General features: G+C 42.6%; 2 long non-coding RNA genes across 15 annotated transcripts; both read left to right on the forward strand.

Annotated features, from left to right (window-relative positions):
* Positions 1-1,878: 1,878 nt before the first annotated feature.
* On the forward strand, positions 1,879-109,955 carry LOC141578970 (uncharacterized). Of its 14 annotated transcripts, none has more exons than XR_012509865.1 (19): positions 1,879-2,476; positions 3,861-4,030; positions 20,946-21,759; positions 24,249-24,434; positions 26,900-27,123; positions 52,558-52,706; positions 56,777-57,348; positions 57,512-57,704; positions 58,737-58,905; positions 79,168-79,353; positions 81,822-82,046; positions 85,091-85,262; positions 87,257-87,441; positions 88,199-88,398; positions 88,701-88,824; positions 90,638-90,826; positions 94,253-94,348; positions 103,800-105,965; positions 109,378-109,955. It is a non-coding gene; the product is annotated as an uncharacterized LOC141578970 (long non-coding RNA). The 14 variants fall into 14 exon arrangements; XR_012509862.1 differs by having other exon boundaries at positions 20,946-21,107; positions 21,636-21,759; positions 103,800-109,955; XR_012509860.1 differs by having other exon boundaries at positions 103,800-109,955.
* A 5,408-nt stretch (positions 109,956-115,363) lies between these two features.
* LOC141578542 (uncharacterized) lies at positions 115,364-117,794 on the forward strand. Its single transcript, XR_012508918.1, has 3 exons — positions 115,364-115,500; positions 115,779-115,960; positions 117,396-117,794. It is a non-coding gene; the product is annotated as an uncharacterized LOC141578542 (long non-coding RNA).
* The last annotated feature ends 15,684 nt before the right edge of the window (positions 117,795-133,478 follow it).

The raw sequence follows: 133,478 nt of genomic DNA on the forward strand, positions 1-133,478 counted from the left end.
TTTGTGAAACATTATACACATAATCTATTTGTGTCTCAGTAGAAACAAGACCTGCAAGGGATTCAGGGATTTAAAACAAAAAAATCTTGCCCATCGCACTATGTCGCTGTGTATTTTAAATTTCCTGGAGGGTGATGGTTGAGTCTAAAGTCCATCGTGGGACAGGTGGCCCATAGTTCTCTATGCCCCAGATTGGCCCCTCCTCCCCAGTCCTCTTCCTCAGTCCAGGATGAAGTTCCCTAGTAGATTTACACAGAGGTCTTTTGGAAATGGCTTTTCATTTTATTGTTTCACCAAGAAGGGCTGCCATCATGATCTCTGTGGTCAGGTTTTGAAGGGCTGCCATCTTGATGTCTAGTCAGGTGAAGGCTATGCAATTGGGAGTTTCTACTTAATAAAAAGGAAAAATATTACAAATAGAAAATTAGAACAAGTGTGGTGACAGGGGCTCTTGGAAGTGAGCACCATTAGCTTTGTTAGCTTCAGGTGCAGTGGCCTCTTGCCACGAGGACCCATCCTCTTGCTCTGAATTTGGAGGGACCTGTGGGTTCAGTGGGAATGTTAACTGAGTGTATCTCATAGGCTGGGCATTGACCTATTTTTTCTGTGTGTTCCTTTTTTGAGACAGTGAGCACATTTAACCTCAATAGCTTCTTTAAAAAAGTAGAAATTTTATTTTGAGATATAATGTAGATTCCCATGTAGTTGTAAGAGATAATATGGAGAGGGCCTATGGACCCTTTTCCCAGTTTTCCTTAATGGTTCCATCTTGCAAAGTTGGGGTACGATTCATTACTGACTCACTAACAATTTGAGGTTTGTGTTATTGCCATCATTTCTATTCACGATTAAACTGGGGCTTAGAGAAGCACACACGCCTGCCCAGGTCACCCACATGGTTAGTGTAGAGACGGGTGGAACGTGGGCTTGGGATTTCCAAGCAGTACCATTATGATGGTCTGTGGCAGGGAGCAGCATTCATTTTGCTTGTTTATTCATTCATTCAACAAACATTTATTGAGTAACCTCTGTGGGTCAGATGATTTCATAGGGTTATCTGATTCTTCAGCAGTACTGAGAATCAGGTAATATTTACTTTTTTTTAAATCTGAGAAAATTAGCTCTGAGAGGTTATTACTCCCCCGAAGGAAATATAGCTCATAAAGGAGGGATAGTAAATTTGTAGTCACCCCTTTTTATGCAGGTGGTACCCTAGGCATTTTACATTTGCAAACTTCCGTAATCCAGATATATTCTTGTAAGGCAAGAATTTTTTTTTTTTTTAATTGAAGTGTAGTCAAGTTTACAATGTTGTGTCAATTGCAAGGTGTTTTTTGAATTTTGAATTAAAAAGTATTTTTTGAGGAGGGTAATTAGGTTTATTTATTTGTTTCATTTATTAAAATTAGGTACTGGGACCTCGTACATGATAAGCATGTGCTCTACCACTGAACTGTACCCTCCTCCCCAAGGCAAGTTTTCTTATCCATTATTCTGCAGCTTAGGGGTTCAAATAAATTGGAATTGAAATCCAGATCTTTTGCTCCTACTGTTGTCCTTTTCTTTATATTCTGCTGAAGGGGGTTGCGGAAAGCAGTTCCTTTTTTCATTTCTTTATTCCGCATTTTTGAGCAGTGACTTTGCATCAGGGCCTTGCTAAGTGCTTTGAAACAGAAAACAAGAAATGACCCTTCTCTGCAGGGGCAGGAAGCCTAAACCAAAAGCTGGGTAAACTGATCCGAGCTACGGTAGCCATGTGCAGGCTCTGAAGGACAAAATGTACCCCTGGATTTGCTTGGGCTTCCCCTGCCTTCTGGCTGGTACACACCAGGTCACCGCAACCCAGAGGAGCCCGCAGCCCACAGTACAATATTTACCCCAATCTCCTCTCCCCTCTCGGCAGGGCCTGCTACAGGAGCATCCCTGACTACGTGCAGTGTGCTGAGGACTATGAGACTCTTCCCGTGGTGGTCAAACCAGTGGGGATCATCTCAGAGGAGAATTTCTTTTGCATCTATAAACGAATCTCCTTGGTGAGCCAGATCAGCCCGTGCAGCTCCCAGGGCACACTCTGTACGCACTAAAGGTATCACTATGCGCCCAAGAATGGATGGAGCGTCTTCCAGACCCACCGCATGTTTGTGGGCCTTGTCACCATTACCGACTGCCTCTCGGCCAAGGCCTTCGAGAAGCTCCACGTGCAGAGGAGCTGTGTGGCATCACGCTTAATGACTCTCAGCTCTTTGTCTTTGTGCTGCATGGGGAGGTAGCCAAGCAGCCGCGCACCGACGTGGCCTTCAATCTACGAGGACTGCAGGGTGGTGGAGAAGAGGATCGAGGAGTTCACTGAGTCACTCTTCATCTTGCTCAAGTCCAAGTGGCTGGATGGGGCCCCTGACAAGTCTGGGGACAAGATCCCACTCCTCTGCATGCCGTTTGAGAAGGAGGACTTCATGGGACTGGACACAGACAGCAGGTAATTTTACCTGGAGGCCAGTCCAACCTGGCTGTGTGCCGGGTTTCTTCTCTCCATCCAGAAAGGGATCAGCACGGAATCGGACAGTCTTGTATCCAAGGGGGGAGGGAGGTGCAGCCCGACGGTTTACAGACATCTAAAAGTGAATCCGCCTTTGTTTCAGAGAGATTCTTTTAGTGATAGTGTTAGAGCACTTACTCCTGCTTTTCAGCCAGGACCCTGGTGGGACCCCTGGAGTTGCTGTTCAATAGAGTAGCCACAGCCACTGATGCTAGGAGCACTGGGGAGGAGGCTGGTCTGAGCTGAGATGTGCTGTAGTTCAAATGCACATGAGACGCTGAGGCTTCTCTACTAAAAGCATATAAACTATCTTGTTACTTCCTCTATTGATTACATGTCAAAATGATAGTAATTTACATACAGTAGATTATGTAAGATATGTTCTTAAAATCAGTTTCTAGTACTTGTTTTTTGTTTGTTGGTTTGTTTCTTTGTTTACCATTTTAAATATGGCAACTGGGAAACTTTCTTTACATGGCTCTCATTTCATTTCTATTGGGCAGCGTTTCCTGGGACAGTCTCATCCATTTGCTTATAGATGAGATGTTGAATCCCGAGAGGCAGAACGAGACGCTGGTTGAGCTGGCTTGGAGCCAGTGTCTCCTGCCTCCCAAGCTCAGCACCTGTTCGGCTCAGGCCCTCTCTTCCTGCCCGACAGGCAGCATGCCATGTTAGGACATCAGAAACACCGCCAGGGACCTCCGAATGAACTGCTTATGCAGGGAAAGGCGTATCACGGAGTATGGGAAAGAGCAGAGAAATGTTCATCCTCACTTTGTCCCTGTGATTAATTCAACGGCCCCACTTTGCCTCGGAATTACAGACGAGCTCTTCTGGGCTGCCTAACCCCCCAACTACTGCTCTGTTTCCCCGTGTATCTATTGTGCTGTCCCTCGGGCAGAAGAGGGTGAGATGCCTTTGCCGGGAGGTGGTCCCCCTTTGCTGGGGAGAGTGAGGGAATCTGTGTACCTCCGGCCTACGGCCTCGGTCCTTGAGTCTGGAGAGGGCTCATGGCGGTCCCACAGGTGATGGTCGGACGACCTGGCACGTGCTGCCGGGCCTGCTGTGGAGGCGGTGCTCTGTGATTCTTGAACTTAACTAAGATCAGATTCTACTTTCTGGTTGTTGGTAAGTTGGAGGAGAAGATGCCAGAGAATTGATAAAAAGAATATCTAGAACAGCCCTGTGAGTGATAGGCAAGAGGACCCGAGTCCCACCTGCGTGAGGTGCCTAGCTGGCTCTGGATAAATTTTCTGTTCCTCTGGGACATGCTTAAGGAAGGGGCAAGGCATGTCGTGGCCATGATCTGTTCTTGTCCTCACAGGGCCCTGTGATCTACATGCCCGCGCTCCCCATCTGCTCCTTGGAGATAAGGTGTCAGGTTTAGGAGCCTGGGCACTGCTGAGGGCACAGCTGCCAGCACCGTGCTACACCGAGGCTGGCTCCGTTCACCTAACATGTCACCTCCTGCTGATCCCCCAGGCGTCAGTCAAGGTAGGTGCATCGGTGCAACGTAAGCAGGGACCACCTTCTCCCCCTGGACAGACTGGTGGGTGAGCAGTGGAAGCCTGGAGCCCTGCCCCAGCCCCATGGCCAGTGCCTCCTCTTTTGTCACAGGAGGCACTGGTGACATTTTTGCTCAGCAACTGCTTGGCTCTGAGTCTGCGGACCCACCAGAGAATTCCTGCTTGTTTTTGCCTTTTGAAGTCTGACCTTGGGATTTGGAGGAGTAGCTGGATATGTGCTTAGACCATAGTGGTTGACACAGTCACCATTGTTTACCCAGAACCTCGTGTACCAGGCATGGCTCCCGGCATCAAAATATAGCAGCGCATTAAACCTCCCTCCTGGTGCGTCTGTCTGTTTTGGTACCATAAGGTCTCAGCCAGCATCTTAACGTCAGTGAGATAACGCGGCCAGTGAGCTCGGGTCAAGCACGTTCTCCTCCAGTCACTTTTACTCCATTGTTGCTTTTACTATTCCGCAGACATTAATTTTTTAAACAATGCTTTGGTGCAGGAACAGAGCCTAATTCTCTCCTGCTACTCTTGGTGGAAGTGCGTAAAACTGTCCAGCCTGAAATGTGACCACAATTTGTAGCTTAACACCTGCCTAGACCCATGTATGTGGAGTTTTGGTTAGGGGCGCTGACCACGTTGGTGTCCCCCGGCAGCGCCGCTCCCCTCAGGCCCCTGCTCTCCCTGGAGCAGGAGGTGAGGGTGGGTCTCACCTTCCCCGCGTCCCTGGCCTCACACACTCACGTATATTCTTGTACTTGCTGTCAAAGTCATTTTGGTCCTTGTGTGTTTCTAATTTTCTCTTATTCCTCTTTTCCTTTTTCTTTATTCCTTTTTCTCTTGTACTGCCCTGTGAGCATGTTGTTGCGTCTAAAAATGTGGGCTGTGCACACCCTGCATTGGAAATAGCTAGATCACCCTCCGTGCTGTCTCCATCGCTTTAAAAAGCAAAAACTTAACAGCTGCCTTAATCCATGTATTATCCTTGTCATCTTTTTATTTTCTAATTTTTTTAGCACATCACCCACTGGTGTTTGATACCTCTTACAATCCTTGCTTTAAGGAACCAGTTTGGTCCTCCTTATATTTGGTGACAAATGTGCCCTTATTAAATTTGTTTGATTGTTTTGAAGAAGTGAGATGCGAATTCATTTAGGCGGCTGCTGAGGGATGTTTTTCATGGAGTATTTAAACTTGTCAAGTCAAATTCTGCAGCATCTTGCTCCATTCCTTCTTTTACACAAACGTGCTTGGCACTCGGTTCCTGGCTGTCGCTGTGTGACGCGCGTGACAGCGCTGCCTGGCCGGCGGACACTGGTGAAGAAATGGCAGGCTCGGGGGTGAGCAGCTGTTGGAGGAAGCAGTCACCGTTTTGTTATTTAATTATTTTTTTTTTTTGCATTTTACTTCCCTTGCCATTTACTTTACTTTGCCTTCATAAAGAGGCAGAAGTGGGTCTAAAGTCCATGTCACTCTTTTGTTCCCTTTACGAGGCTGGTATATCTGAGTATCAGGACAACATGCCCTTCTCCTAAGTAGCTGGCTCACCTGGATCTGGTGGACATAGGGACTGCTAAAGGGGACCGTAGCTTCCACCCTGCTCCAGCCAGTGGGCATTCAGAGCCGGGTCTGTGGTTTGCCTCAGCAGCCGTGCAGGCCTCCCTGCAACGGCCTTTACTTTTAACCCATGTTGGCAGTAAATAGCTGACTCCGTGTCTGTTGCAGCTGACGTCAACCACTGTCGGCCTTGTTGTTAGTTTGTGGTAGTGAGTTTCCAACACCCCAGTCAACTGTGAAGGAAGATGCTTTGGCCGACCTAGGACCTTGGATTCTCACCCCCACCATGGTTCATCTCACCCGGTGAAAGTGTTTGGCCACCACCATCATGCTGACCATGAGGCCTTGTTTCTCCTTTCATGCTCTGGTCCAAATGTGGACACTTCATTTTTCACTGAATTTGTCTCGCTTCAGACAGGAGAGAATATCTGAAGGAGTCCATCACATTGTGGGTGGGGAACAGATCAGAAGTAAATGTCGCAAGTAGAAGGAGTCTAGTCTGTCCAGGTTGGCAAATGCAGGCTGGGATCTGTGATGGCCGGGCTATGCCCTGGACACAGGCCTTTCCCGTGGCTCCCGAGAGACCAGGGGTCGGAGTGAGAACAGCCTTGCCTGGGTTCCTCCATCCTCGTCTGCTTACTGGCAAGTTTGTCCGCTAATTAGGAGTTCCCCCACACCTCGGGCCCTTCAAAACTCAGACCACGTTAGAACGTTGAGTCCCCTCTCCTGGGCCTCCTTTCTGAGAATACAGTGCCTTCTGAGGTGACCAGTGACAGGAGATGCCTCCCCCTCCAGGGAGCACCCTTTGGAGGACTGTGACTCAGTACACCATGCTGTGAGCTTGTGGGGTTCCGGCCATGGTCCCTGCAGAACCAGACTTGAGATGGGCTTAGCGACGGATATAAACAGGACTGATTCCAGGGCAGGGTTTGGGGGAGGGAACAGTGGAAATTGAATGTGACCTCAAACACATAGGTGGGTTCTGGGGCTGTTACTAAAATGGGGTGTCTGGGAGGTACCTGCCAGGAATCGAATTCCAGAGTAAATGGCGGACATGAGGCATTTTTATGATGCCATTTGTCATCCAAGTTAGGACTTCAAAGAGGCACTCGGGTCTATGGCCATGGGGCTCAGGTGAAGGAGCCGGACTAGAGATACACGTTGGGAGTCGTCATTCTTAGCTGGTGTTCACAGCCGCGCATGTGAATTAGATCATCTTGAGAGCTGCAGACTGAGGCTGAGGGGGGGCAAGGCTGTGCCTTGGTTGGAGGAAAGCCCAGACCATGCAGCTTTGGTGTGTCAGTCTGCGGCATTTGCGATTTTCAGACTAATGCCATTTATCCTTAAGGGGCCGGGGGTTGGGCAGTGTCAGCCTGGAAGAAATCTGAAAGGAGGGTAGTGACAACGTGTGTGTCTTGGGAAGATGCAGATTCTGCAGGGACCGGGAGTGTAGACTTCTAAGAAGCTGGAGTTGGAGTGGGGAGAAAGTAGTCACACTCACCTGTGAGGGAGGGAGGGCGTCCTTGGGAGTCGCCACCCTACTGGACTCGCTTTCCAATGAACAGAAGGCAATCAGACAGAGGATCTGAGGTGAGAAGAGATGGGCACTGGGAGGGGAGCCAACCTGGAGAATGGTGCGTGCAAAATTCTGGAATAGTCTCCCTGAAAATTTGAGTTAAAAATACCCAGACTCTTAAGAACATTGATAGTGACTGGGGAGGAGGCAGTTGTTTTTCTGGCCTCCTAAGGGTAATGCATGTATACAGGGATACACAGAAGATTCGGGCAGTCTTTTCCAGGGGTTTGATCCTTACCAGGGGGAACAGTGCAAGTTTAAAGGGGGACAAGGGCAGCGGAGGGAAACTAGCCAGGCCCCGTGTCAGGTACCAGTCGGCAGCCCTACTTGCGTGTTGCATTCTCATCCATGCCTCCCAGGTGGGCGATGGCAGCTCCCTTTTTCGGATTGGGAAGACTTCTCAGAGGGGTTAAGGAATTGGTCCGTTTAGCGGCTAGTCAATGCTGTAGCAGGATTCAAGCAGGGCCTTGTCAGACTTCAAAGGCATGTTCTCTCTACTAATTCCGGTACCTCTCTGTTGTACCTGGATTGGTGAATTGGATCAGTTTTGGACCCTTTCACAAAAAATACGAGTTAAGTGCCTCAGGACAGTTTCACAAAGCTCAGTGTTCTTTGATGGTTCAGAAGCACCGCAGTGCTTTTCACCCCACAGAGGTAAGGTCTTACTGCTTGATGATGACGTGGTTTCAAATGACGTACAGGTGCAAAACCAGACTTAGCAGCTTCTGAAGGGAAACTCTCCAGTTCTCCCTTGATCGGCTTTCTTCCACGGGATGTAACTGCTGCAGCATAGGCCTGAGATTTCCATATGGAGTGAGGGTTTGATATCCAAAGTTAGCATAAAACGGTCAGATGAAGAAAATCGACGTTGACAATTTATTTTTGGGTTACATTAGTGAAGATATTCTATCAGTTAATGACCCATATATCGAATGAAATTGAGTACAGAACATTGCAATTCTTACTTTCTATTTAGAGTTCTCTTACAGAGTAAGGTTGCCTGCTTTGAAACATCAGCTCCACCACCACGGCACCTATCAGTGTGTTGGTGTGATTGCATTTACGCAGTGAATGTAATGTGGGCTTCCTCAGCCCCAAACACTCCAGTGCAGAATCACGGGCTGTAGCCATCTCTTAGTCACGCAAATACTTCTAAAATTATATGATGCCAGAAAAGAAAGAAGAGGGAGAGAGAGATTGCCTTTATCAAGGTTCCTTTCTATTCTAACTGCAAACTGTGGTTGAACAGCTCTGGTTTCCTTTGGATATGAATATATACATTTCTTTGCATGTAACCCGGGTTTTGGACTAGAACACCAAGGTCTTGCTGTCCACAAGCCACAAAAATAGTAGCCAAATTGCACAGGTGTGAAATAGTTTATATTTTTTCTGAGAAAGAATCCTTGAATTTGGGACTTGGGTTGTGATTTTTGCTTTTTGCTTCCTCCACCCCTCTTGTAATCTCTCACTCCTTCCCACGTGGCCCCCAAGAGTTCGTGGTTTCAAAGGAGTGGGCAAACACCCAGTTGGTCACCATGTACTGTTGCTATAGATGGAGCCCTGCCAAGACCTAAAGGACATTATCAGAGAGGACTTCCTGGAAGAAATGGGCTCTACATTCAATCGTGAAGACAGAGTAAGTGTCAGCCAGGAGAAGGATTCAAGAGTGTGGCTCAGGTGGCAGGTGCAGCCCGGGCAGAGGCCTGGAGGCTTGTGGTGTGGGGACCTGGGGAGAGTGTCCTGTGTGGTCCAGGGTGGAGTGTTCCCCTGCTTGGGAGGACCCTGGAGAGAGCCTGGGGTGAATGGCTTTGGAAGACGTTGGGTTTTATTTGAACAGACACTGGAGTCAGTTAAGGGTGTCAGCAGGAAATGACCTTCAGGAAAGGTACTTCTGGTTTTGCTTCTGATATTCTACAGACAGAAGGGTCGGGAAGGGCGAGAGCAGGTCTGTCTGTCCCTTTGAGACCCACCCCGTCATTCATTTATTCATAACACGCGCACTTCTGTGTGTCTAGTGGAGAGTGGGTGGACCCACATTAGTAAGCAAAATGTATTTGCTTCTTGTGAGCTTAGCAGTGTCAGAAGTTGACTTAGCCTAGAATGTTCTAGGAATAGAGGAACAAGTTGCGGAGGTGGGAGGGAGAGAAGTCTTCCTTGGGAAACAATCAAAATGAGCCTGGAAGCAAGTGGGAATTAGGAGCAGGACAGGGGGTCCCTGAGGTCACTGGGGACCTGGGAACTGGGGTGAGGCTGGGTGAGCAGTGTCGGGGGCGGGGCTAGAATTCCACCAGGGAGACTCTGAAGGGTTTGAAGTGGGGTGATGTAGTCAACTTTGTTATTTGGGAAGGCTGCCGTTGCTCTGTGTGTGTGTGTGTGTGTGTGTGTAGCGGGGAAGAGGGGGAGGGTATCACCAACTGGGGGGGCCACTACAAGACCATTCACAGGCTGGGAGAGGGGCGTCAGGGCTGCTTGGGGACGGCAGAGGCAGTGTGGATGCCGGATTTCCTTATGGGGAGGGCTTATTAACGGGGTCGCCCGAGAGGCGACTTTTGGCTGGAAGAAAAGAGATGGAGGCTGCCAGGTGGGCTTTCCTCTTCTCTCCTTCCCTGCCTTGTGTGATGATCTTAGCTCAGCCAACTTTTGGAAAAGAAGAGCTAAGTTCCAGGGTACCCAGGACTTTGTTGAGTTCGTTCGAGTGAGATCTGATAGGATTTAGATTTCTGTTCAGATCTGCATGTTCAATTAGCTAGAAACCTCCCGTCATTTCGATTTCCATGGGGTATTTTTCTTGATAAAGATTGCTTTCTTGGTGAGAAGAAATTTAATACAGCTGTTGTCTTTCTCAAAAAAAAAAAAATCATATCTTTAAAGAAATTTAATATTCCAAAGAATAGCAAAATTTAAAAATGATAAAATAAGGCTTTGGTGTAGTTTCTTTGGTTTCTGAGCTAATGCGGAGTTAGAGCCTTTACATTACTTAATAGCACATCATTTTCAGTATTTAAAGAGCTGTTAGTGAGCACCCCAGGCCCCACCTCTCAAAACATCATTAAAGTTTGCTCTGAAATAGTGAGGTCATAAAGGTCTTGTTTGCAGAATTCAAAAAGTTTGTTTATATTATGCAGCATAGCTCCATTTATAAAATAATAATAGGTTCAAAATTAAGAAAGTGGAAGATAATTGATTTTTTTAAAGCTGAAACATAAACTTTCTTGTGCTAATGTTGCAACTGGAAATTTTGAAAAGAAAAATCCTACTGTAATATCATCTACGTGGAATACATATATGACTTCCACATTTGAAAAGTAACGGCCAGTGGTTTTAGAAGTCAGGAGCATTCCAGCTCAGATACTGGCATTGATGGTTGCTCGTTTTCAATGGAAGAGCCTAAATTTGCCTTCTTAGCATTTTTTTTTCTTTTGTAGTGAAAGGGCTGACTAGTGCTTTGCCAGCATGAGTTTGGGGCAATTTGAAGGCAGATGTCATGTACCAGCAGTGAGATATTTCCATGCGTTTAATTTTCCGGGCATCACCAGGGCACATGTGGGGTTTGTGCATGCAGGCTGGGATGCTGCAGGACTCCCTAATCCATCACGGTTATGTCCTGGAGCTGCTCCGGTTAGTGAATAATTTTCTGTGCCTTGGAGGTAAAGTGGTCTGATGCAGATGATCAGATATGTAGTTAAAGTGCTATTACTTGAAATAAGAGAAACCTAGAAACATGGCTCTAACAATACAGGATGAGGGAGGAGAATTGGCTGAGCTGCGTGCAGTGGGGAGTCTTCTCAGGTGACTCCCACGCAGTGATTCCTGCCAATATCCGCCCCAGCCCTGCACGGTTGTCCTGCTGAAGGAAGCATGCACTTTGCTCAGAAACGCAATGAATTTCCTTGCGCCTCTGTTTGTTGGCTTTTTTTTTGAAAGCACATCTTGCCCTTTGTTTAAATGCCATCCCTGCAAGTCGCCTCTTACACTCATCCTTCTGGACCTCGTCCATACATAGCTGCTGAATGGATGAACAGAATGTAGAATCTCCATTTAGTGAAACATTATTCAGAAGTAAGAGTGAATAAAAAAGAAAAAGAGGAAAATGAAAAAGGCCACCTCTTCTGGGAAGTCCACTCTGACTGCTCAACCCGCCCTTTTCCCTTTGAAACACAATCACTTATGCTCCACTCTACTCTTTTTGATAGTACTTACAGCCCTCTAATAAACTTTAACGTTTTCAAAAAAAAAAAAAAGAGATGCTGATACCACTTCAACATGGACGATCCTTAACAACAGCATGTTAAGTGAAAGGAAGCAGACACACACGGCCACATATTGTTGACTTCAGTGATCTGAAATGCCCAGAATAGGCACATGCAGAGGCGGAGAGCAGGTGATGGTTGCAAAGGGCTAGGTGGAGGGGGGTTAGGGAGTGACTGCTAGTGAAAGGGGGATTCTTTTGGGGTGATGAAGTGTTCTGGAAATAGATGGTGATGAGGGCTGCACAACCGTGAGTGTGCAGAAGATTGCTGAGCTCTGTCTCTGGGAGTGCCTGTGGTTGGGGGTGGCTTTATTTTCTTCTCACCCTGCACTCTGAAGAGACATCTTGTGCAGTGGCTTTTCTAATAGTGTGAGTGGTGAGAATCAGAGACTTTGCAGAGTCTTGTTTCTTTTACCCCCCCCTGCTGAGTGTAGGCAAAATAAGTTTAAGCCTGAGAAAGTGCTCCATCTGCAGAAATGTATTTCAGTTTTGCATGGTGTAAAAATCTTGAGAGCTTTTTAATTGTTGAGGACAGTCTGTTGGGGGAAATAGCCCGTGAAGCCCTGGGGAGACCTGGAAAAGCCGCGCTTCCCTCCCTGACACGGGTGGAGTATTCACCCCCGTTCAGGCAGTGAAGGGCCCAGACCCGTGAGCGGAGTTGACAATCGTGAATATTTACGTGTATCCGCTGCTTCATCTTGGATATTAATTTCAAGCTGAGTCAGTTTGTGGCGGCAGCCTCATCCTACATCAGGAATTTATAGTATGTGCTCTTTGAGGTGAAGACCTGACATATTTTATTATTTAACAGTCTCCCTTGAATTGATATCTCAGATTCCTTTGTCAAAAGCAAAACAGCAGAAATGCAGACGTCCTTTAATGCCAATATGACCTGGAGCAGGTTTAGTCTCTGTGCCTCAGTGGCCTTATCTGCGGGTGGGGTTGATGATAACAGTGTTTCCCTCAGAGGGGCTGGTGAGTGGAGAGTGAGGAGCACAAAGTGAGGACTTACACGAGATGCTCATGAATGACTGAATTTAGTGCTCTCAGCCTGGTGAGGCCTCAGGGGCAGAAATGTCAGAACAGAGCATTCCTAGCCAGAGCTAGATCCGTGTTGGCAGCTGTTATGATCAGAATCACAACTGTGGGTTATCAGGCAGTTTTAAGACTTGGTAATATGAATTCATGAATAATGTAAGAAGACTAGACATCTCAGATTCACTTTACATAGTTCTCAAGATTTCCTCTGAGAAATGGATGGTTTTTTCCCCATCTTAAATCTGAGATGAGTCTCTAAAAAATTTCTGTATTCCTCCATCTTTTTGCTTTAATTCTCCATTTCTTAAAAAAAAAAAGTTTTTAAATTGAGTTAGTGGGGACTGAACTGAGGGCCTCATGCACGCTAAGCACATACTCTCCCAAATGAGGTATAATCTCCCCCCTGATTTTTTTTAAAATTTACTTTCTTAGTATTCAAATGTTAGAGGCCTCTAATTCTTTTTCTGGAGACTTGTCCATGAACCTGTAAATCTATTATTAATTGACAAAACATGGTTTAATAAAAAAATGAATAGAATATACTGCAATCCATCCAAAAGGAAATGTTCATTGGCTTAAAACGTTTCTACTTTAAGGTGATTTCTCCTTTTTTGTCTAGCTCAATTTATTAACAGACATCCTCATCATCATAATGACCGAACTCGCTCTGAGTGGACACCTAACTAAGGCTAAAGTACTTTCCTCATGTTTTATTTCATAGCAGGTGTTTGACGGTAGGTATCAGTGTCTCCTTTTTTGCAGCTGAGGGATTGAGAGATGGAGCAGCTTGTCCCAAATCACACGCAGCTGGCGGTGGCTAGCTCGGTGCTGGAACCCAGGCTGCACAGGATGCATTCTTAATTGCTCCTCTAATCAGCCTCCCGTTGAGTGGTTACCCGAACTCCTGTGACTCCATAAATGGCCGATTTTAGTGATCTCAGCCTGATGAGGCCTTCAAAGGGGAGACACCAGTGAGAATGTGAGACACAGTGGCATAAATTAAAATTGTACATTTTCACAGATGTTTAATTCTCAGGTAGTGGCATAAAAAGTTAATTTTTATGTATTTTAGTGCCCTGTAAGCACTAAAAACAAAACATTAAAAATAAATATATTGCAAATGAGAAGGGGGCTTTGAAAGTCCAACCACTTCTGATGATGTTATTGTTTTTCTCTAGTGGCCCTTATTGACAGAAATACTTACAAAGACTGAATTGGTTTTATGTAGTCTTAATATGGAAGAAAAGATTGTCAGTGAATATTTTAAGAAAATCTTTATTCTTTTCTTTCCTGATGATGTATATATAAGTTGTTTTCATGGCTTAAGTACATTTCCTCATTTGTGAAATTTGAGTAATATCGTTTAACTTGTCTGACTGTGAGAGTTACTAGCCTTGTATACAAAGAACCCAAGAAGTGCTTAGTAAAAATGTGCTGTCACAATGACAGATATTTTAGAAGGGTCGACTCTGAATACTAAAGAGGGTGGCTTATTACTGATGCATATTTAATATGTATATATATGATATATATGAATATGGCTTAAAGTAACAGGGATTCATTTATTTTTTAGTGCACTATGAAGTTTTAATGAAATCTGTATCATTCTAGTGAGACAGGGACTAGTTAAATTGCCTTAAGCAGACGACCTTGAATATTATTTACACAGAATGTGTATTGTTAGAACTCAGATGTCATGTTGCCGTGTAACCATCAACTCAGACATTTAAATTCGTTGGATTCTGACATCCACATTGATCATTTTCAGGGAATAAGTTTCTCTCTTTTGTGATTAAAGAAAATTTTGATCTTTTTTCCTGCACTGTTAACAGGTTTAAAATATCAAAACATTCATTTGACATTTAACTGTTTTAATAGAGAGAATAAAGCTCATGCTGATTTATTATGTAAATAAATGTTTTTGTATTTCAACAAACGTATGATTTCCTGGATTTTGAGAAGTATGTTGCAAGATACTTAGATAACCTACTTTCGGAAAAATACAGACACGACTTTTATGAATATAGGCCTAGGACAGATCTGTTCGTTTTTGCCACAGTGCAAGACATGAGGCCTAGGAGAGATTTGCTGCCGATTGCAAGGAGGACAGATCCCATGTCTCAGTCTCCCCTCCTGTAAAATGAAGTGGCTGGACTGGATTCTTTCCTCTTCTAAGATGAGTTTCCATGAGCCTGTGTCTTTTGTTTATATTCAGGAGTATTAGCAATATCAGATTAAATACTGAGTTACCCTCGCTTCCCCCGAAGCAAAGTGCAGTATGTGCTACAGAAGCTTTTAGTTATCTGATTCTCGTTTCTGATACTACAGGCAATTTTTGTGTTGCATGCTTCCTGGCAACCTGGAAGGTCTTTTTAGCCATAGGTGGCGCTTGTTGCACCTTCTTACCGTCTTAATTTTCCTGTTTGTTAAAGAAGGCTTAAACAACGTTATTTTGTTTTGATTTCTTTGCTTGATGCTTCAGAATAGCAGAATGTCCATTATGTCTGTCTACATTGAAAAATTGTTCTGCTTATATTTTAATTTTATTCTGTCATCTCGCTGTGAACATCTCAGACTTGCTGTGTAAACAATGGCAAAATCGGACGTTTCTTCCAGTGTTAGACACCAGTGAGCCGGGAATTTATAAAACAGCTAGTAGCGGCCTCTGGAGCACCTTAAATCTGAAAAGTGTGCTGGGTTCCCTGAGTATTGACCCCGCTGCTGTGTGTTAATTGGTGGTAGGAGATTTGGTACATATAGGAAGGGGTGTAGTTTTTTGACTTGGGTTTGCGTGCACGCGCTGCCACTGAGCCATGTGAGCCTGAGTCAGTTCGTTCTGAGTTTTTCCCTCGTCTGTGAGATTGGGACGTTGGTATCTGCTTTGTAGAATTGTGAGAATTAGAAATTATGTAAAGTGTTTACCACAGTGGGTATGTCAAGAGGGTTCATAATCTTTACCTGTTGTTTGGTGTGAAGCCATCATTTTATAGTCTTTGTCAATTACTAAGAAACAGGAAAACAAGAAAAGCTTGTTTTATGATGAAAGATATTTGAGGAGGTTCCATAGTTCCCGTACCCATAATTAAGCATCAGCAGAGTCAGAACTGTTACACAGTCACCCTGAACCAACGTTAAGCCACAGAATTTTTTGTTACTTCATATATGTTGGGGCCTATGGGGATCCAATACTTATATGCATGTTGTCTCCAGCAGCCAACTGAGAGATGACACAAAAGAATAGGCAGGCGATAAATGTCTTCTTTGTTACTGATGAAGCCACGTTCTCCATGAACTTCAGGGCTGTGGGAAAATGTGTGTCATGATACTGTGTCCCAGAATTAGAGACTCACCCTGTCCCAGGTAGCTCTGGGCCACAGCGAGCCTTCCCTTGAGAGGACCTGCCCCTTCATGCACAGGGCTGTCCTGACATGGAGCTGAGGATCCCAGGTGCTTCCCAATGGTGACCAACACTGGAGGGAAAAGTAGGCTTTCACATTCCCTGCTTGTCTCCCCGGACTCACACCTCACCCTGTTAGTGTGACGAGGGCTAGCTGTGATCCAGCGGCCAGGGGTATGAAGGGAGAAGCACTCTCCATGGCCCAGAGGAGTGGGGAGGAGGCATCCCCTCCCTAGTTTAAACAGGTGGTGGGATGGAATAGGAGGGTGCTCCCCAAGAGTTTATAAAAGGAGAAATAAGGATTTTCTTTGGGACTTATAGTAGCCAGGAAACACATAATATTATTAGAAGGGAGACTCGTAAATCACTTTTATATTAAGTTGACATTTGTTGAACACCAAAAATGTGCTACATTCTTTTCTGAGAGTTTTACAGAAATGAATCCTTCAATCTCAACATGCGAGTAAGGAAGGTTTGATTGTTATCCCAGTTTTACAGTGTGAAAATTTCGGCATGGAGTGAGTAAGTTGGCCAAGGTCACAGAGCTAGTAAGTGGCAGAGCTGTTATTTAAACCCTGGCTCTCTGGTTTCCAGGCTCCCAGGGAAGGGCTTTGGGTGTTTAGAGGTATCTGCATCCCTAAATCTTTGTACCACTTTGCATCACTTAGCCCAGAAAGGACAAGGAAAGGAGAGTTACACAGGTGCTCACTGTCATGTCTTGGCCACTGTCCACGAAGTGTGCACTGTCATTAGCTTTAATTATTTTCTAGGCAGTAGATCTGTTAGTATAACAGAAATTTAGTCCATTGAGTTAATCTCGAAACCCTTCCTGCTCTGCTTCTGTCCATGGTTGCCATGTGACTGCCTGCCTGTGATTGGGCTGTGGAGGAGAAAATGTACTCATGGTTGAACTCTGATATTTCAGTCTGGTTCATAGTTTCACTTCTTCTGTTACATTAATAAGTTTCTGGTTTTCTTGCATCAGTGTGTCATGAGTTTGGTTAATGTGAAACCAGTCCATGGGAGCCCAGGGATGCTAACGGTATAATTTCTGAGCACACTGTTGCACTTCTACCCGTGCAGACCTGGCTGGAGGATGTCCGCCTTCCTCACTGATTTCTCCAAACAGCATGGTCCTCTCCCACCCCCGGATATGAGGCTGGGAGCTCTATGAGTTGGCCACTCGGTGGCCAAGTCCACCAATCAGAAAATGATGAAGTACCCGGAAGTGGGTTTAATAGAAGAAAAGGGCTTCCAGGTAGTCCGATGGGCTGTTCGTGTCCATTTGGTGAGAATCTGTCCAATGTCTGTGGTTGAGCTGCTGCTTTGCTGTTGAAAAGTCTGGTTTAGATGAAGGGATTTTAAAAAGGAGAAAGGAGTGACTTCAGGTGGTACGTCCACACCGGAGAGGAGTGACGGATGACCGCCTGTGTGAGGCATAGACAGAGTCTTACAAACTTCATAAAACAGCTTTAAAAGCTCTGCCATCTGAGTGCACTTCATATGGGGTCCAGTTCATCACTGGTCGCGCTGAGTGGGCAAATAATTGATGATGGCGGAAAGGACACGGAGGCATCAAAAAGGTCTCAGTCATGTTCACTGTTTAAAGGATGTGGCACAATGTAATATATTTGAGCTGGTTTTTCACTGAACAATTTTTAGTGTTTTCTGGGACTCCCCAGTGCCCCAAGGCTCCATGCAGCTGGGTGTCCCCTCAGAGCAGCTCTGTCAGCGCTTGCCCTGGGCTGACGTGGTGTCGCGGAGTGCAGGACGGTAAGCGTCCACGGCTCCTCCGAGATCCGTCTCCTCATCCGCAGTGCCGGGTTGCTCATCCGTTTCTACTTAGTAGGTTTGCAGAGAATCACACGTGATGGTTGTCAGGTGTGATTTGTGATTGTCTCTGTGATTGGCATTTAGTCAGTGTTTGATAGAAAACCTTGTTTTTTTAGTATAATTGTAGCAGCTAGATTGCAGTAGTTTTTAGTTTGTATTTTTTTTATAACTTTATTCTTATTTTTAAATATGCACTTATTTTTATTTATTTTTTTGGAGGTAATGGGGATTGAAGCCAGGACTTTTTGCATGCTAAGTAGGTGCTCTACAACTGAGTAATACACACCCTCCTTGTCTGCACTTGAAAATAAATATTGCAATACACAAAATAAATCTTAAACACCATCATGGGACCTAGTCTCTGTATAGACATTTGAACACGCATACTATTTCAATAAGAATCAATGTTGTTGAGACATACATTTCTGAATCTGTTAATGTGCTTAAAAACGATCATAGGTAGTGATAAACATGAGTCTTTGATCCAGTACTTCTTAGGGTCTGTTTTGCCATCAATGGAAATTACATTCTACAGAGAAGGCTAATTGGGTCTCTTTGATATTTGGTTCGTTTAGCAGATGATCAAGGCTTTCAAAAGCTGACAGAATTGTATTTTAAACTAACTATAAAGTTATCTTCTAGAAGTTGGAATTCCTAAGCTTGTGAAGTGTCCAGTAATCCAGGGGGTATGTGTCTGTGTCTGTGTGAACGTTTGTGTGTGTGATTTCAGGAAGGTAGAAATAAGTTCCATATAGACTTCTGATACCTTTCACCTCAAGTTCAAGGTGTAGGCATATATTTACACAAATAAATTGATATTCTTTTGTCATTTGGCATATTGGGAATAAGAGGTTGTCATACTTGTTTCAGAAGGGTTGGGGAGAATGAGCTTAGAAAACGGGAGGAGAAAGAGGCCGGGAGGCACTTCACACTCTGTGCAGGATTTGAGGAACTGTAGCTTTTCTTTTTTATTCTAAAGCAAACTGGCCCTGAATTGTAACATACTATTACCCAGAATTGCTTTTCTGATCAGATACAATTGCCTCAGATTTTTGAAGGCAACATGAATGGTGAAATGTGTTTTAGCAGTTATCTTTAAAAGTAGTTTTATTTTTGAAGTAAAAGGCTATAGCCTGTTCTTTCTTCCAGCGGTACAAGACATGCTTATTAATCTATGTACATGATCTGTGTGCTTAGTTTCTTTGTTTTTTTTTTTTTTTTTTTTTTTTGAAATGCTTGTTTCATTTTGGTTTGAATGAATGTTTAAAATTTCTGGATTTTGATGTTTAGAACATGCTGTTTTTTGAGAACCGTTAAAAACCTGATTGTTCTTTGGTCCTTGTTTTTTGGGGCACCTTATTGATTTCTGTTGTCTTTTAAAGAGGGAAATGCTTCCTCTAGCCTGTAGATCATTAAGTGAATGGTTTGTAGTGTGCCTTTAAAGTTCTTTGAATGCATTGAGCATGTTTGTCCAGTGAATTTTGAATTGACTCATTGTAATGACTTTGCTTTTGTTCTGTGGCTTTTGCTCCTCTCCACAAGAATTTGAATTCTCTGTTGCATTTTGTATATGTGTTCTTAACAGGGGAAGAAATTTTGCATTTTTTACAGAGCTGGGTTTTCCTATCCCCTCTGAATGCCATCTATACTTGATACAATAAAAATCTGTTATTGCAGTGCATAATTATTTCATAAACTATTTTTTGGCATAATCAGAAACAATGACAAAGAATGATAAAAAAATACAAAAACCTTCCTTCCTTTGAAGAATAGAAATGAGGTGGTCAGGCTCACGCCTGCTTTGTGCCTGACACTCTTACTCTCATTTCATTGTGTATCATGATTCGGAGATGGAGTTGCTTCAGGTTTGTAGATTTTTGTTTTAACATTTGTGTTGAATTCTTTCTCCAGGCTGATGATTCCTGTTGTGTTTGTGGAAAGAGTAGAAGGGAAACAAATACTTTGTTTTGTTTTCAGGAGTCCTGAGTTGATGAGAAAAGTGTTGAGGGTGGGCTGAGGAAAAGAGTGACACTCCCTCTCCTCCCGGCTGAAATTGATAAACAAATAAATCAATTAAGTGTATCGATATTTGACCAATAGTAGTTAGCGAGCCCAAAATGGATAGATATGCCCAATGGAAATTACTGAGTTCACCTGTAGAATTATGTGATTTACCAAGTAGAAGCAGCTTAGGGCAATCAGAAAAATCAGTAATATGATGAGATATAAAAGGGATATCATATCTTTTATTTCTGAAACTTTTCTACGGTAAGTTGTGTAGAGCTAAAATTAAGTTTCAAGCACCAGGATTTAAGAGTGTGGGTGGTTCTGTAGGATCGTTATTGACGGATGTGCCTAGACAATGCTAGAGTGGCTGAAGATGGCAGGAAAAGACCCAGAGGCAGGATTTGTCATCCTAGGGTGTCCTCCATAATGGTTCCATGTGAAAGCCCATGATTGGTTTAACAAACTGTAGCACACCTCAGCCGGCTGTGAAATTTGATAAGAAAAAAACATGCTTAGAAACTGCTTTGCAAGCAAGTGCCTGTGCATCCTCACACCAGTCTCCTTGCCTTAAAAAGCAGAGACAATGCTTTGCTTGCATAGTTGAGGTTTTAGATAGCACTCTGCTGGTTGCAAAGCAAAGACCGTGGCCCTCAGCAATAAACGCTGGGCTTGTGTGCTGTTAGATAGTCTATTATCCCCAAAACAAGGACCTGGCTGGTCTGGTGGTCTGCATTGTAATTCACATATCTAAAAATGTATCTTGTTCCCCTCACCCCATGACTTCCCTAAAGATACACTAATCCTTTGTACTCATTGTGGATTTTACAATCTCTGCCTCATCCCGTCTTTCCCGAAGTTCCTCCTTACTATCTCACAACTGTTGATGAATTTTTCCTTTGATTATACACAATAAATATGGGAGCATTTGAGAGGCTCGTGGAGTTGGCTCCCTACTCCCTCTCGATTTCTTGACTTTTTACACAGAGTCTTGAATAATCATTCCGTGCTGGTAAGACTTCTGCCAGCCAGATGCCACAGTTCCAGGTGAGAAGTATGCAGGCTTTATCTCTCCTACCCGAGGGAGAGAGAGGAGAGAATTCAGATATGCTCCCCCGTGGTCCCTTCTTGCCTCAGAGCCACTGCAGTTCAACTGAAGCCTTCTGGCCTCTGCTCAGAGGGCCTCTGTCCCAGGACTGACTGCAGCCTTTTCTTCCCTTGTCAACATTTCCTTTCAGAAGTTGGTCTCTTCTCTGCAATTCCACCCTGGCAGATGTGATGTTGGTCAGCGTGCTGGTGGGCAGTCATTTGGGGACTCCCTGGAGCCATGCTGATTCTCCTGAGTCTCTCAATCGGGGTTACAGAAGAGTCGAGAACCGAAGGAAGCCCATTCACGTGAGGTCAACAGAGCATTACATCACTTTCATTTTATTTTTGAATTTTCAGTAGAGAAATTATTTGTAGCAAACTGTTCCAGATTTTCGGCCGCCTGCTTTCCTCATCACCACTTCCTTGCTGGCTCTGGTGCTTGTTTTACAGACCAGGTTTCTTCTCTGGTCATTTCTAGCAGCTGGGCTTGCCGAATCCTTGATCTGCATTTGAAGCAGAATGCTTCTTCGTGATGTGAAACTAATTTTCCTATTTCTGAATATTTCGTGTACACTCAGCAACTGTTTCAAGTGAAATGCTCTTGTCCAATTTCGGTTAACTCACATTTGCTGATCTCCTGCTTTCATGCTGAGGGCAGTTTCTTCTTCCTGTAATAAAATTTAGCAATTTGCATTTACTGTGGGAAGGTACTGGCCCGAGGTGCTTTTTTTCTTAACAGTTTTAATACAATTCACCCATTAAAATGTACAGCGGTTTTTACTCTATGCCCAGAATTGTGCATCCCATTCAATCTTAGAACATTTTCTTCCCCCCAACAGGAAGCCCCGTATGCATAAGCAGATATTTCCATCTTCCCCATCCTCCCCCAGCCCCAATGAGCCACTCTTCTCTCTCTGTGGATTTGCCTGTACTGGACATTTCATTTAAATCGAGTCACTTCATGTAAGTGGAACCGTCTATTGTGACTGACTTCTTTCACACTGAGTAACGTTTTCAATGTTTGCCCACTTTGTGGCCTGTGTCAGTACTCTATGCTTTGCTATTGCTGAATAATATTCCACTGTATGGCTGGGCCCCACTGTTTACCCATTCATCAGGTGATAGGCATTTGGGTTGTTTCTGCTTTTTGGCTGTGATGAGTAGTGTCGCCGCGAACATTCCTGTAGGAGTTTTTATGTGGACATTTGTTTTCAGTACTCTTACGTGTGTGCCCAGACAGCAGAATTGCTGGGTCATTCAGAAACCAAATGTTCAACTCCCTGAGGACCTGCCAGGCTTTTTACCAAAGTGGCCACGCTGTGTTACGCCCTCACCAGCAACTGCTGCCTGCTCCGCTTCCTCTGTGTCCTCATTAGTGCTTGTTATTTTTTTTTTTATAACCTATTGTTGTGGGTACGAAGCGGTTTCTTCTAGTGGTTTTGATTTGATTTCCCTTAGAGCTAATGATATTGAACATCGTTTCATTGTGCTTATTGGCCATTTGTATATTTTCCTTGAAAAATACCTTTTCAGATCCTTTATTCACCTTTTAATTGAGTTGCCTTTTTATTGTTGAGTTGTAGGGTGTTTTTTTTTTTTTTTCATTTGGAGATACAAATTCCTAATCAGATAAATGATTTGAAAAAATTTTCTCCTGTGTATTGGTTTTTCACTCTCTGGATGGTGCCCTTTGAAGCAAAGTTTTAAATTTTGATGAACTCCAATTTATCTCTGTTTTCTTTGTTCCTTGTGCTTTTGGGGTATTATATAAAATCTGAGGTATTTTATTTAAAATTTTATATATAAAATAACTTAATTCGTAGGACCGTTCTAGGAGATGGGTGCGGTTGTTGTCCCCAGTCTATGGATAGGAGACTGAGATGCAGAAAATTTCACTGACATATCAGTGTCACAGCTACCCAGTGCTGTGGGAGTTCAGACCCTCATGTTTGTCCCCAACATCTGTGCTTTTCACCAACATGCTCCACTCCTTCCTGGAATCGTTAATGGAAAACTGTTTCCGGTTTTGATTTCTTGTTAGTTTGTTTTCACTTTGGGGACCTCATCTCCTCATTTTCCTTTCGGATATCAGTGTAGATTTATTTTAGGTCTCATGTAGGCAGAAGTATTGCTATCAGTTAACTTCTTTATTACTCACTCTCCGGTTATGATTGTTGCTATTTGACCTAATCAAGTCATGCTTAACTCTTTCCTGCTCATGACACTGAAAAGAGTCATGACTTACAGAATGCTCAAAGAAGAAAGTACTTGATTGATTTCATCTTGCTACCCAATCAAACCAATCAAATAAAAACCCGGTGTTGACACAGATTATATGCCCTCCAGAATAGTGTCACTGTCTTCCTTGTGTTTCATTTGTTTGGTCACAGTGTCTGGATAGCGCCTTGCTGTCCAGCAGTTTTGTGAGGATACGGTGCTCGTGAATCATTGTAAGGACAGAATTTTGACAACAGACTATGTTGTTCATTTCACAAGGGAAAAGATAATATAGAAATACTGCTCAGATCTATTTTAAAATTAAGCTTGGAATTTTGAGAAGAATTCAAGAAACCATACAAAGATCTTTTTCACTAATTTTAGATCTATCTTAGACACATTATGGTTACATAGCAGAGTAACTTATCAAGTAGATTTGACAAGAGGTGTGTATTATTGATTTTTTGTTTTAGTTGAAATATTCTATCTAAGATAATCAGTGCCTATAATTGCACAAATATGTTTGTATTTCTATGTAATATGGGAGCAGACTTCATATGTTTCTATATAATATATATGACTGTGTGTTTTAATCTGTCTGTCAGTGTTTTTATAGTTTTTCAGCAATGTTGTAACTTCAGAATTGTTCTAAGAAAATCACCCCAGATTCTAGTGCAGTTTGTACTGTGTATCCTGTCGTATGCATGGGATTCCACTGTCCCCTCAGGGAGGAATTTCCTCTCCTATTGAGTTAGTAGCAGATTTAAAGGAACTATGATTTCTAGGTCTTTGCTCTCCATGTGTTTGCAGTTGGCTGTCAATCACGATATTCCCTTTCTTGAGTTTTCATTGTTCAATTAGAATTTTTGAAAATAAGTGTTGATATGTTGTATTTGTCTCCCTAGAAACTTGATGTGTTTGTGCTTTTCAGTTTTCAATTTATGAAAAATGTAAATGCACCCTTTTTTTTAAGTAGTCCTTTTTCACTAGATATTTGTTTATCTCTTTATAGTTAAAATAATTTTTTCCCAATAAATGAATCGTTGTGCATGTTTTAAAAGATACCTTACTTTTTATTTTTCTTATTCTAACAGGTATATTCGTTGTAGAGAATTTAGAAAATAAGGATAAACACATTAATAAGTTAAAATGGCCTCTAATCTCACCTGGAGATATAGTTGTAAGGTTTGAAATTGAGAATTACAAGTCCTCTCACGTTGTTCTTCTTTTTCAAGTACGTTTTGGTTACTGAGACCCTCGAATTCCCATATGAATTGTAGCAGCAGCTAGTCAGTTACTGCAGAGGAGCCCACTGGGATTGTGATCGAGACCACGTTGAATATATGGATCGCTCTGTGGAGCACTGACATTCCAAGAGCACTGTCATCTGATCCAGGAATGCGCGTGATGTGTCTGTCCAGGTATTTAGGTCTTCTTCAATTTTATTTCAACAATGTGTAGAGTTTACATAGTATTATTTTTCTTTATTTTTTCCCTTTATACTGAGAAAAATGTGCAAGGTACCAGAATGAGAACTGTATTATAGCCCCACCACTTGCTGCTACCATGGACCCTGCGGTCTTTCTTTGCCCTCTGTAAAATCTTGCACAAAATAGGACCTAAGTAACTGTTTCTTTAATGAATGATTTTATGATTGCTGAATGATGCTTGAGAATCCTTGTGATGATATCTTTTTCCCAGACTTTCCCCTTTTCTTAACTATGCCCTTTCCCTTCCTTTCCTCCAGTCTGGGTTTCAGCCTGCCTGTGGCATTGATTTTCCCTATCTGTGGACTCTTCCTTTCACTAGTTCACGATAATGTTACATATGGGCTGTGGAAACTTGCTAGATGTCAAGAAAGAGCCAATCCATTGCATGCTAGTATTTTTAGTGTGTGGTATTCTTTTATCGATTGAAATTAAATCAGGCTGACCCCCTGAGCTCTTTTCACCTTCCTATACATGATACTGCTCTGGTTGCTGCATGTGCCCTTCCCCCAGACTTGGTTTTGGAGTTGAGTAAGTCACCATCACTGGAGACCTCTCTTTAAAAGATGAAGAGGACATTTGATCCTTCTCCCTGGTTGGGGACTTGGATGAGATGAGGTAACAAATAAAGAATGGAGCCCCAGCTCATTCTGACCACTGTTCTTTCCGTTCCTTTCTCCAGGGGAAAAGAGTACAATTCAAAAATATAAAGATTGTGAGCTAAAGAGATAAGCAAGACAACCGATCATTTATTAAATGTCCTTTCATGCCAGAAACAAATGTTTTACACACAAAATAAGCACAAAAAGCACGGTAGAACCATGATAACAAACGTGGGTCCGAGTTCGAGTCCTGCTCTGGAATGACCAGTCCTGTGTGATGGAGAACTGGTAGGCCGCCTTAGCGTCTCTCGGACTAGTTTTCTGTCCTGCAGAGACGGGGCTCCCTAGGCGTCCCCCCCATAGAGGTCCTGGGGGGTGTAAGTGACACACGTGAGCAGCCCTAGCACAGCTGCTCGTTCCTCGTAAGTGCAGGAGAGCATAGCTTTTGCGGTTACGGCTTTATGACCGCCCCGTGAAGACTCTCAGTGCTCCTAAGGGATGCCTTGTTTTTTGGAGATGGGATTCTCATTTCTGTAAATACCCAAGGATTGTGTTATTGGGCCCTGCTGATTTGAATCTATTCTTTAGAAAGTACATATTGTAGATATATTTTTCAAGCATGCATGCTTTTTTCTTTTATTATTTACAGTTCTACCCTCTCATCTCTTGGTGTGACTTTTCATGGAATCCAGGAAACAGCCCTAAGCCACCTGCCTCTTCACACGTCTCCGTGGTGGTTTTCTTCCCTGACTAGAAGAGGGTTCTGCATAGGGAATTTTCTTTGTTCCCCTTTTCTTGGAGTCTCTCTGTCTGTCTGCCCACCTCTCACCTGTCCAACTGTCCATTTCTCTACCCACTGATTCTTCTGACATGTTCCAAAAAGCATTTCAGGCAGCTTACAGAAGAACAGATACCAAATAAACAGGTGAGAAAATGGGGCTAAGTTCAAACTGTGAGGCTAGGAGGTGGGCCTGTGTTAGGGTTGCAGGCGTGAGACACACGCGTCTGCCCTGTGACATATGATCGACAGCAAGAGTATGCCTGAGGCTCCCAGCGGACACAGGGAAACAGGGTTTGTGGGAGATGCTCACTGGCTGTGAAATAAATAAGTGACTTAGGATAAGCCCAGCCTTTCCATCTACTAAGGCTTAGGAGAATATTTTGAGTGTCTTCCAAAATCAGGGTATTGGATCTTTTATTTTTTCAGAGTTCTATGTATAGTTGGTTACATTCTATACCTGGAAATTTCTCCAAAACTGCTTCCCACGTGAGTCCCATGGCTCGGAAATGGGGTGGTTCTGCTCATTGACGGTTGTTGGTCAGAAACATAAAATGACAGCCTCAAAGGAGCCTGGGATTTGTCAGTTATGTTTTGTCAGTGCTGTAGATTTCAGAAAACATTTTCACCATTTCTCTCCATCTGAGGCGGCAGCGTGTTCTCTTACCAGCATCAGGAGCTCAGGGCTACGGAATGGTGGGGGCTGACTGCACTGCCGTGAAGACAGCTAAGGTAGTTACTGCAGGCGTGGTGCTTTCACGTAGTGCATTTCATGTTCTTTAATAGGTTTTAACAGGTAGTTAATTAACTGTGTTAATTAACATTTAATAAATATGATGCTTTGTTGATTACACAGTTATAGTCTGAATATAAGTTGTGAACACTTTGAAAACAATTTCATTACTGAAATTTCAGTAGGGAAGATATAGTTAATCTTATTTATGCCTCTCTTTAAAAGTAACAGAGAAACAAGACAGAAAAAGCAGAGGATGATTTCTGTTCTTCCTCTCGGCTTGCAGGTGCCCTCACCTCCAGTGGCATCCATCCAGACACCAGCACTGACACTGGCCGTGCTCAGAACTGCCTCAGCCCTGAAGACACAACTGGTAAATAGAAGGCGGCCACGCCCTGTTACAACAGGTGCTCTCACTTTGTGGGTCCTTATGTAACTGCGTGGTTTTAATCAGGATCGCCCGTTCTACATTATGTGGCGCTGCTGCTGTGTCTCCTAGTTATTGCTTCTGTAAGTACTCGTGTATTTTTTTCAATGTGTGGTACTAGACATCTAAAAATGCTTTTTTTAGATGAAAAATAATGTGTATTTAATATAAAAGTCTGAAAAAAGGGGCAAAAGGGTCTATCCTGATCCCACTACTCAGAGATAATAATTAACACTTTAACATCTATTTTCTGTTCTTTTCATCATTGTGTATCTCCTCTGTCATAAAAACCAGCGAGCACTCTGTGCCTTTTTCTGTGTGGAGACCTCCATTTTCCATTGTGCTTATTTCACGTTTTTCTACAATATTCTATCCCCCCTAGCATGATTTTTAATGACCAGTATAGCATTCTGTCTTGTGGAGGCATCTTCCATTTTAGTTCGGACTTAAATAAACTTTGAAATTCCAAGTATACTTAACTGAAGTACTGAAAAGAGAACTGTGGTGGTACCAAAAAGCCCCTACATCCATTCCCCTTTTTTCCTGAGAGTAAAAACTGCTGAAAATGTGGTGTATTTATGTCATGTCCTTTATGCCTATGTCATATATATATACACATTCATACATACACGTATATCAGAAATCTATCTATATGTGAGTGTATATATGCTTTATTGAAAAATAAGGCCATACTATATGTTTTCTGCAGCTCAGTTTATTCACTCAGGGGTATATCATAGACTTCCTCCCACTCCAGACTCACCCGGTCCTTTCAGATAGAGTAGTGGGGTCTCCTGATATGTAGGTTTGGTCTCTTGTGCAAGGACACCTTCGGTGGGAGAGTACTGTGGACAAGGCCTTGGACCACGCCGAAACGCTGGCCCCTTAGTGCCTACAGCTCGCCTTGATTTACGGCATCATTGTCTTGATGGTGGATACTTAAGTTTTCTCCATTTTCCACTGTCAGAAATGGTGTTTGACTGGCATCCTTCTTTTACAAACATTCCTGTGACCTTGAATGAGTATTCCTTTAGTTAAGGTTTCTGGAAATTCAGTCCCTGGATGTGACAATTACATACATCACAGGCTGCTTTCAAGTGACTCTAGAAATTCCTTCTCCTGTGGGGAATGAAAAGATGTAGAATAACTTATGTAACCAATTCTCTATCGCTGGATATGATTTCACTTCAGCTTTTCTTCCCACCATTGTAAAAAGTGCTGTGTAAATGCTCTGATGAGTACATGTTTTTGAACTGATTTTTTTTCTAAGTGAAATGATTCCTAAAAGTGGAGTTCAGTGTGTGTGTACACACGTTTTTCAGAGTTTGCATATCCATTGATATGTCGTCCTCCAAAAAGTTCGCTAACAGTTTGTTCTCTCAAAGATGGACACTAGCTAGAATATCTTTTAAAAACATTTGCCAATATGATGAGTAAAAGTGCTTTTTCTTTGTTTTAGTTTGCACTTGATGACCAGAGAGGTATTGAGCATTTTTCACTCATTACCCATCTGACTTTTAAAAAGTGAATGATCCCTTTTGTCCTTTGCACACATTTAAGTGAGGGAGCTTCTTGTTGCTTTGTGACAGCTCTTTGTATGTTATGAACATTAACCCCTTGTCTTCATCAACATGTATCACAGAGCTTTTACTTGTCATATCTTGCCTTTCATTTTGTTCAGTAGGTTTATTTTTGTTGTGGCCCAAAATAATCTTAAGATAGTAAATGTCTTCTCCTTGGGTTTTATCCTTGATTTTATTCTTAGAAATACTTTCTTATAATGGTATATATCTCTTCTGTAGGTTTTTCTAATCTCTAAGATGGAGATGATAATAGTACTTGTTATAGAGAGGAGAAGTTGAATTAATATGAGCAAAGAGTTATATTTGCTGTTATTAGTACTTTCTAATATTTACATCACTATCTGTAATTTTTCTTGTTGTCATTATGACTGGAATAGAATTTGTTTTTTCCAGGTGATTCTCTGATTGTCCCAAGACAATTATTGAATTCATACTTGGCTCTTTGATTTGAAATCCCACCTGTAAAAATTACTTATGTATACTAGAGTCTCTTTTTGAGCTCATGGTTTATTTCTGTCAATTTTACTTTCTTATTCCAGTGCTATACCTAACATATTGTAAAAATTTATTTAATATCTGACAATGCGATTTTTTTTGATTCTTTTTTCCATCCCTAATTTTCTTGGCTAGTATTATGACTTTATTATTCCTGAAGAATTCTAAAATACTTTCTTCAAGTTAAAAAAAAAACAGGTAAGAGTTGTCATCGGATTTTTTAGTAAGTTTTGAATTATATTTCGGAGAACGTACATCTTTACAAAACTACTTTCCTCCATACAATATGTTGATGTCTCTACATTCACACCTCTTACTTTACCACTCAGTAAAGTCCTGTACTTTCTCCATGTAAAACATGGGCATTGTTTTAGAGTTTATTCCAGATTATTGTTGATGTTTTTGTTAATTTTGTAAGTGAAAATTTTTTGCTATTATATATTTTAACTGTTCAAACTGACACGTAGGAAGGCAGATTCGGTTTGTAAATACTCACTTTGTAATTTGTCATTTAAAATTGTAAGTATTAAGTACTTGTTACAGAATCCTTTCTTTTGTGTTTTTAAAAATTTGTTTCCAAGATTCTCAAAATGGTCATAGCTAAGTAGTATAGGTGGGGAGACAGATGGAGAGAGGTAGTGTGGCTCATGTACAAACTGTGAGCAGTTTAATGGCTGCCTTTAGGCTGGAGAAGCCCCAGAAGAACCCAGGTTAGACAGGGGGTGGCTTCGTATGCACTTGAAAGCCAGCTTTCCTGCCTGTATGGTGAAGCCTGGTGGGCGTGGCAGGTAGGTGATCAAGATCCGATGAAGCTCATTGGCTGCACAGAGCGCTGTGTCTGTGAGAACTGGAGACCTCTGCCATGGGAAATGCTTGGTGCCAGGAACAATGTAGGGGAGCTGGGGAGCCTGTGTGTTAAGGATTTTCCAGTCTTGGGAGTGGGAAGATGAGACTCTGCATTCAGATCTGACTTTGAATTCATCCTCTCTTGTTTACTGGTCCTCTGACTTTTGTCAAGTTATCTACCCTCTTTGAACTCCTGTTTTCTTGTCTCTCAAAACAGGAGAATTACAACCAGCTGCTAGCATTTGTTCAGGGTAAATTATCTTTGTCTACAAGATGTCACGTATAGTCACAAGCTCAGTGAGAAATAGGCTGTCGCTTCTTCTGCAACTCAGTGCTCGACAAGACATCGGGAGAAAGACAGTTCCTAATTTGTATGTTATGCCAGTAGGAACAAAATTAATGTTTTGCCTTTCCCTAGCAGTATACTTACTCCTTTGCTTCATTACCTCTCCTCCTTTCCTTTCCCTTCCTCCACCAAAAGAACCTGAGACTCTCTCAGAACACTAGATTCAAATTACTTTAAAAGTTGGCTCATTCCCTAGAAATGACAGTGACATAAAAAAATCTGTTCACATCCCAGACTTGACTGTATTTGATTTACACACACACACACACATCTGGCTACCTCTCAATTCCTGAGGGAGAAGGACCACTTTTTCTGAGTTTTCATTCACTGAGCGTGAGAGCAAAGTCTCTTAAGCAGACTTTCTCCTGGCTTCATGCATGGTTTTTTATTGGATTTCTCTGTGGCCATAGAATTATTCTCCTACTAGAAGAGAGGAAGTGGAGACATAGAGATTCTGCTTAGATATTGGTGTCATCATATTTGAGTTGGAAAGGACTTAAGACAGCATAGAATCGTAACTGTTTATGGGTGAGAATCCATGATGGTGTAACTTGGACAAGAACCTGGGTCTCCTGACATTGTGTCCACATGGATGAAGAGGCAAATGGGTGTGGGATAGCAGGTATCCTTCTTGCTTGAGTTCCAGGGTCTTGCTAGTTTTCATTGCTCAGCTGCCTTTAGTTTATGTCCATGTGGCCTCTCATGGGAATGTCACTCTATCCTGATAGATTGAGTTTCTTATCAGCAAAAAGCTCTGGACCCACTCACATTGCCCAGAGTTTTTCTGCTGACCTGCTGACACTTTATGTAAATGAGACCTAAGAAAACTGCTGGATATAAAACCCTTATTTTTATCATTTGCCCTCGAATTCCATAGGAAAGGGGTGCTGTCTCAGGCTGTCTAAGGCTTGATCTGAACAAAGATAGGGTGATAGTTTGTGCTGCTGGACCATCACAAGTGGAATGGGATTTCCACCTTAGTTTTTAGAATCAGGCAGACGAGTTCAAATCTTGCCTTTACCAGTTAATAGCTTCGTGAAGTTGAGGAAGAAAGTTTACTTTTTTGTATCTAATTTTCTTTATCTGTAAATAAGTTCAGTATTTATTTTAGGGTTTTTGTTTTAGAATTGAATGAGCTAATTGCCTCACTTATACCTAAAATACTGATTGCGTGGTTCTATGCTGGTGCCTTGGTAGTTGATTACTAAGGGAGTTGGCAATGAGAATGGGGGTGGGGGACCCCTTGATCATAGAGATTATATTCCAGGATATGCTTGTAAAAGACTGGATGTGCAGTGGGTTTTTAGTAAATGTATATTCTTTTCCTAATCCCCATTGATTGTATATATATATTTATACTAATATGTGAACTTTTTTTGTTGCAATTTAAATCTCTTTGTAGTATTTAAAATATGTAGCTATAACAAAAATACGTGAAATAAAATGATTTGATTTTTATTTTCCTTTCAATAATGAAAACAAAAGAAAATAGAAAAGAAAAAGTTTTGTAGGACTAGAAATAATTTTATTTCCATGGAATCAAGCCTTTATATTAAGTTTTTTGGTTTTGTTCTTAAATGGCATGTAAAATTAATAGGTTGTGACTTCAGTGTTGATAGCTAGGTGAGTTTCTTGTTATTGTTGTCTTTGATGAATTATTTTCACTAGATCATAAATGATGTGCATGCTACATATTGGAAATGAGGAAGAAGTGGAGACATACTAACTCCAATGTATTTTGTTACCGAGTCCAAACTCATTCTACTTGCCGCATGACAGGCCAATAAACTGGGAGATGAGGTGTTGGGGCAAGGAATAGTGACTTTATCTGAAAAGCTGGCAGACCCAGAAGATGTCAGACTGATTTCCTGGAGAACCCTCTTCCCCAAGTCAGAATTCATGCTCCTTTTATACTGCAAAGGGGAGGGGGTGTGGTTGGTTGTTGCAAACTTCTTGCTGTACGAATTGTTTGTCCTTGGTGTCCTTTGTCCTTGCAGCTGTCCATGTGGGTGAAATCATGGTGCCCCTGTAAAACCTTCAACAAAAATAAGGTTATTCTTTATTTTGCAACTTGAAACTCTCTACATAAGTGCAGAAGAGCTAACATCCTTAAAGATCAGAGCCCAGAGAATAGGCTCTCCTGTATATTTCAGGCTAAAGTCAACTTTCTTTCAAAAAAGGTGTAGAGCTAACTAGTCTGAGCCTAGAAAACAGGGCAAAGGATTAAAGCCAAAGGAACAAATCCAACACGGAGTCAGATTTCTTCTTTCCTATTACAATTTCTTTTTCCATCTCATAAATAATTTTAGTAAGAAACATAAGCAATTTTATATTTTTGCTTCTTAATAACTGATAAGTGGGCTGACTACATTTTTGTGAGCAGGGATGCTGTGCGTGCCTTGGGGTCTCAGCAAACTTTTGTTGAGGGTGGTTGACCCCGCAACATGTCTAATGCCCCCAGGAGTGTTGGTGAGGGTCCCCCCAGCCTGGGGCTCTATTCAGGAAACAGCGTATGGGCATTGCCCTCTGGAGACCTCTTTTTCGGCTGCAGGAAATTTTTTCAGATACTGTGATTGAAAAATCACTCCAGCTGGGGATAATTTGGGAAAAAAGGAAGAGGAAAATTGTTTGGAGTAGAGTAGAAGAGAAATGCAGAAGATCAGGGAGGCTGGGGGCTTGGCAGCTGGGCCTATGGAGAGAGGGGAGCAGAGGTGTGGAGGGGCCCGGCTCCAGAAATAGCTCCTGCACCTGTCCCCGCACCCAAGCCACACAGCTTTTAATTGGCCTGGGCCACTATCCTGGCTGGATGTCACCCTTGGCAGAACCTTGAGAACTGAAGTTGACAGGTAGGCAGCACTCACCTAGGGGGTCACTGAGGACTTTGTTCAAGTCCACAGTGCCTTTTCTGGTCATGTGTCTTCACTTGCCCTTTATCTCAGGATCTGAGGAGCAGGAGCAAGGAACTCAGGGAGAGACATCTGACTGTGTTAAGAGAGGACAGAGTGATACGGGAAGCGAGGACAATCGCAGCAAAGTAAAATGACTTCACAACTATTGCATCAGACCTGCAGGTGTGAGAGAGCCTGAGCCTGTCTCAGAGTGCAGGGGACAAGCAGAAAGGAATGGTAAAATTTCCACTGACAATTGAAATTTTGCAAAATAGCCTGCTACTTTTGGTTGTATCACTTGAATGATTGCAGGTGTGTTTCTGTGGGCATTTATAGGTTCACTCAACCCCACCAGCCCCTCTTGCCCACATCAGGGGTGGGTTTTCTCAAGCACAGTGCCCTTCCTGCTTTGGGGGGCCACGCTGTGTGTCCTCGCCTGGGGCCGGGCTGCTGCAGGGCGCTGAGTGCCCGAGGCGCGGCCTGCGAAACATGACAGGAACATCTCTGCTCTTGACTGAGGGCCTCCTTTTCCCCCTGCAGTGTTAGAATGCAGGTGACTCAGTTAGAAGCGTGCATCCAAGCGGTTCTTCCTTGTCATCACCATCTGGAAGTGGAACCTGAATCTTCTGAATTTCTCCAGAATGTGGTTTACAATCACCTTCGACAAGTGGTTGTGTGTCCTCTTACAAGTGGAGGTTTTACTGCCATTTTCCTGGAACTTACTCACCACTAGTCCATCTGATTTTTCTGTGCTAGGATTCAGTATGGCCTGCTCAAAATTCTGCAGTCAGATCTTGAAACCCTGATGAAGAGGATTATTTTATTTTTTATATGATAGTCTTTTACTTTCAAAATTCAGAATTTTCTGTTCTTTCACTTTTTAGGGTGGATTTGGAGAAACAACTTTCTCTTACTGTCCTTGCGACCTGTTGCTTTATGCCTCTAACCCGTCTTCTGTCACTTTTTAGGCGGTTCTATTCGTGACCCTGTCCAGGTTGTTCATATTATAAAACATAAAGTCTGTGAAAGTACAGTTCCTTTTATTCTGAAAGCATTCCACAGATACCACTAAAATCTGGGTGTGGTTTTAAGAAGACAGAAGTATTAGAACATGTACTTGCAGGTTGCTAGTGCAAAATCCCCAAATCAAAAGTCTAGTTAAATATCTAACATCTTTCTAATCTACCTTGGATTTGTATGGATAAGTGAAGCAGTTTGCTAAGAACTCAAGACCAGGATTAAAATACAGGCTTGTGTAGCTCAGCAGGTCCTCCAGAGGTGATGCTCTGCCAGAGGGTGGGGCTGAGGGGAGAGGGCGGGTCCTCCCCTCCCTGAGCTGATAGTTTCATGGCAAAGACCTTCACCAGGTGAAGAACTTGGAGTTTCTTCTAAGAACAGTGGGTTTGAAAAGAGTCTTAAAAGCATGGGAGTGACAGAATCCCATTTGTGTCAAGTAGGGAAAAGTGGCTGGGGGGCCACTGGGAGACTCATGATTCCATGTGGGAAGTATTTGTGGCTTCCACCTGAGAAGTGGGACGGTCAGTGGGAAAAAGCGAACAGATTGAAGTCATGTTAGATGGTAAAATGAAAGGATGAATGATGTCTGTGTGGGTAGGATGGAGTAAGGCCAGGGTTTTTGGGTGGATTAATACGGTAAATGATGGTCCTGCTGTGCTCTGAGGAGGGGAAGCTGCAGAGGGAGTTCTGCGGGAAAACTGATGAGTTCAGCTGTGGGTAAAATGAAAGGCTGTTAGATGTGTGGTCTGGGAGTTCAGGTGAGAGCCAGTAGTGGGTAGGGGGCAGGGGAGAGAGACCTTCAAATCATTTTACCTTGTGAATATACAAAAAAGTGTGAGTAATACACTTACGCCTCTATATTCTGGATTTAAAACCCATTAACATTTTGCTATATTGACTGCAGAGGTTCTTAATTCTTTTAATACAAATAAAATAAATAGAAGCAAAATAGTGGAGTTAATGAAAATCTTAGAGTTGACGTGTGTCCTTGTATGTATTTTGATACCTCATCTGTTTATAACCATAATCTATTAAAAGTTAAGTAGTTTAGCATAAGAGTTAAACAGAGGGACGTGACACACTGTTGGGGGTTTAAGCTGATCTTCTCGGGCAAATTATGTCGCCTCTCTGTGCCTTAGATCCATCTTCTGTGACTTCCCCCGGGCCCCTCATCACAGCTGATTTCCTAGATTAGAAGTTGGGAGGGAGGCTGCTGTAGGGAGAGAGAAATGGCAACTGCCACGGACCCTGACGAGAGAGACAAAAACAGATTAAAGCCGATAAACTGAGTACAAACAAATACCCTCCAAAGAGAAAGAATCCCAAAGTCTTTTGAGCCACTTAGCGTAAGGGAAACAAAACCACGTGGACCCAAACTTCTTGAGTATGTGAGTATTGTGGGTGGAAATGTGTCATCAGAATAGATTTGAGAAAATGCGATTTGGTTTCCCTTGATGTTTCCGGTAAGGATGGACAGCAGAAGGGAAAACCCTCCGCTTCAAAGTGAAAGCTGCTATTTTGTGTGAAACTGACCAAAGGTTGGAAAGCAGTCATCATCAGTGCTGGCAAGTGAACAGCCTTCTGGATTGGGTGGGGCACCTACTGTGACTTCCTGGTGACCTGCTGGGTAGGGGCTGGGAGATGGGCAGTAGTTCTGCCTGGTGACCCGGGCATAAACCTGGGCTCTGAAGCTGCTGGTCTGACTAGCAGAACTGGGCAGAAGCATTCTTAATGGGGCAGCTCGGGATGTGGCCTGGGACACCTGCCATGCTGAGGGCAAGAGGAAGGCTCCCTTGAGGGGGTGTCCTGCAGAGAGTGGAAAAATCCACCTGCAGGGACGGAAGAGCCTCTGAGCAGGGTGCCGGATACACAGGCATGACTGGCCTGAGCACGGAGGGTTCGGTGAGCCGGAAGTCATACAGTGGCCGGAGCAGCCTTTTTCCTGAGAAACTGGAGGGAAAAGATGTTGAAAAGGCAGCCTGCGGACAGACCCTGTGGTGGGTTATCAGTGACCAGAAAGGACTGGTCAGGCAGGCACGAGAGAACCCTGTGAGCATCCCAGATGGGGCGTCACGCTGAAGGGAGGAGCAGAGTTATACACTTTGCCACTTATTAGCTGTGTGACTTTGAGCAAGATCACCCCACCTCTCTATATATATCTTCATCTGTAAAGTGACAGAGTGACAAGCTCGTGTCATCAGAAGGCTTAGTTTAGCTCTGATCCTCTGTGTCCAGTACTGTCAGTGCTGCCCTGCAAGGTTCTGCAGCGGCTGCTCTTACCCTGAGATGGGAGGGCGTAGAGGGACATTGTAGCACACGAAGGCAGGAGGGGGGTGCTTTAAAAACAGACATGTAGCCGCCTGCAGCTGCAGACATGCAGGCAGTTTGATTGATGGTTCTGGAGAGGACTTTGGAGGCCTTAGCATCGACTTAAGACTTGCTTTCCCTTGGGGACCCGGATTGCCTTTGCAGATTAATGTTGAAGATTTGAGCTTCTGGAAAAGCTGCTTTCAGAGATGGGTATATATGTAACATATCGTCTAAAATAAAATGCTTTTATTTAATGTGTGGGACTTTGCAGCTGTTGGGAACAGCTCTTTTGGCCTGGTCACGGAGGACGCTAAGGGTCAGCAGAGCATGCGGGAGGGCAAGAAGCTCGCAGTGCTGCTGCGGGGTGTTCTCCCCAGTAGGGCACTCTGCTGAGTTGACTCTTCTCTGAGTTTGGTTGCCAGATGAGCAGACAGCAAATTATTGAGTTCTGGTGGGTTTGTATAATGACAGGAAGAAAGAGGGACCCGTAGTTTTCTGGACTAGGACAAGCATTTTGTTCTTAATCCAGTGTGTTTCATTGCGGATTTGATGAGTTGTGTCTGTTCTGGAACTGATTTGGGCTAATCTGTATATTTGGAAAGGAACCGAGATGGAATTATTGCAGACACCTTGTTCTTTAATGAGTCCTGTGCAAACATAAACAAGGATAAAGCATACGTTTGAATTTAGCGGTGTAGGGAAGGGTTTCTGCACATTACAGGTGAAGGCAAGGCAGAATTCCTCTTCTTTGTGGGCAGGGAATTGGGTCCACCTGTTTTTTCTGTAACGGCTTCTGAGAGCAGTTTATGGTAACTAACCAGCATTGACAAATGGTGGCACACATTGCATTTAAGAGCTGGCCGGCTGCAAACTTGTGTATTGGACAGGTGGATTTCACAGAGAAGTGATGAGGTAGATGGGAGAGAGAAGGAGCACAGGCATGGGCACCCCAGCTTCAGGTTTAAATCGGCATTTCCACACCATAGGAATTTGGAATAGAATGTAACCTCACTTAGCCTGTTGGTGAATCAGTAAAATGGGCATGATAAAATTCACTTCTTCCTGGGTTTGTTGTAAGTTGTGTCGACTGAAATAAATGTTCAGCAAAAAAGTTAAGAGTTAAGTTTTATTCGGTGAGAGGACTCCAGCGGGGATGACAGCCTCTCAGATTTCTCTGAGGGACTGTTCCAAAGACTTAGGGGAGGAGCTAAGATATATAGGAGCTTTACAACAAAGACCAGGTAGTAGGAACAATAAAAGATTGCTTGTTATCTAAAGAAAACCAGATATCTCAAGTTAAAGAATTTAGTGCTTTTATATTTATGGGAGGAAGCAAATATTTGGGCTCACTGAATTCATTCATTTGACAAGCACCTAGCTATCTAGGACCAGTATCCTGTCCTTTCTTATTCTGTGTCCCCTCAGAGGGCAGCATTGTGAGTGGCTGCAAAGGCTGGGCTGCAGGCCTGTCCTCGCTGGGGGGTGGCAGCAGCCACTGTTGACTTGGTTTCAGCATTCTTTGTTTACTGACATGGTTGCAGTATTTTCATACACATTGTAGTATTTTCGTTCACGGACTGATTAAGGATAACCTGCAACCTTGGAAAGCAACCAAGATGGAATTACCTCAGTTACCTTCTAGTTTAATATGCCGTGTGCAAACATAAACACGGATGAAGCATATAAAAAAGATTTGGTGATGTAGGGAAGGTGTTCTGCACACTACAGGAGAAGGCAAGACAGAACTCCTCTTCTTTGTGGGCAGGGATGTGGGTCTACCTGTCTTTTCTGTAGCGGTTTCGGAGAGCAGTTTATGGTAATTAACCAACATTGACAAACAGTGGCACACATTGCATTTAAGAGCTGGCCTGTGCAAACTTGTGTTTTGGACAGGTGGCTTTCATAGGCAAGTGGTCAGGTGGATTGGAGAGAGACGTAGCCTAGGCCTGGGCTCAGATTCAGGCTTAAATAGCCATTTCCTCACCAAAGGGCCTTGGACTAGAGTGTAACTTCCCTTAACCTGTTGGTGAATCTGTGAAATGGGCATGATAATATTCATTTCTTCCTGAGTTTGTTGCAAGTTGTAAACAATATTATAACACACATGAAGCACTTAACAAACTGGCACTTAGCAGTGTTCACTGCGTCCGTCCGCCCCACTTAGCGTGTGTCAGAGCCGTAAAGGCAGCATGTGTCTGTTGAGGACGCACTGGTGGCCCCTTGAATATGTTGTGAATTTGGTGATTTCCTTTAATCCTTGTAACTGTATGTGCCATGGGCAGTTATTTTCTTGGACAGATGAGGAATCACAGGGTAAATAAGACTGTGTAATTTGCCCAAACTCAGACCATAATTTTGGGTGCAGGGTCCTCGGTTCAGCATGGGCCCCTGGGCCTTCTGGCCTCTCCGTTCATCAGGTGTGGGCTCTCCTGTCTCCCAGCCCAGAATATCCAGCAGGCAGCAAGACATACCTGGACCTGTGCTTTTTGAGCAAAACCCAGGAGGGGAGGCAGGTACTAAAGGGATAAACATAAAAACAGACGACAGCAAACTGTGATCAGCTTTGAGAAGGAAAGGAACACACCTCGCTGTGCAGAGATGGGAGCTTTCCCGTCGGGGCTGCTCTGGGGGCGTTCATCTCAGCTAAACAAGCTCTGCTGCTGCACCAAGGCAGGAAGGCAGGGCGCGTGTGGCCAGGTAGACTGAGCCTCGCTGATCGTACTCATTCACCATTAAGCGACAGCTGTCACGGGCACATAACCTTGTAGACAGATGTTGGCCATAATCATCACGTGCATTGCTTGGTAGTTGTATTGGCCCCACCTTTGAGATGAGGTCATTGAAGCTGGGGAGTTTGCTGCATGCCCTTCTATACTTCGGAAATTACCCCCACTGGTCTTTTAACCTAGACTGGTGTGGCTGTCATGTCCCAGCCCTGTGAATGGCATCACGTAGCTTCTCCCAAGCGACCCAAATGACTGACATTAATTTTCTTAATTCGTAGGAAATGGTATGTGACAATAAGAGAAAATGGTAGTAAGAAATTGGAAAACTAGAACAAAATCCAATTCTTCCCCAGCTGGGGAAGGGTACCCAGTGTCACTCACTCCACTCACTGCCTGGCATCTCCTCCCTGCCGACTCCGTGTTCAGAAGCCAATCTGAGCCTTTGAAGAACATTTTGCCTCGTGACACTGTTGACTAGGACCTGCGACAACTCTGTCCCTGGTTAACTCTCTCTTCAAAGCCATTTAAATTTTATGCAGGCTCCTCAGTTCAAATGTAAGAATAGCCTCTTTAAACTTCTTGATGCAGCTCCTTAGTGAAGATATTGCGAAGGAAAACTAGCTAAAACCTGGGAGGTATGAACATAGTGACTGTAACCTCAGCACTTTGTGAAGTTCAGAATCAGAGGGGTGGGAGACTCAGGAAAGGCTTAAGGTAGCAAGGGTAAAGTGAAAGGACGCAGGCTGTGAGACTGAAACATCTCGGTCCCAGCCAGCAAGGCACCTGCGTTCAGGATTGTCTGTGTGAAGAGCAGGTTTCTCACAAAGAAAGAAGAGGTGGGATGGGAGGGAGAAGAGTTAGGTTTTTACTGGGGAAGGAAAAAGTGGGCTGAACATTTCCTGGTTGAACAAGATGACTGTGACATGATGTTCTTGTATTTTGGAGGGAAGGGTTTTGTGGGGACAGGCCTAGGGAGAACGCTCTGTGTCTGGGGAGTCAGCACAACAGAGAACCACAGAGAACCTGGGCGACGCCAGGGCTGCTTCTGTCCCTTAGCTGGGGCCTAAGAACTCCCTTCACAACCCAGTCCTGTTGATACAAGAAAACAGATGTGGGGCATGAGAAGGGCTGTGTCCCACACATTAGATGAGCCCCTGGGATTTGTCCCTCCAGATGTTGGTCTTTGGCTTCGTGTAGGAAATTATTCAAGAGCAAACAACTGTTGAGTAAACGTAGATTTACTCAGAGAGATACATTGAAAGTCAAGAGAATCGCCACGAGGTGTGGGGGTTGGGTGCTCAGATTAAAAGTAGGTACACACTCCACAGAGTGTGGGCTTTCTCCGAAGAGGGAGAGAGAGGGGTGACCGCGAGGTGGCGCTGTGTTGCTTGTTTTCTTGGGCTTGGTGGTTTCATATGCTAATAAGTAGAAGGACCAGCCTAAGGGCAAGGGGCTGGGATTCCCGGGGAGTTGGCCATTTCCCAACCTGTGACCTTTTGTGGCTAGCCTTGGGACTGCCATTGTGCCTGGAGGCGTGTTATTCACCATGTTACTATTACAATGGGTGTATAATGAAGCTCAAGCTCTGCTAGTAGTTAAATCTCTTCATCCTAAGCCTCAAGGCCTATTGGAGGTTGAATCCTTCACCATTTTGATGTTAATTGCTGTGGCCTTCCTTGAATGGCTGTGCTCTGTCCCCTTCCATCCTGTCTCACTGTGATGACACAGAGAGAGCAAAGGCCAGGCCCTGCCTGTGCTCCTGCATTTAACAGGGGGAGGGGTGGGGTGGGCTGAGGATGACTCTGAGTGGTGAGAAAGTTGTTTCAGATTTTTGCACGTGGGATATGGGGACCTTCCAGCAGTCACCGCGGATTTATCTCTCGGGCATTATCGCTTGTGTCACTCATCTTTTTCTATTTTTCTTAAAATATTTAATCTAAATTTAATATCAGGTTTTTTTATGAAAGAAATTTCCCGTTTTCTTTTCTTTGGGTCTCTTTTGGAGGGGGGTAGGTAATTAGGTATATTTATCTGTTAGTCGATGCCCTGGGGATTTAACCCGGGACCCCGTGCACGCTAAGAACACGCTCTACCCCTGAGCTCTCCCGCCCGCCCCATCATCTTTTTCTTTTTGCTTTAATGTTACAGAAACCACAGGCCAGCGAAGAAACAAGCACCACTCGGAGGGTTGGAGTACTCAGATTTATTTTGCCAGCGGGCTCAGAGGGGCTTCTGCTAGGAAGCTCTGAGCACCTCCAAGATATGCACATGAGGTTTTATAGGTTTAATTACAAGTATGGGGCTATTAGCTAATAAGTCTCAAACAACAAAAAGCAAGTAATCAGTACACTGGAGCTTATCAATTTGGAACAGATCACGTTACTGACACATGTTGAGATTGGATTTACGAGTTAGCTTGTTAGCCCAGTAAACTAACACTAAACTTCATATTTACGAGTTAGCCCGGCAGAACTTAGATCACTAAAGCGACACTTATCACACTTAGATTTATGACTTAGCTCGTTAGCCCAGCTGAGCTTTTCCTTCACATCAGCTGCCAAGAATCTTACAGCTGAATTTCTAGTAGGCCTTTAACACTTACCCTGGCTTATTGGCATCCATTTTTATGACTTTACCTCCCCCTGGTTTCATTTAATTATTGAATCTCCATTTTCTCTTCACTCTCACTTTGTCTATTTGTTGTTATGGTTTTTAAGCTGTGTTTAAAAAAATTGTTTAATTTCTCTTTTAGCAGGAGGCTGAAAGTAAATAAATATGTAAACAAACATCACACTTTAATGCTTTTATACATTCTAAGCTGTTTAGTATTTACTTAAAAACCAAATTGCCTACTAAAGAGATAACATTTTTAAATTATTTTTTAATTTTTTATAAAGGTATAGCTGATTTACAATATGATATAAGTTTCTGGTGTACAATAGATGCACAATTTTTAATGTTATGCTCCATTTATAGTTATTGTAAAACATTGGCTATATTCCCTGTGTTGTAAGTTACATCCCTGTAGCGTGTTTATGTTACATGGAGCAGTTTGTATAAGAAAGTTGGTTATCGCAGAGTCTGGGGCATGGCTGTGTCTGACCCAGGGTCACCGTCACCCTGCCTGTCAGAGCCCAGGCTCTCACACCTCTCTGCAGGGGAGCGAGTGGAGGCAGCCTTCATCAGCGCTGGCACCACCCTCTGAGTGGCAGTGAAAGCAGTGACTGTCTGTGGACGTGCAAAGTGTTGTTCCAGGAGCTTTAATTGCACTTCTGCATTTAATAATTAAAGCCCTCCTTTAAAGAATCCTTTTATATTTTTAATGAATAATACATTTTATTTTGATATTGATAGATTTCAAACCTCCGGAAAATTTACAGGAGTAGTAAAGTAAACGCTTAGATACAGTTCATCTAAAAGGGCACTATTTGTCCTTTTGTGTCTGGCTTATTTTAGCATAAAGTTTCAAGGTTCATCCATATTGTAGCCTGAATCAGTACTTTATTCTTTTGGTTTGATAATATCCTTTTTCTTTTTTTTCCTTATTGGTCTATTTAAAAATATTTTCATTGAAGTCTAGTCAGTTTATAATGTTGTGTCAGTTTCTTGGGTACAGCACAACAATTCAGTTATATAGGAACATACCTGTATTCATTTTCATATTCTTTTTAAACATGTTACTAAAAGATATTAAATATATTTTCCTGTGCTATACAGTATAAACTTGCTGTTTATTCTATACATAGTCAGTATCTGCAAATCTTGAAATCCCAAATTATTCCTTCCCACACCCTCTCCCCTCTGGTAACCATAGTTTGGTTTCTATGTCTCTGTGTCTGTTTCTGTTCTCTATATAACTTTATCTTTCTGTTTCTTTCTTTTTTGTTTTTTGGTTTTTGGTTTTTTTTGATTCCACATGTGAGCGATCTCATATGATATTTTTCTTTCTCTTTCTGGCTTACTTTTCTTAGAATGACATTCTCCAGGTCCATTCATGTTGCTGCAAATGGCATTATTTTATTATATTTTTATGGCTGAATAGTAGTCTATTTTACAATTATACTAAAACCTCTTTATCCATTCATCTGTCAGTGGATATTTAGATGTTTCCATGTCTTGCGATTGTAAATAGTGCTGCTGTGAACATTGGGGTGTAGGTGTCTTTTTGAATTAGGGTTCCTTCTGGATATGTGCCTAGGAGTGGGATTGCTGGGTCATATGGGAGGTCAATTTTTTGTCTTTTGAAGAACCTCTATACTGTTTTCCACAATGGCTCCACCAAACTGCATTCCCACCACAGTGTAGGAGGGTTCCCTATTCTCCACAGCCTCTCCAGCATTTATTGTTTGTGAACTTCTGAATGGTGGCTATTCTGACTGGTGAGAGGTAAGACTTGATTGCAGTTTTGATTTGCATTTCTCTGATAATGATATTGAGCACTTTTTCATGTGCCTATTGGCCAATTGTATGTCTTCATTGGAGAAATGTTTCTTTAGGTCTTCTGCCCATTTTTGGATTGAATTGTTTGTTTTTCTTTCTTATTACGTGTAAATCTGTTTACATATTCTGCGAATTAAGCCCTTTTCCGTCTCATTTATTGCAAATATATTCTCCCATTCCATAGGTTTTCTTTTTGTTTTGCTTACTGTTTCCTTTGCTGTGAAAAAGCTTGTAAGATTAATTATTTCCCACTTGTATATTTTTGCTTCTATTTCTATTGCTTGAGTAGACTGCTCTAGGAGAATATTGCTGAGATGTATGTCAGATGTTTTGCCTATGTTTTCTTCTAGGGGTTTTATACTATCTTGTCGACATGTTTAAGTCTTTAAGCCATTTTGAATTTATTTTTGTGTATGCAGTGAGGGAGTAGTCTAACTTCATTGATTTACATGCAGCTGTCCAGTTTTCCCTACACCATTTGCTGAAGAGGCTGTCTTTACTCCATTGTATGTTCTAACATCCTTTGTCAAAGATTCAATGACCAAAAGTTTGTGGGACTATTCTTGGTAATTTTGTTTATCCGTTCATTGATGGATGGATATTGTTTGTAACTTTGGCTACTCTGAATGATACTGCCATGAATATTGATGTGCAAGATTTTATGAGAATATGTTTTCATTCTTTTGGCTGTACAGTTGGTCCGCCATATCTGTAGTTTCCACTTCATGGATCCAGATGGCTGTAAAGGGACTCGAACATCCTTGGATTATTTTATCCAGGGTGGGGGGTTCCTGATCCAACCCCCCTAGGATACTGAGGGATAAATCTATATGTAGGAGTGGAATTGCTGTACCATATAACGCTAACCTTTTGAGGAAACACCATAATTCTCCAAAGAAGATACACCATTGTCCCTTTCCACTGGCTGCATATGAGGTTTCTCTGCCTCCTGAACGACACTTATTATTGTCCATGTTTTGATTATAACCATCCTAGTGGGTGTAAAAAGCGATCTCATTTTCATTTTGATTTGGCTAGTGATGATGAGCATCTTTTCATATGCTTATTGGCCATTTGTATATCTATTTAAATCCTTGGCAAATTTAAAAATTGGGTCTATTTTCTTGTATTGTTCAGTTGTGAGCATTTGTTATATATCCTGGATACAACTCTCTTATTAGATACATGCTTTGCAAATTTTTTCTCCTATTCTGCAGATTGTCCTTTCACTTTAGATTTTTAAACATTAAAAAAAATTTCTTTATAGGGAGGTAATTAGATGTATTGATTTATTTTATTTTTTTGCTAAGCACGCACTCTATCACTTGAGATACACCCTCCAATGTCATTTCACTTTCTTGATGATGTCCTTTGTAAGAAAATGTTTTAATTTAGATGAAGTCCAGTTTATCTGCTTTTTTCTTCTATCACTTGTGCTCTTGGTATTCTATCTAGGAAACCAAAGCCTATCCTAGGACCACAAATATTTATACTGTGTCTTCTTTTAAATAGTTTATACATTTAGTTTTTACGTTTCTGTCTGTGATCCATTTTGAATTAAATTTCTTTGTTATATAAAATATGGGGGTCCAGATTCCAGATTCATTCTTTTCCCTGCAGATACCTTCTTTTCCCTGCAGATACCCAGGTGTCACTGCACCATTTGTTGAATAGACTCTACTTTCAATGAAGTGTTGTTGGCACCCTTGTGGAAAACTGAATGTAAATGTAAGTTTTTTCCCCCTGGGTTTTTATAGTGTCTCATAGATTTATTAATCCAAACTTATGACAGTACCATACTGACTTGAGTACTATAGCTTTTTAGTACCCTTTAAAGTGAGTCCTCCATCTTTGCTCTACTTTTTCAAGATTGTTTTGTCTGTCCTGGGCCCCTTGCTCTTCCATATGAATTTTGGGATCAGTTTTTTAATTTTTGCAAAGAAGTCAGCTGGAATTTTGATAGGGATTCCACAGAATTTGTAGATCACTTTGGGGAGTCTTAACATTTTTAACAAAATTGTCTACCATTCCATGAATATGAGATGACTTCCATATATGTAGATCTTGTAAATTTTATTTCGGTGATACTTGAAAATGTTCAATGTACAAATCTTGTAAATTTTTGTCAAATGTATCTCTCATTTAATTTTTAATGCTGTTGTAAATGGAAAGGCTGAGCTTCTTAAGGGTGGGACTATATATCAATTTGTTTATTTCTAGGATTCCCACACAGCAAATACTCTAGGTTTATATTTGCTACATAAATCTATCCACAACTCTTCTGACCCCCATGTTATAAGAAACCAAGACTCACGTTAATCTACCTGAACACCTATCTGGAAGTGAGAAATGAGACCCTTGGTTGAGGCTTTGTGCAGTTGATACTGAGAGCTTATTCAGGATGGCTTCATCTTAATTTCTTTTAAACAAACCTTTTGGTGTATTTAGTCAGATACATTAAGAACATGGCCTTTTGATGTGCAGAGGAGCTAAGACTATAATTTTCAAATAATTTTGAGTGAGAGTGTTGTTCTTTAAACCTAATTTGCATCAATCTTTGAAGATTTATGTTTCAGGAGCTTTGACTAAAGAACACCTGTCTTTATTCAATAACGACAACTAAATGCTCAAGCAACATGTAAGAGTTTGAGCAAACTACCCCCTCCCCGTAGTGCTGGTTGGCTGCAGCTGTAACTGGAGTCAGCACTTACCTCTCCCAGTACACTTGTGCTGATCTGCTCAAAGGGGTTCGTCCAACAGTTTGTCAGTCTGTTGGAGAAAGCCATAAAACATTGATTTAAGGTTGCTGGAATGCAATATATTCTTATTAATATTAAGTAAGCACATATTGAGTGCTTACTGTATGTTGGGAATTGTCCCTCAGCCTCACATGAATATTATTTCTCTTAAAACCTCACATATTTCCTTGTTATTCACACGTTACAGATAAGGAGACAGAATTATGTCTTCTCTCTTTTGGGGGGAGCTCATTATCAATGACGGGAAGTTGTAAGGAAAAAGATATTGATTCATCCTGAGAAAATATTTTTCTGAGAGTCAGCAATGAAGAGGGTGACCACTGAAGAGGGTGATCATTGTTCGATTGAGATGAGCCCCGGGTTGTACGGAGTCAGCCTCCCTGTCCTGGACACGGCACGTGTAGGGCTGTGTGGTGGATGAGGCGGCGAGGGCGCGCAGGGGACGCGGATGCCGGACAGTTGGGCTGTGCTCAGGCCGGTGGGGCTTTATCCTAAGGGCAGTGGACCATCATTGACAGATTTTTAGTAGGGGAGTGGGGTGCTCTCGTAGATCACTTTTGTCTTGTAGAATGCTTAGAAACATTTAGAAGTCTCGGCAGGAGGTGATGTGATGAGTCAGATTAGGGTGGCTGCGAGGTGTAGCAGTGTTCAGTTTTCAAGTGGTTTTCAGTCCCAGGTTTGTGGCTCAGTAGCCATGGCACTTTGGATGACGCACTCAAGGAAGTGAAACAATTTATCTAATCAATTAAAGCAGTGATGTACCGACTTCCCAAGACTGCTGTGGAGATCCAGTGAGATTACATGTGTGCAGTGTGCAGCGTGGTCCCCAGCACAGAGTCAGTGCTGTGTGAGTGCCATTGAGTACCTGGTAGGACTGGTGTGGGTGGTGGGACTCCATGACTGAGGAAATCTGGGCCCTGAACGAGGGGTCCAGTCACATCTGTGAGTGATGGGCCTGAGCTGGGATAGGGAGGGAGACCTTGTCCCCCGACCAGGGGCCCTGGGCAGGACTGCTATTGGAGGAGAACCGTGAAGTCAGCTCTTTGCAGGTGGAGTTTGAGGTGCCCTTGAGACATCTAAGTGCAATGTCACGAGCTCAAAGAGGAGGTCTGGGCCCGGCCTTGCATTTTCCTATAATCTCAATCCCTGAGGATGCTGAGGTTTGATCACTGAACGTGAAGACATACTTTACAGGACAAGTGAATAGTAGTATCATTTCTGTCATCAAAGCTCAAGTCTATTTATTCATCACTCACTTTGTTAATTGGGTATTTACAGAGCTCACTTTACCGCCCTCACTTGGGTTCAGGCTCCACAGTACAGAGCTGGTGAGCCTCCCTCTTTTCCAGAAGAAGACACATTAAGCTGGTAGCATTCTGTACCTCGCCAGACTTAGAATTTTAGTTTGTTGTATTAATTCTATTTTCTGTTGGCCATCTCCTGACAGGAGAGACGTTTTACCTCATGATCATATTTCAATTAGCTGTTACTGAGAATTGCTGATCTGATCCATAGTGTATGTATTATATTAACTTTGTACAGTATTTATCATTTTTCTGTCTTTGTCCTTTAATTTTGTATGCCCCTTCAATGTTCTATCCTATTTGGGGCGTTATTTTTTTTAATTAAAAAATGTCTGTTAGCAGTTAAGAAAACAAAAACAAAGAAAAATGCACATGATATCTAAATTTAGAAAATATCTAGTGTGTTTTCTGTCTCGGCAATGGAGTGTTCTAGAATCTCGTGAAAACCTTCATTACACAAGTTCCTTGAAATTCTGATTAAGAAATAAAACCTTCCTTCCTCATCTTTCAAGCTGCACAGCTAATTGTCAAGAAAGTGAGGGGAAATCCTCAGAAGCCAAGACAAACCAGAAAGCAGGGATTCTGGGAGATAAGCGAGCCTTAGAAGCCCTGGGGTGCCTGTTGGCTCCTGAACTGAGTTTTAGTTGCCCTGACAGGAGGGCAGGAGGTGAGCCCGATTCCTCTCACACTGGGAGTTGGATGGCTGATCATATGTAAGGGCAAGCCCATCCCAAGAAGCCTGGTTTACTAAAGGTTGAACAAGGAAAAAAAATCCTCAAGGCAAGAAAGTAAGGAATGTCAATATTTTTGGAAGAGGGGAAAAATAACAAATCCTTAGTAAGGATATAGTTTAAAGCTCTTCTGGCATGAGAGTGACCACAAACTCCTGGCAGAAAAGCACAGCTATTCCTGGAATGAGAAGTTGTGTTTTGAATGGATTAGTGAACAGCCATTCCGAAAAAGGCCTCCAGAGTATTGTGGATCAAGATACTGGACCGCAAACACCTCTCTTCCAAGGGTCATTTAAATAACCAGAAATGTTTTAAAGGAAAGAAACCACAATCATATTTCTATTTATTGACATTACTATATGCTAGGAATTCAGAGGTAACTATGTGAAGGTAACTTAGCATAGAAGCTGTGGATGTGCCTGCACGCGGGACATTTCACAGAAGTGACCGGACTTATCTGCAAACATAAATTCCTGCCAAGGGACTCTGCCCATTCCCAGGGGAAACATTGCTTACAGACAAGAATGTTTATTAGTTCCTCAAAAGGAACAGGCCTGGGAACAGGAGAGTCTCAGTGTAATTAAGATAAGGAAGCCTTAGATGTAGTGCACATGCGTCAACCTAAAAAATGTTTACTCTCTGTGCTTGGCAAGAGTTACTACTTTGTGTAGATGGTATAAAAAATAAAGGAACCCGAATCTCGGGAGACATTTTGCACCACAGCAGCTCTGTGATTCATTTCGTCGGCAACAACTATGGAGTTGTCTCCTATTTTATGGAAATTACTTTCTCTTTGGGGAGACAAACTGACATAGTCGGGGTAGAGGGAGGTGTTAGTCTGTTGCAATTAGCCAGGAGAGGAAATTAAGAAAGCAGTGAAGGGTGGGTGAACTTTAGCTGAGGACAGACAGCCTTGTTCAGTTGACTTTTAATTGCAGGCTCAATGAGTAGTCACTGGAGGGAATAGATCTTACGGAGGATGGACTTAGCTCAGGCCTCTTTAGAATGGACAAGTGAACCTGGAGAAAGACAGTCAAATCTGTGCAGACATTGAAGTTCACTTGAACGTGCTGTATCCCTGAGCCAAAGATCGGACAACTAGAAAGCACTTCTTGAAGACAGAGGAGTGGTTTTTAAGGTTCTCCAAGAATGAATCCCAGGGAACCGGGATGGCCAGTTGTCAAACTGTGACTTTGCAATTTGGACGGTATATCCACCAAGGTTATTGGCATTTTATGGGTTTCCATTTCTCGTTAATACATGTCAGGTGATGAGGATGTGGACACAGGTGTTTGACACCTTGTCGATGTGACTTTGGGTTCCTGCCTAGAAGCGCGGTCCCAGCTGCGTCTGCGTCAAACATCTTGCCGCCCTTCCCGCTCCCCGGCTCCGTGATCACTGCAGAGTCGTCCCTTGTTAACCTGTCCATCTCCTCTGTGACATCATAACCCATGAAAAGACCGGAGCGTATTAACTTGACTTTCTTAAAGTCAAAGGAACAGATCTACTATGGAGTCAGATTTGTTCTTTCCTAATTCAGTAGTGCCATGGAGAAGGAAGTTTGGGCAGCTTTTTGTAGGGTCCTGGAGGATTTCTCTCTCAGCGTCTGGGTGCCTCTATTGAAAACCCTTCATAGCTGTCTGGCGTGCTGTAAAACCACTCCGCCTGTTTTGCCCTGAAGATATGTTCAGTTTATAACTCATCTCTACTCCTTGGAAAACAATTCAATAAAAACTCAGTTGGTATTCCACCAGCCATGGCCAGGGGTGAGGGATAGAATGTTGCTATTTTATAAAATAATAATAATAAGAAGAAGAAGAAGAAGAAGAAGAAGAAGAAGAAGAAGAAGAAGAAGAAATAAATAAAATCAATAATAATATTATTAATAAAATCAATAATAATATTATTAATAATAATAAAATTAATAATAATAAAAGAAGTTTTAAAACAGCACTGGGCACATAGGAGAGAGTCAATAAATGCTTCCTGGCTGAAATCAAATTGATGGCTCAGTGATTCCATGGCTGCTGTATTTGCTGAGCTTGTTACTCCTTTGCTCCATTACACTTTTTTTAAACTGAAAAAGAAATACATGCATATGGTTAAAAACAATTCAAACAGCACAAAAATACACAAGTGAAAGAAGTTTTCCCTCATCCTCTGTTCTTCCAGCCGTCCCTGGAGATGCCACTGTTTACTATCTTTGGATGCTTTTCCAGATATGGTATGCACATTCCCAAATATGTATGTAAATTCCTTTAAAGTTTTAGTTATTTTTAACTTAAAGGGATTTAAATCCTCAAGTGGCTTCTGCCTCGGTAATAGAAAAAAACAAACCTGACTCCATATTAGATCTGTTCTTTTGACTTTAACACTTTGCTCTGTCTCCTAGGCTTCATCTTGCTTGTAAAACAATGTTGCTTAGAGCCTGAAATATACAGAAGAGCCTATTCTGAAGGCTCTGACCTTTAAGGATATTTAACACTTTTTCATTCATAAAAAGATAACAAATTACAGAATAGAAAATAACGTTTGTTTTGTTCGAGGTTTACAGATATTTGACCCAGGCAGATAGCTGCAAGAACAAAGGATTCTAACAACAAGGAATTCCTACACCAGGAATATTGCAACAACCAAGCACGTAGGAAAGAGCCTGAATTCTGACTTGGGGAGATGGCTTTCCAGGACATTAGTTTGCCATCTAGCTCTACAGAAACTTGCTTTTCCATGCCCCAGCAGCGGGTCTCCCAACTTATTGGCCTGTCCTTCACTGAGGAGAATGAATTTGGACTCGGTAACACTCCTATCTACCTAGCAAGCTGGGTACTGGAACTGAGGACAGCTCTCCCACACCCAGGAACCTACTGTGAGCCCTTGATGGTTCCACTTGGGTTAGGTGTGTTTTACCCAGGAGGGATGGGACTATGCGCCAACACTCAGGCAGTCTGCTCTGTCTGGGGCTCTGATCTTGTACCTCCCGCTCCCCGCAAGGCCAACACCTGGGACAGTGGAGCTAAGGCAGTGATCGTGCCTGCCTTTTTCCCAGCCTGTAAAAGGGGAATATGTACACTTCCCAAGGTAGTTCTGAGAGACAACACCTGCGGGTGCTTGGTTCCCAGAGCAACAGGAAACCCAGGTCCACGTGGGGACAACGGGTGTGATCCCCGTAGGGGTTCAGCAGAGGCATCGCCTGGAGGGCTGGACCAGGGAGGTAAAACTTGAGCTGCGGGCCTTGAAGGGTTACAGAAAGGTACAGAGGCAGGTCTGCCGCCTCCTTCGGGGTGCCCCAGAAGTAAAGCTTTTTCTCTACATCTGTGCTACTCCCCTCCCCCCTCCAGATCCCTACCTACTCTCTGCTCCTCCTGTCCATCTGTCTCCCTCCACTTTTCCCCTCCTCTCCTCCTCCCCCCATCTTCTCCCTCCCTCGATGCCCCAGCCTCTATCACAGAACCAAGAGAGGATCGCTGGCCCTCCTGCGCATGCGCAGTCGGTGCCAGCTGGACCGGGAGTTGGAAGCCCCAGCTCCGAGCTGGGAATCGGCCCCAAAGTCTTCTCAGCTCTGTCAACCGGTAGGCCTTTAGCTCCTGCCCGGGGCCGGGGCCTCTGGCTGTGGAAATGCAAGGTGGGGGGCTCCCGGGAAAAGGTTCAGGCGTCTGCGGGAGGGCGGTCCTCGCGTCAAAGCCCGCGAGGGCGCGAGTCAGCCTGTGTTCAGCTGAATTTCTCGGGCCAGACCCCTCTGCCCGTGCCACCTACCCCGGCGCCCTGGCCACAGCTGTCCAGGGCCAGGTGTGCACCTGCCGCCTCTCGCCCCAGCTGGGCTCCCCTCAGTCTGCGGCTGGCGACACCTTCCCCTCTCCCGCCCACGAGTCCTCTCCTCCCGGGCTTCCTCTCCTTGGCCGCAGGCTCGTCCCTGCCCTGGGAGGGCTGTGTCCCGGGTGGGCGGGTTCTGCCGACCCGATCGGGGGCGGGCGGCTGGGGCTGGGTCTGGCCTCAGAGCGGGGCTGCAGCCCGCGTCCCCACCCCCGCTTTCCCTGCCCTGCGACCCCGGGGCTGCCCTCATCGCCCTTTCCAGCTCCCTGAGGACCAGCTCAGCGGCATGCGCGCTGCTTCCCGGGCTTAGAGCCTCAAGCTGTAAAGCCCAGTTTCTCCTGATGGAGTCTGGAAAAGTGAGCGCCAGTGCTGAGGGAGTTTCCGTCTCCCCCCTCAGTGTTTCTGCCCCAGGTAAGTACCTTGAACACTTTCAGGTGTTATGATGGCGGTGCTTGTTGATGTCACGTGTTTTTATAGTGCCAGGGATTACAGTGTTGAAAGCAGGGCTTGGTTCAGTTAAAAATGAGCTGAAGGCATGAGGCTGTGACATGCTCCTTCCTTCCCTCTCCCAGGGTGAAACGTGTGACCGTCGATTTTAAAAACATAGTTACAGTCCCTAACTAGCCCAGCCCAGCTAGTGTGTGTTAACTGGAACAGCACCACCAGAGGCGTTGGAGACCCAGGGACATTGCAGTCCTAAAAAGCTCCTGGCACAGTTTGGTTTGTTTTGGTTTTTTGTTTTTCTTAAATTGTGGGGTAGACTAGTTGTATAGAGGGAAAAATAATTGTCAAGGAATATTTTTTCATATAACAGCTTTATTGTGATATTGTTCACACACCATGAATTCCACCCATTTAAATGGTACAATTCAGCAGCTTTTAGCATATTCACAGTGGTGCAACAATTATTATTCCAGAACGTTTTCATCACTTCAGAAAGACCAGTGGAAATGAATGACCTATCCACCCCTCCACAGTGGTGGTTCTAAAGAAGTTTCTTGGCTGTTCCTGACCATAAATTAACTTGTTACATTCCATGAAATGTCTGGTAGGAATTCTAATCAGAATTGCATTGAATCTGTCTATCAAAACAGGAAGAATAATTGTCTTTATGGCATAAACTTCTTCTACCCTTGAATATATCTGGGACCCTATCTTTTCATCTCTCCAGAGCCTGGCCCATGGGAAGTCCTCACTAATTGTTGGGCTTGTGAATGATGAGATTCTATACATCATTAGTTGTCACTGTAGATTTTCACAGAAGAGAAAAGTAACCTCAGTGTAGCCAAGTGACTGTCTGATGGTCAGAAAGAGTGACAGTCAGTGCTGGAGTGATCCAGTGGACTTGGTGCTTGTAACCATAATTCTCCACCACCTACAGCTAAGGGGATAAGAGTGTTCTTTAATTTTATCTTAATGGCGTTGATTTTATTTGTACTTATTTTTTAAAATTATTTTTAATGAAGTGTAGTCAATTTACAATGTTAGTTTCAGGTGTACAGCAGAGATTCAGTTATAAACATATGCATATGTATATAAATATGTTTTAGATTGTTTTTAGCACAACTCATTACAAGAAATTGAATATAGTTCCCTGTGCTATATAGTAGGTCCTTGTCATTTATTTTATATTTATTAATGTGTATCTGTTAATCCCCCTTTTCCTGCCTGCTAACCACAGTTTGCTTTCTAAGTCCATGAGTCCATTTCTAGCAGCATAATTTTTCCTAGTAACATACGCTGGTTGACTGCTTTCAGCTTCAGGAATTCCATCTTATCTGTGGGCACTTTTCTTCTGGTGGGCCTTTTTGTGGTTTGCACACGTAATAGAGATTTGTACTTGGGAGAACTCCATGCCTCGTGTAGTCCCTGGAACAGAGTGCCCACTGAGTTGATGCTTGAACTGGGGAAAAAAGCAGATTAAATGTTGGAATTTGCACTTTGGTTGAGACTTCCAGATTTCTATAACCTGTTTAGCCCACCTTAATATTGGCTGCACCCATACTGGGTAATTTGTTGGAATTTCATGGTATGGTGGTGTAGAGACAGGGCCTTGTATGCTTCTTCTCTTTCCTTTTTCTAACACTCATTCTCCTGGGCCTCCCAGATCCTCCCCCAGCAGTGCCCAGGGCTGGCATGATGCTGCGCTGAAGCAATAATTGTTAATAAGGCCCTTTCCTCATCTCTTCTGAACTTCCGTTTCTTTCTCTGCACAATGAGGGCTTAGACTAGATAAGTGCTTTTCAGTTTCTTTTAAAGCCATGTTTCCTTTGAGAAACAGAAATTGCAAATCTCTCCTCCCATCCCAACCCTTTAGATTTTGATATGTCCTCCAGGGAGTGACATAGCTCTTTGTGGATAATTGAAGTTATTGTGATTCGAGATGGCACAGAAAAGACTCTTCAGAAATTTATTGCAGGGAGAGGGCAGGAAAGGGGCAGCATGTCACAATTTCTAGTGTGATCCCTGGAACAGGGGCTTTGGTTTAAATACGGTGTCTGACGTGGCCTCTCTCTAACCTTGTACAATATGATAAACTTCTCTACCTCAGTTTCTTAATGTGTCAAGTTGGGGTGATAATATTTTAAGGCTTTTGTGAAACATTATACACATAAGCCATCTGTGTCTCAGTAGAAACAAGACCTGCTAGGGAGTCAGGGATTTCTTTTAAAAAAATCTTGTCCATAGCACTCTGTCAGTTTGTATTTTGAATTACCTGGAGGGTGAGTGTTGAGTCTAAAGTCCATCGTGGGACAGGTGGCCCATAATTCTCTGTGCCCCCAGATTGCCCCCTCATCCCCAGTCCTCTTCCTCAGTCCAAGATGAAGTTCCCTAGTAGATTTACACAGAGGTCTTGTGGAAATGGCTTTTCATTTTATTGTTTCACCAAGGAGGGCTGCCATCATGATCTCTGTGGTCAGGTTTTGGTGACCTGAAGGCTATGCAATTGGGGGTTTCTATTAAATAAAAAAAAAAATATTACAAATAGAAAATTAGAACAAGGGTGGTGACAGGGTCTCTTGGAAGTGGGGACCATTAGCTTTGTTAGCTTCAGGTGCAGTGGCCTTTGGCCACGAGGACCCATCCTCATGCTCTGAAGTTGGAGGGACCTGTGGGTTCAGTGGGAATGTTAACTGAGTGTATCTAATTGGCTAGGCATTGTTGTACTTGTACTGTGTGTTCCTTATTTGAGACAATGAGCTCATTTAACCTCAATAGCCTCTTTAAAATATTAGACTTTTTATTTTGAGATGTAATGTAGGTTCCCCTGTACTTGTAGGAGATAATATACGGAGGGCCTATGGACCCTTTGCCCAATTTTCCTTAATGGTTCCATCTTGCATAGTTGGGGTACAATTCATTACTGACTCACTAACCCTTTGAGGTTTGTGTTATTGCCCTCATTTCTATCTATGATTAAACTGGGGCTTAGAGAAACACACAGGCCTGCCCAGGTCACCCACATGTTTAGTCTGTAGTCGGGTGTAACGTGGGCTTGGGATTTCCAGGAAGTACCATTATGATGTTCTGTGGCAGGGAGCAGCATTCATTTGCTTGTTTATTCATTCATTCAACAAACATTTATTGAGTAACCTCTGTGGGTCAGATGCTTTCACAGGCTTATCTGATTCTTCAGCAGTACTGAGAATCAAGTATTGTTTTGTTTTTTTTAATCTGAGAAAATTAGCTCTGAGAGTTTATAACACCCCCCAAAGGAAATATAGCTCATAAAGGAGGGATAGTAAATTTGTACAGTCCCCCCTCTTTATGCAGGTGGTACCCTAGGCATTTTACATTTGCAAACTTCCATAATCCAGATATATTCTTGTAAGGCAAGGATTTTTTTTTAAATTGACGTATAGTCAAGTTTACAATGTTGTGTCAATTGCAAGGTGTTTTTTGAATTTTGAATTATAAAATATTTTTTGAGAAGGGTAATTAGGATTATTCATTTGTTTCATTTTTTAAAATGAGGTACTGGGGATTGAACCCAGGACCTCGTACATGATATGTATGTGCTCAACCAGTGAGCTGTACCCTCTTCCCCAAGGCAAGTTTTCTTATCCATTATTCTGCAGTTTAGGGGTTCAAATAAATTGGTGTTGAAATCCAGATCTTTTGATCCTACTGCGGTTCTTTTCTTTATAATCTGCTGAAGGGGGGTGGGGAAAGCATTTCCTTTGTTCATTTCTTTATTCCGCAGTGTTGAGCACTGACTTTGCATCAGGGTCTTGCTAGGTGCTTGGAAACAGAAAACAAGAAATGACCCTTCTATGCAGGGGCAGGAAGCCTAGACCAAAAGCTGGGTAATGTGATCCGAGCTACGGTAGCCATGTACAGACTCTGAGGACAAACTGTACCCCCGGCTTTGCATGTGCTTCCCTTGTCTTCTGGCTGGTACACACCAGGTCACCGCAACCCAGAGGCGCCCGCAGCCCACAGCACAATATTTACCTTGATCTCCTCTCCCCTCTCGGCAGGGCCTGCAACATGAGCATCCCTGACTACATGCAGTGTGCTGAGGAATACGAGACTCTCCCCGTGGTCATCCAACCCGTGGGGATCATTTCAGAGGACAATTTCTTTTGCATCTATAAACGAATCTCCTTGGTGAGCCAGATCAGCCCGTGCGGCTCCCAGTGGGCACTCTGTATCCACTACAGGCACCACTATGAGTTCTAGAATGCGTGGAGTGTCTTCCAGACACACCGCACGGTCGTGGCCCTTGTCACCATTACCGACTGCCTCTCTGCCAAGGCCTTCGAGAAGCTCCATGTACAGAGGAGCTGTATGGCACCACGCTTAATGACTCTCAGCTCTTTGTCTTTGTGCTGCATGGGGAAGTAGCCGAGCAGCCACGCACCAATGTGGCCTTCAAACTACGAGGACTGCAGGGTGGTGGAGAAGAGGATCGAGGACTTCACTGAGTCACTGTTAATCTTGCTCAAGTCCAAGTGGCTGGATGGGACCCTGACAAGTCTGGGGAAAGGATCCCCCTCCTCTGCACCTTGTTTGAGAAGGAGGACTTGATGGGACTGGACACAGACAGCAGGTAAGTCTACCTGTAGGCCCGGCAACCCTGGCTGTGTGCCGGATTCCTTCCCTACATCCAGGAAGGGATCAGCAAGGAAGAGGCCTGTCTTGTAGCCAAGGGCGGAGGGAGGAGCAGCCCGACGGTTTACAGACATTTAAAAGTGAATCTGCCTTTGTTTCAGAGAGATCCTTTTAGGGTCAGTGTGGAGACTTCCTCCCGCTTTTCAGCCAAGACCCCTGGTGGGACCCCTGGAGTTGCTGTCCAATAGATTAGCCACAGCCACTGATGCTATGAGCGCTGGGGAAGAGGCTGGTCTGAGCTGAGATGTGCTGTAGGTCAAATGCCCTTCAGACGCTGAGACTTTTCTAGTAAAAGTATGTAAACTATCTTGTTACTTTCATATATTGATTACATGTCAAAATGATAGTATTTTACATACAGCAGATTAAGTAAGATCTGTTCTTAAAATTAGTTTCTAGTATCTGTTTTTTTGTTTGTTTGATTGTTTCTTTGTTTACCGTTTTAAATGTGGCAACTGGGAAGCTTTCTTTACATGGCTCTCATTTCAATTTTGTTAGGCAGCCTGTCCTGGGACAGTCTCATCCCTTTGCTTATAAATGAGATGCTGAATCCCGAGAGGCAGAATGAGATGCTGGTTGAGCTGTGTCTGGAGCCGGTGTCTCTTGCCTCCCAGGCCCAGCACCTGCTGGGTTCAGGCCCTCTCTTCCTCCCCGTCAGGCAGCATGCCAAGTTAGGACATCAGAAACACCTCCAGGGAATTCCGGATGAACTCCTTATGCAGGGAAAGGCGTATCACGGAGTATGAGACAAAGCAGGGAAAGATTCATCCTCACTTTGTCCCTGTGATTAAGTCAACGGCCCCACTTTTGCCTTGGAAGTGCAGACGAGCTCTCCTGGTCTTACTACCTCCCCACCTTATGCTCTGTTTCCCCGTGTATCTATCATGCTTTACCTCGGGCAGAAGAAGTGAGATGCCTTTTCCCAGAGGTGGTCCCCCTTTGCTGGGGAGATAGAGGGAAGCTGTGCCCCCACGGCCTACGGCCTCGGGCCTTGTGTCTGGAGGGTGCTCATGGCGGTACCACAGGTGACGGTCGGAGGACCTGGCACAGGCCCGCTGTGGAGGCAGTGCTCTGTGATTCTTGAACTTACCTAAGATCAAATCCTACTTTCTGGTTGTTGGTAAGTTGGAGGAGAAGATGCCAGAGAATTGATAAAAAGAAAGTCCAGACCAGCCCTGTGAGTGAGAGGCACAAGGGGCCAGAGTCCCACCTGCGTGTGGTGCCTGGTGGGCTCTGGATGAATTTTCTGTTCCTCCCGGACATACCTCTATGACTTTAGTAAGGGGTGAGACATGTAATGGCCATGATCTTTATTTGTCCTCGCAGGGCCCTGTGATCTACACGTCCGCACACCCTTCTGCTCCTTGGGGATGAGGTGGCAGGTTTAGGTGCCTGGGCATTGCTGTGGGCACAGCTGCCAGCAGCGGGCTACACCGAGGCTGGCTCCGTTCAGCTCACATGTCACCTCCTGCTGAGCCCCCAGGCGTTAGTCAAGGTAGGTGCATCAGTGCAACATAAGCAGGGACCATGTTCTCCCCCTGGACAGACTGGTGGGTGAGCAGTGGAAGCCTGGAGCCCTGCCCAAGCCCCATGGACAGTGCCTCCTCTTTTGTCATAGGAGGCACTGGTGACATTTTTGCTCAGCAACTGTTTGGTTCTGAGTCTGCAGACCCACCAGAGAATTCCCGCTTGTATTTGCCTTTTGAAGTCTGCCCTTGGGATTTGGCGGAGTAGCTGGATGTGTGCTTAGCCGATAGTGTTGACACTGTCACCATTGTTTACCCAGAACTTCGTGTACCAGGCATGGCTCTCGACATCAAAATACAGCAGCGCATTAAACTCCCTCCTGGTGGATCTGTCTGTTTTGGTACCATAAGGGCTCAGCCAGCATCTGAACGTCAGTGAGATAACGTGGCCAGTGAGCTCGGGTCAAGCACGTTCTCCTCCAGTCACTTTTACTCCATTGTTGCTTTTACTATTCCACAGTCATTAATTTTTAAAACAATGCTTTGGTGCAGGAGCAGAGACTAATTCTCTCCTGCTACTCTCGTTGGGAGTGAGTAAAACTGTCCAGCCTGTAATGCGACCACATTTTGTGGCTTAAAAGCTGCCTAGACGCATGTATGTATGTTTTGGTTAGGGGCGCTGACCACGTTGGTGTCCCCAAGCAGCGTCGCTCCCCTCAGGCCCCTGCCTTCCCTGGAGCAGGAGGTGAGGGTGGGTCTCATCGTCCCTGCGTCCCTGGTCTCACACACTCAAGTAAATTCTTGTACATGCTGTCAAAGTCATTTTTGTTCTTGTGTGTTTCTAATTTTCGCTTGTTCCTCCTTTCCTTTTTCTTTATTCCTTTTTCTCTTGTACCGCGCAGTTGCGTCTGAAAAGGTGGCTGTGCATATCCTGCATTGGAAATAGCTAGATCGCCCTCCGTGTTGTCTCCATCGCTTTAAAGAGCAGAAACTTTTCAGGTGCCTTGATCCATGCATTATCCTAGTCATCTTGTTATTTTCTAATTTTTTGGAATATTTGCTTTGTTAGCACATCACCCACTGGTGTTTGATATCTGTTAAAATCTTTGCTTTGAGGAACCTGTTTGGTCCTCCTTATATTTGGTGACAAATGCACCCTTATTCAATTAGTTTAATTGTTTTGAAGAAGTGAGATGCGAATTGATTTAGGCGGCTGTTGAGGGATTCTTTTCATGGAGTATTTAAACTTGTCAAGTCAAAGTCTGCAGCATCTTGCTCAATTCCTGCTTTTAAACAAACGTGCTCAGCACGCGGTTCCTGGCTGTCTCTGTGTGACGTGCGTGACGGCGCTTCCTGACCGGCGGTCACTGGTGAGAAAGTGGCAGGCTTGGGGGTGAGCAGCTGCAGGGGACACTGTTGGAGGAATCAGTCACCGTTTGGTTATTTAATTTATTTTTTTTTTTTTGCATTCAACTTCCCCGTTCCATTTACTTTATTTTGCCTTCATAAAGGGGCAGAAGTGGGTCTAAAATCCATGCCACTCTTTTGTTCCCTTTACGAGGCTGGTTTTTCTGAGTATCAGGAAAACATGTACTTCTCCTAAGTAGCTGGCTTACATGGATCTGGTGGACACAGGGACTGTTAAAGGGACGGTAGCTTCCTCTCTGCTCCGGCCAGTGGGCATTCAGAGCCGGGTCTGTGGTTTGCCTCAGCAGCCGTGCAGGCCTCCCTGCACCGGCCTTTTCTTTTAACCCATGTTGGCATTAAAGAGCTGACTCCGTGTTTGTTGCAGCTGACGTCCCCCACTGACAGCCGTGTCGTTAGTTTGCGGTAGTGTGTCTCCAACCCCCAGTCAGCCATGAAGGAAGATGCTTTGGCCAATCTAAGACCTTGGATTCTCACCCCCACCCTTGTTCATCTCACCCAGGGGAAGAGTTTGGCCACCACCATCATGCTAATCATGAGGTCTTGTTTCTCCTTTCATGCTCTAGTCCAAATGTGAACACTTCATTCTTCACTGACTTTGTCTCGCTTGAGACAGGCCAGACATTCTGAAAGAGTCCATCACATTCTGGGGGGGGAACTGAACAGAAGTAATTCTCGCAAGTGGAAGGAGTCTAGGCTGTCCGGGTTGGCAAATGCAGGCTGGGATCTGTGATTGTTGGGCTGTGCCCTGGACACAGGCCTTTCCCGTGGCTCCCGAGGGCCCAGGGGTCGGAGTGAGGACAGCCTTGCTTGGGCTCCTCCATCCTCATCTGCTCAGTGGCAAGTGTGTCTGCTAATAGGAGCTCCGCCAGACCTCGGGACCTTCAAAGCTCAGATCACGGGAGAACCTTGAGTCCCTTCTCCATAGTCTCCTTTGTGAGAATCCAGTGCCTTCTGTGGTGACCGGCGGCAGGAGATGCCTCCCCCTCCAGGGAGCACCCTTCGGAGGACTGTGACTCAGTGCAACTTGCTGTGAGCTTGTGGGGATCCGGCCGTGGTCCCTGCAGAACCAGACTTGAGATGGGCTTAGCAACGGAAATGACAGGACTAATATTCCAGGCCAGGGCTGGAGGGAGGGAACAGTGGAAATTGAATGTGACCTCAAACACCTAGGTGAGTGCTGGGTCTGTTACTAAAATGGGGAGCATGGGAGGTACCTGCCAGAAATTGAATTTCAGAGTAAATGGTGGACATGAGGCATTTTTAAGATGCCATTTTTCATCCAAGTTAGGACTTCATAGAGGCACTCGGGTCTATGAGCCTAGGGCTGATTTGAAGGAGCCGGACTAGAGATACATGTTTGGAGGTGTCATCCTTAGCTGGTGTTCACAGCCGCGCATGTGAATTAGATCATCTTGAGAGCTGCAGACTGAGGCTGAGGGGGGGCAGGTCTGTGCCTGGGTTGGAGGAAAGCCCAGACCATGCAGCTTTGGTGTGTCATTCAGTGGCGTTTAAGTTTTTCAGGGCAATGTCATATATCCTTAAGGGGCCGGGGGGTGGGCAGGGCCAGCCAGGAAGAAATCTGAAAGGAGGGTCGTGGCCACGTGTGTGTCTTGGGAAGTTGCAGAGTCTGCAGGGTCCGGGAGGGTAGACTCCTCAGAAGCTGGAGTTGGAGTGGGGTGTGTGTTGAAGGTAGTCACACTAACATATCAGGGAGCGAAGGAGGCCTAGGGAGTCCCCGCTCTTCCTGACTCGCTTTCCAATGAACAGAAGGCAGACAGAGGATCTGAGGTGAGAAGGGATGGGCGCTGGGAGGGGAGCCAACCTGGAGAATGGTGCTTGAAAAATTCTGGAATAGTCTCCCTGCAAAATAGAGGTTAAAAAAATCCAGAATCTTTAGAATATTGATAGTGACTGGGGAGAAGGCAGTTGTTTTTCTGGCCTCCTAACGGTAAGGCATGTATCCAGGGATACACAGAATATTCGGGCAGTCTATTCCGGGCGTTTGGTACCAGGGAAACAGCACAAGTTTAAAGGGGGACAAGGGCAGCGGAGGGAAACTAGCCAGGCCCCGTGTCAGGTACCAGTCGGCCGCCCTACTTGCGTGTTGCATTCATATCCATGCCTCCCAAGTGGGCGGTGGCAGCCCCCTTTTGCGGATTGGCAAGCCTTCTCAGAGGGGTTAAGTTATTGGTCCGTTTAGAGGGTAGTGAATACTGTAACAGGATTCAAGCAGGGTCTTGTCAGACTTCAAGGGCGTGTTTTCTCTACTAATTCCGGTACCTCCCTGGTGTATTTGAAATGGTGAAGTGGGTCAGTTTTGGGGCCTTTCATAAAAAGTACGATTTAAGTGCCTCAGGACTGATTCACAAAGCTCAGTGTTCTTTAATTGTTCTGAAACACCGCAGTGCTTTACGCCCCACAGAGGTAAGGTCTTACTCTTTTGACGATGAAATGGTTGAAATGATGTATAGGTGCAAAACCAGACTTAGCAGCTTCTGAAGGGAAACTCTCCAGTTCTCCCTTGATAGACTTTCTTCTACGGGATGTAGCTGTGCTGCAGAATAGGCCTGAGCTGTCCGTATGGATTGTGGGTTTGATATCCAAATTTAGCATAAAACAGTCAGATGAAGAAAATCAACGTTCACAATTTATTTTTGGGTTTCATTAGACAAGATATACTATCAGGTAATGGCCCATATAGCTAATGAAATTGAGTACAGAACATTGAATTTCTTACTTTTTATTTAGTGTTTTCTTACTGCATAAGTTTGCCTGCTTTGGAACATCAGCTCCTCCACAAGGGAACTTGTCAGTTTGTTGGTGTGATTGCATTTACACAGTGAATGTAATCTGGGCTTCCTCAGCCCAAACTCTCCAGTGCAGAATCATGGGCTGTAGCCATCTTTTAGTCACGCAAATACTTCTAAAATTATATGATGCCAGAAAAGAAAGAAGAGAGAGAGAGAGACATTGCCTTTATCAAAATTCCTTTCAATTCTGACTGCAAACTGTTGTTGAGCAGCTCTGGTTTCCTTTGGATATGAATATATACATTTCTTTGCATGTAACCCGGGTTTTGGACTAGAACACCAAGCCCTTGCTTTCCACAAGCCACAAAAATAGTAGCCAAATTGCACTCGTGTGAAATATTTTATTCTTTTTCTGAGAAAGAATCCTTGAATTTGGGACTTCAGCTGTGATTTTTGCTTTTTGCTTCTCCCACCCCTCTTGTAATCTCTCACTCCTTCCCACGTGGCCCCCAATAGGTCGTGGTCCCAAAGGAGCAAGCAAACACCCAGTTGGTCACCATGCAGTGCTGCTACAGAGGGAGACCTGCCAAGACCTAAAGGATATTATCAGAGAGGACTTCCTGGAAGAAATGGGCTCTACATTCAGTTGTGAAGACAGAGTAAGGGTCAGCCAGTAGAAAGCATGAAGACTGTGGCTCATGTGGCAGAGCAGCCCGGGTAGAGGCCTGGAGGCTTCTGCGGTGGTGAATCGGGGAGAGTGCCATGTGTGGTCCAGGGTTGTGTGTGCCCCTGCTGGGGAGGACACTGGAGAGGGCCTGGGGTGGAGGGCTTTCGAAGAGCTTGGGTTTTACTAGAACTGACACAGGAGGCAGTGAAGGGTGTCAGCAGGAAGTGACCCTCAGGAAAGGTACTTCTGGTTTTGCTTCTGATATTCTACAGTAAGAAAGGTCGGGACGGGCGAGAGCATGTCTGGCTGTCCCTTTGAGACCCACCCCATCATTCATTTATTCATAACACACAAACTTCTGAGTGTCTAGGGGAGAGAGGTTGGACCCACATTAGTAAGCAAAATGCTCCTTGGGAGCTTAGCAGTGTCAGAAGTTGACTTAGCCTAGAATGTTCTAGGAACAGAGGAACAAATTGCGGAGGATGGAGGGAGGGAAGGCTTCCTTGAGAAACAGTCAAAATGAGCCTGGAGGCAAGTGGGAAGTAGGAGCAGGTCAGGGGGCCACTGAGGTCACTGGGGACCTGGTTACTGAGGTGAGGATGGGCGAGCATGGTCGGGGGTGGGGCTAGAACTCTACCAGGGAGCCTCTGAAGGATTTGAAGTGGGGTGATGTAATCAAATTTATGCTTTGGGAAGGCTGCCTTGGCTCCGCGTGTGTGTGTGTGTGTGTGTGTGTGTGTGTGTGTGTGTGTGTGTGTGTGTGTAGCGGGGAAGAGGGGGAGGGTGCCACCAACTGGGGAGTGACATTAGAAGGCCATTCACAGGCTGGGAGGCCACAAGTGGGAGAGGGGCATCGGGGCTGCTTGGGGACGGCAGGGGCAGTGTGGATGCCGGATTTCCTTATGGGGAGGGCTTGTTAGCTGGGCCGCCCTTGCGGCGCCTTTTGGCTTGAAGAAAACAGATGGAGGACGCCAGGTGGACTTTCCTCTTCTCTTCTTCCCTGCCTTGTGTGATGATGTTAGCTCAGCCAACATTTGGAAGAGAAGAGCTAAGTTCCAGCGTAGCCCAGGACTTTGTTGAGCTGGTTCGAGTGAGATCTGATAGGATTTATGTTTGTGTTCAGATCTGCATGTTCACTTAGCTAGAAACGTCCTGTCTTTTGAATTTCCATAGGGGTTTTTACTCTTGATAAAGATTGCTTTCTTGGTGAGAGGAAATTTCATACAGCTGTTGTCTTTCTCAAAAAAATCATATCTTTTAAGAACTTTAATATTCAAACAATAGGAATATTTAAAAATGATAAAGTAAGGCTTTGGTGTAGTTTCTTTGGTTTCCTAGGTAATGTGGACTTAGAGCCTTTGCATTACTTATTAGCACATCCTTGTCAGTATTTAAAGGGCTGTTAATGAGCGCCCCAGGCCCCACCTCTCAAAACATCATTAAAGTTTGCTCTGAAATAGTGAGGTCATAAAGGTTTTGTTTGCAGAAGCCAAACACTTGGTTTATAATATGAAGCATTGCTCCATTTATAAAATAATAATAGGTTCAAAATTAAGAAATTGGAAGATAATTGAGTTTTTTAAAAGCTGAAACATAATCTTTCTTGTGCTAATTTTGAACTGGAAGTTTCGAAAATAAAAATCCTACTGTAATATCATCTACGTGGAATACATATATGCTTTCCCGTTTGAAAAATAAGTCCGCAGTGGTTTTTGAAGTCAGGAGCATTCCAGCTCAGATACTGGCATTGATGGTTGCTGGTTTTCAATGGCAGAGCCTAAATTTGCCTTCTTAGCTTTTTTTTTTTTTTTTTTTTTTGTAGTGAGAGGTTTGAGTAGTGCTTTACCAGCATGATTTTGGGGCAATTTGGGGGCAGATGTTGTGCACTAGCAGTGAGATATTTCCATGCATTTTATTTTCTGGACATCACCAAGGCACATGTGGGGTTTGTGCCTGCAGGCTGGGATGCTGCAGTACTCCCTGGTCCATCACAGTTTTGTCCTGGATCTGCTCCGGTCATTGAATGATTTTCTGTGGCTTCAAGGTAAGTTGGTCTGATGCACATGATCAGATGTGTAGTTAAAGTGCTATTACATGAAATAAGAGAAGCCTAGAAACATGAGGGAGGAGAATTGGCTGAGCTGATTTCGGTGGGGAGTCTTCTTAGGTGACTCCCTCCCCGTGATTCCTGCCAATATCCTCCCCAGCCCTGCACGGTAGTCCTGCCGAAGCAAGCATGCACTTTGCTCAGAAACGCAATGAATTTCCTTGTGCCTCTGTTTGTTGGCTTTTTTTTTAAAGCACGTCTTGCCCTTTGCTTAAATGCCATCCCTGCTAGTCACCTCTTACACTCATTCTTTTGGATGTCGTCCATACATAGCTGCTGAATGGATGAACTGAATGTAGTATCTCCATGTAGTGGAACATTATTCATACGTAAGGGTGAATAAAAAGGAAAAAAAATAAAGGGGAAGATGAAAAAGGCCACCTGTTCTGGGAAGTCCACCCTGACTGCTCAACCCACCATTTTCCCTTTGAATCCCCACCACTTATGCTCCACTCTACTCTTTTTGATTGTACTTACCACCTTTTAATAAACTAACGTTTTCAAAAAAAAAAAGAGAGAGAGAGATGCTGATACCACTTCAACATGGAAAAGCCTTAATAATAGCACATTAAGTGAAAGGAACCAGACATAAACGGCCACATATTGTTGACTTCAGTGATCTGAAATGCGCAGAATAGGCAAATGCAGAGGCAGAGAGCAGGTGATGGTTGCAAGGGGCTGGGTGGAGGGGGATTAGGGAATGACTGATAGTGACAGGGGCTTTCTTCTGGGATGATGGAGTGTTCTGGAAATAGATGGTGGTGAGGGCTGCACAACCGTGAGTGTGCAGAAGACTGCTGAGCGCTGTCTCTGGGAGTGCCTGTGGTTGGGGCGGCTTTATTTTGTTCTCACCCTGCAATGTGAACAGTCATCTTGTGCTGAGGCAGTTCTACTCCTGTGAGTGGTGAGGCTCAGAGACTTTGCAGAGTCATGTTTCTTTTCTCCCCGTTGCTGAGTGTAGGCAAAATTGTTTAAGCCTGAGAAAGTGCTCCATCTGCAGAAATGTCTTTCAGTTTTGCATGGTGTAAAAATCTTGAGAGCTTTTTAATCGTTGACGACAGTCTGTGAGGGGAAACAGCCCGTGAAGCCTGGGTGCGACCTGGAAGAGCCGCTCTTCCCTCCCTGACAGGGGTGGGGATTTCACCGCCGTTCAGGCAGTGAAGGGCCCAGACCCGTGAGTAGAGTTGACAATCGTGAATATTTACGTGTATTCGCTGCTTCATCTTGGATATTAATTTCAAGCTGAGTCAGTTTGTGGCGGCAGCCTCATCCTACATCAGGAATCTATATTATATGCTCTTTGAGGTGGAGACCAGACAGACTTTATTATTTAACAGTCTCCCTTGAATTGATATCTCAGATTCCTTTGTAAAAAGTAATACAGCAGAAATACACACGTCCTTTAATGCCAGTGTGACCTGGATCGGGTTTAGTCTCTGTGCCTTAGTGGCCTTAACTGCGGGTGGGGAAGATGATAACAGTGCTTCCCTCAGAGGGCCTGGTGAGGGGGGAGTGAGAAGCACAAATTGAGGACTTACACGAGATGCTCATGAATGTCCGAAGTTAGTGCTCTCAGCCTGGTGAGGCCTCAGGGTCAGAGATGTCAGAACAGAGCATTCCTAGCCGGAGCTCGATCCGTGTTGGCAGCTGTTATGATCACTATCACCACTGTGGGTTATCAGGTAGTTTTAAGTCTTGGTAATATGAATTCTTGAATAATGTTAAAAGACTAGACATCTCAGATCCAGTTTACATAGTTTTCAAGATTTCCTCTGAGAAATGGATGTTTTATTCCCCATCAGAATTCTGAGTTGAGTCTCTAAAAAAATTCTGTATTCCTCCGTTTGCTTTAATTCTCCATTTCTTAAAAAAAAAGTTTTTAAATGGAGTTACTGGGGACTGAACTGAGGGCCGCATACATGCTAAGCACATACTCTCCCAATTGATTTATAATCTCCCCCAGAATTCTTTTTAAACTTTACTTTCTTAGTATTCAGAGGTTAGAGGCCTCTAATTCTTTTTCTGGAGACTTGTCCATGAACCTGTAAATCTATTATTAATGTACAAATTTTGGTTTATTAAAAAAATGAATAGAATATTCTGCAATCCATCCAAAAGAAAATGCTCATTGATTTAAATGTTTCTCCTTTATGGTGATTTCTACTTTCTGGTCTAGCTTAATTTATTAACACCCATCCTCATCATCATAATGACCAAACTCGCTCTGAATGGACACCTGCCTAAGGCTAAAATGCTTTCCTCATGTTTTACTTCATAGCAGGTGTTTGAGGGTAGGTATCATTGTCTCCTTTTTTGCAGCTGAGGGATTGAGAGATGGAGCAGCTTGTCCCAAATTACACACACCTGGCAGTGGCTAGCTCAGTGCTGGAACCCTGGCTGCACAGAATGCATTTTTAATTGCTCCTCTAATCAGCCTCCCGTTGAGTGGTTTCCAGAACTCCTGTGACTCCATAAATGGCCAATTTTAGTGATCTCAGCCTGATGAGGACTTCAAAGGAGAGACACCAGTGAGAATGTGAGACAGAGTGGCATAAATTAAAATTGTACATTTTCACAAATGTTGCTTTCTCAGGCAATGAGTTAAAAAGTTAATTTTTTTTTAATTTTAGTGCTCTGTGAGCACTAAAAACAAAACATTAAAAATAATTATAGTGCAAAAGAGAAGTGGGCTTTGAAATTCCAACCATTGCTAGTGATGTTACTTGCTTTTCTCTAGTGGCCCTTATTGACAGAAATACTTACAAAGACTGAATTGGTTTTATGTAGTCTTAGTATGGAAGAAAAGATTGTCAGTGAATATTGTAAGTAAAATCATTACTCTTTTCTTTCCTGATGATGAATAGGTAAGTTGTTTTTATGGCTTAAGTACATTTCCTCATTTGTGAAATTTGAGTAATATCGTTTTCCTTGTCTGTGAGATTTAGACGCCTTGTATACAAAGCACCCAAAAGGTGCTTAATAAAAATGTGCTGTCACAATGACAGGTATTTTAGAAGGATCAACTCTGAATACTAAAGGGGGTGGCTTATTTCTAATGCATATTCAATATGTATATATATGATATATATGAATATGGCTTAAAGTAACAAGGATTCATTTTTTTTTTTAGTGAACTATGAAGTTTTAGTGAAATCTGTATCATTCTATTAGTTAAATTGCCTTAAGCAGACGACCTTGAAGATTATTTACACAGAATGTGTATTGTTACAACTCAGAATTCATGTTACCGTGTAACATCCACTCAGACATTTAAATTCGTGGATTCTGACCAGATCCATTAAGTTTAAAAAAATTCACATTTATCATTTTCAGGGAATAATCTTCTCTCTTTTGTGATTAAAGAAAATTTTGATTTTTTTTCTTGCACTTTTAACAGGTTTAAAATATCAAAACATTGATTTGACATGTAACTTTTTTAATAGAATAAATCTCATGCTGTTTTAATGTGCAAATAAATGTTTTTGAATTTCAATACACTTGTATGATTTCCTGGCCCTTTGAGAAGTATTTTGCAAGATACCTAGATTAATTACTGTTGGAAAAATACAGACGTGACTTTTATGAATATAGGCCTAGTACAGATCTGTTGGTTTTTGCTACAGTGCAAGATATGAGGCCTAGGAGAGCTTTGCTGCCGATTGCCAGGAGGACAGATCCCAGGTCTCAGTCTCCCTTCCTGTAAACTGAAGAGGCTGGACTGGTTTCTTTCCTCCTCTAAGATGAGTTTCCATAAGCCTATGCCTTTTGTTTATATTCAGGAGTATTAGCAATATCAGATTAAATATTGAATACCCCTCCCTTACCCTGAAACAAAGTGCAGTATGTGCTAGAGAAGCTTTTAGTTATCTGATTCTCGTTTCTGATCCTACAGGCAATTTTGTGTTGCATGTTTCCCGGCAACCTGGAAGGTCTTTTTAGCCATAGGTGGCGCTGTTGCACCTTCTTACCTTCTTAATTTTCCTATTTGTTAAAGAAAGCTTAAACAACGTTATTTTATTTTGATTTCTTTGCTTAATGCTTCAGAATAGCACAGTCTACATTATGTCTGTCTACCTGGAAAAATTTTTCTGCTTATATCTTAGTTTTATTCTGTCATCTCGCTGTGATCATCTCAGACTTGCTGTGCAAACAATGGCAAAATCGGACTTTTCTTCCAGTGCTAGAAACCAGTGAGCCGGGAATTTATAAAACAGCTAGAAGCGGCCTCTGGAGCACCTTAAAGCTGAAAAGTGTACTGGGTTCCCTGAGTATTGACCCCGCCGCTGTGTGTTAATTAGTGGTAGGAGATTTGGTACATATAGGAAGGGGTGTAGTTTTTTGACTTGGGTTTGCGTGCACACGCTGCCACTGAGCCACATGAGCCTAAGTCAGTTCGTTCTGAGATTTCCCTCGTCTGTGAGATGGGGATGCTCATATCTGCTTTGTAGAATTGTGAGAATTAGAAATTATGTAAAGTGTTTACCACAGTGGGTATGTCAAGAGGGCTCATAAACTTTAGCTACTGTTTTGTGAGAAGCCATCATTTGATACTCTTTGGCAATTACTAAGAAACAGGAAAATAAGGAAAGCTGGTTTTATGATGAAAGATATTTGAGGAGGTTCGATAGTTCCTATACCCATAATTTAGCATCAGCAAAGTCAGAACTGTTACACAGTCGCCCTGAACCAACGTTAAGCCACAGAATTTTTTGTTACTTCAAATATGTTGGGGCTTAATGGGATCCAATACTTATACACATGTTGTCTCCAGCAGCCAACTGAGAGATGACAGAAAAGAGTAAGCTGGCGATATATGTCTTCATTTTTACTGATGAAGCCACGTTCTCCATGAACTTCAGGGCTGTGGGAAAATGCGTGTCATTATATTGTGTCCCAGAAGTAGAGACTCACCCTGTCCCAGGTAACTCTGGGCCACAGCGAGCCTTCCCTTGAGAGGACCTGCCCCATCATGCACAGGGCTGTCCTGCCATGGAGCTGAGCATCCCGGGTGCTTCCCAAGTGTGGCCAGCACTGGAAGGAAACGAACGGTTTCACATACCCTGCTTGTCTCTCCGGACTCACACCTCAATCTGTTAGTGTGATAAAGGCTAGCTGTGGGCCATGGGTCTGTGGTGTGGAGAAGCACTCTCCGTGGCCAAGAGGAGTGGGGAGGAGGCATCCCCTCCCTCAGTTTAAACAGGTGGAGGTATGGAACAGAAGGGTGCTCCCCAAGAGTTTATAAAAGGAGAAATAAGGATTTTCTTTGGGAGTTAGTCTAGCCAGGAAACACAGAAGATGATTAGAAAGGAGACTTGTAAATCACTTTAATATTAAGTTGACATTTGTTGAGCACCAATAATGTGCTACATTCTTTTATGAGAATTTTACAGAAATGAATCCTTCAATCTTCTCAACAATCGAGTAAGGAATGTTTGATTTTTATCCCAGTTTTACAGTGTGGAAACTGAGGCACACAGAGGGTAAGTTGGCCAAGGTCACAGAGCTAGTAAGTGGCAGAGCTGGTATTTAATCCCTGGCTGTCTGGTTTTGAAGCTCCCAGGGATGGGCTTTGGGTGTTTAGAGGTATCTGCATCCCTGGATCTCTGTACCTCTGTGCATCAGTTTGCCCAATAAGGACAGTGAAAGGAGAGTTACACAGGTGCTCACAGTCGTGTCTCAGCCACTGTCCAAGAAGAGTGCACCGTGATTAGCGTTAATTGTTTTCCAGGCAGTAGATCTGTTGGTATAACAGAAATTTAGTCCATTGAGTTAATCTAGAAACCCTTCTTGCTCTGCTTCTGTCCATGTTTGCCATGTTACTGCCTGCCCGGGATTAGGCCGTGGAGGAGAAACTGTACTCATGTTTGAACTCTGATATTTCAGTCTGGTTCATAGTTTCACATATTCTGTTACATTAATAAGTTAAGTTTCTGGTTTTCTTGCATCAGTGTCTCGTGAGTTTGGTTAATGTGAAACCAGTCCATGGGAGCCCAGGTGTGCTGACGGTATAATTTCTGAGCACGTTGTGGCATTTCTACACGTGCAGTCCCGACTGGAGGATGTCCGCCTTCCTCACTGATTTCTCCCAAGAGCAGGGCCCTCTCCCATCCCCGGATGTGAGGCTGGGAGCTCTCTGAGTAGGCCAGTCAGCGGCCAAGTCCACCAATCAGAAAATGATGAAGTACCCGGAAGTGGGTTTAATAAAAGAAAAGGGCTTCCAGGTAGTCCGATGGGCTGTTCGAGTCCATTTGGTGAAAAGCTGTTCACTGTCTGTGGTTGAGCTAATCCTTTGCTGTTGAAAATTCTGGATTAGATGAAGGGATTTTAAAAAGCAGAAAGGAGTGATTTCAGGTGGTACGTCCACACCGGTGAGAAGTGATGGATGACCGCCTGTGTGAGGCATAGACAGAGTCTTACAAACTTCATAAAACAGCTTTAAAATCTCTGCCATCTGAGTGCACTTCATATGGGGTCCAGTTCATCACTGGTCACGCTGAGAGGGCAAATATTTTATGATGGCGGAAAGGACAAGGAGGCATCAAAAAGTATCAGTCATATTCCCTGTTTAAAGTATGTGGCACAATGTAATATATTTGAGCTGGTTTTTCACTGAACAATTTTTCATGTTTTCTGGGACTCCCAGCTCCCGAAGTTTCCACGCAGCTGCATGTCCCCTCACTGCAGCTCTGTCAGCACTTGTCCTGGGCTGACGTGGTTTCACGGGGAGCAGGATGGTCAGCGTCCCCGGCTCCTCCGAGCTCCGTCTCCTCATCCGCAGTGCTGGGCTTCTCATCCGTGTCTACTTAGAAGGGTTGCTGAGAACCACACGTGATAGTTGTCAGGGGTGATTTGTGGTTGTCCCTGTGTTTGACATATAGTCAGTATTTGATAGAAACACATGTTTTTTATTATAGTTCTGGCTTCTACATTGCAGTGGTTTTTAGTCTCCATTTTTTTATAACTTTTTTCTTATTTTTAAATAAGCACATTTTTGAGGGGGGGATTACTGGGGATTGAAGCCAGCACATTGTGCATGGTAAGCAAGTGCTCTACAACTGAGTAATACCCACCCTCCTTGTCTTCACTTAAAAATAAATATTGCAATACACAAAATAGCTCTTAAACACCATCATGGGACCTATTTTCTGTATAGACAATTGAATACATATGCTATTTCAATAAGAATAAATGTTGGGACATACCTTTCTGAATCTGTTTACTTGTTTAAAAACGATGATAGCTAGTGATAAACACGAGTCTTGGATCCAGTACTTCTTAGGGTCTGCTTTGACATCATGGGAAATTACATTCTACAGAGAAGGCAAATTGGGTCTCGTTGATATTCGGATGATTTAGCAGATGATCAAGTCTTTCAAAACTTGAGAGTTTTGTATTTTAAACTAACTGCAAAGTTATCTTCTAGAAGTTGGAATTCCTAAGCTTGTGAAGTGCTCAGTAATTCAGTGTGTATGTGTTTGTGTCTGTGTGAACGTGTTTGTGTGTGATTTCAGGAAGGTAGAAATAAGTTCCTTGTAGCCCTCTGATAACTTCCTCCTCCAGTTCAAGATGTAGGCATATATTTACACAAGTAAATTGATATTCTTTTGTCATTTGATATATTGGTGGGAATACGAGGTTCTCACAGTTGTTTCAGAAGGTTTGGGGAGCATCAGGTTTGAAAACAGGAGGAGAAAGAGGTCGGGAGGCACTTCACACTCTGTGCAGGATTTGAGGAACAGTAGCTTTTGTTTTTTCTTCTAAAGCAAACTGGCGCTGAATTGTAACATACTATGACTCAGAATTGCTTTTCTGATCAGATACAAGTGCCTCAGAGTTTTCAAGGCAACATGAATGATGAAATACGTTTTAGGAGTTATCTTTAAATTAGTGTTAATTTTCAAGTAAAAGGCTATAGCCTGTACTTTCTTCGAAGGGTAAAAGACGTTCTCATTGATCCAAGTGCATGATCAATGTGCTTAGTTTCTTTGGGGATTTTTTCTTTTTTTTTAAGTGCTTGTTTCATTGTGGTGTGAATGAATGTTTAAAATTTCTGAATTTTGTTCTTCAGAACATGCTGATTTATCAGAACTGTTAAAAACCTGATTGATCTTTCGTCTTTGTTTGGAGGGGCACCCTTTTGATTTCTGTTGTCTGTTAAAGAGGGAAATTCTTCCTCTAGCCTGCAGATCATTAAGTGAATGGTTTGCAGTGTGCCTTTAAAATTCTTTGAATGCTTTGAGCATGCTTGTCTAGTGAATTTTGAATTGACTCATAGTAATGACTTTGCTTTGATTCTGTGGCTTTTGCTCCTCTCCACAAGAATTTGAATTCTCTGTTGCATTTTGTATACGTGTTTTTAACAGGGGAAGAAATTTTAAATTTTTTACAAAGGTGGGTTTTCCTATCCCCTCTGAATGCCTTCTATAATTGATACAACAAAAATCTGTTATTGCAGTGCTTAATTATTTCATAAACTAATTTTTGGCTTAATCAGAAGCAATGAGAATGTGTGATAATAAAAAATATGAAAACCTTCCTTCCTTTGAAGAATAGAAATGAGGTGGTCAGGCTCACTCATGCTTTGTGCTTGACACACTTCCTTTCATGTCATTGTGTATCATGATCCGGAGATGGAGTTGTTTCAGGTTTTATAGATTTTTGTTTGAACATTTTTGTTGAATTCTTTCTCCAGGCTGATGTTTCCTGTTGGGTTTGTGGAAAGCGTAGAAGGGAAACAAATTCTTTGTTTTATTTTCAGGAGGCCTGAGTTGCTGATGAGAAAAGAGTTGAGGGTGGGCTGAGGAACAGAGTGACATTCACTCTCCTCCCGGCTGAAACTGATGAACAATGAAATCAATTAAGTGTATCAGTATTTGACCAAGAGAATTCAGCGAGCCCAAATTGGCAAGTTATGCCCAATGGAAAGTACTGAATTCACCTGCAGAATTAGGTGCTTTGCCAATTAGAAGCAGCTTAGAGCAATCAGAAAAATTAGTTCATATGATGAGATATAAAAGAATGTAATATCTTCTATTTCTGAAACTTTTCTTTGTTAAGTTGTGTAGAGCTAAAATTAAGTTTCAAGCGCCAGGAGTTAAGAGTCTGGGTGGTTCTGTGGGATCGTTAGTCAGGGATGTGTCTAGATCCTGCTAGAGTGTCTGAAGGTGGCATGAAAAGACCCAGGGCTAGGATTTGTTATCCTAGGGTGTCCTCCATAATGGTTCCATAATGGTTACATGTGGGAGCCCAAGATTAGGTTAACAAATTGTAACAGACCCCAGCCGCCTGTCAATGTTCAGAAGAAAAATGTGTGCTCAGTAACTGCTTTGCAAGCAGGAGCCTGTGCATCCTCACTCCTGTCTCCTTGCCTTAAAAAGCAGAGACAATGCTTTGCTTGCATAGTTGATGCTTTAGATAGAACTCTGCTCATTTCAAAGCAAGGACCCAGGCCCTCAGCTATAAAAGCTGGGCTTGTGTGCTTTTAGATAGTCTATTATCCCCAAAACAAGGACCTGGCTGGTCTCGTGGTCTGCTTTGTAATTCACATATCTAAAGAATGTATCTTATTCCCCTCACCCCATGACTTCCCTAAAGATACACTAAGCCTTTGTACTCATTGTGGATTCTACAATATCTGTCTCCACCCATCTTTCCACAAGTTCCTACTTACTATCACACAACTGTTAATGACTTTTTCCTTTCGTTATACACAGTAAATATAGGAGCATTTGAGAGGCTCGTGGAGTTGGCTCCCTACTCCTTCTCTTTTTCTGGACTTTTCCCACAGAGTCTTGAATAATCATTCCGTGTCGGTACGACTTCTGCCAGCCATAACCCACAGTTCCAGGTGAGAATGATGCAGGCTTTATCTCTCCTACCCAAGGGAGAGAGAGAAGAGAATTGAGATCTGCTCCCTTGTTGTCCCTTCCTTCCCCAGGGCCACTCCAGTTCACCTGCAGCCTTCTGGACTCTGCTGTCAGGGCCTCTGTCCCAGGACTGATTTCAGCCATTTTTTCCCTTGCCAATATTTCCTGTGCCTTTCAGAAGTTGGTCTCTTCTCTGCAATTCAACCCTGGCAGATGTGATGGTGGTCAGCGTGCTGGTGGGCAGTCACCTGGGGACTCCCAGGGGCCATGATGATTCTCCTGATTCTCTCATTCGAGGTTACAGAACTGTCGAGCACCGGAGGAAGCCCATTCACGTGAGGGCAGCGCAGCATTGCATCACTTTCATTTTATTTTTGAAATTTCAGTGGAGAAATTATTTGTAGCAAACTGTTCCAGTTATTTTGGCTGACTGCTTTCCTCACCACCATTTCCTTGTTGGATGTGGTGCTTGTTTTAAGAACCAGGTTTCTTCTCTGGTTATTTCTAGCAGGTGGGCTTGCCGAATCCTTGATCTGCATTTGAAGCAGAATGCTTCATCTTGATGTCAAACTGATTTTCTTCATTCTGAATATTTCGTATACACTCAGCAACTGTTTCAAGTAAACTGCTCTTGTCCAATTTCGGTTAACTCACATTTGCTGATCTCCTGCTTTCATGCTGAGGGCAGTTTCTTCTTCCTGTAATAAAAGTTAGCAATTTGCATCTACTATGGGAAGGTACTGGCCCTAGGTGCTTTTGTTCTTAACAGTTTTAATACAATTCACCCATTAATATTTACACCGGTTTTTACTCTATGCCAAGAATTGTGCATCCCAGTCAATCTTAGAATATTTTCATCCTCCTAACAGGAAACCCCATATGCATAAGCACTCATTCCCATCTTCCCCATCCTCCCCCAGCCCCAGGGAGCCACTCTTCTCTCTCTGTGGATTTGCCTGTGCTGGATATTTCATGTAAATCGAGTCAATTCATGTAAATGGAACCGTCTATTGTGACTGACTTATTTCACACTGAGTAACGTTTTCAATGTTTGTCCATGTTGTTGCCTGCGTCAGTACTCCATGCTTTGCTATTGTTGAATAATATTCCACTGTATGGCTGGGCCCCTCTGTTTACCCATTCATCAGGTGATAGGCATTTTGGTTGTTTCTTCTTTTTGGCTGTGATGAATAATGTCACCATGAACATTCCTGTAGGAGTTTTAATGTGGACATTTGTTTTCAGTTCTCTTACGTGTGTGCCCACAGAGCAGAAATGCTGGGTCATTCAGAAACCAACTGTTCAACTCTCTGAGGTCCTGCCAGGCTGTTTTCCAAAGTAGCCACGCAGCGTTACATCTCACCAGCAAGGGCTGCTATCTCTGATTCCTGTGTGTCCTCATTAGTTCTTGTTTTTTTAATTATAACTTAATGTAGTGAGTGTGAAGTGGTTTCTCCTAGTAGTTTTGACATGATTTCCCTTACAGCTAATGATTTTGAACATCGTTTCATTGTGCTTATTGGCCATTTGTATATTTTCCTTGAAAAATACCGTTTCAGATCCTTTATTCATTTTTTAATTTAGTTGTCTTTTTTGTTGAATTGTAGGAGCTCTTTTTTATTTGGAGATACAAATTCCTAATCAGATAAATTATTTGAAAATATTTTCTCCTGAGTGTTGTTTTTTTCACTTTTTGGATGGTGTCCTTTGAAGCAAAGTTTTAAATTTGATGAACTCAATTTTATCTCTGTTTTCTTTTTTCCTTGTGCTTTTGGGGCAATATTTAAAATCTGAGGTATTTTATTTAAAATTTACATATAAAATATCTTAATTTTTAGGACCGTCCTAGGAGACGAGTGCTGTTGTTATCCCCATTCTATGGATAGGAGGCTGAGATGCAGAAAATTTCACTGACTTATGAGTGTCAAAGCTACCCAGTGCTGTGGGAGTTCAGAGCCTCATGATTGTCCCAAGCATCTGTGCTCTTCACCACCATGCTCCACTAATGCCTGGAATCGTTAATGAAAAAGTCTTTCCTTTTTTGGTTTCTTGTTTGTTTGTTTTCTCATTGGGAAACTCATCTCCTCATTTTCCTTTCGGATATCAGTGTAGGTTTATTTTAGGTCTCATGTAGGCAGAAGAATTGCTATCAGTTAACTTCTTTATTACTCACTCTCCGGTGATGATTGTTGCTATTTGACCTAATCAAGTCATGCTTAAGTCTTTCCTGCTCATGACACTGAAAAGAGTCATGACTTACAAAATGCTCAGAGAAGAAAATAATTGATTGATTTTATTTTGCTACCCAATCAAACCAATCAAATAAAACCCCGGTGTTGACGGAGACGGTAAGCCCTCCATAATAGGGTCACTGTCTTCCTTGTGTTTCGTTTGTTTGGTCACAGTGTCTGGATAGTGACTTGCTGTCCAGCAGTTTTGTGAGGATACGGTGTTCGTGAATCATTGTAAGGACAGAATTTTGACAACAGACTGTATTGGTCATTTCACGAGGGAAAAGATAATATAGAAATACTGCTCAGATCTATTTTAAAATTAAGTTTGGAATGTTGAGAAGAGTTCAAGAAACCATACAAAGATCTTTTTCACTTATTTTAGATCTATCTTAGACATATTATGATTACATAGCAGAGTAACTTATCAACTAGATTTGACAAGAGCCGTGTATTATTGATTATTTGTTTTAGTTGAAATATTCTACCTGGGAAAAAGTAATCAGTGCCCATAAATGAACAAATATGTTTGTATTTCTATGTAACATGGGAGCAGACTTCATATGTTTCTATATAATATATATGACTGTGTGTTTTAATCTTTCTGTCAGTGTATTTATAGTTTTTCAGCAATGTTCTAACTTTAGAATTCTTCTAAGAAAGTCACCCCCGATTCTAGCGCAGTTTGTACTGTGTATCATGTCTTATGCATGGGATTCCACTGTCTCCTCAGTGAGGAATTTCCTCCCCTACTGAGGTAGTAGCAGAGTTAAAGGTACTGTCATTTCTAGGCCTTTGCTCTCCATGTGTTTGCAGTTGGCTGTCAATCGCGATTTTCCATTTCTTGAGTTTTCATTGTTCAATTAGAATTTTTGAAAATAAGTGTTAATATGTTGTATTTGTCTCCCTAGAAACTTGATGTGTTTGTGCTTTTCAGTTTTCAATTTCTTAAAAATTTAAATGCTCTCTTGTTTTTAAGTAGTCCTTTTTCACTAGATATTTGTTTACCTCTTTATAGTTAAAATACATTTTTTCCAATGAATGAATCGGTGTGCATGTTTTAAAAGTTACCTTACTTTTTATTTTCCTTATTATAACAATTATATTCATTCTAGAGAATTTAGAAAATAAGGATAAACACAGTAATAACTTAAAAATGGCCTCTAATCTCACCTAGAGATACAGTTGTAAAATTTCAAATTGAGAATTACAAGTCCTCTGATGTTGTTCTTCTTTTTCAAGATCGTTTTGGTTACTGAGACCCTCGAATTCCCATATGAATTATAACAGCAGCTAATCAGTTTTTGCAGAGGAGCCCACTGGGATTGTGATCGAGACCACGTAGAATATACGGATCACTCTGGGGAGCACTGCCATTCCAAGAGCACTGTCTTCTGATCCAGGAATGTACGTGGCGTGTCTGTCCAGGTATTTAGGTCTTCTTTAATTTTTTTTCAGCAATGCTTTGAGTTTACAGAATATTATTTTACTCTTTTTCTTTACCTTTATACTGAGGACAAGTGTGCAAAGTACCGGGATCAGAAGTGTATTTTAGCCCCTCCCGTTGCTGCCAACATGGTCGCTGCACTCTTGCTTTGCCTTGTGTACAATCTTGCACAAAATAGGACCTCAGTATCTCTCTCTTGAATGAATGATTATATGATTGTAGGATGATGCTTGAGAGTCCTTGTGATTTTTTCCTCCAGCCTTTCCCCAATTCTTAACTATGCCCTTTCTCTTCCTAAACTCCAGCCTGGGTTTCAGCCTGCCTGTGGCATTGATTTTCCCTGTCTGTAGACTCTTCTTTTCACTGGTTCACGATAATGTTACATGCGGGCTGTGGAAACTTGTCAAGAAATAACAAATCCATTTCATACTAGTATTTTTACAGTGTGGTAATTTTATCGATTGAAATTAAATCAGGCTGACCCCCTGAGCACTCCCGTGAGCTCTTTTCACTTTCCTACATCTGATACTGCTCTGGTTGCTACATGTGCCCTTCCCCCAGCCTTGGTTGTTGGGTTGAGTAAGTCATCATCACTGGAGCCCTCTCTTTAAAAGATGAAGAGAACATTGGCTCCTTCTCCCTGGTTGGGGACTTGGATGAGATGAAATACCAGATAAAGAATGGAGCTCCACCTCATTCTGACCACCACTCTTTCCGTTCTGTTCTCCAGAGGAAAAGAGTACAATTCAACAGTATAAAGATTGATTGTGAGCTAATGAGATAGACAAGACAATCAATAATTTATTAAATATCCTTTCATGCCAGAAACAAATGTATTATACACACAAAAATCACACAAAGCATGATAATATCATGCTTACAGACGTGTGTCCGATTTCGAATCCTGCTCTGGAGTGACCAGTCCTGTGAGATGGAGAACTGGTAGGTTGGCTTAGGCTCTCCAGGACTGGTTTTCTGTCCTGCAGAGATGGGGCTCGCTAGGCTTCCCTCCCCCGTAGAGGTGCTGTGGGGTGTAACTGTCACGCGTGCACAACTGCTCATTCCTCGTAAGTGCAGGATAGCATAAATTTTGCGGTGATGGCTTTATGACTGCCCCGTGTAGACTCTCAGTGCTCCAAAGGGATGCCTTGTGGTTTGGAGATGGGATTCTCATTTCTGTAAATACCCAAGGATTGTGGTATTGGGCCCTGCTGATTTGAATCTATTCTTTAGAAAGTACATATTGTAGATATATTTTTCAAGCATGTGTGTTTTTTCCTTTTATTATTTATAGTTATACCCTCTCATCTCTTGGTGTGACTTTTCATGGAATCCAGGAAACAGTCCTAACCTACCTGCCTCTTCACTCTTCTCCGTGGCGGTTTTCTTCCCTGACTAGAAAAGGGTTTTGCACAGGAAATTTTATTTGTTCCCCTTTTCTTGGAGTCTCTCTTTCGGTCTGCCCATCTCTCACCTGCCCATCTGTCCATTTATCTACCCACTCATTCTTCTGACTTGTTCCAAAAAGCATTTCAGGCAGCTTACAGAAGAACAGATACCAAATAAACAGGTTAGAAAATGGGGCCAAGTTCAAACTGTGAGGCTAGGAGGTGAGCCCGTGTGAGGGTTGCAGCCGTGAGACACACACCTCTGCCCTGTGACTTATAAGATCGACAGCAAGAGTGTGCCTGAGGCTCCCAGCAGACACGGGTTAACAGGGTTTGTGGGAGATGCTCACTGGCTGTGAAATAAATAAGTGGCTGAGGAGAAGCCCAGCCTTTCCAGGTACAAAGGCTTAGGAGAATATTTTGTGTGTCTTCCATAATCAGGGTATTGCATTGTTTCTTTTGTCAGAGTTCTACGTATAGTTGGTTACATTCTATACCTGGAAATTTCTCCAGAACTCCTTGCCAAGTGAGTGCCATTGCTCGGGAATGAGGTGGTTCTGCTCATTGACTGGGGTTGGCCAGAAACCGAAAATGACAGCTTCAAAGGAGCCTGGGATTTGTCAGTTATGTTTTGTCAGTGCTGTAGATTTCAGGAAATGCTTTCACATTTTCTCTCTATCTGAGGCGGCAGCGTGCTCTCTTAGCAACATCAGGAGCTCAGAGCCACGGATTGTTGGGGGCTGACTGCACTGCCGTCAAGTTAGCCAAGCTAGTCACTGCAGGAGTGGTTCTTTCACATAGTGCACTTCATGTTCTATAGTAGAAGGTTTCAACAGGGAGTTAATTAACTGAGTTAATTAACATTTAATAAATATGAAGCTTTGATGAAAAGACGGTTATAGGCAGAATATAAGTTGTGAACACTTTGAAAACGGTTTCATTACTGAAATTTCAGTAGGGAAGATACACAGTTTATCTTATTTATGCCTCTCTTTTAAAGTAACAAAGAAACAAGACAGAAAAGGCAGAGGATGATTTCTGTTATTCCTCTCGGCTTGCAGGTGCCCTCACATCCAGTGGCATCCATCCAGACACCAACACTGACACTGGCCATGTTCAGAACTGCCTCAGCCCTGAAGACACAGGTGACAAAGAGAAGGGGGCCGTGCCCTGTTACAGCAGGTGCTCTCACTTTGTGGGTCCTTATGTAACTGTGCGGTGTTAATCAGGATCGCCCGTTCTACATTGTGTGGCGCTGCTGCAGTGTCTCCTAGTTATTTGTTTCTGTAAGTACTCGTGTATTATTCTCCAATGTGTGGTACTACACATCTAAAAATGCTTTTTTCAGATGAAAAATAATGTATATTTAATGCAATAAGTCTGAAAAAAGGGACAAAAACGGCTATCCAGGTCCCACTAGTCAGAAATAATAATTAACACTTTAACATCTACTTTCTGTTCTTTTCATCAGTGTGTATCAGCTCTGTCATAAAAACCAGTGAGCACTCTGTGCCTGTTTACTGTGTGGAGACCTCCATTTTCCATTCGGCTTATTACATGTTTTTCTACAATATTCTATCTCCCCTGGCATGATTTTTAATGACCAGTATAGCATTATGTCTTGTGGAGGCAACGTCCATTTTACTTCGGGCTTAAATAAACTTTTAAATTCCAAGTGTACTTAACTGAAATACTGAAAAGAGAACTGTGGTGGTACCGAAAGGCCCCTAAATCCCTTCCCCTTATTTCCTGAGTGTAAAAGCTGTTGCCAATGTGGTGTAGATATTTCATGACCTTTATGCCTATGACATATCTATATACCCATACATACATACATACATACATACATACATATGAGAAATCTATGTATATGTGTGTATATATTCTTTTTTGAAAAATAAGGCCATACTATATGTTTTCTGCAGCTCGCTTTATTCACTCAGGTGTATATCATAGACGTCCTCCCACTCCAGACTCACCCAGTCCCTTCAGATAGAGTGGAGGGGTCTCCTGATGTGCAGGTGTGGTCTCTTGTGCAAGGACACCTTTGGTGGGAGAGTGCTGTGGACAAGGCCCTGGGCCACGGGGAAACGCTGGCCCCCTCAGTGCCCACAGCTCACCGTGATTTACCGCATCATTGTCTTGATGGTGGACACTTAACTTTTCTCCATTTTCCACTGTCAGAAAGGATGTTTGACTGGCATATTTCTTTAACAGACATTCCTGTGATCTTGTATGAGCATGCCTTTAGTTAAGTCTTCTGGAAATTTATTCCCTGGATGTGACATTTACTTTCATCACAGGCTACTTTCAAGTGACTAGAAATTCCTTCTCCAGTGTGGAATGAGAAATGTAGAATTACTTATGTAACCAATTCTCTATCGCTGGATATGATTTCACTTCAGCTTTTCTTCCCACCAGTGTAAACAGTATATCTATTTGAACTGATTTTTTTCTAAACGAAACGATTCCTAGAAGTGGGGTTGAATCAGTGTGTACACACGTTTTTCAGAGTTTACATATTCATTGACATGTCATCCTCCAAAAAGGTCGCTCACAGTTTTTTCTCCCACAGATGGACACTAGCTACAATATCTTTTAAAAATATTTACCAATAAGATGAGCAAAAGTGCTTTTTCATTGTTTTAGTTTGCATTTGATGACCAGTGAGGTATTGAGCATTTTTCACTGATTAGCCATCTGACTTTTGAAAAGTGAATGATCCATTTTGTCCTTTGCACAAATTTAAGTGAGGAAGCTTCTTTTTGCTTTGTGACAGCTCTTTGTATGTTATGAACATTAATCCCTTGTCTTCATCAACATCTATCACAGAGTTTTTCCTTGTCATTTCTTTCGTTTCATTTTGTTCAGTAGGTTTATTTTTGTTGTGGCTCAAAATATTCTTAACATAGTAAATGTCTTCCTTTTGTGTTTTATCTTTGTTATTATTCTTAGAAATACTTTCTTATAATGGTATAAATCTCTTATGTAGGTTTATTTAATGTCTAAGATGGAGAAGATAATAGTACTTGTTATAGTGAGGAGAAGTTGAATTAATGTGAGCAAAGGGTTGTATTTGCTGTTATTAGTATTTTAATATTTACATCACTATCTGTAATTATTTTTGTGGTCATTATGACAGGAATATAATTTGTTCTTTCCAGGTGATTCTCTGATTGTCCCAGGACAATTATTGAATTCATACTTTGCTCTTTGATTTGAAATCCCACATGTATAAAATACTTATGTACACTAGAGTCTCTTTTTGAGCTCATGCTTTATTTCTGTCAATCTTACTTCCTTACTCCAGCGCTATATCTTACATATTGTAAAAATTTTTTATCTGACAGTGCGATTTTTTTTTTTTTTGTTCTTTTCTTCCATCCCAAACTTTCTTGGCTATTATTATGACTTTATTATACCTGAAGAATTCTAAAATATATTGTTCAAGTTAAAAAAAAATCAGATAAGAGTATTCATGGGATTTTTATTAAGTTTTGAATTCTTTTTAGGAGAACTTCCATATTTACAAAACTGTTTTCCTCCATGCAATATGTTGATGTCTCTACATTCACACCTCTTATTTACCCCTCAGTACAGTCCTGTAGTTTTCTCCATGTACAACATGGGCATTAATTGTGAGTTTATTCCAGATTATTGTTGATGTTTTTGTTAATTTTGTAAGGGAGAATTTTTTGTTATTATATTTTTTAACTGTTTAAACTGACACCTAGGAAGGCAGATTCGGTTTGTAAATACTCACTTTGTAACAAATCATTTAAAATTGTAAGTATTAAGTAATTGTTCGAGGATCCTTTCTTTTGTGTTTTTAAAAATTTGTTTCCAATATTATCAAAATGGTCATAGCTAAGACGTATAGGTGTGGAGACATATGGAGAGAGGTAGTGTGGCTCATGTACAAACTCTGAGCACTTTTATGGCTGCATTTAGGCTGGAGAAGCCCCAGAAAAGCCCACGTTAGACCAGGGGTGGCTTTGTATGCACTTGAAAGCCAGCTTTCCTACCTTTATGGTGAAGCCTGGTGGGCGTGGCAGGTAGGTGATCAAGGTCTGATCAAGGTCATTGGCTGCACAGAGCACTGTGTCTGTGAGAACTGGAGTCCATCACCATGGGAAATGCTTGGTGCCAGGAACACTGCAGGGGAGCTGGGGAGTCTGAGTGTTAAGGATTTTCCAGTCCTGGGAGTGGGAAGATCAGACTCTGCATTCAGATCTGAGTTTGAATTCATCCTCTCTTGTTTACTAGTCCTCTGACTTTTGTCAAGTTATCTACCCTCTTTGAACTCCTATTTTCTTGTCTCTCAAAATAGGAGAATTACGGCCTGCTGCTAGAGTGTTTGATCAGGATAAATGATTTGTTTCTATAAGATGCGACGTACAGTCACAAGCTCAGTGAGAAATGGGCTGTCACCTCTTCATCTGCAACTCAGTGCTCGACAGGACATCGGGGCAAAGCCAGTCCGTAATTTGTTTGTGATGCAAGTAGGAACAAAATTAATGTCTTGCCTTTCCCTTGCAGTATTATTACTCTTTGCTTCATTTACTTCTTTCCTCCTTTTCTTTCCCCTCCTCCACCAAAAGATCCTGAGACTCTCTCAGAACACTAGATTCAAATTAATTTAAAGGGTGTCTCATCCTCAAGAAATGACAGTAACTTAAAAAAAATCTGTACAGATCCCAGAGGTCATTGTATTTGATTTACACACACACATGCACACCCACCCACACACACAATCAGCCTACCTCCCACTTGCTGAGGGAGAAGGACCAATTTTTCTGAGTTTTCTTTCACTGAGCGTGAGAGCAAAGTATCTTATGCAGATTTTCACCTTGCTTAGTGCATGGTGTTTTTAATTGGATTTCTGCTTTATGGCCATAGAACTATTCTCCTTATAGAAGAGAGGATGTGGAGACATAGACATTCTGCTGAGATATTGGTGTCAACATATTTGAGTTGGAAAGGACTTAGGACAGCATAGAGTCGTAACTTTTTATGGGTGAGAATTCATGATAGTGTAACTTGGACAAGAACCTAGGTCTTCTGTCTTCGTGTCCACGTGGATGAAGAGGCAACAGGGCGGGAGATGGCAGGGATCCTTCTTGCTTGAGTTCCGGGGTCTTGCTAGTTTTCATTGCTCAGCTGCCTTTAGTTTAGGTCCGTGTGGCCTCTCATGGGAAGGTCACTCTGTCCTGATAGACTGAGTTTCTAATCAGAAAATGCCCTGGACCCACTCATATTTCCCAGAGTTTTTCTGCTGTCCTGCTGACAGTTTACATAAATGATACCTAAGAAACTACTGGGTATATAATCCTTATTGTTATCATTTGCCCTCAAGTTCCATAGGAATGGGGTGCTGTCTCAGGCTGTCTAAGGCTAGATCTGAACAAAGATATGGTGATAGGCTGTGCTGCTGGACCCTCCCCAGTCATAAGGGATTTCCACCTTAGTTTTTAGAATCAGACAGACGAGTTCAAATCTTGCCTTTACCAGTTATTAGCTTTGTGAACTTGGGGAAGAAACTGTACTTGTTTGTGCCCAATTTTCTTTATCTGTAAATAAGTTCAGTATTTACTTTAGGGTTTTTGATTTAGAATTGAATGAGCTAATTCCCTCATTTATACCGAAAATACTGATCGAGTGGTTCAATGCTGGTGCCTTGGTAGAAGATTACTAAGTGACTCAGCAGTGAGAATGCAGGTGGGGGACCCCTGGATCATAGAGCTTATATTCCAGAATATGCTTGTAAAAGACTGGATGTGCAGTGGATTTTTAGTAAATGTCCATTCCTTTCCTTATCCACATTGATTCTGTATATATCTTTGTACAATATATGAACAATTTTTTATTGCAATTTAAATCTCTTTGTAGTATTTAAATTATGTAGCTATAACAAAATACGTGAAATAAAATGACTTGTCTTTTATTTTCTTTTCAATATGCAAAACAAAATAAAATAGAAAAGAAAAAAACGTTTTGAAGGAGTAGAAATAATTTTATTTCTGAGGAATCAATTCCCTATGTTAGGTTTTTTATTTGTGTTGTTAAACAGCATATAAAATTGATAGGATGTGACTTCAGTTTTGATAGCTAGGTGAGTGTAGTTTCTTTTTGTGGTAGTCTTTGATGAATTATTTGCACTAGATCATAAATGATGTGCATGTTACATATTGGAAATGAGGAAAGAGTGGAGACATACTACCTCCAAAGCAGTGATCTTGTTACCAAGTCGAAACTTGTACTGCTTGCTGCATGACAGGCCAATAAATCGGGAGATTGAGGTGTTGGAGCAAGGAATAGTGACTTTATTTGAAAAGCTGGCAGACCCAGAAGATGGCAGAATGACATGCTGGAGAACCGTCTCCCCCAAGTCACAAATCCGTCCGCTTCTATACTAAAAAGGGGCGGGGATGTGGTTGGTTGTTGCAAACTTCTTGCGGTACAAATTGATTCTCCTTGGAATTCTTTGTTCTTGCAGATGTCCACGTGGGTCAAATCATGGTGCCCCTCTAAAACCTCCAAAAAAAAATCAAAGTTGATTCTCTATTTTGCAACTTACCATCTCTATATAAGTGCAGAAGAGTTAACATCGTGAAAGATCAGAGCCCGGAGAATAGGCTCTCCTGGATATTTCAGGCTAAAGGCAACTTTCTTTTACAAAAGGTACAGAGCTACCAAGTCTGAGCCTAGAAAACAGGAAAGGATTAAAGCCAAAGGAACAGATCTAACATGCAGTCAAATTTATTCTTTTCTATTACAATTTCTTTTTCCACCTCATAAATAATTTTAGTAAGAAACATGAGCAATTTTTTTACTTTTGCTTCTTAGTAACGGATAAGTGGGCCAAATACATTTATGAGAGCAGGGATGCTGTGCGGGCATTGGGGTCACAGCAAACTCTTCTTGGGGGTGGTCGACTCTGCAACATATCTGATGCCTCGTGGGTGTTGGTGAGGGACCCCATAACCAGGGGCTCTCTTCAGGAACCAGCATATGGGCATTGACCTCTGGAGACCTCTTTTTCAGCTGCCGGAAATTTTTTCAGATACTGTGACTGAAAAACCACTTCAGCTGTTGATAATTAGGGAATAAAGGAAGAGGAAAAGGGCTTGGATTAGATTACAAGAGAAGGACAGAATATCAGGGAACCTGGGGGCTTGGCAGTGGGTCCTTGGGAGAGAGGGGAGCAGAGGTGGGGAGGGGCACGGCTCTGGAACCAGCTCCTGCACCTGTCCCAGGGCCCAAGTCACACAGCTTTTAATTGGCCCAGGATGCTCTCCTGTCTGGATGTCACCCTGGGCAGAACCTTGAGAATCGAAGGTAAGGGGTGGGCAGCACTCACCTAGGGGATCACTGAGGACTTAGTTCAAGTCCACGGTGCCTTTTTTGGTCATGTGTCTTCACTTGCCCTTTATCTTAGGATCTGAGAAGCAGGAGCAAGGAACGCAGGGAGAGATCCAGGAAGACATCTGACTGTGTTAAGAGATGACAGTCACAGCCACACGGGGAGCGAGGACACTTGCAGCAAAGTAAAACGACTTCACAACAATTGCATCAGAGCTGCCGGTGTGAGAGAGCCTAAGCCTGTCTCAGAGTGCAGGGGACAAGCAGAAAGGAATGGTAAATTTCCACTGACAGTTGAAATTTTGTTAAATAGCCTGCTACTGTTGCTTGTATCACTTGAATGAATGCAGGCATATTTCTACGGGAATTTATAGGTTCACTTAAACACACCAGCCACTCTAGCCCCCATCGGGGATGGTCTTTCTGAAGCCCAGTGCACCTCCTGCTTGGGTGGGCCATGCTGCGGGTCCTCGCCTGGGGCCGGGCTGCTGCAGGGCACTGAGTCCCCGAGGCACGGCCTGCGAGACACGACAGGAACACCTCTGCTCTTGACTGAGGGCCTCCGTTTCCCCCTGAAGTGTAAGAATGCTGGTGACTGAGTTAGAAGCATGCTTCAAAGCTGTCCGTGTCCTTGCCATCCAGAAGCAGAGCCTGGGAGCTTCCGAATTTCTCCAGAATGCGGTTTACATTCATCTTCGACAGGTGAGTTTATGTCCTTTTACAAGTGGAGGAATTACTGCAGTTTTCCTGGAACTTACTCACCACTAGTCCATCTGATTTTTCTGTGCTAGGATTCAATATGGCATGCTAAAATTTCTGGAGTCAGATCTTGAAACACTGATGAAGAGGATTATTTTATTTCTTTATATGATAGTATTTTACTTTCAAAATTCAGAGTTTTCAGTTCTTTCAAAAATTTTTTGGGGGGTTGGATAAACAACTTTACTCTTACCATCTTTGTGACCTGTTGCTATATGCCTGTCACCTGTCTTCTGTCACTTGTGAGGGGGTTCCATTTGTGACCCTGTCCGGGTTGTTCATGGTATAAAACATAAAGTCTGTAAAAGTACATTCCCTTTTACTCCGAAGACATTCCACAAATACTACTTAAATCTGGGTGTGGTTTTAAGAAGACAGAATCATTAGAACATGTACTTGCAGGTTGCTAGTGCAAAATCCCCAAATCAAAAGTCTAGCTCAACAACTAAAATCTTTCTAATCTACCTTGGATTTGTATGCATAGTTGAAGCAGTTTGCTAAGAACTCAAGACCAGGTTTAGAATACAGGCTGGTGTAGCTCAGCAGGTCCTCCCAAGCTGATGCTCTGGCAGAGGGCAGGTCCTAGGGGAGAGGGCGTGTCCTCCCCTCCCTGAGCTGACAATTTGATGGCAAAGACATTCATCAGGTGAAGAACTTGGAGTTTCTTCTAAGAACAGTGGGTTTGAAAACAGTCCTAAAAGCGTGGGATTGACACAATCCCATTTGTCTCAAGTAGGGGAGAGTGGCTTTGGGGCCACTTGGGAGACTCGTGAGTCCATGTGGGCAGTGTTGGTGGCTTCCACTTGAGCGGTGGGATGGTCAGCGGGTAATAGCGAACAGATTGAAGGCATGTTTAGATGGTAAAAAGGAAAGGATGAATGATGTCTGTGAAGGTAGGATGGAGTAAGGAACAGGTTTCTGGGTGGATTAATGAGGTAAATGATGGTCCTGCTGTGCTCTGAGGAGGGAAATCTGTAGAGGGAGTTCTCGGGGATAAGTGATGAGTTCAGCTGTGGGTAAAGTGAAAGGCTGTTAGATGTGTGGTTTGGGAGCTCAGGTGAGAGCCAGTAGTGAGTAGGGGGAGGGGAGAGAGACTTTCAAATCAGTTTGTCTTGTGAACATACAAATAAGGATGAGTAATGACACACTTAAAACCTCTATATTCTGTATTTAAAGCCCAGTAAAATTTTGCTATATTGACTGCAGAGGTTCTTAATATTTTTTTAATAGAAATAAAATAAATAGAAACAAAATAGTGGAGTTAATGAACATCTTAGAGTTGATGTGTGTCCTTGTATGTATTTTCATACCTCATCTGTTTATAACCATAATCTACAAAAAGTTCGCTTGCTTAGCATAAGAGTTAAACAGAGGGAAGTGACACACAGTGTTGGGGCTTGAAGCTGATCTTCTCGGGCAAATTATGTCACCTCTCTCTGCCTTAGTTGCATCTTCTGTGACTGCCCCCGGGCCCCTAATCACAGCTGATTTCTTAGGCTAGATGTTGGGAGGGAGGCTGCTGAAGGGAATAAGAAGCGGCAACTTCTAGGGATATTGAAGAGAGAGACAAAAACAGATTAAAGCCGATAAACTGAGTAAAAATACCCTCAAAAGAGAAAGAATCCCTCAGTGTTTTGAGCCCCTTAGCGTAAGGGAAACAAAATCAGGTTGAGCCAAAGCTCTTGAGCATGTGAGTATTGTGGGTGGGTGGGTGTCATCAGAAAAGGGTTGAGAAAAGGCCTTTTCATTTCCCTAGACGTTTCCAGTAAGGATGGGGAGCAGAAGAGAAAACCCCCTGCTTCACAGTGGAAGCTGCTGTTTTGTGAAAAACTGACCAAAGTTTGGAGACCAGTCATCAGCGGTGCTGGCAAATGAAGAGACTTTGGGATTGGGTGGGGCACTTGCTGCGACTTTCAGGTGACCTGTTGGCTGGATCTGTATGGCGGTAAGTAGTTTTGCAGGGTGACCCGGGCATAAACCCTGGCTCTGAGGCTGCTGGTCTGACTAGCAAACCTGGGCACCCGCAGTCCTAATGGGGCAGCTCGGGATGTGGCCTGGGACACCTGCTGAGATGAGGGCGAGAAGAGGGCTTTCCTGAGGGGGTGTCATGCGGAGAGTGGGAACGTGTTCCTGCAGGGGAGGAAGAGCCTCTGAGCAGGGTGCTGGATGCACAGGCAAGACCAGCCTGAGCACGGAGGCTTCTGGGAGCCAGAAGTCATACAATGGCCCGAACCGCCTTGTTCCTGCGAGACTGCAGGGAAAAGATGCTGAAAATGTAGGCTAGGGTCACACCCTGTGGTGTTTTATGAGTGACAGTAAAGGACTGGTCCGGCAGGCAGGAGAGAACCCTGTGGGAGTCCCAGCTGGGGCGTCATGCCGGAGGGAGGAGCAGAGTTATAGACTTTGCCACATATTAGCTGTGTGACTTTGAGCAAGATCACCCCAACTCTCTCTATATATATCTTCATCTGTAAAGTGACAGAGTGACAAGCTCGTGTCATCAGAAGGCTTTGTTTAGCTCTGATCCTCTGTGTCCAGTCCTGTCAGTGCTGCCCTGTGAGGTTCTGCAGCAGCTGCTCTTACCCTGAGATGGGAGGGCCTAGAGGGACGTTGTAGTGCCCGAGGGCATGAAGGGGTTGCTTTAAAAGCAGACATGTTGCCGCCTGCAGCTGCAGGCCTGCAGGCAGTTTGGTTGAAGGTCCTGCAGGGGACTTTGGAGGCCTTAGGTTGTTGAGAGTACTTTGGAAGCCTTAGCTTCCTCTTAAGTCTTGTGTTTCCCTTGCGGACCGGATTAGCCTTTGCAGATTGATGCTGAAGATTTGGGCTTCTAGCAAAGCTGTTTTCAGAGATGGGTATATACGTAAAATATCGTATAAAATAAAATGATTTATTTAACGTGTGGGACTTCGCAGCTGTTGGGAACAGCTCTGTTGTCCTGGTCGTCACGGAGGACACCAAGGGTCAGCAGAGCGTGCGGGAGGACAGGTAGCCTGCAGTGCTGCTGCGGGGTGTTCTCCCGAGTAGAGCACTCTGCTGAGTTGACTCTTCTCTGAGTTTGGTTGCCAGATGAGCAGACAGCAAATTAATGAGTTCTGGTGGGATTGTATAATGACAGGAAGAAAGAGGAAACCGTAGTTTTTCCAGACTAAAACACGCTTTTGTTTCCTGATCCAGTGTGTTCCATTACAGAATTGATGAGTTCTGTCTATTCTGGGACTTCATTGAAATAAACGTTCAGCCTAAATTTTAAGAGTTATGTTTTATTTGGCTGGAGGACTCGAGCTGGGATGGCAACCTCTCAGATCACTCTGAGGGACTGCTCCCAAGAGGTAGGGGAAGAGCTAGGATATATAGAAGTTTTACAAGAAAGACCAGGTAGTTGGAACAATAAAATATTTCTTGTTATTTAAAGAAAACCAGATATCTCAAGATCAAGTATTTAGTGCTTTTCTATGTATGGGAGGAAGCAAACATTTGTGTCATTGAATTCATCCCTTTGGCAGGTACCTAGGTATCTAGGGCCTGTATCCTGTCCTTTCTTACTCTGAATCCACTCAGAGGGCACCACTGTGAGTGGCTGAGAGGCTGGGCTGCAGGCATGCACTCGCTGGGGGGTGGCAGCAGCCGCTGATGACTTGGTTTCAGCATTCGTTGTTTATTGACATGGTTGCAGTATTTTCATTCACATTGTAGTATTTTCATTCACGGACTGATTATGGATAATCTGCAACCTTGGAAAGCAACCGAGATGGAATTACTGCAGGTACCTTCTACTTTAATAAGCCGTGTGCAAACATAAACATGGAGGAAGCATACATTTGGATTTGGTGGTGTAGTGAAGGGTGACTGCACGTTACAGGAGAACGCAATGCAGAATTCCTTAAGTCCACGTTTCTTTTCTGTTGTGGTTTCTGAGAACAGTTTATGGTTATTAACCAACATTGACAAATGGTGGCACACATTGCATTTAAGAGCTGGCCGGCTGCAAACTTGTGTATTGGACAGGTGGAATTCATAGGCAAGTGGTCAGGTGGATGGGAGAGAGATGGAGCCTAAGCCTGGGCCCAGATTCCGGTTTAAATCACCATTTCCTCACCATACGGCCTTGGACTAGAATGTAACCTCTCTTAACCTGTTGGTGAATCTGTGAAATGGGCATGATAATATTCGTTTCTTCCTGGGATTGTTGTAAGTTCTAAAGAGTATTGTAGCACAAATGAAGCACTTAGCAGTGTTCACTGTGTGTGGCCACCCCGCTTGGCGTGTGTCAGAGCCGTAAAGGCAGCATTTGTCTGTTGAGGATGCACTGGTAGCCCCTTGAATATGTTGTGAATTTGGTGATTTCCTTTAATCTTGGTAACTCTGTGTGCCATGGGCAGTTATTTTCATGGACAGGTGATGAATCTCAGTGTAAAGAAGACTGTGTAATTTGCCCAAAGTCAGACCATAATTTTGGGTGCATGGGCCTCGGTTCAGCATGGGCCCCAGGGCCTTCTGCCCTCTCCGTTCAGCACCAGAGCCAGATGTGTGGTCGGCTGTTTCCCAGACCAGAATATAGGGCAGGCCGCAAGACACACCTGGCCCTGCGCTGCTTGAGCAAAAACTCCGGAGGAGAGGAAGTTACAAAAGGGATAAACATAAAAACAGATGACAGCAAACTGTGATTAGCACTGAGAAGGAAAGGAACACGCCTCACAATGCAGAGCTGCGAGCTTTCCCGTCGGGGCTGCTCTGGGGGCGTTCATCTCAGCTAAACAAACTCTGCTGCTGCACCAAGGCAGGAAGGCAGGGAGCGTGTGGCCAGGTTGACAGGGCCTTGTTAATCATACTCATTCCCCATTAAGCTGCAGCTGTCACGGGCACTTACCTAGTAAACAGATGTCTTCCATAATCATCACGCACTTTTCTTGGTAGTTTTATTGCCCCACCTTTGAGATGAGGTCATTGAAGCTGGGGAGTTTGCTGCATGCCCGTGATCACCATGGAAATACCCCCACTGGTCTTTCAACCTAGACTGGTGTGGCTGTCATGTCCCAGCCCTGTGAATGGCATCATGTTGCCTCTCCCGAGTCCCAAATGACTGACATTGATATTCTTAAATCATAGGAAATGGTATGTGACAATAGGAGAAAAAGGTATTAAGAAATTGTTTGGAAAACTAGAACAAAATCCAATTCTTCCCCAGCTGGGGGAGCGTACCCTGTGTCACTCACCCCACTCACTGCGTGTCACCTCCTCCCTGCCGACTCCATGTTCAGAAGCCACTCTGAGTCTTTGAAGAACATTTTGCCTCATGACACTGTTTACCAAGACCAGCGACCTGTCTGTCCCTGGTTTACTCTCTCTTGAAAGCCATTTAAATTTCTTGCAGGCTCCTCCGCTCAGATGTAAGAATATCCTCTTTCGACTTCTTGATGCAGCTCCTTAATGAAGATCTCGTGAAGGAAACTTAGTCAAAACCTGGGAGGTATGCACACAGTGACTGCAATCTCAGCACTTTATGAAGTTCAGAATCAGATTTGTGGGTGACTCAGGAAAGGCTTTTTTATGGTAACAAGGGGAAAGTGAAAGGATGCAGGCTGTGTGAGACTGAAACATCTCGGTCCCAGCCAGCAAGGCACCTGCGTTCAGGATGGTGTGTGGGGAGTGCAGAGTTCTCACAAAGAAAGAAGTGTTGGGATGGGAGGGAGGACAGTTAGGTACTTTACTGTGGAGGGAAAAAGTGGGTTAAGCATTTCCTGGTTGAACAAGAGGATTGTGACATGATGTGCTTGTATTTTGGAGAGAAGGGTTTTGTGGGGACAGGCCTAGGGAGAACGCTGTGTGGCTGGGTAGTCAGCACAACAGAGAAACACAGAGAACCGGGCAGACCCCAAGGCCCCTGCTGGGGAAGAGGCTGCCAGCCAATTCGAGCCCTGGGGGTGGCTTCTGTCCCTTAGCTGGGGCCTCAGAGCTCCCTTCACAACCCAGTCCTGTTGATACAAGGAAAAAAACGTGAGGCATGAGAAGGGCTCTGTCCCAGGCTTTGGTTGAGACCCTGGGAGATGTCCCACCAGATTTTGTTCCTTGGCTTCGTGCAATAAGTATTCAAGAGCAAGCCAGTGTTGAGAAAATGTAGATTTATTCACAGAGACACATTGAAAGGCAACAGAAAGGCCACGAGTTGTGGGGTTTGGGTGCTCAGATTAAAAGTAGCTACACACTCCACAGAGTGTGGGCTTTCTCCGAAGAGGGAGAGAGAGGGGTGACCGCGAGGTGGCGCTGTGTTGCTCGTTTTCTTGGGCTTGGTGCTTTCATTTGCTAATATGTAGAAGGACCAGCCTAAGGGCAAGGGGCTGGGATTCCCAGGGAGTTGGCCATTTCCCACCCTTTGACATTGTGTGGCTAGCCTTGGGATTGCCATGGTACTTTGGGGCATGTTATTCACCATGTTACTATTACAATGGGTGTATAATGAAGCTCAAGCTCTGCTAGAAGTTAAATCTCTTCATCCTGAGACTCAAGGCCTACTGGGGGTTGAATCCTTCACCATTTTGATGTTAATTGCTTGTGGCCTTCCTTGAATGGCTGTGCTCTGCCCCTTCCATCCTGTCTCACTATGATGACACAGAGAGAGCAAAGGCCGGGCCCTGCCTGTGCTCCTGCATTTAACAGCGGGAAGTGTGGAGTGGGCTTATGATGACTCTGAGTGGTGAGAAGGATGTTTCAGATTTTGCCACTTGAGACATTGGGACCTGCCAGCAGCCATCACAGATTTATCTCAAGGGCATTATCGCTTGTGTTGTTACGGAAAAAACAGGCCAGCGAAGAAACAAGCACTGAGATTTATTATGCTGGCGGGCTCAGAGGGGCTCCTGTTCCGAAGCTCTGAGCACCTCCAAGACCTGCACATGAGGTTCTGTAGGGTTAATTACAAGTAAGGGTCTATTAGCCAGTAAGGCTCAAACAACAAAAAGCAAGGAATCAGTACACTGAATCTTATGATTTTGGAACAGATCACGTTACTGACAATTGTTGACCTTGGATTTACGAGTTAGGTTTTTAGCCCAGTAAAGTGACACTAAACTTCAGATTTACGAGTTAGCCCAGCAATACTTAGATCAGTAAACCGACACTTATCACACTTAGATTTGTGACTTAGCTCGTTAGCCCAGCTGGGCTTTTCCTTCACAGTGTCACTCATATTTTCTATATTTCTTTTTTTTTTTAAGTATTTAATCCAAATTTAATATCAGGTTTTTTTGGAAAGAAATTTCTCTTTTTCTTTTCTTTGGGACTCTTTTGGGGGGGTAGCTAATTAGGTGTATTTATCTGTTAGTGGAGGCCCTGGGGCTTGAACCCGGGACCCCGTGCACGCTAAGCACACGATCTACCACCCCCCCATGATATTTTCTTTTTGCTGTAGCTGCCAAGAATCTTACAGCTGAATTTCTAGTCGGCCTTTAACACTTGCCCTGACTCCAGGGAATCCATTTTTATGACTTTACCTCCCCCTGGTTTCATTTAAGTATTGAATCTCCAATTTCTCTTCACTCTCAATTTTGCCTTTTTGTTGTTATGGTTGTTAAGGTGTGTTTAAAAAAATTGTTTAATTTCTCTTTTAGCAGGAGGCTGAAAGTAAATAAATATGTAAACAAACAGCACACTTAAATGCTTTTATACATTCTAAGCTGTTTAGTAGTTACTTAAAAACCGAATTGAATATTAAAGTGATAACATTTTTAAATTATTTTTTAATTTTTTACAAAGATATAGCTGATTTAAAATGATATGTTTCAGGTGTACATTAGATGCTCCTTTTATAGTTACTGTAAACATTGGCTGTATTCCCTGTGTTGTAAGATACATCCCTGTAGCGTGTTTACATTACATGTTGCAGTTTGTATAAGAAAGTTGGGTAACGCAGAGTCTGGGGCATGGCTGTGTCTGACCCAGGGTCACGCTCACCCTGCCTGTCAGAGCCCAGGCCCTCAATCCTGTCTGCAGGGCAGCGAGTGGAGGCAGCCTTCATCAGCGCTGGCACCACCCTCTGAGAGGCAGTGACAGCAGTGTCTGTGTGTGGACGTGCAAAGTGTTTTTCCAGGAGCTTTACATGCATTTCTGCATTTAATAATTAAAGCCCTCCTGTGAGGAAGCGTTTTATGATTTTAATGAATAATACATTTTATTTTGATATTGATAGACTTCAAATCTCCGGAAAATTTACAGAAGTAGTACAGTAAACGCTTAGATACAGTTCACCTTAAAGGGCACTATTTGTCCTTTTGTGTCTGGCTTAATTTAGCATAAAATTTCAAGGTTCATCCATATTGTAGCCTGAGTCAGTACTTTATTCTTTTGGTTTCATAATATCCTTTTTCTTTTTTTTCGTTTTTGGTCTATTTAAAAATATTTTCATTGAAGTCTAGTCAGTTTATAATGTTGTGTCAGTTTCTTGTGTACAGCACAACAATTCAGTTAAATAGGAACATAACTGTATTCATTTCCATATTCTTTTTAAACATAAGTTACTATAAGATATTAAATATATTCTCCTGTGCTAAACAGTATAAACTTGTGGTTTATTCTATACATACTCAGTATCTGAAGATCTTGAACTCCCAATATATTCCTTCCCACACCCTCTCCCCTCTGGTAACCATAGCTTGGTTTCTATGTCTCTGTGTCTGTTTCTGTTCTGTAGATAAGTTTATCTTTTTGTGTCTTTTATTGATTTTTTTTTTTAAGATTCCACATGTGTGCGATCTCATATGGTATTTTTCTTTCTCTTTCTGGCTTACTTTTCTTAGAATGACATTCTCCAGGTCCATTCATATTGCTGCAAATGGCATTATTTTGTTATTATTTTAGGGCTGAACAGTAGTCTATTGGAGAAATATACTACAGTCTCTTTATCCAGTCATCTTTCAGTGGACATTTGGGTTGCTTCCATGTCTTGCTATTGTAAATAGTGCTGCTGTGAACATTGGGGTGAAAGTGTCTTTTTGAGTTAGGGTTCCTTCTGGATATATGTCCAGGAGTGGGATTGCTGGGTCATATAGGAGGTCAATTTTTTGTCTTTTGAGGAACCTCTATACAGTTTTCCACAATGGCTCCACCAAACTGCATTCCCACCACAGTGTAGGAGGCTTCCCAATTCTCCGCAGCCTCTCCAGCATTTATCTGTGAACTTCTGAATGATGGCTATTCAGACTGGTGAGAGGTGAGACTTGATTGCTGTTTTGATTTGCATTTCTCTGATAATGATATTGAGCGTTTTTTTCATGTGCCTATTGGCCATTTGTATGTCTTCATTGGAGAAATGTTTCTTTAGGACTTCTGCCCATTTTTGAATTGAATTGTTTGTTTTACTTTCTTATTAAGTGTAAAAGCTGTTTACATATTCTGGGAATTAAGCCCTTGTCAGTTTCATTTATTGCAACTGTTTTCTCCCATTCCATAGATTGTCTTTTTGTTTTGCTTTTTGTTTCCTTTTCTGTGCAAAAGCTTGTAAGTTTAATTAGATCCCACTTGTATTATTTTGCTTGTATTTCTATTGCTTGAGTAGACTGCTCTAGGAAAACATTGTTGAGATGTATGTCAGATGTTTTGCCTATGTTTTCTTCTAAGAGGTTTATAGTGTCTTGTCTACATGTTTAATTCTTTAAGCCATTTTGAATTTATTTTTGTGTATGCTGTGAGGGAGTAGCCTAACTTCATTGATTTACATGCAGCTGTCCAGTTTTCCCTACACCATTTTCTGAAGAGGCTGTCTTTACTCCATTGTATGTTCTCACCTCCTTTGTCAAAGATTCAATGACCAATAGTTTGTGGGACTATTCTTGGTAATTTTGTTTATCCGTTCATTGATGGATGGATATTGTTTGTAACCTTTGGCTACTCTGAATGATACTGCCATGAATATTGATGTGCAAGTTTTGTGAGAATATATTTTCATTCTGTTGGCTGTACAGTTGGCCCGCCATATCTGTAGTTTCCACTTCATGGATCCAGATGGCTGATTGTAAAGGGACTCGAACATCCTTGGATTATGGTATCCAGGGTGGGGGTTTCCTGAAACGAAATCCCGAGGATACTGAGGGATGACTCTATATGTAGGAGTGGAATTGCTGTGCCATATAATTCTAACCTTTTGAGGAAACACCAGGCTTTTCCAAAGAAGCTGTACCATTGCCCCTTTCCAACGGCTGCGTATTGAGGGTTCCCATTTCTCTGCCTCCTGACCGACACTTGTTATTGTCCATGATTTGATTATAACCATCCTAGTGAGTGTAAAATCAGATCTCATTTTGATGTTGATTTCGCTAGTGATGCTGAGCATCTTTTCATATGCTTATTGGCCAATTGTGTATCTATTTAAATACTTGGCATATTTAAAAATTGGGTCGATTTTCTTTGTATTGGTCAGTTGTAAGCATTTGTTTTATATCCTGGATACTAGTCTCTTATTAGATATATGCTTTGCAAAATTTTTCTCCTATTCTGCAGATTGTCGTTTCACTTTACTTTTTTTAAACATTAAAACAATTTCTTTCTAGGGGAGGTAATTAGATTTATTCATTTTATTTTTCTTGCTAAGAACGCACTCTATCACTTGAGCTACCCCCTTCCCCTTTCATTTCACTTTCTTGATGATGTCCTTTGTAACAAATGGTTTTAATTTTGATGAAGTCCATTTTATCTTCCTTTTTTTTCACTTGTGCTCTTGGTATTGTATCTAGGAAGCCATAGCCTATCCTAGGACCACAAAATTTAAACTATGTCTTCTTTTAGAAAGTTTATACATTTAGTTTTTACATTTCCGTCTGTGATCAATTTTGAATTAATATTTTATTTGTTAAATAAAATATGGGGGTCCAGATTCCAGATTCATTCTTTTGCCTTCAGATACCCAGGTGTCTCTGCACCATTTGTTGAATAGACTATTCTTTCAATGGAGTGTTGTTGGCACATTTCTGGAAAAATGACTGTAAATGTAACTTTCCCCCCTGGATTTTTTATTGTGTCTCATAGATTTATGCATCCAAACTTATGCCAGTACCATAATGACTTGAGTACTATAGATTTGTAGTAACATTTGAGTGAGTCCTCCAACTTTGCTCTTCTTTTTCAAGATTGTTTTGGCTGACCTGGTTCCCTTGTACTTCCATATGAATTTTGGCATCAGTTGTTCAATTTTTGCAAAGAAGTCAGCTGGAATTTTGATAGGGATTCCATTAAATTTGTAGATCACTTTGGGGAGTCTTAACATTTTTAACAATATTGTCTACCATTCAATGAACATGGGATGCCTTCCATATATGTAGATCTTTTAATTTTTTTTGGTGATACTTCAAAATGTTCAATGTGCAAATCTTGTAAAATTTTGTTAAATGTATCTCTCATTTTATTTTTAATGCTGTTGTAATTGGAAAGGCTGAGCTTCCTAAGGGTGGGACTATATATCAATTTATTTATTTCTAGGATTCCTACACAGCAAATACCCTAGATTTATATTTGCTACATAAATCTATCCACAATTCTTCCCACCCCCGTGTCATAAGAAACCAAGACCCAGGTTAAGCTACCTGAACACCTATGTGGAAGTGAGAAGTGAGACCCTTGGGTGGGGCTTTGTGCAGATTATACTGAAAGCTTATTCATTATGGCTTCATCTTAATTTCTTTTAAACAATCCTCTCAGTGTATATAGTCAGATACATTAAGAAAATGCCCTTTCGATGTGTGGAGGAGCTAAGACTATAATTTTCAAATAATTTCTAGTGAGAGTGTTGTACTTGAAACTAATTTGCATCAATCTTTGAAGATTTATGTTTCAGGAGTTTTGACTAAAGAACACCTGTCTTTATTCATTAGTCACAATTAAATGCTCAAGCAACATGTACGAGTTTGAGCAAACTGCCCCCGCCCCGTAGTGCTGGTTGGCTGCAGCTGTAACTGGAGTCAAGGCTTACCTATCCCAGTACGCTTGGGCGAATCTGCTCAAATGGGTTCGTCCAATAGTTTGTCAGTAGTCTTTTGGACAAAGCCATAAAGCATTGATTTAAGGTTGCTGGAATGCATTATATTCTTATTAATATTAAGTAAGCACATATTGAGTGCTTACTGTATGTTGGGAATTGTCCTTTAGCTTCACATGAATATTATTTCGCTTAACACTTCTCATATTTCCTTGTTATTCACACTTTACAGATAAGGAGTCTGAGGATTAGGTCTTCTCTCTTTTGGGGGGAGCTCATTATCAATGATGGGAAGTTGTAAGGAAAAAGATATTGATTCATCCAGAGGAAACAATTTTCTGAGAGTCAGCACTGAAAAGGGTGATCATTGTTTGAGTGAGACGAGCCCCGGGTTGTACGGAGTCAGCATCCCTGTCCTGGACACGACACATGTAGCGCTGCGTGGTGGGTGAGGCGGAGCGGCCGCGCAGGGTAAGCGGATGCCGGGCCATTGGGCTGTGCTCAGGCCCGGTGGGGCTTTCTCCTAAGGGAAGTGGAACATCATTGTCAGATTTTAAGTAGGGGAGAGGGGTGCTCTCGTAGATCACTTTTGTCTTGTAGAATGCTTAGAAACATTTAGAAGGCTCGGCAGGAGGTGATGTGATAAGTCAGAGTAGGGTGGCTGCAAGGTGTAGCAGTGTTCAATTTTCAAGTGATTTTCAGTCCCAAGTTTGTGGCTCAGTAGCCGTGTCACTTTGGATGACACACTCAAGGAAGTGAAACAATTTATCTTATTACTTGAAGCAGTGATATACCGACTTCCCAGGACTTCTGTGGAGATCCAGTGAGATAACGTGTGCGCAATGTGCAGTGTGGTCCCCAGCACAGAGTTAGTGCTGAGGGAGTGCCAGTGAGAATCTGGTAGGTGAGGTGCTGGTGGTGGGACTCGTTGACTGAGGAAATTGGGCCCTGAAGGAGGGGCCCAGTCATATCTATGAGTGATGGGACTGAGCTGGGAGAGGCAGAGAGACCTTGCCCCCCGACAAGGGGCCCTGGGCAGGACGGCTATGGGAGGAGCACCGTGAAAACAGCTGTTTGTAGGTGGAGTTGGAGTTGCCCTTGAATCATCTAAGTGCAGTGCCACAATCATAGAGGAGGTCTAGGCCCGAGCTGTGCATTTTCCTATAATCTCAATCCCTGAGGATGCCGAGGTATTGATCATTGAACGTGAAGACATACTTACAGGACAAGTGAATAGTAGTATCATCTCTGTCATCAAAGCTCACGTCTCTTTATTCATCACTCACTTTGCTAATTGGGTACTTACAGAGCTCACTTCACCGTCCTCACCTGGGCTCAGGCTCCACAGAAAAGATCTTGTGTGTCTCCCTCTTTTCCAGAAGAAAACACATTTAGCTGGTAGACGTCTCTACCTCGCCAGACTTAGAATTTTAGTTTGTTGATTTAATTCTGTTTTCTGTTGGCCGTCTCCTGACAGGAGAGACATTTTACCTCATGGTCAGGTTTCAATTAGCTGTTACTGAGAATTGCTGATCTGATCCATAGTGTATGTTTTCTATTAACTTTGTAGAGTAATTATAATTTTTCTGTCTTTGCCCTTTAATTTTGTTTCCTCTTCAATGTTCTATCCTATTTGGGGCCTTATTTTATTTTTTAATTAAAAATGTCTGTTAGCAGTTAAGAAAACAAAAGCAACGAAAAAAATGCACATGATAGCTAGATTTAGAAAATATCTAGTGTGTTTTCTGTCTCGGCAATGCAGGGTTCTAGAAACTCTTGAAAACCTTCATTACATAAGTTCCTTAAAATGCTGATTAAGAAATAAGACCTTCCTTCCTCATCTTCCTAGCTGCACAGCTAATTGTCAAGAAAGTGAGGGGAAATCCTCAGAAGACAAGTCAAACCAGAAAGCAAGGATTCTGGGAGATATGCGAGACTTAGAATCCCTGGGGGGCCATTTGGCTCCTGAACTGAGTTTCAGTTGCCTTGACAGGAGGGCAGGAGGTGAGCCCCAGGCCTCTCACACTGGGAGTTGGATGGCTGTTCTTATGTAAGGACAAGCAAATCCTGAATCCTGCTGTATAAAAGGGTGAATTAGAAAGAAAAGTAAAAAAGCATTCCTCAAGGCAAGGAAGTAAGGAAAGTCAATTTTTTTGGAAGCGGGGGAAAATAACATATCCAATGTATTTAGTTTAAATCTGTTCTGGCATGAGAGTGACAACAAACTCCTGGCAGAAAATCACAGCTCCTCCCGGAAAGAGTAGTTGTGTTTTGAATGAATCAGTGGGCAGCCATTCCGAAAAAGGTCTCCAGAGTCTTCTGGATCAAGATACTGGACCCAAACACCTCCCTTCCATGGTCTCATTTAAATAACCAGAAAGGTTTTAAAGGAAAGAAGCCATAATCATAGTTCTATTTATTGACATTAATATATGCTAGGAATTCAGAGGTGACTATGGAGTTGTCTCATCTTTTATGGACCTTACTTTCTATTTTACATAGTTGGGGAACTTGGTGGACGGTGGTGTTAGTCTGTTGCAATTAGCCAGGAGAGGAGATTAAGAAAACAGTGAAGGGTGGGTGACATTATTAGCTGAGGACAGTCCTGTTCAGTTGGTTTGTAATTGCAGACTCGTTGAGTTGTCACTGGAGGGAATTGATCTTATGGAATTTGGACTTAACTCAGACCTCTTCAGAATGGACAAGTGAACCTGGAGAAAGACAGTCAAATATGTGCAGACATTAAAGTCCACGTGAACGTGCTGTATCCCTGAGCCAAATATAGGACAAGTAGGCAGCACTTCTTGAGGACAGAGGAGTGGTTTTTAAGGTTCTCCAAGAATGAATCCCAGGGAACCGGGATGGCCAGTTGTCAAACTGTGACTTTGCTCTTTGGACGGTGTGCCCACCAAAGGTATTTTCCGTTTATTAGTTTTCATTTCTCTTAAATACATCTCAGGTGATGAGGACGTGGGCACAAGCATTGGACGCCATGTCGAGGAGACTTTGGATACCTGCCTAGAAGCGCGGGCACAGCTGCGGCTGCGTCATACATCTTGCCGCCCACCCGGTTGCCCGGCTCCGTGATCACGGCAGGGTGGTTCCTTGATGACCTGTCCGTCTCCTCTGTGACATCGTAACCCAACAAAATACCGGAGCGTATTAGCTTGGCTTTGTTCTTTTCCATCCTTCCCTTCGAATGATGATGACTGATAATGGACCCAGTTACGTTTGCAGATGATTTACACGTAGGGCTTTCAGTACAAACCTTGTAATACCCACTGTGTGATCTAGAGAAGAAAGTTACATTCTTTCCAAATTGTTTTGATACACTTATGTGGGAAAATGATGAACGTTTGAATATGTATCTCCTCTCTGAATCATCATGGCTCGAGATGAATATTTGTAGACATGGAATGAGTTTTCTGTATTTGAACTGTATGGTCCCCTAAATTCTCCCCAGCTTTTTAAAGTCATCACTGGAGTGCTACCTCCAGAGTGTCCCAAAGCATCCACCGCTGCCTGTTCTTCGGACACTGTGAGTTTCCAAGTTGGAGAAGGCTGCTCGCTGTTGAGGCATTCTCTTGCACATCTCTGGCTGGCTGATGTGAACTTAGCACACAAGACTTGGCAGACAGTATCTAACCATGGTCACGTCCATTTCTGGAACACTCATGGAGGATTTTACACCTATGCTAGTGGCATACGTTATTTCATTTAGTTTTCCCAACAATCATAATTAGATTTTATCACCTGTATTAATAAGGAAACTGTCAAAGCGAGTGATGTGCAGACTTTGGACTGGAACACGGGTCTTTCTGATCCCTGTCTCTGTTCCCTCCCCAGCCTATCCTTCCAAATGGCCAGGAGACTCTTCCTCAATCTTGAGTTTCCTGCTGATGTTACCACTCTCTTTGTTTCTGGAGAGGAAAACAAGTCTAAACTTACTTTCCATTTGGAAATGGAATGGAGAGTTAACGTTGGAAGCAGGGAGAGTCTGTCCTGTGATGAAGCGGTCTCCGAGCCACTTCCATTGGGACGTCACGTCACTGTCTGGGCCCCTTGCAAAGCCTGTGCACAGGTGATAAGCCAGATGTGCCGAGCAGTCCTCCCGGACAGGGCAGTGTGTTGGAAATGAGTTTGGGGATTTGGTTTCATTACATAGGTTCCTGAGGGCCTTGGCCTGGCACTTCAAGTGGGACCACTCCCTGTCCCACAGACTCGTGCTCTGGGCCCGTGCAGACCTGACGTGGCCTCAGCCTGAGGCTCAGGGCCCGTGGTGATGAGGAGCATTTTAGTCCAGGGTCTGCCGGAGGCTCTGACACTTCTGGGCCGTGGGAATTTGTCCAGGATGATAATAATTCCTCCCCGAGTTTCAGATTTCCTTGCCTGTGAGCCGGGATAGTAATAGTTTCTGAAATGATTGTAATGATTCAGTAACGGGCACAGCGTCTGCTGGCAGGTAGCTGGTGTTTAAGGAGCAGAAGTCGCAGACACTCTGTCAGCCTCTCACTGTGTGCTCTGTGCTTTGAGAGGTTGTGTGTTTGGTGAAAGTCCCACCCAAACCCTAGGGTCTAGATGAACTGTTGTTCCTTTACTTTCCCTTCCTTTTCCCCTTTCCCATCTCTGTGTCCCATGTTTAGGTAGCAGATTCCTCTGTTTCAGGGAATACGGACATTTCTAGTAAAAGGAGAGGCGGAACTCGGAAAGGTGGGGCCCAGAGGGGGTCTGGAGCGTCTGCACAGCGCTGCGTCCCTGCATTTCTGCATCTGGTCCCATCAGTGCATGAAGTCAGCCTTCCTCTTCCTTCCTGTGTCGTTGGGTCTCTGTTTTAAGGGAAAATTTTTTACGGGTCTTTTTTCAATTACATGTTTCTTTCAGATGCTTGTTGCTTTTCTCCCTGTGCTTCAGCATTCCTAGGAGAGAATTCAGCAGTGCAGCATCCTCTCCGAGCTCTATGATTTGATCGGCTTCCACCGCAAGTCCACCTTCTTCAAGCAGGTGGCCCCCGTTCAGCCCGCGGCCCCCGGCATCCCGGAGCCTGGCGGGAAGGCCTGCTACCGACTCCTTCTGCAGACGCTTCCTGGCTACAGTCTGTCGCTGGATCTGCAGGACTTCAGCAAAGGTGTTGGAACTAAAACATTGCTTCAGTCCCATTAACCATGCCTGGTTTGGGCCCTGCTTTCCTGTCTCATCAGGGTGAATTCTGATTCGTTTAGAACAGGGCTCAGCAGACTTTTTCTGTCAAGGCCTTGGGAGTAAGTATTTCAGGGTCTGCAAACCTCCTGATCTCTGGTGCAGCTGCTCAGCTCTGCTGTTCAGACACCAGAGCAGCCGGACATTCCACACACCCACAGAGCATTATTAACAGTGGTGGCTGGGGCTGGATTCGGTGTATGAACTGCAGTTTGTCCCCACAGCCTCCTTACTATTGACGCCTGCACCAGAGCGTGCATTTGTGACAATGGGTGAACCTGCACTGACACGTCATCATCACCCAGAGCCCAGACTTGACACTAGGATTTACACTTGGTGGTGTGCACTCTGTGGGTTTGGACAGATGTGCAATGACATATATCCACCGTCACAGCATCATACAGAGTAGTCTGTCTTAGTGACCTTAAAATGCTCCGTGCTGCACCTCATTCATTGCTCCTTCCCCTCTAGCCTCTGACAGCCACTGATCTTTTAGTCTCTGTGATTTTTCCTTTCCCAGAACACCATACAGTTGGAATCAGACAGTTGCAGAACCTTCCCAGATTGGCTTCTTTCACTTAGTAATATGCATTTAAGGTTCCTCCATGTATTTCCATGCCTTGATAACTCATTTCATTTTAGCACCAAATAATAGTCCATTTTCTGGCTGGACCACAGTTTATCCATTCACCTACTGAAGAACAGCTTAGTTGCTTCTGAGTTCTGGTGATTATGAATAAAGCTGCTATTAACATCTGTATGCAGTTTTGTGTGTGGACATAAGTTTCCATTTCGTCGAGTAAACACCAAGGAGCACAGTAGCTGGATCATATGTTAGGAGTACGTTTAGTTTTGTAAAAAATTGCCAGACCGTCTTCCAAAGTATCTGGGCCCTTTTACATTCCCACCAGCAATGCATGAGAATTCCTGACGCTCCACATCCTCACCAGCATTCGGTGCTGTCAGTTTTCTGCGTTTTGGCAGTTCTGACAGGTGTGCAGTGGTACCTCGCTGTTTCAGTCTGCAGCCCCTTGATGACAGATGCTGTGGAGCATCTTTCCATAGACTTCTTTGGCATCTAGATTTCTTCTTCGATGAGGTCTGTGTTCAGGCATTTTGCTCATTTTTTAATCAGGTTGTTCATCCTTCTTGTTGAGTTTAAAGAGATTTTGGTATATTCTGGATATCAGCCCTTTATCAATGTGTCCCTGCCCTTCACCTGCAGCACCGGAGTTGTCCTTTGGGTCTCAGTGGAGTGTCAGCTCTTCAAAGAGGTTTCCTGTCTTCCCTCAGCCTAAATACTGTCCTTGTATTTTTCACTTTCATTGACTCATTTTGTTCTTTTTAAATAGCATTTCCCATAATTTGTAAGTACATTAAAAAAAAGGGCAATGATTGAACACCACCTCCCCCACCAGGCCGTGTGCCCTGTGAGAGCAGAGGCCCTGTCCCCACTCACCGTTTCCCATGACAGCACATGGCACATGTCCATGTAAAAGTGTGTAACGTGGGGCCAAACCTGATGAGCAGCTATGATGACATATTTTGGCTACCATTTATTGAGTAGACTTTGTTTCTGATGTTAATTATTAAATCACATGAATGAAACATGTTTGTTTTGAAAAATAAAACAACAAAGCACACCTCCATTTGGTACTTTCTACTTAGCCTTCTGACCCAGGAGGGGATGTTCACCATCATTTTGTGGAGGAGGTTGGGGAGGTAAAGTAAGAGAGTGAGATCAAATAAAGTAAAAATGAAAACTATCAGTTGGCTTTATTTTCACTAAGACATAAAAGTTACTTTAAACCCTATCTCAGCTGTTGTTCTGTTGTTTTAAACATTTCTCATAGAATTAAATGGAAGCCCAATAAACTCTGAAAGGGAAATTGTGTGCTCAGGTCCTGAAAAGTGTTTATGTCTATTTCTTGAAATGCACATATTCCTTGCTGGTTACAGAAAGTCGAGGTGGGAACACAGCCATGCACTGTGTGTCTGCCGGCTTCACGGGATGCTCACTGTCATTTTCATTTTCTTGTGTTGCAGTTTATGAAGGTTTTCCATGAGATATATTGCTCAGACTTTTCCTGAATGAAGGATTGAATTTTCCACAGGAAATCTTATGAAAGAGAGTGACAAGGCACATGGGTTTCCCAAAAAGGAATACTTGATGTAATAAACTCTCACTATGGTGAACTTTTTGAATACAAGCGAGTTGAAAATTTTATCACTAGGTCATAGGCCACAAATCTGTCCTAAGAATAAAAAGATTCAAATTTTATAGAAGAAGCAGTTTGAATCAAGTAGAAATTATGATTTGTACACTAGTTGGTGTTAGAAATTATACTCAGTCTTCTCATAATTGCCTGTGGTAGGAACTGGATTATTATTTATTTATTAAAAAAAAATCCACTAGGTGCTATTTGCCCCATTCTTGATGCAGCAGTGCTGAGGTTAGTTAAGTTGGGCCATTTAGGATTGTTAACTAGGTTTTCCGGACATTGATTTCAGCCCCTTTATCTTTTTTACAATCTCTTCTTTTGTATCGGCCTTTGGTCTTTTGACAACGTGGAAATACTGCACGGATCTGCCTTTCCCTTTTTTCTTGTCTTTGTGGGAAAAGATTTCTGAAAGACAAACTACTAGGATATTAAGGATTTTGTGTGGGGTAAGTTTGTTCAGTTCTAAGGTTTTCAATTAATACGTATTAATACTTGCTATTCAGCTAATGACAGTAAAATTATAAACTAACTTAAGTATACATTAGTAAGTATAGTAAAATCAGCCCATCACCCAGATAAAGGAATTCACAAACTTTTCCATATTTCCTTTATTCAGACCTTTGTTCTTTTATTTGTCCTTTGTTGAAGTATTTGACAGCAAATCCAAGAAGACATGTCATTTTACCCTATGTGCTCAAGTAGGCATGTCTGAAAAATGAGGGCCTTTTTTTGATCAGGTTTTTCCGTTTGACCCATGTGCTCGTTAAGTACCAGCTTTATCAGGCATCTCACTAGGCATTAGGGATCCTTGGGGCAATGAGACAGTCCTGGCTCCCAAGGAAGTTAAGGGCTGATGGAAGAAACCAACACAGGAGCTTGGGTGCCTCACTTAAGGTCCCTACTGGATGACACCAGTTGGACAAAATTTGTGCACAATACAGTAGTATTCACAAAAGGGACTCGTCAGACTTGTAGGGCAGGCCGTGAGAGAGGCGCTCAGCAGGTCTACAAGAGGAGGACTCATTTGATCAGAATCTGAAATCCTTTCTGCCAACCTTTCTACCAAGCCCCCAGGGCCCATCACTAACAACCCTGTGCTGTAACTGTTTTTGATTCCAGTTACCACATCTCCTTCAGGAAGGATTTTAAGGTGGAAAATATTTAAAATCCGTAATTGTTGCCAGAAGGGACATAGAACAAGGAACATGTAAACAACACAAATGTCCATCAGCCCATGACTGGATAAAGACGAGGTGATACATATATACAATGGAATACTACTCAGCCATAAAAGATGCCATTTGCAGCAACATGGATGGACCTGAAGACTGTCATTCTAAGTGAAGTGGGGTGGAAAGAGAAAGATAAATGCCATATGACTTCATTTATGGGGAATCTAAAATTAATAGCAATAATAATAAGACCACAAATGAACTAAATACTGTTTTGATTTCTTGAATATATGCAAGCACATCTGACTGTCCTTTGTGATTGGATTACCATATTCTGTTTATTCTTTTGTAGATGTCCTTATTCCTCTGGTAACTAATTTTAAAAATCTAAAGCTCTAATCTGTTCTTAGAAACAATAATTAGTACATATATGTAAACTAAAAAATGCAGTATGCTCTATACGTGTATTTACATGCAATATGTGTATGTGAAGTTGAACTGTAAAAATTCTACCTGATAAAAAAGAAAAAGGAAAAAAATAAAAAATTTATTTTAAAAAATCACCCCTCTTAATATATTAAAACGTTCATTTCTGAGATTCTGTGAAAGACAGCATGGAATTAGGTTTTTAAGATTTTCTCCTTTTTCCTCGGTGAGCAGCCTGGGCTGCACAGCTTGGCCGCCACAGGCCCCCAGGACTTGCCGGCTTGCTCCTCACTTGTTGGGAGGAAGATTAGCTGCTTCAGGAATATTTATGTTCTTAGAAGTTGCTGAAAACCCCACAGAGCTTCTGTTTACATGGAGTGTATCTGTCAATATACCCCATTATAGAAATTAGAACAGAAAATTTAAACCCAAGAACTGACAAGCACACGCTGCCCCAGCACGTGGTCAAAGCAGTGCTGCCACGTTGGCGTGTGTTGGTTCTAGAAAAAATGCACAATACACTCAAGAATGAGGGTGAACCCACATATCTCATCTCAGCAATGCTATGAAGAGGTGGGAACCAAAGCCCCTAAAACAGTGTTGAAGTCCCCAGATGTCTCAGAACACACAGAGCCATGGGTTCAAGAATCCAGTGTCTCACGGATCATCAGCTGTGGAGACCGCGTCCTGGGTCAGGAGAAGCAGAATTAGGGACAGAAAGCACACAGTCCTATTGACAGCAAAGTTTTAAATGTTTTGAATTGACAAATTTTGGCGAAGATTTGCATTTAGACTACTACATTTCCTCTCCTGGAGATGTTAGAAGGATAACACTGATTAATAGAGGATGATTGTAATGGATTAATAATGATACTGATGACATGGGCTGCGAACACTAACCCTGCACTCAGTGTATAATAAGACTTTTATGTACACAATTCATTAGGTATCCACACCCCTGCAACGTGGCATTAAGCACTCATACAACCATGAAACCAGTGACTATAAAACAGTCACAAGCCTTCCTCTCCAGCATGAGGTAGCAAAACCAGCAAGGATTTTCAATGACAAAAGCCAAAATCATATATTTTTGGGAAAGAAAGCAAATGAAACACTGAAGAACAATTAACCAAAAGAGCAGATGGAATGGAAAATTTTATTGTAGAAAGCAATGATTGATTCAATTAAAACAGCTAATGTCCCTGGTATAATTGAACCATCAATCCAAATTTTTGGAAAAGTGGGTTGTGAAATTACTGTCTCATTTAATATTGGAATTCCTATTTGGACCAATTTGATATGCACCACTGGTGTGAGGTTAGATATTTAGGTAAATAACAATATTCCTATTTTTTAAGTTAACAGGAAACATAACACAGGACTCCAGATTTAGGGAGAGAATGCAAAAAATTATTATCATACTCCATCCAGTAAGGACAAGTGTCCCTGCGTCACCAAAGCAATGAGAATTTGCACAAAGAAAACACAGTTCTCCAATTGTGACAAATACTAGACCGTGAGCCATGAGTTACGAGAACAAGCAACTGTTTAAATGCCATGGGCAAATATTTTTTATCATCTTGGAAACATCACTGATGTTCTAGGTAAGAAAAAGAATTGTTTTACTAACAAATCCAACTGACACAGGGGTATTTCCAAGTGAGAAGGTGATTCCAAAAAGTGCAGTAAAATGAGTAAAGATGATCTGCACAGTGACGGAGATGGTCTTAGACTAACCAGCACCACGATTCCTGGTTTTACACTTGCTTTCTGCTCGTCACCTCTGACACAAGAACTCATCAAATGATTGTTTTTTTTTAGGGAAAAAAAAATAAATAAAATCTAACTGCAAGATGTGGTATGTAAAGCGGTAATGAAGTTTTCTAACCTTACGATGCAGCCAGTGTAATGTAGCACTTATTCGGGCACTAGAATTTTTAATTTATTTCTTTTATACCCTATTTCTATCCTAAAGGAGACACTTAAAGTTTTCAACTTTCTTCAATGTATCTTGTGAGGGTTGTGATAAACACTGGTATGGCAGTTTTCAGAGATTCAAAACCGCCTCTGTGGTTGAGGTCAGGAAAGGCAAGGCTCCCTCACTGCTGCGACGGAGAAGGAATCCCCGGAGTCAGCCTCCGGGCAGCTTCCGAACCGCATTTGCTTGCACTTAGCACAGGACACCATCAGCAATTGTAACTCTGACAAGGAGATTTCCCCGGGGACATGGGAGGTGCTCTAACATTCTGAAGCCACTTGTTTCCCATTTAGGTAAGGCTTGAAAAAATAGTTTATTAGAAGTGACTCTCTTTGTATGTGCCTTTTGTCCTGAGAGGTCACTAATTAGCATAGAATATAAAATACCCCATAATATAAGAATTTAGGCACCACATCTTTCCATCTACCTATTTGTTTATCATATTTATAGTTAGGTTACATTTTCTATGACGTTCACTTCCGGGCACCAGAAAAGAAAGGTTACAAAATATTTATTATAAATAGGGGGGACTGGGTCTAAGGGTTGAAAACCACTCCTGCTAACAATAAAAACCATATAATAATTTTAATCTCAGTTGCATCAGACCTTCCAGAATTACTCCCTCAATTTCACTGTTAAAACAGTAATGGAATCTCTATTCTTCCAAGACTCTGGCCTGATCACCACCCATCCAGATATCTGTCTGTGGGTCCCTACTTGTCCTCGAGGCCTCCGAACACACCATATGGGGTGAACTTTCTTCAGTGTCCCTACTGTAGGGGAAACCTGGAAGTCCCAGGCACTGTCCAGGAGTCACACCTACCAGCAAAAATCAAAGTCATGTGACTGAAACGGGACAACACAGGTGGTGTGATAGGGCTGAAAGCTCACCAAAACAGGTTTGGGGGCCTAACCCAAGCCCTCCGGCTCCTAACATGAAGAAGGACAGGGAGTCCCAATTAGCCACGAGACTGGGGGGCTTCATTACTCCATGAATAAAGGATTTGTGCCAGTGCCACCTTTAGACAGGGAACCCCAGAACCCAGACTTGGAAGCATCCTGTCCCCTACCCTCTGAACAAATATTCTCTCAAGATACGTAGTGAGAGATGGGAGCCCCAGTGAGCTCTGGAATAAGATGCAATCTGAAAGACTGCTGGTAACAAATGGTGTGGAGCTCGGGCAGCCCCCAGGGCCACCAGACATTCTGGTACCACTGATGCCCACACATCCATCCACAACAGCTTTTTCAGGACACTTACGCACAATAACCATCACACAAAAATGGTTGCTTAGACATGTTTTAAGAGAAATAACATTAAGAGAATGCCAAATTCATGACAAGTCAGAGAAAAGACCCCAGAGTATTTACTGAATGAGATCTCATGTGTGCTCCGCATGAGCTTTAAACCCTTAGGACACAGTCATGGAACAGTAGGCATTTTCTTTCTTTCTTCCAAGTTGGCTTTGCTGGAGAGCTCCGTAGACACAGGAAGACTCTGGATCCCACCTCTACTACTTACACAAAAGGCACAACACGTAGAGAGGTATCAGCGCTGGTGCGACCGCCTACAATGTGCGCACTCCAGTGCCCAGCTCCCCGAGGAGCAGAGCTTCCCCCACAGGAGCAGAAACCCCCAGGAGCAGAGCTCCCCCAACGGGCACTGCAGTGCCTGCAAGAATCAGGTATCTGATAAGTGAGCCTAGGGCGGGAAAGACAGGAAGCAAGCACCACTCCCTCATCTCTGCAGGTGATCTCTGTGTCATCTTGAATAAATACAGTCAGCATTAAAGATGTTTGACCAGAGGGTAAAAGGTAAGGCCTCCCCAAATCTCGCATTCCTTTAGTGGGAGTCCTGTTAGAACACATGGTGACAAGAGACGCTGGCTTTACATGCGCACGTTGCCCTCAGGGCTGCAGGGGAGGCCACGGTGCTGCTTCTGCCCCACCTCCTGCCTTCGTCCCGCAGACCTCACAGGGGCCGCTGACTCGTTCCTCTGACTTTCTCTCCTTGGTTGTGCTGCTCTTCCAGCTTTTAAGAGCTCATAAGAACCTCACCAGAAAATCTTTAACAATGAACGCAAATCAAATGAAATCAACCAAAGAAACACACTGCCTTCATCATTACTTTACATTTTAGGATGAAATTCTTGAAGACGACTCCCTGACCTGAAGGGATGGATGGAGGAGGAAAGAAAAGAAGACAAGCATCTTTGGCCCATAAAAAATGAGAGGTAACCAGATGGTGGCTAGTTTTCATTGCACCTCTCTGCTCTCCTCAATTTCACATGCCCCTCCCAACTCAACTCATCGGAACTCCACTGAAGGAGACGGCTTTGCAAATTTATTGGTAGCCAAAGAAATCGCTTGAGAAATAGTCTCCCAAACCCAACGAGAACACTGAAAGCTGACCAGTGCCAGGATATGAATACTAAAACACACAGATTCAAACTCCGACACCCTCCCTGGTGGGTGTACTTACAGTGGGGGTGTGGCCGTGCAATTTGTCAGCATCCAACATATAAAAATGAAAGGGATACCAGTTTTCAACATCACAGTCCCTCTGAAACAACTGGTAGTCAATTAGCGTTTGTCGGCAGCAAAAGTCGATTTTCTCCCCTGCACGTGGAGGTGAACACACAGAAGAGACTGATGATCCCCGCTGCGAGTGTAGCTAAGTGTGTCCAAGCAAACTGACTCCACCAGCCTTCTGATGAACAGGGGAGTGTGTGAGCCGTGTGGCTTTGCAGACTGATGGCCAGGCAAAGAGGGCGCTTCCTTAATTTGGGGAGAAAAACGCGGAAGCAGCACTCGCTGGAAATAAATTCTAATTAAAATTTCAGTTGCGCTTCCTGCAGCGTAACCCACGCCAATAGATGAGGCTCCCTCCGTGCTGTCCAGTCATGTGAGCCAGGCTCATTACTGTACCTGTGTGTTTGGTTTAGCAAGTGAATCATGTCTGTTTTCTGGAAATTACATGAGGGTGGAAAACCTTCCAAACATGGTCATTTATTGCTGTGGAATTTGTTTAATCCTCTTGAGAGCATTTACAATGACAACCTTCTTAAATAAGCATCTTTGCCCGAGAGACCTTCCAAGGCACATGCGCCGAAACCTAGGACAACCCAGAAGCAAAATCAAAACCGTTAATAAATAATAATATGTCATAGCACTAACCACCAAAATTATATATATTAAAAAAAAAAAAGCCAGGGTTTTATGCTGTCCAGGGTTTGAATCATTTATTTAACGTGTCAATTATTACAATAATAAACTTTTCTAAATGTAAAACCTCCTCAGAAATATTCAACTACTATTCAAGAAAAATATCACAGAAAATTTCTGAAAAGCATTTAAAGGAAAATCATTTTTAACTGAATCTTATTCTAGGCACACAGAATAAATTCTCTTTAGAGAACTCCTACTTTTTTTTAATAAATAACCTATAAAAATACAACCAGCATTAATCAGTAAATCTTCATTCCTTATTTTTAAAATTTTTAGGGCATGCTATATTTTTAAATCAAATGAGGAGGTATTCGCAAGCCAATGGACAACGGAATTACCTAAGGAGACATTATAAAGCAGCAAGAGCAACTAGCATTTTGACAAGCATTCTGCCTGAGAGTCACTCGTACCATCTCATTTTGACCTGGCCACTTGGAGGTGAGCTCCATCAGCCCACTTAACACATGAAGAAACTGAGGCTATGGGTGGTCATGTTTCCAGTACTTAGGGGAGCCAGGATCCAAACAGGGATCACTGTCTATAGAGCCTGTGCCTTTACCAGATCACACTTACATTTCTCACACTTCAAATGCACTCAGTCCCCGAGGTAACACACCTTCCTTGTGTTTCTAAGAGTTTTAGGAAGTACTGAAATACAAAGACTTATCAGACATTTGTGTGGGCTAATTTTTTATTTTCGGATTTTCCTGAATCAGTTCAGGCTGAATTCATACTACTTATGAGGAGAAGTCCTGAGGCCGAGGAGAGAGGGGAAGATAGTCCAGACATAAACAATTTCAAAAGATCCACTTCATCAAGGAAGCAAAGTATTAAATAAACAACTTCAACAACAAGCTTGTCAATAAACCTTGGTGTCTCTGTCTCAGCCTGAAGGAGGGTAAGCCATCCAGCCCATCTGCCTTCCAGCCACATACCCTGGATGATCTTGGTTCCCTCACCTGTGACACGTGTGTTCTCCAGGGAATCTTTGTAGAGATTAAATGATAAAACTATATGCATAGGGGATACTTATTTGTTAGGCAGTAGGCACTAAACAAATAATAAAATTATTTTATTTCATGAAAATGGGAGATAGGTCTCCCAATTAAACATTCCTGACAGAATCCCAACAAGCACTTTAATTTATCTGCCAGAAATTGTAAAATAACATTTCTTTTTAAAGGCTGTATCCATTCTCCCTAGTTTTTACCAATCCTGGCTGTTATCCTGAAAATCTATTCCCAGAACTTGGCATCCATCTCCCATATTTAAATCATTTAAGTTTGAAATTATGATGAAGCTTGGGCACTTAAAGATTCACACCATAATTCACAGAATAAACAAAGACCACAGGAACAGGGCCACTTCCAGACCCCATGTGCTCAGGACAGGCTCCAAACTTCATAAAATCAGATGCATGCTGTTTGAAGGGAAAGAAAATTGAATGTGATCAAGGAGGCTGACATAGAGCACTGGCTGGCTCAAGAGATGACTCCTTCAACCCCTCGTCTGACTTAAGTCATCTAACAGTTATCAGGTGATCTCTAACTAAAAGTAAAACAGGGGTAGGTTTGAAAAGTAAATTTTTTCCTACAATATATACATACTGTCAACTAAAAATTTGCACGTGTCATCTGCCTCTGATTTGATTAAGTCATGAGCCACTGCAGCTGCTGACCTTTAACACCCTCTGAAAATAGTTCTGTGTGGAGATCAGGAATGGGGCGCTCTGTGCTCTGGGAAAATGCGCAGAAAATCTTTCAGATATTTAGACATTTTCAGGAAATTTTATGAGCCCAAATTCTTGCATCTCCTCCTATCTAGAAAAGCACTAAAATCATTAACAGAGACACCTGTTCCTCGACTAGCAGCAGCCTCGGTCTTAACGTATACTTGACTGCACGTCCGCATACAATGAAATCTCATATAATGCTGAGCTCCCCCTCATCGTCAGAGCAGTTCCTCCGAGCTCTCTGAGATGCTGTCACCTGGGTTCTGGTCCTCATTTTGCCCCAGATAAAACTTAACCCAGAACTCTCACGTTGTGTGCCATATTGACAGTACCACAAAAATTAAGCTTACATACTTGAACTCATAGTAAAGATTCAGTATCAAATATTTCTTGACTTAAATTATTTTTTAAAAGTAAATAATTATTCCATTTCTTAAATATAGCATCTTTAAATATAAATTAACAGATATTTGTGAATCTTAGAATAATATATTCTGGAGAAATTTTTAGCTACTTAATAAAAAAGCTATTGTGTGGAGTTTTAGAAATTCAGAAGTGGAAAAGAATAGTATTGTAACTCAAGTTCTTGTTTTAATTGCAGAGATCCTGAGGCCTCAAAAGACATATAAAGTTTCCTGATTTTATACACTGTCCTTTAACAGAAAGCCTAGAACTAAGATCCTGGTCTTTGAGAAACCAAGACTTGATCGGCTGGTGCAGGGCTGAACTTTATGAAAATGGGTCATGAGAAAGAACCAGAATGCTGGGGCCTGGGCAAGGCAGCGGAAGGAAGGAGGGTCTCACATGGTCGTGGGTGAGAAATAGGCTCCCGCAGTGCTGGTGTGATGGGCATCCCTCAAGTGCCTGAAAACTACTATTTAGCACACCTGCCACCGAAAAGCACACATGCTGTTTAACTAGAAGGCTGACCAGGAGGCTTTCTCAGTGACACAAGGTGCTATTTTCATGTGAACTCTACAACTACAGGAAGAGAAAGAATAGAAAGCTGATATTATTAATAATTTACACCAAGAACCAAGGAATTTCCAGGAGAAATATAAAGACTTGTTGGAAGTTTCATTATGTGAACTTACTGCCAATTCAGTTGTCTTAAAAATTGTTCTATAAAATATATTGTCCTTTGCTGTTCCAAATCACATTTGAAAGAATAATGTTTCTTAAGGGTGTTTCTGGAATTTTCTTCTATTTCCTAACACCAAATCTCAGAGCTTTAGAGAAATGGAGGGTTGGAATTTCGTCCACTCTTCTCTAGGCAATTTATTGTTCCTGCAAAGAACAAGGGGGGAATCACACAGAAAAGCATTTGAGCATCAGGCTGCTTACATTTCCTCTGGAAGTCTTGGAAAATAACGTGGAAATGAACAGCAGGACAGAAACCTGGCGGGAGGGTCACTGGCTAGAAGGTGAGAACAAATGTGTTTTCCAACGTGCTCTGGTCGCCACTAGTTTAAATGAACCGAGCAATTGGTCCAGCATAAACGCACCTCTATGTGAAAATCTCAACCGTTACCAACTGCTCAGTGCAGCCCGAAGCAATGGACGGACTGCAGATGCCCCCGGCGGCTCATCGTGGTGTCTTACACCATGTGCAGGATGATCGGTTCCTTCCCGCCCACTCCCTCCCCTCCCCTCCAGGGAGATGTCTGGTCCTGAATTGAGCTTACCTCATAGAAAGCTGTCTCTCAGCCCTCTGTCTAAAGCAAAATAAAAGCAGGAAAGCTACAAGGGACTTTACAGAACCATCCCAAAAGGGAACTGAAGCACATTTCTTCCCTCCTTTCTGCTCCTGGAATGTGGACCTGATGGTTGACCCTCAGGCAGCCAATTTGGGCCATCATGTTGATGGGCTGAAGATAACAGGCATCTTGTTCTCTGACCCAGTGACCATCATGCAAACCAGCCCTGGGCTACCGATTGCTTGACTTCTTTATGTAAGAGGGAAATACAATTTTAGCATGTTTAAGACACTGCTGTTATCTGGGGAGCTAGGTGTTGTACATTGCCATGGTAAGATCTAATAATAAAGTTCAATATTCACCAAAAACTATTTACCAAATAGTTAATAAATGATAAAGAGATCTTGATTTTTGTTTTAATGCTATGAAATGTAAATCAAGTTTCAGCATATGCCAATAAAACAAGACACTGTGGAGATGAAGCAAAACAGAGTTTGTAGAACAGAGACCAAAAGCATCCTCCTCTCTAAGGCACAGGAGTACAGCCGTGACTATACATGCCAAGGCTGTGGTCAAATGGGCTCCCTGTTTTCCATGTCTTGGGTTGTGTTCTGTTTCCAGCCTTGGGAAAAATGGATAAGGCTGCTGGTCAAATCATTTCAGGAGCAGTTTCCATCATGTAGAACCCATGTATCTTCCTTTCCTCTGCCTCCTGGAATGTTCTGACACAATTAATCAGTCCAGCCTTCTAAACTGAGCAAATGGAGCTCAATCAATCTGCTTTTAGACAGAGCTAAAAATAGACATTAAAAAGCATAACTAGGAAATCTTACCTTCCAGAGGTCATTGCACAGATGAAATAGGAGAATATCTGTGAATCACTCTGTAAACACTAAGTACAATACAAACAGTATTAGTACTGATTCTATGTTACATTCATCAGTAAAGGAATACAGAACCCTTTCTTACCAGAAGGAAAAGTGCTTTGAAATTTTCTGTCACTTTAATTCTTCAAAAGTTTCTATAAAATTGATGTCCTTAAAAAAAATCAGTATTTGGAACTAATTTTAATTCCTTCATCTCCCCCGGTTTAACACATATCAAGAATGTTACCATTTCTAGATATATTATTTAGGAAAGCCTTTGGTATTCATGAGGCACAGAACACGGCAATTTGTCAGTATCACTCAGGATAGGAAAAGCATTTTTGATACCCGAACTTGAAGACATGAAGAAGATGCCTGACATGTCCCACTGACCTTTCAAGCTATTCTTTTTCAAACACTTGCTTCTTCTTGGTCCAGAACAGACACGCATTTGTTGATGTGAGACTCTTTAAGTGAAAAGGTCAACCCATCATTACCACTTTAGAGACTGAAATCTTACCCTCCTCATCCATGTGGACATAGCACCCTTACTGATTCCTAACATGAAAAATGACCATCGATGACATCTCAGGATGCTCCAATGCAGTGGTTCTCTGCTGCAGTGAGGAAGAAAGAGCCGTATGCTTCAAGACTCACTTCCTGTCTGTAGCTCACTTGGCAAGACGCTACAACTTGTCTAAGCTAAAGCTTAAAATTGGAGAATACAGAAAACATCCATGGCAAAGGGCAATCGGAGGCTAATTCCTTGGCCCCAATTCATCGCTTCTCAAGAGCCTTGGGCAATACCTTGAGAAAGGCAGCAACATGGTACCCAATTCATCAAAACCTGCACCTCCTACTAGTTGACAGTAAAGCAAGTGTCATCTGGCTCAACAGATCTCCCTGTGTCTCTACAGTGTATGGCTACATTTTCTTTATTTTCTCAGTTGGGGGACATTCCATTTCTGAAAATCCCCCTCCCTGCAGTAGAAGTTCTTAGTTTCCCAATCACAATGCAGGCTTGAAGGGGGGATAAAAGATCTGACAAAACATAGATCACTATTTATTCCTTGATATATTTTTGACACATGGACTAAAAATCTTTGGGTCAGTTGGGCACCAAGAACATATCTAATTTACACAATTGTCAACTGTCATTTTATTACCAGCTCCTGAAACAGTCACGTGGTCACTAGTTTTTTTTTCCTTTTCTTACCTTGACCCATGGATTTGATGATTTCTAAACAGACACAATAGATTTTTGAAAAGAAATCTGGTTCACCTTTTGCTTTTAAACCTAATTTGTGTACCTGACCCTGACTTCACTCTAACATTCACAAAAAGCTATCCAAAGACACCCCCTTTTGACATCATCTCTAGATGTCTTGAATATACTGCTGAGCTGATTCTTCCAGATCTTTAAAATATATATGCACATTATGCTGTGGTCCTCTTCAATTTGTGGTGTTTTCAGTAATCATTACCTCTTTGGATACTTTATTACACATTTAGCATTTCTTTATCCAATTCAGTTACATTTGTATATAAGATTTCAAAAGAACTGGTTTCTCAAAATGATGATATTTAACATCTATGGCCTTTTCTTAATCAAGTAATTCTATAAGGCTGTCAAGGGCAGCAGTGAACTTTGTGTGTGGTGATTGCTGCTTCAGAGTCTCCGGTGCTGACCCAAGATCTTGCAGGTGTTTATGCATCCTTGTGAATGTCAACACATCAGTCTATTAGGAGCTGAAATTAAACTACCTGGATGCTAATTTTTCTTTTTAAAAACAATAAACTCAATTCCCCTTACTAATTCTTTATTGTTTCTTATACTGAGTCTCAACACATTTCCTAATATATATGTTTGGTGGGGAGGGGGGCAGAGCCCTGAATGCCTGCAGACAGCAACAACTCTATAAGATTAACCAGAGGTGGCCGTGGATGTTGTGTGACTTCAGCCACTGAGCACGAGCACCTGCTGTCCCTCCAACTGTTCTGCCTCCATTGCTGACAGCCCTGAAGGTCACTGCCTCTTGTAAAATTCTACAACATTACAGTTCATATATTTTTAAAAGGTATCAATTTGTGAAAGTCATCTGTGTAAAATGGGGGGTACTTGTCTTTGCTCATTTCAGGCTAAACTAAGTTCAGAAGGACACACTCACACACACACACACACTCAGTTCTGAGTGCCCCCAAAGAAAAGTATAAAAGGCTTCGGGACAGTGGTGGCACTCAAACCTTTGGAATTTTGAGCTCTATGAAAGTATCACTTATTCAGAAATTAAGCATTATAATTCTAGGCCAAGAGAATCAGTATCCCCCACAAGTTACTTACCAGAATTTTTTTAAAGAAACTATCTTCTCTAAAATCCAATGATAAATCAAATATCCATGGAAAGAATATAGATCAGTAATATCAAGCAACAATTTCTACACTAATGCTGATTAGCCATCAGCCCAAACCAAAGGACATAGAAATAAGACAACTGGAGATAAAGAGATGGAAGAGAGGTATTAAAAAGCAAGAATATAAAAGAAGAAATGGCCCTATGGAAACCTGCTCATTTTTTTGAAATAATTATTTGGTTAAAGGAACTCACTCTTGAGGATTTGAAATGCACCAAGGGGAAATCTAGCAGGGAAAAGAAGCAGAAGCAGGTCTCAGTTTTCTCCGAGGCTGATCCTAAAGGAAAAAAAAAATCCTTGGCTTCCACAATACACAACCTGCATTGATGTCTAAGCAGAAGAATGAGGAGGAGAGAAAACCGAAAGTGTGTGGAAGCCATCCTTCACCAACACTGCTGGAAGCACAGAACTGTGGTGTTGGGGCACTGCCCGACCTATATATATAACAGCAGGAATAAGCTCTAACTAGGTTTCTGAGCGAAAAATGCTTTTAGCTTTAAATCTACTCAAGTAAACATGCAGAGAAATCATGGTAAGTGCTTGAGATGAAGCCTTGCTGTTTAGGTAAGATAAAGGAATGCTTCTACACTTGTTCCATTTTGGAAACATATGTGAGTGGAAGCCTACCTTCACCTAGGTTTTTGAGAACCCAGAGTTTCTGGCCTCGGGGAATTACGGTACTTACATATATAAGGGGAGGCACAATCTCCAGGAGGCTTTTCCATTCCAAAGAGCTTTCACTTGAAACCGGCTTTCAGAATCATGCTGAGAAATCAGAGTTAGTGTTTCTATATGTCACTCCATCTTTTATGCTGTATGAAAGAACTCCACACCACATGCTCAATTTTTAGATATGTATGAGTTTGGAAGCCATCCTTCAACTAGCTAATTGGGAACCCACAGTTTCTGGGATAGGGAAACTACGCTACATACATATCTATTGGGATGCACTAGTACCAAAAAGGTTTTACACTGCAAACCGCGTTTACTTGCAACCGGCTCTGAAAAACATACTGAGAAATCAGTGTAAGTGTTTCAGTATGTCACTTAACCTTCAATGCTGGATGAAAGAACGCCTCTCCACATGATAACTTCTGACATTTGAATGTGTGTTGGAGCTGTCCTTCACCTAACTTGTTGGAAACCCAAAGTTTCTGGTCTAGGGGAACTACGCTACTTACATACCTAACCGGAGGCACTCGCTCCAACGCGGTTTTCCTAAGCAAACCACTTTTACTTTGAAACCAGCGTTAGTAAACACGCTGAGAAATCAGAGAATGTGTTTCTACATGTCACTCTGCCTTTTATGATGGATGAAAGAACGCCACTCCACATGCTCTATTTTCAAATCTGTATATGTACGGAAGCCGTCTTTCACCTAACATTTTGGGAACCATAGTTTCAGGACTAGGGGAACTACGCTGCTTTATTATATTTGGGGACATCCTAGCACCAACTCGCATTTCCACTGCAAAACGTTTTTACTTGAAACGGATTTCAGAAACATGCTAAGAAATCAGAGTGAGTGTTTCAGTATGTCACTTAACCTTCAATGGTGGAAGAAGGAACGCCTCCCAACATGCTCACTTCTGACATCTAAATGTGAGTTGAAGCCATTCTTCACATTACTTCTTCGAGAACAAGGGTTTCTGGTCTAGGGGAACTACGCTGCTTACATATCTAAGCAGAGGCTCTCGCTCCAAAGCGGTTTTCCACAGCAAAGCACTCTTCCTTAGAAACTGGCATTAGGAAACATGCTGAGAATTCAGAATAAGTATTTCTGTATGTCACTTAACCTTCAATGCTGGATGAAAGTACGCCTCTCCACAAGATCACTTCTGACATTTGAATTTGTGTTGGAGACGTCCTTCTCCTAACATGTTGGAAAACCAGAGTTTCTGGAATATGGGAACTACCCAATTTACATATCAAAACAGAGGAACACGATTCAAAACAGTTTACCAAAGCAAAGTAATTTTTTTGAAACCAGCATTTCACAGTAAACATAAAAGTCAGAGTGAGATGTACAAACACGTTCTCTGATTTCTCAGTATGTTTCTTAAACCCGGTTTCAAGTAAAAGCGGTTTGCAGTGAAAAGCTGAGTTCGTGCTAGTACATCCCCATATATATGAAAGCAGCGAAATTTACATTGGACTGAAAGTCTGGGTTTCCAACAAGCTAGGTGAAATGCGGCTTCCACACTCCTACATTCCTGAAAATTGAGCATGTGGAGAGGCGTTCCTTCAGCATAAAAGGCAGAGGGACTTCTAGACACACATTCTCTGATTTCTGACCGTGTTTCTTACGCCGGTTTCAATGTAAAAGTGGTTTGATCTGGAAAACGAAGTTGGAGCGAGAGCCCCCCCTTACATATGTAAGTTGCATAGTTCCTCTATACAAGAAACTCTGGGGTTCCAACAAGTTAGGTGAAGGACGGCTCGAAGAGAAATTCAGATGTCAAAAGTGAGCTTGTGGAGAGGTTTCTTTCATCCAGCTTTGAAGGTTAAGTTACATACAGAAACAAGTACTCTGATTTCTCAGCATGTTTCTCAAAGCCGTTTTCAAGTAAAAGTGGTTTGCAGTGAAAAAAATCGAGTTCGTGCTAGTACATCCCCATATATTGGAAAGCAGCGTAGTTTACCTTGGACTGAAACACTGAGTTTCCAAAAAGCTAGGTGAAGAACGGCTTTCACACTCATACAGATCTGATAATTGATTATGTTGAGACGCTTTCCTTCATGCAGCATAAAAGGCAGAGGTATTCGAGACACAAATTCTCTGATTTCTAAACATGTTTCCTAACGCCTTTTTCAATGTAAATCCAGTTTGCTGTGGAAAACCACTTAGGAGCGAGTGCCTCCCCTTAGATATGTAAGTAGCGTAGTTCCCCTATACCAGAAACTCTGGGTTTCCAACAAGTTAGCTGAAGGACGGCTCCAACACAAACTCAGATGTCAGAAGTGAGCTTGTGGGGAGGCTTTCTTTCATCCAGCATGGAAGGTTATGTGACAGAAATAATTACTCTGATTTCTCAGCATGTTCCTCAAAGTCGGTTTGAAATAAAAGTGGTTTACTGTGAAAAACCTTGTTGGTGCCAGTACGTCCCCATATATATTAAAGCAGCATAGTTTACCTTGGACTGAAACTCTGGGTTTCCAACAAGCTAGGTGAAGTACGGCTTCCATACTCATACAGCTCTGAAAATTGAGCATGTGGAGAGACGTTCTTTCATGCAGCATAAAATGCAGAGGTATTCTTCACACACACTGTTATCTCAGCAGGTTTCCTACCTCCGTTTTCAATGTAAAACCGGTTTGCTGTGGAAAACCAAGTTGGAGCAAGTGCCTCCCCTTAGATATGTAAGCAGCTTAATTCCTCTATACCACAAACTCTGAGTTTCCAACAAGTTAGTTGAAGAATGGCTCCAAGACACATTCAGATATCCGAAGTGAGCATGTGGAGTGGCGTTCCTTCATCCAGCATTGAAGGTTAAGGGACATACAGAAAGAAATACTCTGATTTCTATGCATGTTTCTCATAGCCGGTTTCAAGTAAAGGCGGTTTGCACTGTAAAATCGAGTTCGTACTAGTACGTCCCGATATATATGGAAGGAGCGTAGTTTGCCTTGGACTGGAACTCTGGGTTTCCAACAAGCTGGGTGAAATACGGTTTCCACACTCATACAGTTATGAAAATTGAGCATGTTGAGAGGAGTTCCTTCATGCAGCATAAAATGCAGAGGTATTATAGACACACATTCTCTAAAATTTCAGCATGTTTCCTAACACCGTTTTCAATGTAAAAGCCATTTAGTGTGGAAAACCACGTTGGAGCAAGTGCCTCCCATTAGATATATAAGTTGCGTAGTTCCCCTATACCAGAAAATCTGGTTTTCCAAAAAGATAGGTGTAGGACGTCTCCAAAACAAATTCAGATGTCAGAAGTAAGCCTGTGGAGAGGTGTTTTTTCATCCAGCATTGAAGGTTAAGTGATATACAGAAACACATTTTCTGAGTTGTCAGCATGTTTCTCAAAGCCGGTTTCAAATAAGAGCGGTTTGCAGTGTAAAACCGAGTCCGTGCTAGAAAGTCCCCATATATATGAAAGAAGGGTAGTTTCCATTGGACTGAAACTCTGGGTTTCCAACAAGGTAGGTGAAGGATGGCTTCAACACTCATTCAGTTCTGAATATTGAGAATGTGGAGAGACATTCGTTTGTCTATAATAAAGGGAATTGTTTGCAGTAGAAACACCTACACTGGATTCTCAGTAAGCTTCCTAGTGCTGGTTTGAATTTCATGCAGTTTTCATTGTAAATCCCAGTTGGAACTAGTACCTTCACATTTACACAAATGTAGTGAATTTACCCACTCATAAGAAACTGTGTGTTCCCAACAAGCTAGCTGATTGAAGACTTTCACACAACTTAACTCTCAGAATTGTGCAAGTGGAGAGACGTTCATTCATCTAGCATGAAATAATGGGTTGCTGTCGAAACACTTGCTCTGGTTTCTCAGTATGTTTTCCTAGTGCCGGTTGGAGATTCATGCAGTTCTCACTGAAAAACCGAGTTGGAGCTTGTACCTCCCAAAATATATTTATTTAGCTTAATTTTCCACACAAAAGAAACTGTGTGTTCCCAACAAGCTACGTGATTGACGGCTTTCATACTCATTTAAAAGTCAGAATTGAAAATGTGAAGAGACGTTCGATAATCTAGCATAAAGGGAATGGGTTTGTAGAAACATGTACTCGGGTTTGTAGAAACACGTACTCGGGTTTCTCAGTATGTTTTCTACTGCCGGTTTGATGTTCATGATGTTTTCACGATAAAACCGAGTTTGAGCTAGTACATCCATATACATATATAAGAAGTGTAGTCCCCACATAAAAAAAAACTGTGTGTTCCCAACAAGCAAGGAGATTGATGGCTTCACAATTAAATCTCATAAATGAGCATGTGGAGAGAAGTTCGTTCATCTAGCTTAAATGGAATGGTTTCTACTAGAAAGACTTCTACTGGGTTTTCAGTATGTTTTCCTCGTGCCAGATTGAAGTTCATGAAGTTTTCACTGTAACACCGAATTGGAGATAGTACTTCCCATTATATATGTAAGAAGTGAATTTCCCGGCTTTAACGAAACTGTGTGATCCCAACAAGCTAGGTGATTGAAGGTTTCCCACACACTTAACTCTCAGAATTGAGCAAGTGGAGAGACATTCGTTCATCTACACAAAGGTAAAGGGTTGAAATAGAAACACTTACCCTGGACACACAGTATGTTTCCTAGTGCCGCTTGGAAATTAATGCAGTTTTCACTGTAAAAAGGAGTTAGAGCTATACCTCCACACATATATTCATGTAGTGTATTTACCCACTGAAAACAAAATGTGTTTCAAACAAGTAAGGTTTAGGATGGCTTGCAAAATCATTTATCTCTCAGAATAGAGCATGTGGTGAGACGATGTTTCATCTAGCAAAAATGGAATTGATTGAGGTAGAAAAAATTTCACTGGTTTCTCAGAATCTTTGCCTAGTGCCCTTTAGAAATTCATGAAGTTTACTCTGTAAAGTCGAGTTGGAGCTAGTAATTCCACATATATATTTATGCAGTGTAGTTACCCACTGAAAAGAAAATGTGTTCCAAACAAGATAGAAGATAGAAGAATTCCCACACACTTAACACTCAGGATTAAACATATAGACAGACGTTCGTTCATTTAGCTTAAAGGGAGTGGTTTCTAGTAAAAGAAATATTCTGGTTTCTCAGTCTGTCTCCTAGGGCCTGTTTGAAGTTCATGCGGTTTTCAATGTAAAATCGAGTTCGGGCTAGTACCTCCCCATATATATGTATCGAGTATAGTTTGCAACTGAAAACAATCTTTGTGTTTCCAACAAGCTAGGGGAAGGACTGCTTTCATACACCATTATCTGAGAAGTGAGCATGTGGAGAGAAGTTTTTCATCTAGAAAAAAGGGGACGAATTGCAGGAGAAACACCTAATCTGGTTTCTCAGACTGTTCCTAGTGCCGGATTGAAGTTCCTGCAGATTTCACTGTAAATTCGAGTTTGAGCTATTAAATACCCTTATAGAGGTATGTAGTGTAGTTTCCAACTGAAAAGAACCTTTGTGTTACCGACAAGCTAGGTGAAGAACGGCTTTCACACACACTTATCTCTCAGATCTGAGCATGTGGAGAGACGTTCGTTCATTTAGCACACAGGGAACGTTTACAAGAAAATCACTTACTCAGTTTTCGCACTCTGTTTCCTTGTGTCTGCTTGAAGTGCCTGCAGTTTTCAATCTAAAACCGAGTTGAAGATAGTACCTCCCTATATATACGTATGTACTGTAGTTTCAAACTGAACAGATTATTTGTGGTCCCAACAAACATTGTGAAGTTCGGTTTTCACACACAATTATCTCTCAGAACTGAGCTTGTGGAGAGACGGTCGTTCAACTAGCACAAAGGGAACGGCCGCAGGGAAAACACTTAATCTGGGTTCTCAGTCTGTTCCCTAGTGCCGGTTTGAAGTTCCTGCAGTTTTCACTTTAAAACCGTAATGGAGCTATTATCTCCCCAAATATATGTAAGAAGTGCAGTATCCAAATGTAAAGAAACTTTATGTTCCTAACAAGCTAGGTGAAGGAAGGTTTTTACACATACTTATCTCTCCGAAAAAAGCACGTGGAGAGACGTTCGTTCATTTAGCACAAAGGGAACGGGTTGCAGGGAAATCACTTACTCTGTTTTCTCATAGTGTTTCCTAGTGCCTGTTTGAAATGGCTGCAGTTTTCCCTGTAAAACCGAGTTGGAGCTTGAACCCACCAATATATATGTATGAAGATTAGATTCCAACTGAAAAGATATTTGCGTTCCTAACATGCAATCTGAAGGACGGCTTTCACACACACTAATCTCTCATAACAGAGCATGTGGAGAGACATTCGTTCATCTAGCACAAGGGGAAGTTTTTGCAGGATAAACAATTACTCTCGTTTCTCAGTCTGTTTCCTAGTGCAGGTTTCAATATCCTGTCCTTTTCCCTGTCAAACTGCGTTGGAACTTGTGTCTCCCTGTATATATTTATGTTTGGTAGTTTCCAAAGGGAAAGAAATTTGTGTTCCCGAAAGTTTGTTGAAGGACTGATTCCACACACAATTATCTCTCAGAAATGAGCATGTGGATCTACTTTCGTTCATCTAGAACAAAGGGAACGGGTTGCTGGGAAATAATTACAGTGATTTCTCAGTCTGTTTCCTTGTGTCTGTTTGAAGTGCCTGCAGTTTTCACTGTAAAATCGAGTTGGAGCTAGTACCTCCTCATATATATGTTTGTAGTGTAGATTCCAACTGAAAAGAAACTTTGTGTTCCCATCAAGCTTGCTGCAGGACGGCATTCACACACAAAACTCCGAAATGAGCATGTGGATAGACGTTCGTTCATCTAGCAAAAAGGGAACGGTTTTCAGGGGAAACATTTACTCTGTTCTATCACTCTGTTTCCTAGGGCTTGTTTAAAGTTCATGCAGTTTTCCCTCTATAACAGAGTTGGAGCTAGTACCACCCCATATATATGTATGAAGTGTAGTTTCCAAATGAAAACAAACTTTGTTTCACAAAAAGTTTGCTGAAGGACGGATTCACACACAGATAGCCCTCAGAACTGAGTAAGTGGAGAGAAGTTCGTTCAACTTGCACAAAGAAAACTGGTTGCAGGAGAAACACTTACTCTGTTTTCTCAGTCTGTTTGCTAGTGCCGATTTGAGCTCCTGCAGTTGTCACAGTAATGAATACTTGGAACTAGTACATCTACATATACATGTATGTAGTGTAGATTCCAAAGGAAATGAATCTTTGCGTTCCCAACAAGCTTGGTGAAGGCGGCTTCCACAAAAAATTATCTCTCATAACTGAGCATGTGGATAGACGTTCGTTCATCCAGCACAAAGGGAACGGGTTGCAGGGAAAATACTTTCTCTTGTTTCTTAGTCTGTTTCCTTGTGCCTGTGTGAAGTTTATGAAGTTTTCAAACTTAAAACGTGTTGGAACTTCTACCTCCCCATATATATGTAGATAATGTTTTTTCATCTGAAAAAAATTTGTGTTCTCAACAAGATATATGAAAGACGGCTTTCTAAGAAACATCTCTCAGAACACAGCATGTTGACAGACGTTCGTTCATCTAGCACAAAGGAAACGGTTTGCAGTGGAAACTTTTTTCTGATTTCTCAGTTTGTTTCCTAGTGCCCGTTTGATGTTCCAGCAGTTTTCACTGTAAAACTTTATTGGAGCTAGTACCTCAATATATATATCCATATAGTGTACTTTCTAACTGATAAAAAATTTTATGTTCCCAGCAAGCTAGTTGAAGACGGCTTTCACAAAAAATTTTCTCTCAACTTAGCATGTGGAGAGACGTTCCTTCATGTAGTCCAAAGGGAACTGGTTGTAGGAGAAACATTTACTTTGTTTTCTCAGTCTGTTTCCTAGTTCCGTTTAGAAATTCCTGCAGTTTTCAATGAAAAAATGAGTGGGAGTTTGTACCTCCCTTTATACATTTATGCAGTGTAAGTTGAACTAAAAATAAAACTTGTGTTCCCAAACAGCTAGGTGAAGGGTGGCTTTCCCACACACGTAGCTCTCAGAACTCAGCAAGTGGAGGAATTTCGTTCATCAAGCTCTAAGGGAAAGTGTAATAGTACAAACATTTACACTGGATTTTCAGTCAGATTCCCAGTTCCCGTTTCAAGTTCCTGCAATTTTCACTGAAAACAGATTTGGAGCTAGAACCTCCCCAAATATATATGTATGTAGTAAAATTTCTAACTGTAAAGAATATTTGTCTTCCCAACAATTAAGGTAAAGTACGCATTTCACACATACGTATCTCTCAGACTGGGAATTTTGAGAGATATTCGTTCCTCTAGCACGAAGGGAACGTGATAAAGGAGAAATATTTTGCTTTCAAAGTGTTTTTCTTTCTGTCGGTTTGAAGTTCCTACAGTTTTCAGTGTAAAACCGAGCTGGAACTTGTACCTCCCATATATGTGTAAGTTGTGTAGTTTCAAAATGAAAAGAAAATTTGTGTTGCCAACAAGATATGTGAAGGGCTGCTTTCACACGCACTTCTCTCTCCGAAAAGACCATGTGGAGAGACGTTCATTCATCTAGCACGAAGGGAACAGTTTGCAGGAGAAACACATAGTCTGGTTTCTCATTCTGTTTCCTAGTGCCGGTTTTAAATTCCTGCCCTTTTCACTGTAAAACTGAGTTGGATTTAGTACCTAGCCATATATATGTATGAAGTGTATATACCAAATTAAAAGAAACTTTGTGTTCCCAACAAGCTAGGTGAAGGACGGCTTTCACACACACTTAACTCTCAGAAGTGAGCGTGTGGAGAGACGTTCGTTTATTTAGCACAAAAGGAACGGTTTGCAGGAGAACACTTACTCTGGTTTCTCATGCTTTTTCCTAGTACCGGTTTCATATTCCTGCCGTTTTCACTGTAAAGACGAGATGGATCAAGTACCTCCCCATATATATGTATGGAGTGGAGTTTCCAACTGAAAAGAATCTTGTGTTCCCAACAAGCTTGTTGAAGGACGGTTTCCACACAAAAGTATCCCTCAGTATTCAGCAGGTTGAGAGTCGTTCTTTCACCTATTAGAAATGGAACGGGTTGCAGGAAAATATTTTTCTCTGTTTTCTCAGTCTGTTTCCTAGGTTCTGTTTGAAGTCCCTGCTGTTTTCACTGAAAAACCGTATTGGCGCTTGTACCTCCCCATATATATGTATATATTGCAGTTTCCAAATTAAAAGAAACTTTGTGTACCCAGCACGCTAGGTGAAGGACGGCTTTCACACACACATATATCTCAGATCTGAGCATGTTGAGAGACGTTTGTTCATCTAGCACAAAACTTAATTTTTCAGGAGAAACACTCTTTTTTCTCACTCTGCTTCCTAGTTCCTGTTTCAAATTCCTGCCGATTTCACTGTAAAACCAAGCGGGAGATAGTAACCACCCAGATATATGTATATAGTGTAATTTCTAAGTGAAAAGAAACTTTATGTTCCCAACAAGCTAGGTGAAGTACGGCTTTCACACACAATTATCTCTCAGAACTGAGCATGTGGAGAGACGTTCGTTCATCCAGCACAAAAGGAACGGGTTGCAGGGGAAACTCTTATACTGGTTTCTCAGTCTGTTTCCTACTGCCGGTTTGATGTTCCTGCAATTTTCACTGTAAACCCGTGTTGGAGCAAATACCACAACATATATATGTATATTATGTAGTTTCTTCCTGAAATAAACTTTATGTTCCCAACAAGATAGTTGAAGGACGGCTTTCACACACAATTATCTCTCAGAACTGAGCATGTGGAGAGACGTTCGTTCATCTAGCGCAAAAGGAATTTGTTGCTGTAGAACACTAACTCTGGTTTCTCAGTCTTTTTCGTAGTGCCGTTTTCAAATTCATGCCGTTTTCACTGTAAAATCGACTAGGAGTTAGTATCTCCCCATAAATATGTATGTCGTGTTGTTTCCAACTGATAAGAAACTTTGTGTTCCCAACAAGCTAGGTGAAGCATAGCTTTCACACACACTTATCTCTCAGAACTGAGCATGTGGAGAGACGTTCGCTCATGTAGTAGAAAGGGAACTGTTTGAAAGATAAACAATTACTCTCTTTTCTCCGTCTGTTTCCTAGTGCTGGTAAGAAATTCCTGCAGTTTTCAATGAAAAACCGAGTTGGAGTTTGTACCTCCCCGTATATATTTATGCAGTGTAGTTTCCAACTAAAAAGAAACTTTGTGTTCTCAACAAGCTAGGTGATAGTCGGCTTCCCCACACAATTATCTCTCAGAACTGAGTATGTTGAGAGACTTTCTTTCATCTAGCACAATGGGAACGGGTTGCAGGTGAAACAATTACTCTGTTTTTTCTGTCTCTTTCCTAGTGCCGGTTTGATATTCCTGTATTTTTCACTGTAAAACCTATTTGGAGCTAGTACCTCCCTATATATATCCATGCTGTGTTGTTTCTAAGTGAAAGGATACTTTGTGTTCCCAACAATCTATGTGAAGTTCGGCTTTCACACACACTTATCTCTCAGAACTGAGCTTGTTTAGAGACGTTCGTTCATCTAGCACACAGGGAACGGCTTGAAGGTGAGACACTTACTCTGGTTAGTCAGTCTTTTTCCTATTTCCGGTTTGAACTTTAAATTTTTCACTGTAATACCGTGTTGGAGCTAGAAACTCCCCATATATATGTATGGAGTGTAATTTCCAACATAAAAGGAGCTGTATGTTCCCTATAGTCTAGGTGAAGTTAGGCTTTCACACTAATTTATCTTTCGGAACTGAGCCTGTGGAGAGACGTTCTATAATTTAGCAGAAATGGAAGGGGTTGCCGTAGAAACACTTACTGTGGTTTCTCAGTATGTTTCCTAGTGCTGGTTTGGAATTAATTCAGTTTTCACCTTAAAACCCTGTTGGAGCTTGTACCTCCCCACATATATATATTTTCTTTTTTGTCCAACTGAAAATAACCTTTTTTTCCATCCAACTATGTGAATGTCGTCTTTCACACACATTTATCTCTGAGAACTGATCATGTGGCGAGACGTTCGTTCATCTAGCACAAAGGAAATGGGTTGCTGTAAAAACACTTACTCTGGTTTCTCAGTATTTTT

The sequence above is a fragment of the Camelus bactrianus genome, chromosome 1 (assembly GCF_048773025.1).
Source record: "Camelus bactrianus isolate YW-2024 breed Bactrian camel chromosome 1, ASM4877302v1, whole genome shotgun sequence".
NCBI classification, from domain to species: Eukaryota; Metazoa; Chordata; class Mammalia; order Artiodactyla; family Camelidae; genus Camelus; species Camelus bactrianus.